Source organism: Pseudophryne corroboree, chromosome 3 (assembly GCF_028390025.1).
Source record: "Pseudophryne corroboree isolate aPseCor3 chromosome 3, aPseCor3.hap2, whole genome shotgun sequence".
Classification (NCBI taxonomy): domain Eukaryota; kingdom Metazoa; phylum Chordata; class Amphibia; order Anura; family Myobatrachidae; genus Pseudophryne; species Pseudophryne corroboree.
The window spans coordinates 689,433,255-689,577,433 of record NC_086446.1 but is presented as its reverse complement, the minus strand read 5'-3'; positions in this window follow the sequence as shown (position 1 = coordinate 689,577,433).

Below are 144,179 nucleotides of genomic sequence, written 5' to 3'. Positions count from 1 at the left end.
CACACACACCTGTCTCTACACTCACTACAGATGCCACACACACCTGTCCCCGCACTCGCTACAGATGCCACACACACCTGTCCCTGCACTCGCTACAGATGCCACACACACCTGTCCCCGCACTCGCTACAGATGCCACACACACCTGTCCCCGCACTCACTACAGATGCCACACACACACCTGTCTCTACACTCACTACTGATGCCACACACACCTGTCCCCGCACTCGCTACAGATGCCACACACACCTGTCCCTGCACTCGCTACAGATGCCACACACACCTGTCCCTGCACTCGCTACAGATGCCACACACCCCTGTCTCCACACTCACTACAGATGCCACACACACACACACAGCTGTCCCCGCACTCACTACAGATGCCACACACACCTGTCTCCACACTCACTACAGATGCCACACACACACACCTGTCCCCGCACTCGCTACAGATGCCACACACACACACACACCTGTCCCCGCACTCACTACAGATGCCACACACACCTGTCTCTACACTCACTACAGATGCCACACACACCTGTACACCTGTCCCCGCACTCGCTACAGATGCCACACACACCTGTCCCCGCACTCACTACAGATGCCACACACACCTGTCCCCGCACTCACTACAGATGCCACACACACCTGTCCCTGCGCTCGCTACAGATGCCACACACACCTGTCCCTGCACTCGCTACAGATGACACACACACACACACACACACACACACACACACACCTGTCCCCACACTCACTATAGATGCCACACACACACACACTCACCTGTCCCCGCACTCACTACAGATGCCACACACACCTGTCCCCGCACTCACTACAGATGCCACACACACCTGTCCCCGCACTCGCTACAGATGCCACACACACCTGTCCCTGCACTCGCTACAGATGCCACACACACCTGTCCCCGCACTCGCTACAGATGCCACACACACCTGTCCCCGCACTCACTACAGATGCCACACACACCTGTCCCCGCACTCACTACAGATGCCACACACACCTGTCCCCGCACTCACTACAGATGCCACACACACCAGTCTCTACACTCACTACAGATGCCACACACACCTGTCTCCGCACTCGCTACAGATGCCACACACACCTGTCCCCGCACTCGCTACAGATGCCACACACACCTGTCTCCACACTCACTACAGATGCCACACACACACACACACACACACACACCTGTCCCCGCACTCACTACAGATGCCACACACACCTGTCCCCGCACTCGCTACAGATGCCACACACACCTATCCCCGCACTCGCTACAGATGCCACACACACCTGTCTCCACACTCACTACAGATGCCACACACACACACACCTGTCCCCGCACTCACTACAGATGCCACACACACCAGTCTCTACACTCACTACAGATGCCACACACACCTGTCCCCGCACTCGCTACAGATGCCACACACACACACACTCACACATACTCACACACAGTCCTGTCCCCACTCTCCTTACAGATGCCACACACACACACCTGTTCCCACACTCACTACAGATGACACACACACACCTGTCCCCGCACTCACTACAGATGCCACACACACCTGTCCCCACACTCACTACAGATGCCACACACACACTCACACATACTCACACACAGTCCTGTCCCCACTGTCCTTACAGATGCCACACTCACACACACCTGTCCCCACACTCACTATAGATGCCACACACACACACACTCACCTGTCCCCGCACTCGCTACAGATGCCACACACACCTGTCCCCGCACTCGCTACAGATGCCACACACACCTGTCCCCGCACTCGCTACAGATGCCACACACACCTGTCTCCACACTCACTACAGATGCCACACACACACACACACACACACACCTATCCCCGCACTCGCTACAGATGCCACACACACCTGTCTCCACACTCACTACAGATGCCACACACACACACACACCTGTCCCCGCACTCACTACAGATGCCACACACACCAGTCTCTACACTCACTACAGATGCCACACACACCTGTCCCCGCACTCGCTACAGATGCCACACACACCTGTCCCCGCACTCGCTACAGATGCCACACACACCTGTCCCCGCACTCACTACAGATGCCACACACACACCTGTCTCTACACTCACTACAGATGCCACACACACCTGTCCCCGCACTCGCTACAGATGCCACACACACCTGTCCCTGCACTCGCTACAGATGCCACACACACCTGTCCCCGCACTCGCTACAGATGCCACACACACCTGTCCCCGCACTCACTACAGATGCCACACACACACCTGTCTCTACACTCACTACAGATGCCACACACACCTGTCCCCGCACTCGCTACAGATGCCACACACACCTGTCCCTGCACTCGCTACAGATGCCACACACACCTGTCCCTGCACTCGCTACAGATGCCACACACCTGTCCCCGCACTCGCTACAGATGCCACACACACCTGTCTCCACACTCACTACAGATGCCACACACACACACACACACCTGTCCCCGCACTCACTACAGATGCCACACACACCTGTCCCCACACTCACTACAGATGCCACACACACCTGTCCCCGCACTCGCTACAGATGCCACACACACCTGTCCCCGCACTCGGTACAGATGCCACACACACCTGTCCCCGCACTCGCTACAGATGCCACACACACCTGTCTCCACACTCACTACAGATGCCACACACACACACACACCTATCCCCGCACTCGCTACAGATGCCACACACACCTGTCTCCACACTCACTACAGATGCCACACACACACACACACACCTGTCCCCGCACTCACTACAGATGCCACACACACCAGTCTCTACACTCACTACAGATGCCACACACACCTGTCCCCGCACTCGCTACAGATGCCACACACACCTGTCCCCGCACTTGCTACAGATGCCACACACACCTGTCCCCGCACTCACTACAGATGCCACACACACACCTGTCTCTACACTCACTACAGATGCCACACACACCTGTCCCCGCACTCGCTACAGATGCCACACACACCTGTCCCTGCACTCGCTACAGATGCCACACACACCTGTCCCCGCACTCGCTACAGATGCCACACACACCTGTCCCCGCACTCACTACAGATGCCACACACACACCTGTCTCTACACTCACTACAGATGCCACACACACCTGTCCCCGCACTCGCTACAGATGCCACACACACCTGTCCCTGCACTCGCTACAGATGCCACACACACCTGTCCCTGCACTCGCTACAGATGCCACACACCCCTGTCTCCACACTCACTACAGATGCCACACACACACACACAGCTGTCCCCGCACTCACTACAGATGCCACACACACCTGTCTCCACACTCACTACAGATGCCACACACACACACCTGTCCCCGCACTCGCTACAGATGCCACACACACACACACACCTGTCCCCGCACTCACTACAGATGCCACACACACCTGTCTCTACACTCACTACAGATGCCACACACACCTGTCCCCGCACTCGCTACAGATGCCACACACACCTGTCCCCGCACTCACTACAGATGCCACACACACCTGTCCCCGCACTCACTACAGATGCCACACACACCTGTCCCTGCGCTCGCTACAGATGCCACACACACCTGTCCCTGCACTCGCTACAGATGACACACACACACACACACACACACACACACACACACCTGTCCCCACACTCACTATAGATGCCACACACACACACACTCACCTGTCCCCGCACTCACTACAGATGCCACACACACCTGTCCCCGCACTCACTACAGATGCCACACACACCTGTCCCCGCACTCGCTACAGATGCCACACACACCTGTCCCTGCACTCGCTACAGATGCCACACACACCTGTCCCCGCACTCGCTACAGATGCCACACACACCTGTCCCCGCACTCACTACAGATGCCACACACACCTGTCCCCGCACTCACTACAGATGCCACACACACCTGTCCCCGCACTCACTACAGATGCCACACACACCAGTCTCTACACTCACTACAGATGCCACACACACCTGTCTCCACACTCACTACAGATGCCACACACACACACACACACACCTGTCCCCGCACTCGCTACAGATGCCACACACACACACACACCTGTCCCCGCACTCACTACAGATGCCACACACACCTGTCTCTACACTCACTACAGATGCCACACACACCTGTCCCTGCACTCGCTACAGATGCCACACACACCTGTCCCCGCACTCGCTACAGATGCCACACACACCTGTCCCCGCACTCACTACAGATGCCACACACACCTGTCCCCGCACTCACTACAGATGCCACACACACCTGTCCCTGCGCTCGCTACAGATGCCACACACACCTGTCCCTGCACTCGCTACAGATGCCACACACACCTGTCCCTGCACTCGCTACAGATGCCACACACACCTGTCCCTGCACTCGCTACAGATGACACACACACACACACACACACACACACACCTGTCCCCACACTCACTATAGATGCCACACACACACACACACACTCACCTGTCCCCGCACTCACTACAGATGCCACACACACCTGTCCCCGCACTCACTACAGATGCCACACACACACACCTGTCCCCGCACTCGCTACAGATGCCACACACACACACACACCTGTCCCCGCACTCACTACAGATGCCACACACACCTGTCTCTACACTCACTACAGATGCCACACACACCTGTCCCTGCACTCGCTACAGATGCCACACACCTGTCCCCGCACTCGCTACAGATGCCACACACACCTGTCCCCGCACTCACTACAGATGCCACACACACCTGTCCCCGCACTCACTACAGATGCCACACACACCTGTCCCTGCACTCGCTACAGATGACACACACACACACACACACACACACTCACCTGTCCCCGCACTCACTACAGATGCCACACACACCTGTCCCCGCACTCACTACAGATGCCACACACACCTGTCCCTGCACTCGCTACAGATGACACACACACACACACACACACACACACCTGTCCCCACACTCACTATAGATGCCACACACACACACACACTCACCTGTCCCCGCACTCACTACAGATGCCACACACACCTGTCCCCGCACTCACTACAGATGCCACACACACACACCTGTCCCCGCACTCGCTACAGATGCCACACACACACACACACCTGTCCCCGCACTCACTACAGATGCCACACACACCTGTCTCTACACTCACTACAGATGCCACACACACCTGTCCCTGCACTCGCTACAGATGCCACACACCTGTCCCCGCACTCGCTACAGATGCCACACACACCTGTCCCCGCACTCACTACAGATGCCACACACACCTGTCCCCGCACTCACTACAGATGCCACACACACCTGTCCCTGCACTCGCTACAGATGACACACACACACACACACACACACACACACACACACTCACCTGTCCCCGCACTCACTACAGATGCCACACACACCTGTCCCCGCACTCACTACAGATGCCACACACACACACACACACACACCTGTCCCCGCACTCACTACAGATGCCACACACACCAGTCCCTGCACTCGCTACAGATGCCACACACACCTGTCCCCGCACTCGCTACAGATGCCACACACACCTGTCCCCGCACTCACTACAGATGCCACACACACCTGTCCCCGCACTCACTACAGATGCCACACACCTGTCCCCGCACTCGCTACAGATGCCACACACACCTGTCCCTGCACTCGCTACAGATGCCACACACACCTGTCCCCGCACTCGCTACAGATGCCACACACACCTGTCCCCGCACTCACTACAGATGCCACACACACCTGTCCCCGCACTCACTACAGATGCCACACACACCTGTCCCTGCGCTCGCTACAGATGCCACACACACCTGTCCCTGCACTCGCTACAGATGCCACACACACCTGTCCCTGCACTCGCTACAGATGCCACACACACCTGTCCCTGCGCTCGCTACAGATGCCACACACACCTGTCCCTGCGCTCGCTACAGATGCCACACACACCTGTCCCTGCACTCGCTACAGATGCCACACACACCTGTCCCTGCACTCGCTACAGATGCCACACACACCTGTCCCTGCACTCGCTACAGATGCCACACACACCTGTCCCCGCACTCGCTACAGATGCCACACACACCTGTCCCCGCACTCACTACAGATGCCACACACACCTGTCCCCGCACTCACTACAGATGCCACACACACCTGTCCCCGCACTCACTACAGATGCCACACACACCTGTCCCCGCACTCACTACAGATGCCACACACACCTGTCCCCGCACTCACTACAGATGCCACACACACCTGTCCCTGCGCTCGCTACAGATGACACACACACACACACACACACACACACCTGTCCCCGCACTCACTACAGATGCCACACACACCTGTCCCTGCACTCGCTACAGATGACACACACACACACACTCACCTGTCCCCGCACTCACTACAGATGCCACACACACCTGTCCCCGCAGTCACTACAGATGCCACACACACCTGTCTCTACACTCACTATAGATGCCACACACACACACCTGTCCCTGCACTCGCTACAGATGCCACACACACACACACCTGTCCCCACACTCACTATAGATGCCACACACACACACACACACACTCACCTGTCCCCGCACTCACTACAGATGCCACACACACCTGTCCCCGCACTCACTACAGATGCCACACACACCTGTCTCTACACTCACTATAGATGCCACACACACACACACACCCCTGTCTCCACACTCACTACAGATGCCACACACACACACACACACACACACACACACACACACACACATATCCCCGCACTCACTATAGATGCCACACACACACACACTCACCTGTCCCCGCACTCACTACAGATGCCACACACACCTGTCCCCGCACTCACTACAGATGCCACACACACCTGTCTCTACACTCACTATAGATGCCACACACACACACACACACCTGTCCCTGCACTCGCTACAGATGCCACACACCCCTGTCTCCACACTCACTACAGATGCCACACACACACACACACACACACACCTATCCCCGCACTCGCTACAGATGCCACACACACCTGTCTCCACACTCACTACAGATGCCACACACACACACACCTGTCCCCGCACACTCACTACAGATGCCACACACACCAGTCTCTACACTCACTACAGATGCCACACACACACACCTGTCCCCGCACTCACTACAGATGCCACACACACCAGTCTCTACACTCACTACAGATGCCACACACACCTGTCCCCGCACTCGCTACAGATGCCACACACACCTGTCCCCGCACTCGCTACAGATGCCACACACACCTGTCCCCGCACTCACTACAGATGCCACACACACACCTGTCTCTACACTCACTACAGATGCCACACACACCTGTCCCCGCACTCGCTACAGATGCCACACACACCAGTCCCTGCACTCGCTACAGATGCCACACACACCTGTCCCTGCACTCGCTACAGATGCCACACACACACACACACACACACACACACACACCTGTCCCTGCACTCGCTACAGATGCCACACACACCTGTCCCTGCACTCGCTACAGATGCCACACACACCTGTCCCTGCACTCGCTACAGATGCCACACACACCTGTCCCCGCACTCGCTACAGATGCCACACACACCTGTCCCTGCACTCGCTACAGATGCCACACACACCTGTCCCCGCACTCGCTACAGATGCCACACACACACCTGTCCCTGCACTCGCTACAGATGACACACACACACACACACACACACACACACACACCTGTCCCCGCACTCACTACAGATGCCACACACACCTGTCCCCGCACTCACTACAGATGCCACACACACACACCTGTCCCTGCACTCGCTACAGATGCCACACACCCCTGTCTCCACACTCGCTACAGATGCCACACACCCCTGTCTCCACACTCACTACAGATGCCACACACACCTGTCCCTGCACTCGCTACAGATGCCACACACACCTGTCCCTGCACTCGCTACAGATGCCACACACACCTGTCCCCGCACTCGCTACAGATGCCACACACACCTGTCCCCGCACTCACTACAGATGCCACACACACCTGTCCCCGCACTCACTACAGATGCCACACACACCAGTCTCTACACTCACTACAGATGCCACACACACCAGTCTCCACACTCACTACAGATGCCACACACACACACACACACACACACACTTGTCCCCGCACTCGCTACAGATGCCACACACACACACACACACCTGTCCCCGCACTCACTACAGATGCCACACACACCTGTCTCTACACTCACTACAGATGCCACACACACCTGTCCCTGCACTCGCTACAGATGCCACACACACCTGTCCCTGCACTCACTACAGATGCCACACACACCTGTCCCTGCACTCGCTACAGATGCCACACACACCTGTCCCCGCACTCACTACAGATGCCACACACACCTGTCCCCGCACTCGCTACAGATGCCACACACACCTGTCCCTGCACTCACTACAGATGCCACACACACCTGTCCCTGCACTCGCTACAGATGCCACACACACCTGTCCCTGCACTCGCTACAGATGCCACACACACCTGTCCCTGCACTCGCTACAGATGCCACACACACCTGTCCCTGCACTCGCTACAGATGCCACACACACCTGTCCCCGCACTCGCTACAGATGCCACACACACCTGTCCCCGCACTCACTACAGATGCCACACACACCTGTCCCCGCACTCACTACAGATGCCACACACACCTGTCCCCGCACTCACTACAGATGCCACACACACCTGTCCCTGCGCTCGCTACAGATGCCACACACACCTGTCCCTGCGCTCGCTACAGATGCCACACACACCTGTCCCCGCACTCGCTACAGATGCCACACACACCTGTCCCCGCACTCGCTACAGATGCCACACACACCTGTCCCTGCACTCGCTACAGATGCCACACACACCTGTCCCTGCACTCACTACAGATGCCACACACACCTGTCCCCGCACTCGCTACAGATGCCACACACACCTGTCCCCGCACTCACTACAGATGCCACACACACACACACACACCTGTCCCCGCACTCACTACAGATGCCACACACACACACACACACACACACACACCTGTCCCCGCACTCACTACAGATGCCACACACACCTGTCCCCGCACTCACTACAGATGCCACACACACACACACACCTGTCCCCGCACTCGCTACAGATGCCACACACACCTGTCCCCGCACTCACTACAGATGCCACACACACCTGTCCCCGCACTCACTACAGATGCCACACACACCTGTCCCTGCACTCGCTACAGATGACACACACACACACACACACACACACACACACACCTGTCCCCGCACTCACTACAGATGCCACACACACCTGTCCCTGCACTCGCTACAGATGACACACACACACACCTGTCCCCACACTCACTATAGATGCCACACACACACACACTCACCTGTCCCCGCACTCACTACAGATGCCACACACACCTGTCTCTACACTCACTATAGATGCCACACACACACACACACACCTGTCCCTGCACTCGCTACAGATGCCACACACACACACACCTGTCCCCACACTCACTATAGATGCCACACACACACACACACACTCACCTGTCCCCGCACTCACTACAGATGCCACACACACCTGTCCCCGCACTCACTACAGATGCCACACACACCTGTCTCTACACTCACTATAGATGCCACACACACACACACACACACACACACCCCTGTCTCCACACTCACTACAGATGCCACACACACACACACACACACACATATCCCCGCACTCACTATAGATGCCATACACACACACACTCACCTGTCCCCGCACTCACTACAGATGCCACACACACCTGTCCCCGCACTCACTACAGATGCCACACACACCTGTCTCTACACTCACTATAGATGCCACACACACACACACACACACCTGTCCCTGCACTCGCTACAGATGCCACACACCCCTGTCTCCACACTCACTACAGATGCCACACACACACACACACACCTATCCCCGCACTCGCTACAGATGCCACACACACCTGTCTCCACACTCACTACAGATGCCACACACACACCTGTCCCCGCACACTCACTACAGATGCCACACACACCAGTCTCTACACTCACTACAGATGCCACACACACACACACACCTGTCCCCGCACTCACTACAGATGCCACACACACCAGTATCTACACTCACTACAGATGCCACACACACCTGTCCCCGCACTCGCTACAGATGCCACACACACCTGTCCCCGCACTCGCTACAGATGCCACACACACCTGTCCCCGCACTCACTACAGATGCCACACACACACCTGTCTCTACACTCACTACAGATGCCACACACACCTGTCCCCGCACTCGCTACAGATGCCACACACACCAGTCCCTGCACTCGCTACAGATGCCACACACACCTGTCCCTGCACTCGCTACAGATGCCACACACACCTGTCCCTGCACTCGCTACAGATGCCACACACACCTGTCCCCGCACTCACTACAGATGCCACACACACCTGTCTCCGCACTCACTACAGATGCCACACACACACACACACACACACACCTGTCCCCGCACTCACTACAGATGCCACACACACCTGTCCCTGCACTCGCTACAGATGCCACACACCCCTGTCTCCACACTCGCTACAGATGCCACACACCCCTGTCTCCACACTCACTACAGATGCCACACACACACACACACACACACACACACCTGTCTCCACACTCACTACAGATGCCACACACACCTGTCCCTGCGCTCGCTACAGATGACACACACACACACACACACACACCTGTCCCCACACTCACTATAGATGCCACACACACACACTCACCTGTCCCCGCACTCACTACAGATGCCACACACACCTGTCCCCGCACTCGCTACAGATGCCACACACACCTGTCCCTGCACTCGCTACAGATGCCACACACACCTGTCCCTGCACTCACTACAGATGCCACACACACCTGTCCCCGCACTCGCTACAGATGCCACACACACCTGTCCCCGCACTCACTACAGATGCCACACACACACACACACCTGTCCCCGCACTCACTACAGATGCCACACACACACACACACCTGTCCCCGCACTCACTACAGATGCCACACACACCTGTCCCCGCACTCACTACAGATGCCACACACACACACACACCTGTCCCCGCACTCGCTACAGATGCCACACACACCTGTCCCCGCACTCACTACAGATGCCACACACACCTGTCCCCGCACTCACTACAGATGCCACACACACCTGTCCCTGCGCTCGCTACAGATGACACACACACACACACACACACACACCTGTCCCCGCACTCACTACAGATGCCACACACACCTGTCCCTGCACTCGCTACAGATGACACACACACACACACACCTGTCCCCACACTCACTATAGATGCCACACACACACACACTCACCTGTCCCCGCACTCACTACAGATGCCACACACACCTGTCTCTACACTCACTATAGATGCCACACACACACACACACACACACACCTGTCCCTGCACTCGCTACAGATGCCACACACACACACACCTGTCCCCACACTCACTATAGATGCCACACACACACACACACACTCACCTGTCCCCGCACTCACTACAGATGCCACACACACCTGTCCCCGCACTCACTACAGATGCCACACACACCTGTCTCTACACTCACTATAGATGCCACACACACACACACACCCCTGTCTCCACACTCACTACAGATGCCACACACACACACACACACATATCCCCGCACTCACTATAGATGCCACACACACACACACTCACCTGTCCCCGCACTCACTACAGATGCCACACACACCTGTCCCCGCACTCACTACAGATGCCACACACACCTGTCTCTACACTCACTATAGATGCCACACACACACACCTGTCCCTGCACTCGCTACAGATGCCACACACCCCTGTCTCCACACTCACTACAGATGCCCTACACACACACACACACACACACCTATCCCCGCACTCGCTACAGATGCCACACACACCTGTCTCCACACTCACTACAGATGCCACACACACACCTGTCCCCGCACACTCACTACAGATGCCACACACACCAGTCTCTACACTCACTACAGATGCCACACACACACACACACCTGTCCCCGCACTCACTACAGATGCCACACACACCAGTCTCTACACTCACTACAGATGCCACACACACCTGTCCCCGCACTCGCTACAGATGCCACACACACCTGTCCCCGCACTCGCTACAGATGCCACACACACCTGTCCCCGCACTCACTACAGATGCCACACACACACCTGTCTCTACACTCACTACAGATGCCACACACACCTGTCCCCGCACTCGCTACAGATGCCACACACACCAGTCCCTGCACTCGCTACAGATGCCACACACACCTGTCCCTGCACTCGCTACAGATGCCACACACACCTGTCCCTGCACTCGCTACAGATGCCACACACACCTGTCCCCGCACTCACTACAGATGCCACACACACCTGTCTCCGCACTCACTACAGATGCCACACACACACACACACACACACACCTGTCCCCGCACTCACTACAGATGCCACACACACCTGTCCCTGCACTCGCTACAGATGCCACACACCCGTCTCCACACTCGCTACAGATGCCACACACCCCTGTCTCCACACTCACTACAGATGCCACACACACACACACACACACACACACACACCTGTCTCCACACTCACTACAGATGCCACACACACCTGTCCCTGCGCTCGCTACAGATGACACACACACACACACACACACCTGTCCCCACACTCACTATAGATGCCACACACACACACACACACACTCACCTGTCCCCGCACTCACTACAGATGCCACACACACCTGTCCCCGCACTCACTACAGATGCCACACACACCTGTCCCCGCACTCACTACAGATGCCACACACACCTGTCTCCACACTCACTACAGATGCCACACACACCTGTCTCTACACTCACTATAGATGCCACACACACACACACACACACCCCTGTCTCCACACTCACTACAGATGCCACACACACACACACACACACATATCCCCGCACTCACTATAGATGCCACACACACACACACTCACCTGTCCCCGCACTCACTACAGATGCCACACACACCTGTCCCCGCACTCACTACAGATGCCACACACACCTGTCTCTACACTCACTATAGATGCCACACACACACACACACACCTGTCCCTGCACTCGCTACAGATGCCACACACCCCTGTCTCCACACTCACTACAGATGCCACACACACACACACACACACACCTATCCCCGCACTCGCTACAGATGCCACACACACCTGTCTCCACACTCACTACAGATGCCACACACACACACACCTGTCCCCGCACACTCACTACAGATGCCACACACACCAGTCTCTACACTCACTACAGATGCCACACACACACACACACCTGTCCCCGCACTCACTACAGATGCCACACACACCAGTCTCTACACTCACTACAGATGCCACACACACCTGTCCCCGCACTCGCTACAGATGCCACACACACCTGTCCCCGCACTCGCTACAGATGCCACACACACCTGTCCCCGCACTCGCTACAGATGCCACACACACCTGTCCCCGCACTCACTACAGATGCCACACACACACCTGTCTCTACACTCACTACAGATGCCACACACACCTGTCCCCGCACTCGCTACAGATGCCACACACACCAGTCCCTGCACTCGCTACAGATGCCACACACACCTGTCCCTGCACTCGCTACAGATGCCACACACACCTGTCCCTGCACTCGCTACAGATGCCACACACACCTGTCCCCGCACTCACTACAGATGCCACACACACCTGTCCCTGCACTCGCTACAGATGCCACACACACCTGTCTCCGCACTCACTACAGATGCCACACACACACCTGTCTCTACACTCACTACAGATGACACACACACACACACACACACACACACACCTGTCCCCGCACTCACTACAGATGCCACACACACCTGTCCCCGCACTCACTACAGATGCCACACACACACCTGTCCCTGCACTCGCTACAGATGCCACACACCCCTGTCTCCACACTCGCTACAGATGCCACACACCCCTGTCTCCACACTCACTACAGATGCCACACACACCTGTCCCCGCACTCACTACAGATGACACACACACCTGTCCCTGCACTCGCTACAGATGCCACACACACACCTGTCTCCACACTCACTACAGATGCCACACACACCTGTCCCTGCACTCGCTACAGATGCCACACACACACCTGTCTCCACACTCACTACAGATGCCACACACACCTGTCCCTGCGCTCGCTACAGATGACACACACACACACACACACCTGTCCCCACACTCACTATAGATGCCACACACACACACACACACTCACCTGTCCCCGCACTCACTACAGATGCCACACACACCTGTCCCCGCACTCACTACAGATGCCACACACACCTGTCCCCGCACTCACTACAGATGCCACACACACCTGTCTCCACACTCACTACAGATTACACACACACCTGTCCCTGCACTCGCTACAGATGCCACACACACCTGTCTCTACACTCACTACAGATGCCACACACCCCTGTCTCCACACTCACTACAGATGCCACACACCCCTGTCTCCACACTCACTACAGATGCCACACACACCTGTCCCCGCACTCACTATAGATGCCACACACACACACACTCACCTGTCCCCGCACTCACTACAGATGCCACACACACCTGTCCCCGCACTCACTACAGATGCCACACACACCTGTCCCCGCACTCACTACAGATGCCACACACACCTGTCTCCACACTCACTACAGATTACACACACACCTGTCCCTGCACTCGCTACAGATGCCACACACACCTGTCCCTGCACTCGCTACAGATGCCACACACACCTGTCCCTGCACTCGCTACAGATGCCACACACCCCTGTCTCCACACTCACTACAGATGCCACACACACCTGTCCCCGCACTCACTACAGATGCCACACACACCTGTCTCTACACTCACTACAGATGCCACACACCCCTGTCTCCACACTCACTACAGATGCCACACACCCCTGTCTCCACACTCACTACAGATGCCACACACACCTGTCCCCGCACTCACTACAGATGCCACACACACACACACACACACACACACACACACACACACACACACCTGTCCCTGCACTCGCTACAGATGCCACACACACCTGTCCCTGCACTCGCTACAGATGCCACACACACCTGTCCCTGCACTCGCTACAGATGCCACACACACCTGTCCCCGCACTCACTACAGATGCCACACACACACACACACCTGTCCCTGCGCTCGCTACAGATGCCACACACACACCTGTCCCTGCGCTCGCTACAGATGCCACACACACCTGTCTCTACACTCACTACAGATGACACACACACACACCTGTCCCCGCACGCACTACAGATGACACACACACACCTGTCCCCACACTCACTACAGATGACACACACACACCTGTCCCCACACTCACTACAGATGACACACACACACCTGTCTCTACACTCACTACAGATGACACACACACACACCTGTCCCCGCACGCACTACAGATGACACACACACACCTGTCCCCACACTCACTACAGATGACACACACACACCTGTCCCCACACTCACTACAGATGACACACACACACCTGTCCCCACACTCACTACAGATGCCACACACACACACCTGTCCCCACACTCACTACAGATGCCACGCACACACCTGTCCCCGCAGTCACTACAGATGCCACACACACACACACCTGTCCCCGCAGTCACTACAGATGCCACACACACACACACACACACACACACACACACCTGTCCCCGCACACACAACAGATGCCACACACACAGTCCCATCCCCGCACTCATTACAGATGCCACACACACAGTCCTGTCCCCACGCTAACTACAGATGATACACACACAGTCCTGTACCCGCACTCACTACAGATGTCAGACACACAGATTCCTGACACACACACACACACACACACACACACACACACACACACACACACACACACAGTTAAGGTTCTGGCAGCTACTAACCTCAGTCACTGTGCACGTCTAGATTCTCTTCGTGCAGAGGACCTTTCCCATAACTCTCTGGGTCCATGTCACAATCTATTTGGAATAGAAAAGTGTGGCGAGCGAAGCGGAGCGAGACACCGAGCCCAATGCGTGCAAGCGAAGCGAGCCTGCGAGGGTCCAATGCTGCATAGAAAAAAACAAATACCCCAAACGATCGGAGAATGAAGAAAACATTTGGGAGCTGTAAGGGCGGAAGTTGTCTCCTGCCCACTCGTTTTGTCACGTCCAGGTCCTTTGCACGAAGGCAACATAGACACAACCTGTGCACGGGTGCCTGCTGCTGGCACTGTGGGTCCCCATTTCCCTCCTCCCTTGCCATGCTGCAGCTCAGCTCTGGTCTTCCTGGTTTCCTGCACTTCCTGGATTGGACACATGACCAATCCGAGCTGTCCATCAGAGCTGAATCACCCCCCCACTGTGAGGCATGTCTCCCATTTCTCTGTTCTATGCGGTCTGAATGGCTGCTGTGTAGAACGGCCCATCTGTACAGGCAGTGTCCGACAATGTCAGGCCCTCCAACATGACCCGCCCCACTAGGTACAAAATGCTCTGTTTCTGGACTTCCCTCTTAATTTATGATTTCCATCACCTGTGTTGAACTAGTTAAATGATAAGAAAGCTGTTTCTTCACAGGTGATGGCAATAATAAATTAAGAGGGAATTCCAGAAACAGAGCATTTTGTACCTAGTGGGGCGGGTCATGTTGGAGGGTATGCAATGTGAGAGATGAGGCTGAGCTGCTGCTGCCTCATCTCTATCTCTCCCTGCAGATCCAGGAGCCCTGCAAGTCTGGTAAGTTTTATCTATAAAGATGATTGAATTAATACAAAGAAGATGCTTAGAAGTTATACATATCTTCTTTGTGTTATACCAATCATTTTTATAGTGAGAACTCTGAGTATGATATGGAGCATGACAGGTGAGGCTCTGCCTCCCCTGACTGCACATCCCTGCTAGTCTGCCCCGCATGTCAGTCCCTGCCCCGTTGCACAAGTGCAAAAGCATCGCACAGCGGCGATGCTTTTGTGCTGGTAGAGTAGCTCTCCACCAGCGCAGCTCCTGCGCGCTGGCAGGGAGCTACTCGTAGCTGCTCAGGTCACAGCAGCTGCGTGTGACATCATGCAGCCGCCGCGGCCTGCCCCCTACAACAGTCTGGGCACGCCTGCGTTGCCCAGACCGCGCCCCCCTAAATGGCGGCCAAATGCCGCCGGCCTGCCACCTTTCGCCCAGCGACCACCTCTGCCTGTCAATCAGGCAGAGGCGTTCGCGTGGATAAGATAGCAGTCGGCTTTCTGGCATGCTCCTGCGCACTGCGGCACTGGCGCATGCGCAGTTCAGACCTGATCGCCGCTGTACGAACACGAACAGCAGCGATCAGGTCTGATTTAGCCCCTATATCCCTTTCTCCTCCAGTACTAAAATGACTCCGTACTAATTTAGACTTTAGATTTTCTGACTTTCTGAATATCACCATTCCGCTAGGGTTTAGTTCTTTTTTGAGGATATCATCTTGTAATAATAAAAATGTATTTTCTCTAACGTCCTAAGTGGATGCTGGGGACTCCGAAAGGACCATGGGGAATAGCGGCTCCGCAGGAGACTGGGCACAAAAGTAAAAGCTTTAGGACTACCTGGTGTGCACTGGCTCCTCCCCCCATGACCCTCCTCCAAGCCTCAGTTAGATTTTTGTGCCCGAACGAGAAGGGTGCACACTAGGTGGCTCTCCTGAGCTGCTTAGTGAAAAGTTTAAGTATAGGTTTTTTATTTTCAGTGAATCCTGCTGGCAACAGGTTCACTGCATCGAGGGACTAAGGGGAGAAGAAGCGAACTCACCTGCGTGCAGAGTGGATTGGGCTTCTTAGGCTACTGGACATTAGCTCCAGAGGGACGATCACAGGCCCAGCCATGGATGGGTCCCAGAGCCGCGCCGCCGGCCCCCTTACAGAGCCAGAAGACTGAAGAGGTCCGGAAAATCGGCGGCAGAAGACGTCCTGTCTTCAATAAGGTAGCGCACAGCACCGCAGCTGTGCGCCATTGCTCTCAGCACACTTCACACTCTGGTCACTGAGGGTGCAGGGCGCTGGGGGGGGGGCCCTGAGACGCAATAAAAACACCTTAGATGGCAAAAAATACATCACATATAGCTCCTGGGCTATATGGATGCATTTAACCCCTGCCAATTTTTCCTTAAAAAAGCGGGAGAAAGGCCGCCGAGAAGGGGGCGGAGCCTATCTCCTCAGCACACTGGCGCCATTTTCCCTCACAGCTCCGTTGGAGGGAAGCTTCCTGACTCTCCCCTGCAGTCCTGCACTACAGAAACAGGGTAAAACAAGAGAGGGGGGGCACTAATTTGGCAGATAAATCTATACAGCAGCTATATAAGGGAAAAACACTTATATAAGGTTATCCCTTTATATATATAGCGCTCTGGTGTGTGCTGGCAAACTCTCCCTCTGTCTCCCCGAAGGGCTAGTGGGGTCCTGTCCTCTATCAGAGCATTCCCTGTGTGTGTGCTGTGTGTCGGTACGTTGTGTCGACATGTATGAGGAGGAAAATGGTATGGAGGCGGAGCAATTGCCTGTAATAGTGATGTCACCCCCTAGGGAGTCGACACCTGACTGGATGGTCTTATGGAAGGAATTACGTGATAGTGTCAGCACTTTACAAAAGACTGTTGACGACATGAGACAGCCGGCAACTCAGTTATTACCTGTACAGGCGTCTCAAACACCGTCAGGGGCTCTGAAGCGCACATTACCTCAGATGGTCGACACAGACCCAGACACGGACACTGATTCCAGTGTCAACGGTGAGGAAACAAACGTATTTTCCAGTAGGGCCACACGTTACATGATCACGGCAATGAGAGAGGTGTTAAACATTTCTGATACTGCAAGTACCACTAAAAACGGTATTATGTGGGGTGTGAAAAAACTACCTGTAGTTTTTCCTGAATCAGATGAATTAAATGAGGTGTGTGATGAAGCGTGGGTTTCCCCCGATAAAAAACTGCTAATTTCTAAAAAAAAATTGGCTTTATACCCTTTCCCGCCAGAGGTTAGGGCGCGTTGGGAAACACCCCCTAGGGTAGATAAGGCGCTCACACGCTTATCAAAACAAGTGGCGTTACCATCTCCTGATACGGCCGCCCTCAAGGAACCAGCTGATAGGAAGCTGGAAAATATCCTAAAAAGTATATACACACATACTGGTATTATACTGCGACCAGCAATCGCCTCAGCCTGGATGTGCAGTGCTGGGGTGGCTTGGTCGGATTCCCTGACTGAAAATATTGATACCCTGGACAGGGACAATATATTATTGACTATAGAGCATTTAAAGGATGCATTTCTATATATGCGAGATGCACAGAGGGATATTTGCACTCTGGCATCAAGAGTAAGTGCGCTGTCCATTTCTGCCAGAGGAGGGTTATGGACGTGACAGTGGTCAGGTGATGCGGATTCCAAACGGCATATAGAAGTATTGCCGTATAAAGGGGAGGAGTTATTTGGGGTCGGTCTATCGGACCTGGTGGCCACGGCAACGGCTGGAAAATCCACCTTTTTACCCCAGGGCACCTCTCAGCAGAAAAAGACACCGTCTTTTCAGGCTCAGTCCTTTCGTCCCCATAAGGGCAAGCGGGCAAAAGGCCACTCATATCTGCCCCGGGGCAGAGGAAGGGGAAAAAGACTGCAGCAGGCAGCCTCTTCCCAGAAACAGAAGCCCTCCCCCGCTTCTGCCAAGTCCTCAGCATGACGCTGGGGCCTTACAAGCGGACTCAGGCACGGTGGGGGCCCGTCTCAAGAATTTCAGCGCGCAGTGGGCTCACTCGCAAGTGGACCCCTGGATCCTGCAGGTAGTATCTCAGGGGTACAAATTGGAATTCGAGACGTCTCCCCCTCGCCGGTTCCTGAAGTCTGCTTTACCAACGTCTCCCTCCGACAGGGAGGCGGTATTGGAAGCCATTCACAAGCTGTATTCCCAGCAGGTGATACTCAAGGTACCCCTCCTACAACAGGGAAAGGGGTATTATTCCACGCTGTTTGTGGTACCGAAGCCGGACGGCTCGGTGAGACCTATTTTAAATCTGAAATCCTTGAACACTTACATACAAAGGTTCAAATTCAAGATGGAGTCACTCAGAGCAGTGATAGCGAACCTGGAAGAAGGGGACTATATGGTGTCTCTGGACATCAAGGATGCTTACCTCCATGTCCCAATTTGCCCTTCTCACCAAGGGTACCTCAGGTTTGTGGTACAGAACTGTCACTATCCGTTTCAGACGCTGCCGTTTGGATTGTCCACGGCACCCCGGGTCTTTACCAAGGTAATGGCCGAAATGATGATTCTTCTTCGAAGAAAAGGCGTCTTAATTATCCCTTACTTGGATGATCTCCTGATAAGGGCAAGGTCCAGAGAACAGTTAGAGGTCGGAGTAGCACTATCTCAAGTAGTACTACGACAGCACGGGTGGATTCTAAATATTCCAAAATCGCAGCTGATTCCGACGACACGTCTGCTGTTCCTAGGGATGATTCTGGACACAGTCCAGAAAAAGGTGTTTCTCCCGGAGGAGAAAGCCAGGGAGTTATCCGACCTAGTCAGGAACCTCCTAAAACCAGGCCAAGTGTCAGTGCATCAATGCACAAGGGTCCTGGGAAAAATGGTGGCTTCTTACGAAGCGATTCCATTCGGCAGATTCCACGCAAGAACTTTTCAGTGGGATCTGCTGGACAAATGGTCCGGATCGCATCTTCAAATGCATCAGCGGATAACCCTGTCTCCAAGGACAAGGGTGTCTCTCCTGTGGTGGTTGCAGAGTGCTCATCTTCTAGAGGGCCGCAGATTCGGCATTCAGGACTGGGTCCTGGTGACCACGGATGCCAGCCTGAGAGGCTGGGGAGCAGTCACACAGGGAAGAAATTTCCAGGGCTTGTGGTCAAGCATGGAAACGTCACTTCACATAAATATCCTGGAACTAAGGGCCATTTACAATGCCCTAAGTCAGGCAAGGCCTCTGCTTCAGGGTCAGCCAGTGTTGATCCAGTCGGACAACATCACGGCAGTCGCCCACGTAAACAGACAGGGCGGCACAAGAAGCAGGAGGGCAATGACGGAAGTTGCAAGGATTCTTCGCTGGGCGGAAAATCATGTGATAGCACTGTCAGCAGTGTTCATTCCGGGAGTGGACAACTGGGAAGCAGACTTCCTCAGCAGACATGACCTCCACCCGGGAGAGTGGGGACTTCACCCAGAAGTCTTCCACATGATTGTGAACCATTGGGAAAAACCAAAGCTGGACATGATGGCGTCCCGCCTCAACAAAAAACTGGACAGATATTGCGCCAGGTCAAGGGACCCTCAGGCAATAGCTGTGGACGCTCTGGTAACACCGTGGGTGTACCAGTCAGTGTATGTGTTCCCCCCTCTGCCTCTCATACCCAAGGTACTGAGAATCATAAGAAGGAGAGGAGTAAGGACTATACTCGTAGCTCCGGATTGGCCAAGAAGGACTTGGTACCCGGAACTTCAAGAGATGCTCACGGAGGACCCGTGGCCTCTACCTCTAAGAAAGGACCTGCTCCAGCAGGGACCCTGTCTGTTCCAAGACTTACCGCGGCTGCGTTTGACGGACTATGAGAAATAGAATTATCGGTAAGTAAATTCTTATTTTTTTTTATGATTTTTTCAATTTCTTTTGCGCAACCATTAAGGGGGATATCCAATTATCCCCGGTAAAACATTGCGTCCGAAAAACGTTTTTCCGTCTTTTTTCCAATGTTTCACCAATTTCTTTTTACAGGCTCCAGATGGATCGCCTGTAAAAAAAAAAACCCTTCTCCCGAAAACACACAAGTTCAGTGAAACCTGTGTGTTTCCGTGTGCTGTTTCTGGGGATTCTGCTTAGCCTGCCGGAGGCAGGTGAAACAAAATCCCAGATAAGCCGGCGCATCCCACTCAATTGCGTAATAAACATGGCCGATCTAGATTCTGACTTTGAGTTTTCTATCTTTCTCCTTTTTGGCTCTCTAATTTCCAACAGTAACTTCCGTTCTATCCCATTAACTTCTTCATATGCTTTTTTGAACCACTGCATCTGGATAGCCTTTTTCTGTGAATGATTTCATAAGAGTGCTTGCCTGTTTATGATAGGAAACTACTGAGGAACAATTTTGCTTTGTTCTTACTAGCTGACCTTTTGGAATATTTTTTTCCATATTTTTTTCATAATTTAGATACCTGTTTTGATCAACAGGCTTAATATAGGTCTCTGTGACTAGCTTGATTTGTGAAGAACTGACTGTGAAAGTGAATTTTAAACCATAAGTATTATTATTTAAACTATTAGTGAATGTGTAAAGTGAACTGAGGTCTCCATCCCAAATTATAAATAAATTGTCAATATATCTGCCATATAGGACCATGTTCACCCCAAGTCGCTCATCCCACACATGTTCATCCTTAAAGGTGCCCATGTATAGATTTGCTGTCCCCAGTGTCTGTAAGTAATAACGGGAATTAAAAGTGAAATAATTGTGCTCTAAAATAAATTTAATTGATACCAATACAAAGTCACGTAGAGAGTGAGACATATTACTGTCTTTTTGTAGATGTTCTTTTATTGCCTTTATACCCAAAACATGGGGTATATTCAAATATAATGCTTCTGCATCACATGTTAGAAGATGGTAACTTTCTTTCCATTCTATTTGATCAATTAAGTTTAAAAAAAAGTTTGGTATCTCTAATATATGATCTTAGGCTCTCCACATGGCTCTGCAAATGATAGTGAACAAAAAAAAAGACAAATTATTAGTGAGGGAACCCACTCCCGAAATAATAGGACGACCCGGTGGTGATAGTAATTATTAATGGATTTTAGGTAAATAATAAAATGTGGGAACAGCTGGATAAGTGCAATATAAAAACTGTGAAGTCTCTCTGGATATCGAACCCTCATGTCAGAACTTCTGTGTTGACGCACTGCCATCTAGGGTCCACTGGGCCGACTGTAGTTTGGTCTCAGGATCGAAACTGTAGATCCAGGACTCATCGTCACTGATGATCACCCAGACAGAGTTTGAGCAAAAACTATTAAACCTGGCAGCATGTTGCAGCACCAAGTCACTCAAGTGTCCTTCTGCTCTCGAATCAGCTGATGGGGCACCCAGCGTGCAGAAACCTTGCTCAGGCCAAGATTTTCTTGGAGTATCAAGAGATTGGAACTACAGTAGATGAAATGCCTATCTAGTTCTCTAACAGGGACACGGTCACCCTGTCATCCACCTCAACTATGACAACCACAGCAGCAACGTCCTCTGTAATGGCACACACAGTTTGAAAGCAGCGCTCCTTATCTTCCAGGGACTGTCTGCTATGCCAAAATTCTGCAAACTACTCAAACGCAGTGGTTCGGGATGGGTCTTCATCCCCAAAAGCAGATCACAGTCTGTGAAAACTTTCCTGTTGTCGCAGACTACTCTTGTAGTAGAAGATCATGACTCTCAAGTCGCCTTTGTTGGGAAGGGAACATGTTGACTTCTTTGGTGTACATTGCTGCTTATATACGGTTTATTCGGTTCCGTGCCGTGTGTGTGTATGTGTGTGTATATATATATATATATATATATATATATATATATACTGTATATATTACTGTATATATTATTTCTTTCTTTCTTTTTTTTAAACTCCATGGAAAGAGTTTGTTGACACTACATAATTTGCAAATGGTGCAGTTACATTTGAAACTCATTGGAGTACAACTGTGTACCATACCAGTGTCAGAGAGCATTTTGAAGAGTAAACAAGCCCAGTTATCAGGCCCACCATCAAGAAAGGATGGTGGGGACTCCAGTCCCAGGCCCGGGTGGCTGCAGTCAGGATCTTGCCAGCTGCCTGCCTGCGCACCGTACAGTGAGTAATGAATACACCTGTGCACCTGCTGGGTGACTTGAAAAACGTCCGCTGTTTGGGGTCCTGAGGACCGAGTTTCAAGGTGGGTACACACTAGGCAATATCGTCTAGTGTTTTCCCTACCTTCCCAGGCGGCTGACCTAGTGCACACACACTGGACAGTATAGTTAGCAATATCGTCCAGTGATGTCATGCCGTGGCCGGCCTGTACATGCAGTTTTGGACTATATGTCCAAATGGAGTTGCATGCACAGCCGACAACGGGGACAATAACGATGAGGAGTGCGATTCATTCATCGTTTGCAGCGATATTTTAAACGATATCGCTCAGAAGGGTGAAAATTATTAGTGATATTGTCTAAAATATCGCCCACTCTGTATGCACCTTAAGAAGCACTGATGTACACAAATGTACAAATTGCATAAGAGCCATCAAATGGGGATTGCAGGGTTTCTTGAAGGCCTGAAATGGCAATAGAAAAAATTAGTTCATTTATTTTTCCTAATGTCTTTATTTACAGCAGGTTTAATACAAAGGCCTCAAATTAAAAATAACCAAATACCGTACAATAAAAAAAAAAGTGGAAGATTGTATCAAATGATTGGCCCTTTCTTTGTGTAATGTCTCTGGTACATAACTCATTCCTTTTGAAAAGAATAATTCCTTTTTTCTTTTAATTGCAATGACCTTAGAGAATACTATTGCCTAACAGAGTGAGGGGGTTATTCAGAGATGGATGCAGATCTTTCTTCCGCAGCAAAATCTGCATCCATATACTCACACGCTGGGGCCCGCCCAGCACAGGGCAAAGCCGTCCAGCATGTGTCGTACCGCCTCACTATGCGTTCGCTATTTAATTGTGAATGCATGGAATAGGGGCCCCAGCGCCATGTTTCCATATGCAGGAAACACATACGACATCATAGGCCAGCCCCGAAAATGGCCATGACACTCCTGCATTTCCCGATAACCGCCCCCTCCCTCTCAACGTTGCGTTGCCGCCCCCGGACCCCCATCGCCTGTCAATCACCATGTGATCACATTCTTTCGGGATGCGATCGCATAGTCAAGGGTCGCACATGCGTACTATGGGGGTCATTGCAAGATGTTCGATCGTTGCCGATTTTTGCAAGTAAGCGATTAAGGTGAAAATGCGCATGCGCATGATACGCAGTGTGCATGCGCTAAGTATTTTAGCTCAAAACTTAGTAGATTTACTGACGTCCGACCGAAGAATTTCCATCGTTGAAATGATCGGAGTGTGATTGACAGGAAGTTGGTGTTTCTGGGCGGAAACTGACCGTTTTCTGGGAGTGTGCGGAAAAACGCAGGCGTGCCAGGATAAAACGCGGGAGTGTCTGGAGAAATGGGGGAGTGTTTGTGACGTCAAACCAGGAACGAAACGGGCTGAGCTGATTGCAGTGTAGAAGTAAGTTTCGAGCTACTCAGAAACTGCTAAGAATTTTCTCTTCGCAATTCTGCTAATCTTTCGTTCGCAATTCTGATAAGCTAAGATACACTCCCAGAGGGCGGCGGCCTAGCGTGTGCAATGCTGCTAAAATCTGCTAGCGAGCGAACAACTCGGAATGACCCCCTATGGCTGGTGCACGTGCACAGACCCTATGGACACGGCCGCTATATGCAAATGCAGTGGCTGCGTTCCACTTTGAATAAGGCCTTGTGTCAGGTTTATGGCTTCAGACTGCAAGTGTAATATGATAACATAGGAGGTAGAATTTTTTTGTTTGCTCACTTCTAGTTTCAGTATGCTGGTCCTCAAATACGTCATCTTTTATTATTCTGTTTCAGTTGTCCATACCCAATTACGTTTATACTTTGGGCTGAAATGTTTTTTTTTAAGATGCTTTGACCATTTCAGTATGGTCAAAGCATATATCTGCTCTATGAATAAGCTCATTGATCTCAGCTGGAGAGCACAGGGCCGTAACTAATGGTGTGTCAGCAGTGCCACTGCCAAAAGTGCAGGACCTAGGGGATGGCTGCATCGCTGCCCCATGACACCTGCCTTTGGCTTGCAAGCAGGGGCGTTTTAAGAGAGGAGGAGGCCCGTGTTCAGCCTCCTCCGTCGGGCCCCCTCCTCTCTGCCCGGAGCGCAGTAGAGTCTGAGCACTAGAGGGCTCAGACTCTACTGCGCATGCGCAGATCTCTGGAAAAATGGCGCGGCGGGCAGTTTACTGAGAGATTTCTCTACTGCGCATGCGCAGATCTCCGTGAGAATGGCCTCTGGGCCATTTTCACTGTGTTCTAACAGCGCTGCGGATGCCAGCGCTGGACTTCGGAGGAGTGAGTATTTTAAAAATGGGTGCAGTGTACGGTGGGGGCCCCCTCTTGACTCAGGAGCCCGTGTGCACTGCACACACTGCACCCATTATAGAAACACCAGTGCTTGCAGGATACCTGGATTGCCACTCAGCACCCTGTAGAACCATTGCAGGAATGCCCAGAGAATTACCCCAGTTACCCTGTACCCTCAACATGTTTGGTGGTGGGGCTTGCACTTGGTGGAAAATTACCCTGCTATATCACTGGGAGAGCACTTGCCCATATCCAGTAATGTTTTTAATCAGTCCTGCGCCTTACCTATTCATGTGAATAGCTCATTCATATCATTAGCAAATTCATTTGAATAGAGCTATGAGCTTCAGTACATGTTGAAATTCTGTATAAATACAGATGGAGCCGTGCTCATCTAATGCGGCTCCATCACAAACGTGCACTCCCGGCGCAGCCAGGCAATCCAGCGCCTAGCCACGCTACGGGAGTGCACAGAGACGCTCCCATTGCAGTGAATGGGGCTCGTGCGCGTCTCACACACATGCGTGTCCCAGATGCTGCGATAGGCATGCCTCGGTGGGCGCACAGCGGCACAGATGGAACCCCGAAATGAATAGGCCATTGGCATAAATCAAAATTCTCAACATTGTTCATTTGCTATTTCTCTTACGTCCTAGAGGATGCTGGGGACTCCGTAAGGACAATAGGGTATAGACGGGCTCCGCAGGAGACATGGGCACTATAAAGAACTTTTAGTATGGGTGTGCACTTGTTCCTCCCTCTATGCCCCTCCTCCAGACCTCAGTTAGATTTTGTGCCCAGAGGAGATAGGGTGCATTACTGAGGAGCTCTCCAGAGTTTCTCTGAAAAAGACTTTTTGTTAGGTTTTTTATTTTCAGGGAGCACTGCTGGCAACAGGCTCCCTGCATCGTAGGACTGTGGAGAGAGAAGCAGACCTACTTAAATGATAGGCTTTGCTTCTTAGGCTACTGGACACCATTAGCTCCAGAGGGAGTCGGAACGCAGGTCTCACCCCGCCGTTCGTCCCAGAGCCGCGCCGCCGTCCTCCTCGCAGAGCCGGAAGATAGAAGCCGGGTAAGTATAAGAAGAAAAGAAGACTTCAAGGCGGCAGAAGACTTCAGATCTTCACTGAGGTAAGCGCACAGCGGTAACGCTGCGCGCCATTGCTCCCACATGCTACACACAGTGAACGGGCACTGATGGGTGCAGGGCGCAGGGGGGGCGCCCTGGGCAGCAATAAACCTCTGGTCTGGCAAAAAAGGGTACATTAGGTTGCGGAGGCAGTAAATGAAGAGATCCCCCGCCATTTTTTGAATATTGAAGCGGGACCGAAGCCCGCCGCTGGAGGGGCGGTGCTTGATCCCACAGCACTGACAGCACCATTTTCTCCACAGAATGCTGCAGAGAAGCTGGCTCCCGCACTCTCCCCTGCTGAACTCGGTGACAGAGGGCTGAAAAGAGGGGGGGGGGGGGGCATGTTTAAAGCGCAGTGAGTGTATAACATTGATTATATATATAAAAAGCGCTATCTGGGTTATTCCAGTGTCAGTTTGGCGCTGGGTGTGTGCTGGCATACTCTCTCTCTCTGTCTCTCCAAAGGGCCTTGTTGGGGAATTGTTCCCTTATAGATATATCCCTGTGTGTGTGGGGGTGTCGGTACGTGCGTGTCGGCATGTCTGAAGCGGAAGGCTCGTCCAAGGAGGAGGTGGAGCAGATGTGTGGTGTGTCTCCATCAGCAACGCCGACTCATGATTGGATGGACATGTGGCATATGTTAAATGCGAGTGTGGCCTCATTACATAAAAGACTGGACAAAGCAGAGTCCAGGGCAGTGGTGCAAGTAGAAAAATTTCTTACAGGTACTGTGTGCGCGGACCGAAGGCGCGCGCACAAAAAACAAAAAGGGCCATATGGGGCGTGGCCAATGAAAATGTGGGCGTGATACACATATGGGGGAGGGGCAGATACACATATGACCCCCACAGTGCCAGATACACGTTGCCCCACAGTGCCAGATATACATTGCCCCACAGTGCCAGATACACGAATGCCCCACAGTGCCAGATACACGAATGCCCCACAGTGCCAGAAACACAAATGCCCCCACAGTGCCAGATATACATTGCCCCCACAGTGCCAGATATACATTGCCCCCCACAGTGCCAGATATACATTGCCCCCCACATTGCCAGATATACATTGCCCCCCAATGCCAGATATACATTGCACGCAACAGTGCCAGATATACATTGCCCACAACAGTGCCAGATATACATTGCCCACAACAGTGCCAGATATACATTGCCCACAACAGTGCCAGATATACATTGCCCCCCACAGTGCCAGATATACATTGCCCACAACATTGCCCACAACAGTGCCAGATATACATTGCCCGCCAGAGTGCCAGATATGAATTGCCCCCCACAGTGCCAGGTATACATTGCCCCCCACAGTGCCAGATATACATTGCCCGCCACAGTGCCAGATATACATTGCACCCCACAGTGCCAGGTATACATTGCCCCCCCCCCTTCCCTTCCCCTGCTCACCGCTGCTGCTGTCTTGTGTGAGGGGAGGAAAGCGCAGCCTGCGCCTCTCCTTCCCCTCAGTCTCCGGCGGGTGAGTTCAATATTCAGCGCCGATCCGTGAGCCAATCAAAGCTCCGCGAGCTCTGATTGGCTCACGGGCGGCGCTGATTTGAAAGACGACATTGAGGGGCAGGAGAGGCGCAGGCTGCGCTCTCCTCCCCTCACATCAGCGAGAGCAAGCGGCGGCCCGTCGGTGTGGGTACGGCTTCCCCATGACGACATTCTTAAGGGTACGCCGTACCCACCCGTACCCGCATACTTGCACCGCTGTCCGGCAATCGCCCCATTCCCCAACGGCAAATATTCTGCTCCCGTTCCCTCCAGAGCAAGAGCGGTTCTTCCGTAAAATAGCTTCAAAAACAGACGGCACTGGGAGACTTTTAATCACGGTGCATAAAGTGCTTATATATATATATATATATATATATATATATATATACACACACGCATTATATATACACGTACACACATATTAGGATAGTTATATTTAGTGCTGCAGCTGTACTTAAAATCACCAGTTCCACTGTACAGCAGCACCAAATATAACTATCCTAATAAGTGTATGTGTGTATATATATATATATATTATATACACTGCCCCATATATATATATATATATACACACACACACACACACACACACACATATACATATATATATATATATACACACACACTGCCCCAGGCCGCTGACACTGTTTCATGGTATATATACATATATTTATATACTAAACTAGTACAGACAGTACACTGTCTGTACTAGTCTAGTATATATACACTATTAAAACAGTGTCAGCAGCCTGGGGCAGTGTGTGTGTGTGTGTGTGTGTATATATATATATACACACATACACTGTTTATAAATTTGCACTGAGTGTACCTCACTCAGGCAGTTAGGCTGCTAGCGCTCCAGCTCCCAGCTCAACTACAAACTGTGCTGCGCCTAGCGGTAATGGCTCCCCCTGAGTGTGTCTCTGCTACTCGCGCTGGCGCCGCTTCTCAAGCCTCCTCAGACCCGCCATGCCCAGCCAGCCCTCAGCCTCGGGAGCGTGATGATGTCATGATCACGCTCCCAGCAGGCTGGGAAGGGGAGGCGCCGATGCAGAGGCGCACAGTGGCAGCAGCGGGACCTGGGGAACACATCACAGTCCAGTGAGCGGCGCGGCCCGGCGGAGTGGGTACGGCGTACCCGCAGCAAAATTCTTAAGGGTACGCCGCACCCGCCCACTTGCAGGGAGAAAGCAGGGAATCAATCCACGGATTGGACTGGGTCACAGGACCCTTCTGGGTCTCAAAAACGTCCCCTATCCCAAATAGGGGACACTGGTACCGACACGGATTCTGACTCCAGTGTCGACTACGATGATGTTAAATTACACCAAAGGGTGGCAAAAAGTATTCAGTGTATGATTATTGCAATAAAAGATGTTTTGCATATCACGGATGACCCCTCTGTCCCTGATACGAGGTTGCGCATGTATAAGGAAAAGAAACCTGAGGTAACCTTTCCCCCATCTCATGAGCTTAACGAGTTATTTGAAAAAGCTTGGGAAACTCCAGATAAAAAACTGCAGATTCCCAAAAGGGTTCTTATGGCGTATCCTTTCCCTGCACAGGACAGGGTACGTTGGGAATCCTCTCCCAGGGTGGACAAGGCTTTAACGCGCCTGTCCAAGAAGGTGGCGCTGCCATCTCCGGACACGGCAGCCCTCAAGGATCCTGCTGATCGCAGACAGGAGACTACTTTAAAGTCTATTTATGCGCATACGGGTGCTTTGCTCAGACCGGCAATAGCATCGGCATGGGTATGTAGCGCAGTTGCAGCATGGACAGATACCTTGTCAGCTGACCTTGATACCCTAGACAGGGATACCATTTTATTAACCTTAGCCCACATTAAAGACGCAGTCTTATATATGAGGGACGCACAAAGAGACGTTGGGCTGCTGGGTTCCAGAGCCAATGCCATGGCTATTTCTGCGAGACGAGCTCTATGGACCCGCCAATGGACGGGTGATGCAGACTCGAAGAAGCATATGGAGGTTTTACCTTACAAGGGTGAAGTGTTGTTTAGGGAGGGGCTCGCGGACCTGGTTGCCACAGCTACCGCGGGTAAATCTACCTTTTTACCTTTTGTTCCCCAACAGCAAAAGAAAACTCCACAGTATCAGATGCAGTCCTTTCGGTCGCATAAATCCAGAAGAGGTCGGGGCTCCTCTTTCCTTGCCAGAGGTAAGGGTAGAGGAAAGAGAACACCTGCTTCGGCTAGTTCCCAGGAGCAGAAGTCCTCCCCGGCTTCTACAAAATCCACCGCATGACGCTGGGGCTCCCCTAAGGGAGTCCGCACCAGTGGGGGCGCGCCTTCGACTTTTCAGCCAGATCTGGATTCTTTCAGACGTGGATCCTTGGGTGATGGAAATTGTTTCCCAAGGCTACAAGCTGGAATTCGAAGAGGTGCCCCCTCGCCGATTTTTCAAGTCGGCCTTGCCAGCTTCACCCCCGGAGAGGGAAGTAGTGTTAGCTGCAATTCAAAAGCTGTGTCAACAGCAAGTGGTGGTCAAGGTTCCCCTGGTCCAACAGGGAAAAGGGTATTATTCAACCCTGTTTGTGGTAACGAAGCCGGATGGTTCGGTCAGACCCATTTTAAATCTAAAATCCCTAAACCTGTACTTGAAAAAGTTCAAATTCAAGATGGAATCGCTCCGAGCTGTAATATCCAGCCTGGAAGGGGGGGATTTGATGGTGTCACTGGACATAAAGGATGCATACCTTCATGACCACATATACCCCCCTCATCAGGAGTACCTGAGATTCGCTGTACAGGACTGTCATTACCAGTTTCAGACGTTGCCGTTTGGGCTTTCCACGGCCCCGAGGATTTGGGGAGATGATGGTGCTCCTGCGCAGGCTGGGAGTCACAATTATCCCATACTTGGACGATCTCCTGATAAAGGCGAGATCGAGAGACCAGTTGCTGAAGAGCGTGTCGCTCTCCCTAAAAATGCTGCAACAGCACGGTTGGATTCTGAATCGGCCAAAGTCACAATTGGTTCCAACGACTCGGCTATCATTCCTAGGCATGATTCTGGACACGGAACAAAAGAGGGTTTTTCTCCCATTGGAAAAAGCTCAGGATCTCCAGAACATGGTCAGAGACCTGCTAAAACCAAAAAGAGTGTCTGTTCATCAATGCACTCGAGTTCTGGGGAAAATGGTGGCAGCCTACGAGGCCATCCCCTTCGGCAGGTTTCATGCGAGGACTTTTCAGTGGGACCTTCTGGACAAGTTGTCCGGGTCCCATCTACAAATACATCAGAAAATAACCCTGTCCCCCAGGGCCAGGGTGTCTCTCCTGTGGTGGCTGCAGAGTGCTCACCTTCTAGAGGGTCGCAGATTCGGCATTCAAGACTGGGTTCTGGTGACCACGGACGCGAGCCTCCGAGGATGGGGAGCAGTCACACAAGGAAGAAATTTTCAGGGACTATGGTCAAGCCAGGTGGCTTGTCTACACATCAACATACTGGAGTTGAGGGTCATATACAACGGCCTACGACTAGCGGAGAATCTTCTTCGCGACCTACCGGTTCTGATTCAATCAGACAACGTCACAGCCATGGCTCATGTAAACCGCCAAGGCGGGACAAGGAGCAGAGTGGCGATGGCGGAAGCCGCCAGGATTCTTCGCTGGGTGGAAAATCACGTAAGCGCTCTGTCAGCTGTCTTCATTTCGAGAGTGGACAACTGGGAAGCAGACTTCCTCAGCAGACACGATCTCCATCCGGGAGAGTGGGGACTTCATCAAGAAGTTTTTGCAGAGATAACAAGTCTGTGGGGAATTCCTCAAATAGACATGATGGCGTCACGCCTCAACAAAAAGCTTCAGAGGTATTGTTCCAGGTCTCGGGACACTCAGGCAGTAGCAGTAGACGCCCTGGTGACACCATGGGTGTTTCAGTCGGTCTATGTATTTCCTCCTCTTCCTCTCATCTCAAAAATATTGAGGATCATAAGACAAAGAAGAGTGCAGACAATACTTATTGTCCCAGATTGGCCTCGAAGGGCCTGTTACTCAGATCTTCAGGAAATGCTCAAAGAAGATCCGTGGCCTCTTCCTCTCAGGGAGGACCTGTTACAGCAGGGGCTCTGCGTGTTCCAAGACTTACAGCGGTGACGTTTGACGGCATGGCGGTTGAACACCGAATCCTAGCTGGGAAAGGTATTCCGGAGGAAGTTATCCCTACTCTGATAAAGGCCAGGAAGGAGGTGACGGCAAAGCATTATCAGCGTATCTGGAGGAAGTATGTATCTTGGTGTGAAGCCAAGAATGCTCCTACGGAAGATTTCCATCTGGGCCGGTTTCTCCACTTTCTACAGACAGGAGTGGATATGGGCCTGAAGTTAGGTTCCATTAAGGTACAGATTTCGGCCCTATCTATATTCTTTCAGGGAATTGGCTTCTCTCCCAGAAATCCAGACGTTTGTGAAGGGAGTGCTGCACATCCAGCCCCCCTTTGTACCCCCAGTGGCACCGTGGGACCTTAACGTGGTGTTAAGTTTCCTGAAATCTCACTGGTTTTAACAGCTTCAAACAGTGGAATTAAAATTTCTCACGTGGAACAAGAGCCCCTATTTGATTTTCCATGTGGATAGAGCAGAGTTGAGGACACGTCCTCAATTTTTGCCTAAGGTGGTTTCTTCATTTCATATGAACCAACCTATTGTGGTGCCTGTGGCTACGGGGGACTGGGAGGACTCCAAGTCCCTGGATGTAGTCAGGGCCTTAAAGATTTATGTAGCCAGGACGGCTAGGGTTAGGAAAACAGAGGTTCTGTTTGTCCTGTATGCAGCCAACATGGTTGGCGCTCCTGCTTCTAAGCAGACTATTGCTCGCTGGATCTGTAACACGGTTCAGCAGGCTCATTCGACGGCTGGATTGCCGTTACCAAATTCGGTAAAGGCCCATTCCACTAGGAAGGTGGGCTCTTCTTGGGCGGCTGCCCAAGGCGTCTCGACATTACAGCTTTGCCGAGCAGCTACTTGGTCGGGTTCAAACACTTTTGCTAAATTCTACAAGTTTGATACCCTGGCTGATGAGTACCTTGCGTTTGCTCAGTCGGTGCTGCAGAGTCATCCGCACTCTCCCGCCCGGTTGGGAGCTTTGGTATAATCCCCATGGTCCTTACGGAGTCCCCAGCATCCTCTAGGACGTAAGAGAAAATAAGATTTTAAAGCTACCGGTAAATCTTTTACTCCTAGTCCGTAGTGGATGCTGGGCGCCCATCCCAGTGCGGACTGCATCTGCAAGACTTGTATATAGGCCCTCATTCCGAGTTGATCGGTCGCAAGGCGAATTTAGCAGAGTTACACACGCTAAGCCGCCGCCTACTGGGAGTGAATCTTAGCTTCTTAAAATTGCGACCGATGTATTCGCAATATTGCGATTACTAACTACTTAGCAGTTTCAGAGTAGCTTCAGACTTACTCTGCCTGTGCGATCAGTTCAGTGCTTGTCGTTCCTGGTTGACGTCACAAACACACCCAGCGTTCGCCCAGGCACTCCCACCGTTTCTCCGGCCACTCCTGCGTTTTTTCCGGAAACGGTAGCGTTTTCAGCCACACGCCCCTGAAACGCCGTGTTTCCGCCCAGTAACACCCATTTCCTGTCAATCACATTACGATCGCCGGAGCGATGAAAAAGCCGTGAGTAAAATTACTTTCTACATAGCAAAGTTACTTGGCGCAGTCGCAGTGCGAACATTGCGCATGCGTACTAAGCGGATTTTCATTGCGATGCGATGAAAAATACCGAGCGAACAACTCGGAATGAGGGCCCTAGTTGTTGCTTTCATAAGGGTTATGTTACAGTTGGAATCGGTCTTTGACTGATACTGTTTTTTGTTCATACTGTTAACTGGTTGTGTGTATTCCAGGTTAAATGGTATGATTGGTGTGGGCTGGTATGAATCTTGCCCTTAGATTAACAAAATCCTTTCCTCATATTGTCCATCTCCTCTGGGCACAGTTCTCTAACTGAGGTCTGGAAAAGGGGCATAGAGGGAGGAGCCAGTGCACACCCATACTAAAAGTTCTTTATAGTGCCCATGTCTCCTGCGGAGCCCGTCTATACCCCATGGTCCTTACGGAGTCCCCAGCATCCTCTACAGACTAGGAGATAAAGATTTACCGGTAGGTTTAAAATCTTTTTTTTTTTTTTTATTAAATGACTCAGTGCTGATGTATAAGCAAAGAGCACAGTCCATGGGACAACCTTTGTCACCATCCAAAATGCTTCTGATTTGATGCGCTTTTTAGGGGAGTGCCAACAGTGCCGTTTCTAGGGCCGGGCTAGCTGTGCAATTGCATGCACACTGTCCCCATTGTGTGCACACTGCTGCAGTATTCTATGCAGCCTGGCTGGCCATATAGACTGCTATGAAAACGTCCCTCCCAAAATGGTCGCCACAGTTGTGAAAGATGCTAGAGGAGGCGGCGGCCTTTTTAGGAGGGACATTTAATAGACGGAGCTCTGAGGAGGAGGCAGACAACGGCACAGCTGTTCTGGGGATGCGGCGGCAGTGTTGGCAGCAACGGCGTTGGCAGAGGCAACAGAGGGAACAGGCTAGCAGGCCAGCAACATGAAACAATCCCTAGGCAACGAGCAGGTACAGTACCAATTTTAAAGGGCATTATATTGGGCTAGATGCATCATCCCTTAGAGAGTGATAAAATGGAGAGTGATAAACTAATGGCCAACCAGCACCTAACTGTTATTTTTCAAACACAGCCTGTGACATGGCCGTTAGGAGCCGATTGGCTGAGACTTTATCTCTCTCCATTTTATCACTCTCCAAGCGATGATGCATCTAGTCCTATAACTGAGTGTGGAATGGTGCTAGGGGCATTACTATGTGGGACATAATAAGGTGCAATGTGTATTAATGTGTGGGTCTTAATATAGTGCAAGGGGCGTTACTGTGTGGGGCATAATATGGTGCTAGGAGCATTACTGTGTGGGGCATAATAAGGTCTTATGGGCATTACTGTTTGGGGCATAATAAGGTAGTATTCTCCTGCAAGACCACGGCCATTTTCAGCAAGGCTGCGCCCATTTTCTGCTAGACCATGCCCCTTTTCCTGGGGTGTGCGTCTTCAGTGCATGCATTTATTTCCACCCATGGATGCATGCGCATGCGCAGTTCAGACCTGATCGCCCGCTGTACGAAAACGCACAGCGATCGGGTATGAATTATGCCCATGGTTTTGCCCAACTGCTAACAAATTTGCTCCTGCGATCAACTCTGAATTACCCCCAATGTTTTGTAGCAGAACAACTATGAAAACAATACCATCAGATGCAAGATTAAAAGGTACTTTAAAGAAAGACTAAACCTCCATGTGAGATTATTGTTGTAAAGTTATGTGCACACAGTAATAGCTAAGGAAGCTGAACTGTAACTATAGGTTGCTTTTCTACATTACACCTAAATAACAGTGTGTGTCATCCTAATGGGAACCAACGGACCTGGAATGACATTGTTTGAAAGAGAAGACAAACAGCAGGACACCATTTATTAGTACCTGTGTAAACAGTGGAGAGCCTCATGTTAGGAGATGACAAGATATCCTTAAACCCTGTTTATTAACTTGTCTATAGATTATAAATAAGAGTAGCATGTTTTATGGGCATCTCTTCAGGCTGTCAGCATTCTTTTATAGCTAGTGATTTGCCATCAATTATCTTTACAGTATCTTGTTTATGCACCTTGCCTGCCCATGAATTGCAGCATTTTGCCACAGCGGAGACGGGTCTGATGGCGTAAGACCCTGGCCCCACCCCCCAAATGGTCAGCTGCATCTCCTTACTCCTGGCTACTCCTGGTCTTCTCTTGAAGAGGAGAAATTAAAAGTTGCCAAGTATGGTTTGTTCAGGTGCAAAGTTGCTTGCCTTTTTTGCTTTTTGCAAAATCAGCTACATGGGCCCTCATTCCGAGTTGATCGCTCGCAAGCTACTTTTAGCAGCCACGCAAACGCATAGTCGCCGCCCACGGGGGAGTGTATTTTTGCTTTGCAAGTGTGCAAATGCATGTGCAGCCGAGCGGGACAGAAAAGTTTTTTGCAGTTTCTGAGTAGCGCTGGACTTACTCAGCCTTTGCGATCACTTCAGTCTTTTTGGTCCCGGAATTGACGTCAGACACCCGCCCTGCAAACGCTTGGACACTCCTGCATTTTTTACAAACACTTCCTGAAAACGGTCAGTTGCCACCCACAAACGCCTTCTTCTTGTCAATCTCCTTCCAATCGGCTGTGCGAATGGTTTCTTCATTAAATTCATCGCCCAGAAACAATCTGCTTTGTACCCATATGACGAGCCTGTGCATTGCGGTGCATACGCATGCGCAGTAGTAACCTATTCGCTGCGCTGCGAAAAATGGCAGCTAGCGATCAACTCGGAATGACCCCCATGGTGCATAGACCACATTCACAGGTGTAATGTAATCTAGCCATCTAATCAGGGACGTGCAGTCAGGGGAGGCAGGGGAGGCAGTGCCTCCCCTGTCATTAATGATTACAATAATACAAAGAAGATACCTATGACACATATTCAGTGTCATAAGTATCCTCTTTATATTATTCTAATCTTTGCAATGCTTTAAAGAAGTTTGGGAGGCACCGACACTAAGTGCCTCCCGTGGACAATGGGAACGGGAACACAGCGGGGGGGCGGGGCCAAGCACTGGGCTGTAAAAGCCCATTGAAAACAGTGATAAAAGCGGCACTTATATAAGTGCCTCGCTGACAGGGAAAGCACATCCCTGTCAGCACGGCAGATATGATTGGACAGCGGATCCAGTGCTGGATCCGCTGGACCAATCACCTATAAGCGGCGGCGGGACAAGGGACCCGGAGCTGCCAGTCATGATCATCAGCTCTCCTCTACTCACCGATCATGTCCTGCGTCCTGCTGCTGCTGGTGGCCGGTGGGAGACTGACAGCTCCTCAACCAATATGTGGAGGAATAGCGTGTCCTCTCAGGCGCGGACTGGATCGCATCACTTTGTGCAGGTGCATAGCGTTTCTTCTATCACCTGATGACTGAGCCTGCAGGAGGCGGAGCTAATTGTTTCAGGGGCGGAGACTCACAGTGACAGACTGACGCTAGGCCCAGGGAAGATCCTAACTGAGAGGCTGAGAGTGGAGCGTGCTCACTCCCTACAGCTGCCCCACAAAAGCGCCTGTACTGAGCTTGTGCCTAATGAAGGATGGTCCATCCTGGCTTCCAGAAGGGCAGGTATTGACTGCACCGCCGTCATGTTGTATGATCCTCCTCCATTACACACACACAGTCTCTACTACTAGCACTACTATCAACACCCCCAGATGTCACTTCTACTTTCCCCAACCTGCTGTTAATACTACTTTCACTACCACAATCTGTCACCTGTGTCCCTGCTATTACCCCCTGCTACTACCCCCATCTGTCACCTGTGTCCCTGCTATTACCCCCTACTACTACCCCCATCTGTCACCTGTTATCCCGCAGGTGCAGCTGGCAGCACCGGGGATTGGGGAGAGCCAAGCGCAGCAGCTAATCTTCGGCAGCAGCCACGGAGGTGGCGCCAGGAAGTCCAGAGTACCATGCAGCAGCGGCCGGCGCTCTCCTCCTCTCAGGCAGCAGACTCAGCAGCAGCACCGGAACTGCTGCACTCTCCTGCCGGCGGCTCTAAGCAGGACCAAGGTGAGAGGGGCTGGGGGAAAGAGGTGGGGGCTGGGGGAAAGAGGTGACTGGAAGTTATGTGGGCAGGGGTGTAGCTCACCCCTGCATCCGAGACAGGGGGCATTACTTGTAACTGAGACTATGGGACGCATTACTTGTAACTGCCGCTATGGGACGCATTACTTGTAACTGCTGCTATGGGACGCATTACGTGTAACTGGCACTATGGGACGCATTACGTGTAACTGGCACTATGGGACACATTACGTGTAACTGGCACTACGGGACGCATTACGTGTAACTGGCACTACAGGACGCATTACGTGTGTAACTGGAACTACAGGATGCATTACGTGTAACTGGCACTATACTGGGGGCATTACATTTATCTAGCACTATACTGGGGGCATTACGTGTAAGGAGCACTGCTGTGGGTATTATGTGTAAGGCTGCCAATTGTGTGTGTAGCGGGGTAATAATATTGTATATATTTATAATTTGATTTCATAATATATAATTGCGAGGCCACGTCCTCTTTCATAGTAGTGTGTGCACCGAAGGCTCAGCGTGCTAGTAGACCTCGAGCCGACTCTGGCTGCTTTCTGGGTACTTTGGGGTCTGTCCTGTAATTACAGTATGTACACAATGGCTGCAGTACCAGCCCACACCCCCTATGTACTGTAATGTATCTGCTGTTCCTAAAAAGTGAGTTGAGGTTTGTGTTCTTGTGCTACTGGGGATGTACTGGAGGGGTGTAGTACAGGTGACCGGCGGTCTCCTGACCGCCGGTCACCTTACCGACGCTGGGATCCCGGCAGCATACCGACGCCGGGATCCCGGCGGGGAGGGGCGAGTGCAGCAAGCCCCTTGCGGGCTCGCTGCGCTCGCCACGCTGCGGACTCGGTGGCGACCTGCGGTCGCCACGGGTTCTATTCCCACTCTATGGGTGTCGAGGACACCCACGAGTGGAAATAGTCCCTGTTGGTCGGCATGCCGACCATCGGGATAGTGAGCCGTCGGGCTCACGGAGGTTGTCATGTGACTGTCGGTCAGCCGACCGGCGGTCACATGACTACCACCCGTACTGGAGAAGCCAGTGCCTCACCAGCAATTTACCTCACCGCACGTCACTGCATCTAATCCCTGTCCAGCGTGTGTGAAAACATTCTCCAGTTAGTATTAATAAAATCAGGCTACAGCTCGTATGAAATAAAGCAATTCTTATGTTTCACAATCTTCTTCAAAAGGTCACAGACAGAAGTTTGATATTTCATTGTTTTTAGGTTTTTGTCAGCTTAGAATTTTTTTTTTTTTGACATTTTACCCAAAACTTTGTCATTTTCAGTTTGAATATTTAAATTATTTGATCATTCAAAAGAATGGTTTTTATAGGTCATGAGCAAACCCATTCTGTAAAATGAATGCGTTATATTCTGTTTATTCATCTACTGTAGTTTGATATTATACTGTGGAATTATCTTATTCCAGCTAAGTCTTTAATAAAAACAATATACTTATGGTGCCCACACACGGTGCTATCTGTGCTAGGTGCGATTTGAGCTATACTATGTGTGCTATGCGATTTGTACTTTAGTGGTATGCTACTTGAACTACATGAGATTTGAACTACACCCGAATTTGACTACACTACAATATGTAATGTATGAGATGTAGTTCAGAAGTACCTTCCTGCACATACTATTTTGCCTTGCAATACTGACTATACGGGAGCACGCATCGCATCGCAAGGGAAAACTGCCCACTGTGTGTGGGCACCTTTAATGAACCCCTCCCCCCCAAGCATCCCCTGTGTACCTGGTGGCTGTCCCGGCTTTCAAAATTAAATCCACGATGGGACTACGCATCGCATCGCAAGGGACAACAATACACACATGGCTGTAGCGAGGGTGGCTCCGGTGGAGCATGAGCTCCGGGTGCCAAAAGCGTTAGAGGATGCGCCGCAGCTTGCCACCCCCCCTTCCCGCAGGCCACTGTACTGGCAGCCGCAGAGCGAGAGGAGGAGACTAGCTAGGGAACAGAGCAGGAGACGCTGACAGCTGGAACATGCTGGAGCTCTGCTTGCCCTCTTTATATGTCTCACTCAAGCCTTCAGCACACACTGACCCTATTTTAAACATGGGGATACCCAAAGGAAACTTTTGCCCTCAGCTCCACAAGGTCTAGAACCGGCCCTGTTACCAATTTAGGATTTTTTAATTCACTACAGGGGAGGGGGGCGCCAAAACATACCCTTTCTCCGGGTACCATGGCGTCTAGCTACAGCTCTGAATACACACGGTGCGATTTGAACTAGATGCGATGCTATTTGAACTAAAAAGATCAAATAGCATGCAAGAATCGCACCGTGTGTGGGCGTCATTACAGATAGGGCAATCTTTATTGTAGCACAGACACATCAGTTAGTACCAATTTGAAAGACTGTTGCCACCCAGTTTATGTTGAGATAAAGGGCTATAGCTATGATATTTCTATGACACACTGCAGGCCATGATCTGTTATTTCAGCCAAAAGTTGTGTACAATAATGAAAGGCAATCAAATATTTATACCCCTTTCAGACAGAGAAAAGAACCCGGTAATTTTCCGGCTCCTGAAGGGTCGACCCGGGATTTTTTTCTGTCTGAAGGGGTCAACACGGGACTGAGTTCCCGGGAATTCGACCCAGGAATTTACCTGGGATTTTCCCGGCTCTTGCATGGGTTTCCGGCTGTCTGAAAGGGTCCGACCCGGTATTTTAGAAACGGGTCACGACTGACAGCGCTAATTGGCTGAGCTGGCGGGGCACTGGCAATTGGCTGAGCAGCAGGGTCTCTCTGATTGGCTGAGCGGGTGTGGCACTGGCATCTGAGGTCATCATTATGCTGCAGAGGAGACGGAGGGAGACAGCATGGCGGATTGGAAGGAGGAAGAGATCAGGGGGCTGCTTTCTGTTATAGGGGAGGAGGAGATCCGGAAGCAGATCACTGGGACAGTGAAGGACGCCACAGTGTACACCAACATTGCCAAGATACTTACCTCAAGGGACATTGAGCGCACACAGCATCAGGTAGTGAATAAACTGAAAGCTCTACGCAAATATTACAACAAAGTTCACGACCACAACAGGAGGAAAAGTGGTGCTGCTAGAATGGAGTGGGCTTACTACGATCAGTGCAATGAAGTATTTGGCAATTTTGCACTGGTTAATCCCATTGCCATTTCATCGTCCAGTTGTGCGTCCTCACGAAGCGCTACCCCAGAGAGCAGCCAATCCATCCCACTGACGCCACCAATGCTGTCTGATGACATCACTGAGATCAGTGACACCGATCCGCCGGCTGCCGTGGGGGACCCAGTCACCGATACTATCGAGGTTGATACCAGTGGAAGCAGCGCGGTGACTCCGACTGGGACACCGACTTCTGCGCAGACTGAGGCGCCAAAGTTGCGGAGGAACAGTAAGTTTTTTTGCTTTTATTTTACACACACTTAAGATTTTTCTTATATTTAAAATCCAGTATATAGTATGGGCCGTATTCCACAATGATGTTGTTTGCACGTGTTATTATTTTTGAATGCTGCATTCAGTTCCTGTCTGTTTCTGTATTTCAACAATATTAGATGGCCACATTACCTATTGCACCATTTATGACTAATAACGACTGCTAACAACATCATAGACCACACCTGCACGCTAATAGCATGAAGAAAGGAGACATCGTGCATAGCATGCAGTGTTTGTACAATTGCGCACTTCCATAAGTCACACATGATATCTTTGTCATGACCAATACTAAAATGTGTAATGTTGCAGTGTGAAGCTAGTGCGCAGGAGGAAGAAGGCCTAAAGCACATATATGCTGACATCACTGCTATTTGCTATTTTAAATATGTTCTTTTCCTTTCATTTCTAGTCTTTGACGTCCCAGAACAGAAGAAAAAAACTTCAAAGATGGAGCAAGCTACGCGCGTTATGACAAGAATCCTAGCCAATCAGCTGCGAGAATCTGATGCAGAAATGCAGGCACAGGTGGATGCCCGACTACAACGCTTTTTTGACAATGAGAAAGAGTTACAAAATACATTTCTCACACAACTTGTGGGTATGCATGAACGCATTTCTAGGGAGAAGAGAGAGGCACAAATTTCCTTTCTTAACAGTCTGGTGTCTAGATTATGCAATCCGCACCCTCCACACCCTTATCCAGTGTATCCTCCTCAATATTCTGAGGGCAATTTTGCAAACTACCAGCATCATAGCAGAGGCATGCAGGTTATGGCAACAAACCAATCGCATCAACGTACTGCTACTCCACATAGTATTCCAGAGGGCACAGTGAATACTGCTAACTATGGCGCAGTGCATAGTTATCTAGATGGCACAGCAAATAATTTATCACACGACCCAGTGCGCAGCAGTCCACATGTCAATAAGCAGACCAGTCCTGAAGTTACAATGCATAGCAGTCCACATGAAAGAGAGCATAATAGTCCAGATGGCACAGGGCATAATACTACACATGGCACTGTGTATACCTATCCAGATGCCACAGTGAATAATACTCCACATGGCACTGAGAATAATTATCCTGATGTCACAGCTCTCACCCATCCACTGGGCAGCACTTCGTACAGACAGTTGTAAATATTGCCAAGTGTCCGGCCCATAGCTGGTCATTACCTCAGGGGGTGTACGTTTAACAAAATGTAAAAGCATTATGCCCTGTATTTATGTGCCTACAGTGGCAAATAATCTTTATTCTTTGTCTTTAGTCTTTTTTAAAATGTTCATGTGTATTCAGCACTTTACAGGCCTGACAAGTGTCCGGCCCATAACTGGCCATTACCTCAGCCACTTCTTTAGATGGGGGTGTACGTTTAGCAAAATGTACAAGCATTATGCCCTCTATTTATGTGCCTACAGTGGCAAATAATCTTTATTCTTTGTCTTTAGTCTTTTTGAAAATGTTCATGTGTATTCAGCACTTTTCAGCAGTTTAAACTGCAAATAAGTAATAATTAAACTCATACATGTGAGGTAACATGTACAGTACTTTACTGAAACAATAAAACCATAACTTTTAAAGAACAAAAAATAAAACAAAAAATGTTTTGCAACACATTCCTTGTGTCCTCTACTGTGTAATATTACTTAAGTTAGCAGTGAGGGTGTTGCGTATCCCCTCTGCACTGCCACTTCTTATCTCCCCCTAGTAGGCTGCTTCCGCTGCTTCTACAGGAGTATCGCACAGTTCTGTGTCCACAACATTCCACTCAGGTAAAAAGTGTTCCTTCTGTATTTTGCAAAAGTTGTGCAAGGTACAGCAAGCAGCAACCACATCCGGCACCAGGGTGATAGCAATGTCATTGCGCTGTAGTAGACACCGCCAGCGTCCCTTCAGTATCCCAAAGGCGTTCTCCACCCCCATCCTGGCCGAGCTGAGTGTGTGTGTGAAATGCTCCTATTCATGAGAGAGTGGCAGATGCTGTGTGAAGCCCTTGATGAGCCATCGCCTCAAAGGGTACGCCGCATCTCCAATAAAGTGGACCGGGATCTCCACACCATCCACAAACTTTGATTTCTGTAATGGGAAATAAAAATGTATAGTATAGGTGGCATACATAATGTTCATGAAAGTACAGGGAATAATTATGAATACCAACAATCTAATCCTGACATGGGGGAGATAAGTATCCTAAACCCTCCCACCCCTCCCTTAACGATTAACCCTCCCTTTCCGCAGCCTAACCCTAGCCGAAACTTGTGAGCCTACAGCTTTTGTGGAACTAGACATGCCAGCATGCCCTGTCTGACACTGTTGCAGTAATATTACCCATATATACCCATATACCAAAAATATTACCCATAAAAAGATAAATATTTACCTCTCTAGGGAACAACCAGCCATGTTGGTTCTCCTCTGCAATCTGGAACAATTCCGAGTTGTCAAGTAACTGGGAGTCGTGAGCATGACCCGGCCAGCCAATGAAGACATCTGTGAAACTGATGAATAGTATACGTATTATCTGTGTTTAATAATACACATCATGGGCCAGGCATATAAATCACATTAAAAAACACCATACTACTTACCAATACTTATGGTCCACTACAGCCTGCAGGATGATGGAGTGCCAGCCTTTTCGGTTGTAGTATTCGGCTGGGTTGTCTCTAGGGGCAATAATGGGCATGTGGTTCCCATCTATGGCTCCAGCACACTGGGGATATTTACGTTTCTGGAAACCTTTGATGGTATCATCCAGCCGGGCACCTTGCAATAAGGAGAGTAAGCGGTGGTAAAGGGTATCCAGCAATGCCTGGGTCACTTTCCGCACTAGCACACACACCGTCAATATGCCAACACCGAACAAGCAGGTGATGGTGCGGTATTCCCCCGGGGTTGCATACCACCACAACACAATCGCCAGTCTCCTGCATGGCTCGATGGTCTTGCGGTAGTTTGTATTTCCCCTGGTGAGTGCTAGAGTGAGAAGTTCCAGCAGGTAGTAAAAGGTATCACGCGACATCCGAAAGTGTGCCATCCACTCCTCTGGCTGATAAGCTTCCACGGTGTCCCAGAAAGCTTGTCCATGCCTGCGGTCCCTGGCCCACAACTAATGATTACTTGAGCTGGTAAACCTCAGGGTAGATGTAATGCTGCCCAAAATCAGGGCTCTCCTCCTGTGCAAATACCGGCGTCGAGTATTAGCCCTCTCCGCCCAGTGGCGGATTTAGCGGGGGGCGATTAGGGCGAACGCCCCCCCCTACATATACCGGCAGCGGGATGGAGGCCGGGTCCCGCCGCGGTATTGGGAACGGGTTGGAGTCTGACGAGCGGTGCAGCGCGGCGGAGGAGAGAGAGGAGCGTCCTGACGTGCGTACAGCGGCCTCTGTTCTGAGCACGACCCCTCCTCCCTGTACGCGCGTCAAGACGCTCTCTCTCTGTCTACGTTCCCTGCCGCACTGCACCGCTCTCCACCCATTCCCAATACCGCGCCGGGACCCGGCCAGGCCTCTACCTATGAGGAGGTGTGTAGAGGTGTGTGTGTGTGTGTAGAGGTGTGTGTGTGTGTGTAGAGGTGTGTGTGTGTGTAGAGGTGTGTGTGTAGAGGTGTGTGTGTGTTTCTCTCTTCTCCCTGCATTATTTTGCCTCATTCAGTGTGCATTTTGCATCATTCGTCTCATACATTGTGCTATAACGTTAATTTTGCCTCATACAGTGTGCTATAACGTTAATTTTGCCTCATACAGTGTGCTATAACGTTAATTTTGCCTCATACATTGTGCTATAACGTTAATTTTGCCTCATACAGTGTGCTATAACGTTAATTTTGCCTCATACAGTGTACTATAATGTGAATTTTGCCTCTGTCAGTGTGCTACAAGGTGAATTTCGGATCATTCATTGTGCTACAATTTGATTTTTGCCTCATTCAGTGTGTGCTACAGTGTGAGTTTCGGATCATTCAGTGTGCTATAATGTGAATTTTGCCTCATTCCACGTGCTATAATGTGAATTTTGGCTCATTCAGCGTGCTATAATGTGAATTTTGGCTCATTCCACGTGCTATAATGTGAATTTTGGCTCATTCCGCGTGCTATAATGTGAATTTTGGCTCATTCCGCGTGCTATAATGTGAATTTCGGCTCATTCTGCGTGCTATAAGGTGAATTTCGGATCATTCACTGTGCTACAATGTGAATTTCGGCTCATTCAGCGTGCTATAAGGTGAATTTCGGATCATTCAGTGTGCTACAATGTGAATTTCGGCTCATTCAGTGTGCTACAATGTGAATGTCGGCTCATTCAGTGTGCCACAAGGTGAATTTCAGCTCATTCAGTGTGCTACAATGTGAATTTCGGATCATTCTGTGTGCTACAATGTGAATTTTGGCTCATTCAGTGTGCCACAAGGTGAATTTCAGCTCATTCAGTGTGCCACAAGGTGAATTTCGGCTCATTCTGTGTGCTACAATGTGAATTTCGGCTCATTCTGTGTGCTATAATGTGAATTTCGGCTCATTCTGTGTGCTATAATGTGAATTTCAGCTCATACAGTGTGCTATAATGTGAATTTCGGCTCATTCTGTGTGCTGTAGAAACAGAAGTTGTCGGCAGATAAGAACCACTTGGCCCATCTAGTCTGCCCCCTTTTTTTTTTTTTTACATTATTTTTATCTCTAACCTTATCTGATCCTTATTTCTTTGTAAGAATATCCTTATGTCTATCCCATGCATGTTTAAATTGCCCTACTGTCTTAGCCTCTACCACCTCTGATGGAAGGAATGGCGATTCGCCAGTCTGTATCACCAGTGCGCAGGGTTCTCTCCACTAACTGGCAACATTTTATTAGTAATGGCAACAATAGGAAATTTTAGAAGCGAACGGGAAGGGCATTACTAAGTGGGAGGGGCTATGATTAGGGGGAGGAGTCATAATTCTTAAACCGCCCCCCCTAAAAGTTAAGTCTAGATCCGCCACTGTCTCCGCCAGAAACTGCTCCCTTCTCCTCTTGGCATAAGACTATGCCAGGTAGCACAGTGCTAGCAGCTGCATCAGGCTCTCATTTGCTGTGTGAAACAGCAAAAAACAGCAATAAGCCAGGAACTCCGGGCTACTCAGCAGTAACTCGTCGGCCATGGCTAATGCAATGCTGTGATCAGTCACCACCCACTTTCATGACCTCATCTCTGTGTGCCATAAAAACAGTCCATTTCTTATGACACACAAGTCTATTGCAGGGCTGACACGGGTTCTGTCTGAAAGGGGTCGACCCGGGAATTTTCAGGGTTTTTTTGTGCTGTGTGAAAGGGGGTAAGGGACTGTAACCCGGGTTTTTCACAGGAACACAAACCAGTGAAAAATCCGGGTTTTTGAGATTTTTCTGTCTGAAAGTGGTATAATTAAATTACAAAACCTATAAATGCTTTTATATAGTGAAAAAGTTAAGGACTTTGACCACCACTACAGTGTCTATCCAAATTAACTGTAGATCCAGGGGCCATAGAGAGCTGGGCCGGGCCTGAGTACTGTAGGGGTGTGAGCCAACGGTGGACGCATGTCCAGGTTTCTGTACCCAAGGAAATATGAAAAAAAGATGTGCTGAGGCGCCGCTGGCCACACAAGAGTTGGGATTGGGGTGTGACCCTCAGCCAGGGGCAGATCCAGGGTGGGTGGCGATCAGTGCCATAGACCCCTACTCCCCACGCGGTAGCTTCCCTCTAGCCACAGCAGTTCAGCACACAGCAGCATTTTTTGGACTGGGAAGAGATGCTGCTGCCGCTGACAGGTAAGAAGTGGGTGGAAGCAGATCTGTGGACCCCCAACAAGCCCAGGTCTGGATAATTGGATAATTAGTAGCTGCCCCCCCCCCCCCCCCCCACACACACACACACACACACACCTCTCAGCGCCCCTGCATAGATCCAGACATTTAGCTATCAGTTTAAGGGTTCTAGAGAGCGAGATAAAGTTTAGAGAGATATTAGTACCAGCCAGTCAGTTCCTAACTGTTGTGTTACAGGCTGGGTTTGAAAAATGACAGGAGCTGGTTGGTACAGTACTTCATCTCCATCCACTTTATCTTTCCCCAAGGCTTAGTACATAGACCCCTTAACAACTAGATCTGCTCCTGTCTGGCCAGCATTATGTAAATTCAGATGTAAATATTCTTGACCTATATTGATAGTACATACTGAAATGGTAATCGTTAGTTCAGTGATCAAGTACATCAGGCATTCCCAACCACGGTCCTCAAGGCACACTAACAGTGCAGGTTTTAGTGCTATCCAGGCTTGAGCACAGGTGACTTGATTAGCACCTCAGTTTTTTTTATTTAACCATCTGTGCTGCAGCCTGGATGTCACTAAAACCTGCACTGTTGGTGTGCCTTGAGGACCGTGGTTGAGAATGCCTGAAGTACATGATTATATAACTTACACATCTTGCACATTTATTACCCTTTGCCTGTCTGCATCCAATAGTCACCCTGATGCTATCTCATTAGATACAGTATGATTTGCTTATAACATCTGATCGAACGGCGACACCACGGAAGCATAAAGGAGCTGATGCAGGATTGAATGCAGTTCCATTTATGCACAGTATCTAAGGTAATTTTGCTCTCCACGTACAGCAAACCCAATTCTATGCAACCAGGGAGATGCAGAGCCATCTACGCTTGTGAATGAAGAGTGTAACCGGAGTGTAATGGGGAGTTGACAAGTGGGCTGAATCAGAGCCGGCCTTAACCAATATGATGCCCTAGGCAAGATTTTGGCTGGTTCCCCCTAGCACCACCGCTGGTTCCGCCTCTGACCTTGCACCTCTTTCCCAGCACCATCACCCCTCACCCATAGCAGTCCTTATTTTGGGGTTTGTACCCCTATATTTTAAATAGGAACAGTTCGCACATTTGGCGCACAGCCCAAAAAGGAGTGTGTTTTTGCTGGCAAGGGGCATGGCCACACAATAGTAACCCCAATTCTAATTACGCCACACAGTACTGCAACTTTATTCACACTTGATCATGCAATAGTGTCCATAATTCATATTACATCCCACAGTAGTATCACTTTACCTTATAAACGTTACTCCTCACAGTAGAGCCCCTTATTCACATTACATCACACTGAATTGCTCCTTATTCACATTACACCACACCCTATCGCTCTTTATTCACATTAGACGACACAGTAGTGCCCTTTCTATACGCAACGCCACATAGTAGAGCACCTTATACACATAATGCCACACATTAGTAATGCATTTATACACATAATTCCACACAGTAATGAATGCCCCTTACACATATGAGATACATTATTAATGTCCTTATAAACAAAATGTACCTTACACATTATGACAACCTTTATTAATGCCTTTTTACACATAATGTCCCTTACACATATGCCGCACATTATTAATGCCCTTATACACATAATGGCATGCATAGTGCCCCCTACACATTTGCTGCACATTATTAGTGCCCCTATACACATAATGACACACATACAGTAGTACCCTGTTACACATATGCCGCACATTATTAATGCCCTTATACACATAATGACACACAGTGCCCCTTACACATATGTTGCACATTATTAATGCATTTTTACATGACACACATAATGCTCCTTACACATATTCCGAACACTACTGCACAACCAACCCACTTACATGCACACAGCACTCACACTGCCACTAACACTGTGACCTCTGCGTCTGCTTGGAAACAGGTGTGTCCTCATAAATCGTGCCTCAATGCTAACATCGGGCACCTTTTTTTATGAAAATGCATCTTATTGGCTTCGGTATGTGGCTAGGATGCACAAGCAGCTTCTGCTGATTAAAATGATATGCGGCATGCCTATATACTGTGTGAGACTGGCTGTATCTGCATATGAAATGCTACACACAGAATATAGGCATGCCGCATATCATTTTAATCAGCAGAAGCTGCTGATGCCCCTAGCCATATCAAATGCCCTAGGCAATTGCCTAGTTTGCCTATGCCTATGGCCGGCTCTGGGCTGAGTTCAGAGAGGGTGTGTTGACAGAATTGCAGATAAGCAGATGTGTGTGTACACTGTATGCTAAAACATACATTACTTAACAGACGATTGTTTCATATCGAGGTATAAACGTTACTGAACGTGCGGTATAGCCCCTGACACACAACATTGAGATATATATATATATATATATATATATATATATATATATCTGTGTAAAAGGAGAGAGCAGACAGCGCCAATCAGGGCCGGATTAAGCCTTGGGGGTGCCCGGGGCACTTAAGACAGGGGGGCCCCGGTGGAAGGTAGGGGATGTTTATAAGATTGTCAATACCTCCCCACATGTCCCATTCCAGGAGGGACAAAATGCTCTTTGCCTGGACTTCCCACTTAATATATGATTGATGTAACCTGTGTTGAACTATTTAATTGATAAGAAAGGTATTTCAACGCAGGTGTTTGCAATCATAAATTAAGAAGGAAGTCCAGGTAGAAAGCATTTTGTCCCTCCTGGAATAGGTCATGGTGGGAGGTATAGATTGTGTATATTACATTTAAACCAATGGTGTATATTAGTTTTAAAACAATAGTTTAATAATACCTGGGTACTGTTTATACAGTAGCTCCCCTAATTGAAAGATAACTATTTTATAAAATGTTCTTGTAGTGGAACAAAGACAACTTAAACAACCTTAAAATACACATAGAAAAATAAAATGTATCTTGTCACATGCAAGAATAGCATCAGCCTCTGTATTACTTACACACTGGGACAGGACCCAGGAGGACTCTCTGGGGTAAATTTACTAAGGTGGGAGATTTTTAGAACTGGTGATGTTGCCCATGGCAACCAATAAGATTCTACTTACCATTTATCTAGCTGCTTCTAGCAGATAATAGATATAATCTGATTGGTTGCTATGGGCAAAATCACCAGTTCTAAAAATCTCCCACCTTAGTAAATGTACCCCTCTGTGTGTGTGTGTGTGTGTGTGTGTGTGTGTGTGTGTGTGTGTGTGTGTGTGTGTGTGTGTGTGTCTCTTTCTCTAGATCCAAATGGTTTAGTTGAATAAAAGTTTACACAGTACTCAGACACCCAGGCAGAGAGGAGGAGAAGCTGGGATCCCTGTGTCCCAGCTCTCTCCACCCTCCTATCTCTCCTCTGGTCAGAAAGCTCTGTTGGTAGCTCATGAAACATGATATTCTTGTGTCTCTTCCTGCAATGCATACTGTCCTGCTCTGATTCTGTCTCTCACGTCTCTCACAATAAGCGGGAAAGCTAGTGATATCAGTGTGCTTTGGATGGGGGGCCCCTGAAAAAGGGGGGCCCGGGGTACAGTATGCCCTGCATCCCCCTTATAATCTGGCTATGGCGCCAATATGCGATTGCCAATCAACACTAGTGGTTAGACCAATAAAAACAATAGGTAAAATAAATGAATAAATATACGGATACCTAAAAAGCCTCCCTTTGAGGACACTCCCTTTGGTATAATAGGGCGTCGGCTACACCTTAAAAGATAAGCATTGGTAAAGTGCTCTATGTATAATGTAAACAGAATGGTGGATAAGGTGTTTCTAAGCGACCAATGGTGTCACATGAGATTAGGGAGACCAAACTATATTTAAAATGTTTTTACAATTTATTCATGTACAAAACACATCAGTAAAAAATAAATAAAATACCAAGGTCACAGATAAATAGCTATTAAAAAATCTCTGGAGCTAGATAAGAATACAAAAAAATCATCTAAAAATACATGTAAGATAAGAGGACCAACAACTGCATATTAATATAAATGACGGTAAAAAAATCAAGATAAAAAAAGAGATAAGATCGCTCAACTTGAGAGGATGGGTTAAATCTGGTAGCAACCAACGCGTTTCGTCCTATCTGGACTTCATCAAGGGGTGGTATGTGAGTGGGACAGCTCAGATATATATACATGCACTAATGAGGAAGTGATTGTTACATCACTTCCTGTCAATTACAGGCTCAAAAGCTAAAAATATTATTTGGAATAGCAAAATAAAATGCTGCTGATTCCTCCTCACTACTATCCTAATGCTGGGGAGAACCGCTGCATTTAGAACACTATTTTGTTATTTTAAAGTTATTTTAGAGCATTGAGAAGTAATTTCTTCCGGACTTCCTGTCCGGACTGCGGGTGACGTCATATCCGTCCCACTTCCGGCGTCGGACGGTCTCTTCAGCGCACGCGCCGGCTCTGGATAGCGGGCCTCGGACCTCCATGAGTCACTGCACATGCGCCCGCCCTGTGTAGCCAGATCAGGTGGACGCTGGATGTCCTATCTTCTGTAGTGTGCATGCGGCGGCCATTTTCTTGGAGTGAATCGTGCTGGCAGACATTTCTTTTAAAAAGTATACAGTCCCGGCGGCCATCTTTGGTGTGATGGTTCTTACTAAAATACCCAATGGTGCTCACAATCCGGGAACATATTAAAAATAGAGAGACGGAAAAAAAGAGAAAAAGAGAGTAGTTTAGAATTTGTATATAAAGTACCCCACAGTTCCTTAGTATTTGGTCCATACCCTCTAAATATGTTAGATATGAACAGAATGTTGTTACTATTGATATATATAAAAAATAAAAAATGAATACGAATATATGTATATGTCTGAAAACACTGCTTGTACTCAAATTTATACTATGTAGGAGAGGGAGTGCCGACGATACGTATACTTCTAAGAATGAAACGGTGACAAGATATCCGAAATACAAGAGCATATGGGGACTGTGATAGTCCCCTATACACATATATATATATATATATACATATATATACATATATGTACACATCCACACATATATGTATATATATATATACACATAAATATATATTTACATATATACATATACATGCGTGTGCATGGCCACACATTGATGGTTACATATTTAAATTCTATGTTCGTATGAATCCAATATATGTTTGACTCATTTAATCAACCGCAAGGAATACACCAGAACTCCCATACGGATGAATAGTTAGAGAAGAGAGGTTTGAATAGAAATAGAGGTTTGAACAGCCTCATATTCCTCTTTCAAAATACAGCACCCAGTCTTCCATGATGGTCTCCCATCTATGTACTGGCTGGGCTCAACACTGCTTGGCTTCCAAGATCAGGCGGAGTTGGGCATCTCCAGTGTGGTATGGCTGTAGTAGTGATATGAAACAGAGGTGGAAGGAGGGAATTGAATGAAATGGAAAAGAGAGGTGAGGAAGGTCACTCTGGTGGTCAGGAGGTGATGCAAAAAGGCTTACATCATAGAAATGGGGCTATTTCATAGCCCTCATTGAAGCCATCTGGATGAAGGGTGTTCAATTCGAAAATCCAGTACATCTCCCTTCTAGATAGAAGGTTGGAAAGATCTCCACCTCTCTCTCCAAGTGCAACCAGATCAATGCCTTTAAACGTTAGTTAATCAGGATCCGAATTATGGCATAAATGGAAGTGCTTTGATACTGCATGCGTCAGGACTTTATTTTTGATGTTTCTCACATGTTCCTGGATTTGGAGCTTCAAGGGTCTTTTGGTTTTCCCTATGTATTTCATTCTGCATGAACATTCCAGCATGTAAATGACTGAGACGGTATTGCAGTTGATAAACTGTTTAATCTTATAGTCTTTGGAATTGTTGGTATTCTTGAAAGTTTTCCTACTGGGGTGTAGATACCGACACACATTACAGCGACCACACTTGTAGCAACCCACACACTTTGGCATACTGGAGAATACTTATGGGTTTCTCAACATGCTTGGTGCCCAGTAGCGGCTCTTGCCATGGGCAAGCAGGCTTTTTGCCCGGGGTGCCGCTACCCTGAGGGCGCCGCCGTGGCAAGAGCCGCTACTATTATCCTCCCTCCCCGCTCCCTGGCTCCCAGCCCCCAGCTGCAGCGAGCACCGTGTGCGCCCGCTTCAGCCGGCGTCGCTGACTTTGACTAGAGGTCAATATTGACCTCTAGTGTCAGTGCGGCACTGCTATGGGAGAGACGTCATGACGTCTCTCCCATAGAGAGGAGCCGGCGCCCGGGGACAGCAGAAGCAGCAGAAGCATCAGTCCGGAAGCAGGAGCGAGGCTGGTAAGTATTGTGATTTTTCTTTTAGGTTTCAAAGTGGCTACAGGGGGCACATACTGGGGGCACATTTACAGGGGGCACAACTACTGGGGGGCACATACTGGGGGCACTTCCACAAGGGGCACATGCTGGGGGCAAATAAATTGGGGGCAAATCAACTGGCTACTGGGGGCACTACTACAGGGGGCACTACTACAGGGGCACTGCTACAAGGGGCACAGCTACAGGGGGTACAACTACTAGGGGAACAACTACAGGGGCACTGCTACAGGGGAAACAGCTACTGGGGGCACAACTACTGGGGGCAAATCTACAGGGGGCAAATCAACTGGAGGCACAGCTACTGGGGGCACTACTACAGGGGCACAACTACTAGGGGAACAACTACAGGGGGCACTGCTACAGGGGAAACAGCTACTGGGGGCAAGTTAACTGGGGGCACAGCTGCTGGGGGCACAACTACTGGGGGCAAATCTACAGGGGGCAAATCAACTGGAGGCACAGCTACTGGGGGCACTACTACAGGGGCACAACTACTAGGGGAACAACTACAGGGGGCACTGCTAAGGGGAAACAGCTACTGGGGGCAAGTTAACTGGGGGCACAGCTGCTGGGGGCACAACTACTGGGAGCAAATCTACAGGGGGCACAGCTACAGGGGGCAAATAAACTGGAGGCACAGCTACTGGGGGCACTACTACATGGGGCACTACTACAGGGGCACTGCTACAAGGGGCACAACTACTAGGGGACCAACTACAGGGGGCACTGCTACAGGGGAACAGCTACTGGGGGCAAATTAACTGGTGGCACAGCTGCTGGGGGCACAACTACTGGGGGCACAGCTACTGGGGGCAAATCTACAGGGGGTAAACCTACTCTCGACCCTCCCCAATGAAGCCACACCTCTGTTTTGCCGCGGGGGGGGGCGCCAGTGGAAACTTTCGCACTGGGCGCTGCAAGGTGTAGAACCGGCCCTGTTTGTACCACAAGGTCCTTCAGATTATGTGACTTCCTGAATACCACTGATGGTTCCTTTGGAAGATAATCCTTTAAAATGGGGTCCATTAGGAGGATGTTCCAGTGTTTCTTCAAAGTTCTTTTTATAAAATTCTCATGTCTGCTGTAGGTAGTGATGAATCTCACCGTATCCTCTTTTTTTCCCCTGGGTTTATACTTTAGAAGTTGTTCCCTCTCAAGTTTCTTTGTCTTTATGTTGGCTTCTTCCAATAGATGGTTCGGATATCCTTTCTCCTTGAATCTTTCAGTGTAAACTTGTAGCTGTTGATCCCGGTCCTCGTTGTTCTTACAGTTCCGGGCTATTCTGTTGAATAGTGAAAACGGGATATTGTTCTTCCATTGTTGACAATGATTGCTCTTGTAGTGTACATAGCTATTCATGTCGACCTTCTTAATGTAGTTCTTGGTGACCACTTCTTTCCCCGAATGTGTCAGTACCAGGTCCATCTGTACTATCGTTGGCAGTGAAACTAAGATTCATAGAATTGTTTGATATATACGTATAAAACGCCTTAAAACTTAAATTGTCGCCATCCCATATGATTAAAATATCGTCTATGTAACGTTTATAAAAAATGATGTTCGGCTGAAATGGATGATTCTTAAAAACATAATCATTTTCCCGTTATCCCATAAAAAGATTAGCGAAACTCGGTGCAAAGATCGTGCCCATGGCGGTTCCACAGATTTGAAGGAAGAAATCATCTAAAAACTTAAAATAGTTACGTTTTAAAATGAAGTTCATCAATTCACATATAAATATTCTGTGTTCTTCTGTGATTAGGGCATCTTTACTAAGAAATTGATTGCAGGCTTCGATCCCCTTGTCGTGTTCTATGCAGGTGTAAAGTGACTGTACATCAATGGTGATCCATCTATATGTATCTTTCCATTCGAAGGATTCCATTAAGTTAAGAACTGATGTAGTGACTTTCAGATACGCAGGTAGGTTTACCACATGTTTCCTCAGGAATATGTCCACATATTCTGACAAATGGGACGTTAGGGAATCAATCCCAGCAACAATGGGCCTTCCTGGGGGATTTGTCATGGATTTGTGCACTTTGGGTAAAAAGTAAAAAATGGGGGTGGTGGGGTTGGAATTGGACAGGTATTGGTATTCATCTTTGGTGAGAATCTCACTCCTGAAGCCTTTCAAGAGGATGGCTCTAAGTTCTTCCACATATGTTTCTTTCAGGTCTGTTGGGAGTGGGGTATAGGAATTTCTGTCCCCCAATAGTCTTTTTGCCTCTTCAACATAGGCCTCCCGATCCATTATAACCAACCCCCCCCCCCCCCCCTTCCTTATCAGCAGATTTTATAACAATATTTTTGTTATCCTGGAGATCCTTGATGGCCTTTGCTTCTCTATTTGTTATGTTTCTCTCCTTGATTGGTTCAATTTCAGTGTCGCACAGATCTTTTTTTACCAAGTCATAGAAGATACCCACATTGTGGCCCTTGGATTCCAGGGGGTAGAATTTCGAAGTGGGTTTTAATCCCAACTTAGATTGTTCGTAATTCTGGATTATGGCAGAAGTTAAGCGATTTTATCTCTTTTTTCATCTTGATTTTTTACCGTCATTTATATTAATATGCAGTTGTTGGTCCTCGTATCTTACATGTATTTTTAGATGAATATTTTGTATTCTTATCTAGCTCCAGAGATTTTTTAATAGCTTTTTATCTGTGGCCTTGGTATTTTATTTATTTTTTACTGGTGTGTTTTGTACATGAATAAATTGTAAAAACATTTTAAATATAGTTTGGTCTCCCTAATCTCATGTGACACCATTGGTCGCTTAGAAACACCTTATCCACCATTCTGTATATATATATATATATATATATATATATATCAATCATTTAGTGTGTGTTATTAGTTTGTTATGCCGCGAGTGCCACGTTTTACCATGCTACACATGTTCTAATATTGTGGCACCGGCCATTGTGTAATCAGCTTTGTGGAGTGCCTTACCTGCATTTGTATATATATATATATATATATATATATATATATATATAAAATATAGGTGGGCGGCGGCACTCATCAGACTTGATTTAACGTGAAAAAAAATCCATTTATTGCTGCCGTGAAGCCGACATGTTTCGGGGTAGTACCCCGTCCTCAGGGCCAGACAAAAGTGAGGCAACAACAAACTAACATGTATATATACCAGAATCATAATGACCTTAAAAGTGATTAACCATACTCACCTGCTCAACGCCATGCACGCTCGCCCGTTGCCGGCATCTGCTTCCGCGTCGCGGTTTGCTGACGTTCAGGCATGACTGACCGCGCCTCCATCCCCATGGTGACGGCCTCAAACAGGCTGCATCCTCTGGGAATCCCTGCGCTGTCCGTCTCCGCCCAGCGTCCAATACCGCTTACGCTTTCACTTCGTCAGCCTATGACGTGGCCGCACTTTGTATAGCAGAGATGTCTCCATGGCTGACAGCAGACACCGCTAACGTAGTATCTAATGATAAATAAACATAAACAACAATTGTGAAATAACAAATAATACCCATACACAATACATAGAAACACACATTAAAAAAGTGAAACCGGTAAAAGACTGGATCGCATGGTAATCTTCCTATCTCTATGGTAACTAGTTCTTTGAAACCAGCTGTCCCCTCATTGGATTATATAAGTTTGCAATTTTAGGCTAAGCAATATAAATAACTAGAACACTTATAATTTCCTTATATTACTGCTCTAAGGACCTAACTAATATCTTAACATAGCTAAAGGAAACACTGTAGTCCCAAGTTTTCATTTAGACCACCCTGTAAGAGTGTGCCCAAAGTGTATATCCATCTTTTTTCTCTCTGTAGCAGTATCTTTGCTCTGTTACCACCCCTCAATGAGAGAGGTACATGGTCTATCAGAATAGCTTTGATGCTGGCTACTCCATGTTTGGCCCTAACACAATGGCGCGCAAAGGGCTGTTCACTAGTGCCCTTCTCATGGGCTTTTTTGATGGCACTACGGTGCAGGGCCATTCTCTCCCGAAACTGCCTAATGGTCTTGCCCACATAAGCAAGACCACACGGGCAAGTGAGGAGGTAGACTACATGCGTGGTTGTACATGTAACTCTGTGCGCAATCTTCATCTTCCTACCTGAGTGTGGATGGTTGAAGGTTGTACCTGTAATAAGGGTATTACAGGTGGCACAGCCCAAGCATCTATAACAGCCTAACTTGGGCCTTAAAAAGTGTGCCTGTGAATTCTTTGTAAGGCTCGTAACATCCAACTTAACCACATGGTCACCTATGTTACGACCTCTCGTGTGACTAGGCATGATTTTAGTGTCCGCTAAATCGGATAGCGCTACATCAGTCTGGATTATTGGCCACAGCTGTTTGACCTTCTTAACTATCCGTGTGGAGGCTGTGGTAAATTTATTTACCTAAGGTAACCTTTTGACCAAACGACCTTTAGTGCTAACTCCGAGTGCCTGTTCTCTAGTCAATTTAAGCACCTTTCGTTTAGAGGCCTCCAATTCTTTGATAGGGTACCCACGTTCTGCAAATTTACTCAACATGTTGTTCAAAGCTATATTAGTTTCTTCCGGGTCTAAAGTTATTTGTCTTACCCTTAAGAATTGGGAAAATGGTAATCCCTTACGAAGTGATAATGGATGGAAACTTTGATGGTTAAGTAGGGTGTTTCTGTCAGTGGGTTTTACGTAAATAGATGTTTTTAAGGTGTCACCCGTGTTTGTAATGGTGACATCTAGGAAATTAATAGACAACTTATCTATAACAAAAGTGAACTTCACTACATGTCCAGTGGCATTGTGCTCATCCCATAACGAAATAAGTTTATCCTTAGGGCCTTGCCATAAGACCAGTAAATCATCTATGTACTTTTTATAGTACAGTATACGAAGTAATCCCTAGATCCCTAGCTTGAGATATTAATGTAACCAACTCAATTTTGTACTCCCTGGTAGGATCTAATGCAAGCTTCTGGTATACAGCAACATCGCTCAACTGGCGTACACATTCATTAATATAACATGTTGTAACCTGTATCACTATAGATCCCCCCTTGTCCCGCTTTTCATATGATAATATTTTCCCTATCAGACAAGTTTCTAAGAGTTCATTTCTTCTCTTTAGATAAGTTAAAGAAAACTGGGTCCCTTGACGCCTTGTTTCCCTCTTCTTCTAACATCCTAGTAAATGTCCGAATTGAGGGATTTAACGAGGGGGGGGGGGCAAATTGTGATTTCTGAGCTACTTTGTGTAGCTGTGTAGGAAGTCCAAGTTTTGTTACAGTAGCTGCTTTGTTATTAAAAAATTATTTTCTCCTTAGCGTCCTATTCAATCGTTGTACATCTATTTTCCATTCAATTGGGTCCTGTAAGGTGGTCGGGACAAAGGAAAGTCCTTTAGCTAATAGACATTATTCCAAATCTGTTAATGGTGTAGATGACAAATGAAACACCAGTTCTTTCAGGGTTGAGGAGGTCTTGGAGCGTAGGACCCTTTGGTTCTGCCCCTTCCTCCTCGTCCTCTTCCACGGCCTGCCGTTGGTGTACGATTGGAGCATGTGCGTACCCCTAAAGGAAGTTGTCCTAAAGGGGGTTGTTCCTCAGCTGATGTCATATGGGAGGATGTATATTCGGAATCACTGGCTGATGTGCTTGTATCTTGTCTTCCCTTCCATCTGCGTGATTGCTGATGTCTATATGGTTGTCTATAGTCTTGAACCGGTCTTGTACTTCCCAACCATGGGTACACCTGCCGTTGCTCATAAACTCTTTTGACCTTGGTTAACTTATCTTGCTTGAAACGTATCAGGTCGTGTCGGTATTGATCCATCTGTGTTGACAGTTTGTTGATCCAGTCCGTCTGTTTATCCAGGCAGAGGGCTTGCTTGTGTTGCAATTCAAAAGTTGTGATTTGTTCCTTAACAAGATTCAGCTCTCTTGTCGATTCCTCCACCACCAATAATAGGAGGTCCATAGAACATTTATTGAGGACCGCAACCCACCAACGGCAGAACTGTGTGTTATATCTGCCTATCGTTGGTGAGTTGGGTATCCTAAAGTCCCTTGGGATCAAATTACTGCGATAGTAGTCTGACAGGGAAATACCTTGATACTCATAATCACATTCCCTTTGTTTCATTTTTAACCAAGATCGAAAGAGTTCATCATTAGAGCTTTTAGTTGGTTCATCCTCCATGCTTCTTCCCACCAGTATGGCTTTGGCTTCCACATCTGAGAAGCTTAAACGCACACTTGCATCTTTGTGTATCAGTCCCAGAGCCTCATCTAGAAGCGTCTCAGCATCAGACATCTCGACAATGATAATTGTTGACACAGGTAACTGAAAAAAGCTGCCAAAAATATAGAAAGATTCCACCAATCCAGTATAAATTAAAATACATCAACCCCTCAGGGCTGCATATATGTCCTGGTCCAGTATAAAAATATCAAATGCGGGGGGGTGCCTTGACAGGTATGATGCTTCTAGGCAGGCAAGCCTCCTAGCATTAATCCCAATAGGTAAAGTCCAAACAAATATCCGGCACTCCTAAATCCCCTCAAATAGATGCTGTGGTGCCATCCAGGCAGAGCCGACGCAAACCACTCAGCAAAGGGATGCAGTGCAGGGAGGCGCCAGGAATGAAGAGGCGCTCTCCCTGCACTGCATCCCTGTGCTGAGCTGATGTCCCCCTGCTGCTGCTGCGCCTGTCACACTCTATGACAGGCAGCAGGGCAAGCGCCAGCAGCATGAAGCCTCAAAGTCCTCTCCCCTTCCCCTGTGTCAGTGCAGTGTGCTGAACTAAAAGGGGTGGAGCTACACGGAACTGGGGGCAGAGCTACACGGGACCAGGCTGAACAGGAGGATGTTCTACTCCAGCTTCGGCCTGCAGACTTCCTTAGGTAAGAGGATTGAAAGAGAGTAAGTGAGTGAAAGTGTGTGTGTGTATGTCTGTATGTATGTATGTGTAATATATGTGTGACTGTGTATGTGTGTAAAGTATGTACAGTATGTATGTATGTGTGTGTGTGTGACTGTGCGGAATATTGTGTGTAAGCGTCACTGCTACAGGGGACCTTGCGTGTGTAAGCGTCACTGGTAAAGGGGGCGTTGCATGATTGTAAGCGTCACTGCTACAGGGTTTGTTGCGTGTGTAAGCGTCACTGGTACAGGGGGCGTTGCGTGTTTGTAAGCATCACTGCTACAGGGGGTGTTGCATGTGTAAGCGTCACTGCTACAGGGGGCGTTATGTGTGTAAGCGTCACTGCGACAGGTGGTATTACGTGTGTAAACGTCACTGGTACAGGGGGCGTTACGTGTGTAAGCGTCACTGGTACAGGAGGCGTTACGTGTGAAAGCGTCACTGGTACAGGGGCGTTACTTGTGTAAGCGGCATTACTACAGGGAGCATTATGTGTATACGTGTCACTGCTTTGTAAAGTATGGGAGGGCGCAAATTTATAGTTTGCAGGAGGGCGCCGAACACCCTAGTACCGGCCCTGCATCCAGGTGATGGGGAATCACTATGCAAAGTATAGGTGGGCGGCGGCACTCATCAGACTTGATTTAATGTGAAAAAAATCCAAATAATACCCATACACAATACATAGAAACATACTGTACATTAAAAAAGTGAAACCGGTAAAAGACTGGATCGCATGGTAATCTTCCTATCTCTATGGTAACTAGTTCTTTGAAACCAGCTGTCCCTTCATTGGGTTATATAAGTTTGCAATTTTAGGCTAAGCAATATAAATAACTAGAACACTTATATAATATACCATGCGATCCAGTCTTTTAACGGTTTCACTTTTTTAATGATCTGGTTCTGGTATATATACATGTTAGTTTGTTGCTGCCTCACTTCTGTCTGGCCCTGAGGACGGGGTACTACCCCGAAACATGTGGGCTTCACGGCACCAATAAATGGTTTTTTTTTCACGTTAAATCAAGTCTGATGAGTGCCTCCGCCCACCTATACTTTGCATAGTGATTCACCATCACCTGAATGGCACCACAGCATCTATTTGAGGAGATTTAGGAGTGCCGGTTATTTGTTTGGACTATATATATATATATATATATATATATAAAAATTTTATCACTCAAAACCGACCTTCAGTAAATTGAGTATAGACAAGGGCAAGTACTCACTGATAAGGGCTATAGGAGTACAAACTGGGGTGGTTCGACCACAGAGTTGCCTAAAACTCTGCATGTGGGAGAAAATACTGTTTTTTTTTCCCATTCCCTCAATGTGGGACCAGTTATGTGTGTCTTGCATTCATCAGCCCTATAATGCTAGCAGATAGAGCCGTGTTATCCATTATGCTGACTAGGCTGAAGCCTAGGAGCCCCACAATTACAATGGGCCAGTCAGTGTTTTTTTTGCTGAGGCTCTGTTACCTGCGCCCTTGGGCTCCAGTGGGTGAAGGCACTGTGCACTCTGCGCCGTAGCAAGGCACGTTCATATTCATCTGAGGTTTGTTTTCAGACAATGGTGGGGGAAAGACAGCGGCAGAGGCGGAACTACCTCCAGTGCAACCAGTGCATTGCACTGGGGCCCGCCACTGTCCAGGGGCCCAAAGCATGAAATGAGTCAAACTGAGAGTGAGTATAATTCATTATTTCTTTCTTGCTTTCTGTCTGCCTTAATGTGCAAAAAGGGGGACGCTGTCTGCCGTTATGTGTAAAAAAGGGGGACGCTGTCTGCCGTAATGTGTAAAAAGGGGGAATCTGCCTGCCGTAATGTGTAAAAAGGGGACGCTGTCTGCCGTAATGTTTAACAAGGGCACGCTGTCTGCTGTTATGTGTAAAAAGGGCACGCTGTCTGCCGTTATGTGTAAAAAGGGCACGCTGTCTGCCGTTATGTGTAAAAAGGGTACACTGTCTGCCGTTATGTGTAAAAAGGGGGACGCTGTCTGCCGTTATGTGTAAAAAGGGGGATGCTGTCTGCCTTCATGTGTAAAAAGGGGAATCTGTCTCTACCTGGTGTAGTGGTGCTACTATGTGGCGTAATTTGAATAATGGAGACTACTGTGCACCGTTTTATGAATTGATATTATTTTGTGGCCACACCCCTTCCCCACGAAGCCACACCCCTATGTATTTTTGCGCACGCCTACAGCGCGCACTGCCCCTGTTTTGCATGTAGGGGTGGGGCTCCAATGCCGTTTCTTGCACACAGTGCTAAATTGCCTAGTTACAGCACTGTTGCTAGGTATCCATTTCTCTGGCCCTGAGCAGGTCCCCCTCACCAGATACTCTCCAGGGGTGAGGGGGTGGACTTGGATGGGATGGGCCCAAAGCATTTTGTCGCACCTGGGCCCACCGCTCGCTAGTTCCGCCACTGGACAGCGGACCACTAGCACTATTTCAAAAGAAAAGGAAGAATGATTGTGCTTTGAGAAAAGAGGCCAGCAGACTTTATTTCAACTGGGTAATGGTGTCCATGTGACTACTGAAAGTGTAAATGATGGCATAGGCGCTGCTTCCCAAATGTCAGCTGTAGTAGGGTGAAAGATTGCGGAGGGAGCCTAAAATACCTGAAAGCCTAGTGGCCCAGATATGGGGTAATATGGGACATTAACAGGGCTGGATCGGGCATTGCATGTACCGGGAGTTCCCCCGGTGGGCCGAGCGGGGCATGGGGCCACCTGTCTTACCCCCGTGTCACCTGTGAACTGTTTAATGGAGTAACTGCTTACAGTATGTCTTGCTGCGGCCACTGGCCGCTATCAGGAGAGGCGACCACGCGCCCCCCCCCATGTCATCTGCTCATGCCTAGCTGCGTCGGCCAATGGCCGCTATCAGGAGAGCCGGCCACGCCCCTCCTCCACATACTCTGTTTATGCCTTGCTGCGGCCACAGAACCGCCCCCCATATCACTTGCTTCATTGTGGGCAATGCAGCGGCTGTTATCTAGTCAGCACCCCCGCCCCCACCTGGCTGACCTGAAGAGGAGGTCCGCACGCCAAATGCCACAGACGTAATCAGCGCAGACCTTGCAGGAAGAGAAGGTGCGGCCGCGGTGGGTGCGCATTCTGCAGTAGCAGAGGTGAGGTGGTGAGTATGACTCGTGTACAGTGCTCTGGAGGTGTGAGGTGTCATTTTATGGGTGAGGTGTAATTTTGTGTTTGGGGGGGTAAGGTGTAATTTTGTGTCTGGGGGTAAGGTGTAATTTTATGTCTGGGGGGGTGAGGCGTAATTTTGTGCTTGGGGGGAGTGAGGTGTAATTTTGTCAGGGGGGGTGAGGTGTAATTTTATGTCTGGGGGTGTGAGGTATAATTTTATGTCTATGGGTGTGAGGTGTAATTTTATGGGTGTGAGGTGTAATTTTGTGTCGGGGGTGTGATGTAATTTTGTGTCTTGGGGAGTGAGGTGTAATTTTGTGTCTTGGGGAGTGAGGTGTAAATTTGTGTCTTGGGGTGTCAGGTGTAATTTTATAGGTGTTGGGTGTAATTTTATGTCTGGGGGTGTGAGGTGTAATTTTATGGGTGTGAGGTGTAATTTTGTGTCTTGGGGTGTGAGGTGTAATTTTAACGGTGTGAGGTGTCATTTAGTATCTTGGGGTGTGAGGTGTAATTTAGTATCTTGGGATGTGAGGTGTAATTTACTATTTTGGGATGTGAGGTGTAATTTAGTATCTTGGGGTGTGAGGTGTAATTTAGTGTCCTGGGGTGTGAGGTGTAATTTTGTGTCTTGGGGTGTGAGGTGTAATTTTATGTCTGGGGGTGTGAGGTGTAATTTTATGGGTGTCAGGTGTAATTTTATAGGTGTCGGGTGTAATTTTATGTCTGGGGGTGTGGAGGTGTAATTTTATGTCTGGGGGTGAGGTGTAATTTTATGTCTGGGGGGGTGAGGTGTAATTTTATGTCCGGGGGGTGAGGTGTAATTTTATGTCTGGGGGTGTGAGGTGTAGTTTTATGGGTGTCGGGTGTAATTTTATAGGTGTCGGGTGTAATTTTATGTCTGGGGGTGTGAGGTGTAATTTTATGTCTGGGGGGTGAGGTGTAATTTTATGTCTGGAGGTGTGAGGTGTAATTTTGTGTCTGGGGGTGTGAGGTGTAATTTTATGGGTGTGAGGTGTCATTTTATGGGTGTGAGGTGTAATTTTGTGTCTTGGGGTGTGAGGTGTAATTTTATAGGTGGCAGGTGTAATTTTGTGTCTGGGGATGTGAGGTGTAATTTTATGTATGGGGGTGTGAGGTGTACTTTTGTGTCTGGGGGTTTATATGTCTGCGGCTAACCGCGAAGTTGTTATGCACACCAGTGCCTGCAGGAATGTACTGGTGTCTGAACTGTTATGCACACCAGTGCCTGCAGGAATGTACTGGTGTCTGAACGGATAGGGATGCAAAACAAATGAACTCACAGACAGACTGGGGAATATGACATTACGTACACAGAAGGTGATAGGGTAACAAAATAAACACAAAGTGAACAGAGAAGCCCAGAGGCTAAAAAAACTGGGTGTCTCCCTAGTATTAGTAATGCTCAGATGGAAAGAGCAAGATATTGTGTTTTAATACGTAGAGAACCCGAAATGCTGTTGCTAAGGTCAACAGCAAAACCCTAAAGGGTTACCAACGGGTGTGGCAGTAAACTCCTTGGTCAGAGATGGAATGATAGACACAAGGAGAGTCTCCACAATCCTAATCCTCACTTGCAGTGCACAGGTTCAGCTTACTGCCACTAAACTGACACCTGAACACCTTGCACAGTGAGACAGGATTTAGGCAGGCAAGTCTGAGAATACAGCCGCAAATTTGCTAAGTTCACAGAGTAGCAAAAGAACCCCAGCAAGTTAAACGACTGACTCCAGTCTTACTGCTAGGTCTGGATTGGCAGAGTGTAGTACCAAATCCCCAGGCCTATTTGCAGTAAGCAACAACAAATACAAAGCTACACAGTACTGGCTAACTTTCAGGAACTGACTAACCAACAAAGATTCAGCAGCATCTGCTTAACCTGAGAAGAGGCCTTATATAGCAGGTGCTGTCCACGCCCCACTCAGACCTCAGACTGTGAGCACAAAAACCAGCACCGGATCCCCTGCCGTGCACAGAGCCTGTAACCACTGCACAGCAAAAGACCCGAACCGGAGTATCAGCTGCGCTCAGGTTACTCCGCTAGCACTTGTCTCCCGGTTGCCATGACGACGTGGCAGCACAGGGCAGGAGACCCTAACAGTAGTTAATTGAGGTCACCCACAAGAGTGACCTCAATTAACCTCCCGATTATCCGCAGACTGCAATTTTCCCACCATTGACCATAATGGAGGACCGCGATCCTCCATTATAGCCGGAGTGCTCCGTCTGATTGACAGGCCAGGAGCACTCAGCCAATCAGGAGAGTGCTATGACGTAGCGCTCCTTGATTTTCTGCCAGGTCCTCTAGTGACAGGAGTCACAGGTGGGTCCCGGCATTCAGGGAAAGGGGATCCATGTGTAAACATGGATCCCCTTTAGTGCATTGGACCGGGTATCTCACTTTTTTCTTCTTCTTACCCCTGGAATGCCTACATGGACAGAAGCGGACTGAGCAACACAGGATTATAGGTGAGTATATTTGTTTTTTTTATTTACAGGTACCCTAATGGATTCTACTTGGACAAGGGGATGGAGGTGCTGTGTGGGACACTAGGTATGTGTGAGTGTGTAAGTTGTGTAAATAAACTTTTACTTTCAAGGTGTGTGTGTGTTGTCTTTTTTTGGGTATTTCTTTTGTTGTGGAACTACAGGTACCAGCAGGCCTGTTATTTACCCGCATGCTGGTTCTTGTGGTTCCCCAAGTACCAGTATGCGGGGGATGCTCGCTGGGACTTGTAGCTCCACAGTAAAAGACAATATTCATTTTAACACTTTCATGGCTATCAGCCCGGCACCCACTGCCCAGGGGTGCTGGGGATAGCCCTGGGCTTCATCCCTGGCCTTTGGGTGCCTGGAGGGGGCACCCCTTTATTTTAGGGGTCCCCACTCCCCCAGGGAACCCCGGCCTGGGGTGACTAGTTGGGGGGAGTGATGCTTTGGCCGCGGGGACCTATATAAAAGTGTCCACCCGGCAGCCGCATCACCTCCCTGGATAGTGGAGCCTGGTGCTGGTTTCAAAAATACGGGGGATGCCTTCTTCTTTTGTCCCCCATATTTTTGTAACCACGACCAGCTCACAGAGCCCGGGGCTGGTTATGCTTCTGGGGTGGACTTGCACGCCGTTTAAAAAAAAATATTTTTAACACTTTCCAGCACCCAGGAAGCATGCAGCAGAGTTGGGCAGAGCAAATGCAGCGGGAGCTGTACCATCACCACTGCACACCGTATCACAAATGTGGGAGAAGGAAGCCTAACACCGCAGAGAAGACACCAGCAAAGGTTACCTATTAATCATCCCGGCTGGTATAGTCATCAATACATCAGGACTGTCTGTTCTTTCCCAATCACATTATATCTCTCTGGCAGGCTTTAAAATGCCTTAACACAGTGGTTCCCAAACTTTTTCTATCATGGTACCCAAGGGCACAGGTTGTCAAACTCGGTCCTCAGGACAACAAACAGTGCATCTTTTCCAGGTTTTCTCGCCGAGTCACAAATGAAATACTTAGCTCCACCTGTTCATCTTTTGAAATGTATTAGTGAGTAATGAATATACAGATGGAGCCCTCCTCATCTATGCCTTTAACAGGATTAACTGAGCCAGGGCAGTCGGACTTAATCCCCTGCTGTAATGACTTAATCTGCTGCTGTATTATTCTTTCTGTATTGTATTGCAGCTGAAAGGTTTATGCTAATAAACCTTGATGCACCTAGGCGCAGCAGAGAAGCCTAGATGAGCGTGGCTCCATCTGTACCTGTTCACATGCCTGATTATCTGCATAACGTGAGCTGTTTGGGTTTTTTTTTTTGGGTTGTGGGAGACGGAGCAGATCTGACCGGTGCTCTCTACCTGGTGCAATGTGTCTCAGTGCTCTCTACCTGGTGCAATGTGCCTCAGTGCTCTCTACCTGGTGCAATGTGTCTCAGTGCTCTCTACCGGTGCAATGTGCCTCAGTGCTCTCTACCTGGTGCAATGTGCCTCAGTGCTCTCTACCTGGTGCAATGTGTCTCAGTGCTCTCTACCTGGTGCAATGTGCCTCAGTGCTCTCTACCTGGTGCAATGTGTCTCAGTGCTCTCTACCTGGTGTAATGTGCCTCAGTGCTCTCTACCTGGTGCAATGTGCCTTAGTGCTCTCTACCTGGTGCAATGTGTCTCAGTGCTCTCTACCTGGTGCAATGTGCCTCAGTGCTCTCTACCTGGTGCAATGTGTCTCAGTGCTCTCTACCTGGTGCAATGTGCCTCAGTGCTCTCTACCTGGTGCAATGTGCCTCAGTGCTCTCTACCTGGTGCAATGTGTCTCAGTGCTCTCTACCTGGTGCAATGTGCCTCAGTGCTCTCTACCTGGTGCAATGTGCCTTAGTGCTCTCTACCTGGTGCAATGTGCCTCAGTGCTCTCTACCTGGTGCAGTGTGTCTCAGTTCTCTCTACCTGGTGCAGTGTGCCTCAGTGCCATCTACCTGGTGTAATGTGCCTCAGTGCTCTCTACCTGGTGCAGTGTGCCTCAGTGCTCTCTACCTGGTGCAATGTGTCTCAGTGCTCTCTACCTGGTGTAATGTGCCTCTGTGCTCTCTACCTGGTGCAGTGTGCCTCAGTGCTCTCTACCTGGTGCAATGTGCCTCAGTGCTCTCTACCTGGTGCAGTGTGCCTCAGTACTCTCTACCTGGTACAATGTGCCTCAGTGCTCTCTACCTGGTGCAGTGTGTCTCAGTGCTCTCTACCTGGTGCAATGTGTATAACGTGCTCCAGAGCCGGCCCTAGCCAATATGATGCCCTAGGCAAGATTTTGGCTGGTGCCCCCTAGCACCACCGCTGGTGTCGCCTCAGACCTTGCACCCCCTATATTTTAACCCCAATTCCAATTACGCCACACAGTACTGCAACTTTAGTTACATATGATCATGCAATAGTGCTCATAATTCATATTACATCCCACAGTATTATCACTTAACTTTATAAACGTTACTCCTCACAGTAGAGCCCCTTATTCACATTACATCACACTGAATTGCTCCTTATTCACATTACACCACACCCTATTGCTCTTTATTCACATTAGATGACACAGTAGTGCCCTTTCTATACGCAACGCCACATAGTAGAGCACCTTATACACATAATGCCACACATTAGTAATGCATTTACACACATTCCACACAGTAATGCCCCTTACACATATGAGACACCTTATTAATGTCCTTATAAACATAATGCGCCACCTTACACATTATGACAACCTTCATTAATGCCCTTTTACACATAATGTCCCTTACACATATGCCGCACATTATTAGTGCCCCTATACACATAATGACACACATAGTGCCCCCTACACATTTGCTGCACATTATTAGTGCCCCTATACACATAATGACACACATACAGTAGTACCCTGTTACACATATGCCGCACATTATTAATGCCCTTATACACATGACACACATAGTGCCCCTTACACATATGTTGCACATTATTAATGCGTTTTTACATGACACACATAATGCTCCTTACACATATTTCGAACACTACTGCACAACCAACCCACTCACATGCACACAGCAATAATACTGCCACTAACACTGTGACCTCTGCCTCTGCTTGGATACAGATGTGTCCTCATAAATATTGCCTCAATGCTAACGTTGGCCTTTTTTATGAAAATACATCTTATCTGCATCGCTATGTGGCTAGGATGCACAAGCGGCTTCTGCTGATTAAAATGATATGCAACATGCCTATATACTGTGTGAGACTGTGGCTGTATCTGCATATGAAATGCTACACACAGAATATAGGCATGCTGCATATCATTTTAATCAGCAGAAGCTGCTGATGCCCCTAGGCATATCAAATGCCCTAGGCAATTGCCTAGTTTGCCTATGCCTATGGCCGGCTCTGACGTGCTCTATCTGGCACAATATGTATAACGTGCTCTACCTGTCGCAGTGTGTATAGTAGGTTCTACCTGGTGCATTGTGTATTAGGTGCACTACTGTCACTGTGTGGTGTAATGTGAATTGCCACTGTTATGTGGCCACGCCCCTTCCCCACAAAACAACGCCCCTAAATTTTTGACGCGCGCCTTTGCGCGTACTGTTCATGCTTTGACCTGTGGGAATGGGAGCACCAAGCATTATAGTATGTACTGTACCTAATTTTGCCCTTCTAACCTAAAAAAGTGCCCTCCCGAATCAAAAATGTGCCCTCCCAGTCCCCGTGATTAGCACCCTGCCCTTAAAAAATCCTAGAGTGAACACTAACATGATCTGCCTTTTGTTGGTGTAACTCCGCCTACATTACATTTTGAAGCAGTAATCCCACCTACTTTTGTATTGGCCCCGCCTACAGTTGATTTGGTGCCGCCCACGAGGCCACTTCTAGAATTTTTTCCAGGGCCACTTTTATCTCCCAATCCATTCCTGGACATTAAGATTCCATTTCCCAGGTTTTCATTCACAAGTGTGTGACTACTGTATGTGTCAGTTTGTAAACTATCAGCCAAGTGTAAAGTGGACTTTTGTGAAATGCTTTTCTGGATTCTGCAACTTCAAACTGAAAACATCCCCACAGGTAGTTCTGGTTGCTGTATAACCTACTATATGACACCAGCATTGTGAGGAAGCCATGCTAACCATTGTGCCACCATGCTACCCTGTACATATAAAATATAGGGCATATAATGATAGTAGCGGCATGTTTTTTTCTCTTCTTGGGACAGTGAAGAATTGATTGTTATATAATATTTATATGCAAATAAACATTATTTGGCCTAGGATATCACACCCACCAACTGTCCTGACTATAGCACGGCAGTTCCGCTTTACGGCACTGTCTCGTAGTCCAACCGCGGGCCCAGGTGTTCCATGGAGGGGGTTGGTTGGGGAGGATACTCTGCACATAGCATTGATTTAGTGCTGGTAGCATCTGTAGGCAACCCAGCAGCTGACAGGGTGCTGGGCTCTCCTCCAACGTGATGAGAGACAGGGGTGTCACATGCAGTCAAGCTCCCAAAATGTCATAAATCAGGGGACATGGCCTAGTGGACATGAGACCACACCCCTTGTGCATGCATACCCCCTCAGCATGTGCAATAAGTCCCATTCCCACAACAGGGTAACTGAATGTTGGGAAGTACAGTATGGTGGATATGTATGTTGTAAGTAAGCACTGCCATAGTTGTCTATGGCTGTACCAATATCAGGCATAGGTGGTCATTCCGAGTTGTTCGCTAGCTGCATTTGTTCGCTGAGCAGCGATGAGGCAAAAAAAGGCACTTCTGTGCATGCGTATGTAGCGCAATGCGCACGCATGGCGTATTATTACAACGAACAATGTAGTTTTACACAGGGGCTAGCGATGCTTTTCATTCACACAGGCAACCGCAGAGTGATTGACAGGAAGAGGGCATTTCTGGGTGTCAACTGACCGTTTTCAGGGAGTGTTCGGAAAAACGCAGGCGTGCCATGGAAAACGCTGGCGTGGCTGGGCGAACGCAGGGCGGGTTTGTGACGTCAAATCAGAAACTGAATGGTCTGAAGTGATCGCAAGCGCTGAGTAGGTATTGAGCTACTCTGAAACTGCACAAAATTATTCTGTAGCCGCTTTGCAATCCCTTCGTTCGCGCTTCTGCTAAGCTAAAATATACTCCCAGTGGGAGGCGGCATAGCGTTTGCACGGCTGCTAAAAACTGCTAGCGAGCGAACAACTCGGAATGACTACCATAAAACAGAGAAATCCATATATTACATATAGAGAAGTGAAATTTACAGGGATTTTCCTGTGTTTTCCCTATCACTCCTTAGTACTATACATGGATCCCTTTATATTTGAATTGCATTTCATATATTACGGTCCAATTTCTTAATCTCAATCTTGAGACTGAGAACTGAGCTGCACTTTTACAAATCCAGGGACATGTTTCCGGCGGGAACAAACCTTTCAGACCGGAGACATCTGGTTTCCCTAGTGTATGGTTTCCTGTTGCTGTCTGCTGAGTTCCAGGGGCCTCCTCTACAGTAAAGGAGGTGAGCATGAATATGTTTGAATGACAGTTGTTTTAGCCAATCCTGTGTGGAATTCTATATATTGCTCAGGCAAAAAGATATATGCCAATGCCAATACAGTTTTTCTAGATGGTGGGCTGATAAGTGCACACTGAGAAGACATGGACATTCAACTCATCTAATTAAAGCCTGTTAAACATGCTGCTGGACCAGTAAATAATGTACACAATTGGACCTATACACAAACACTTTCTAATGTGCGTTTCTGTGCACTGCATTGTCAATTTAAATGCTTGCAGCTTTCACATACCTAGCACCTAAGTACAACAAATGTATTGCTAAGAGAATTCTCATTAACTAGGTCGATCCTATTAAGTGTGAGTTGAGTCCGGCAAGCCGTTCGCACGGCAAACTTGCACACTGAATTGCATTTGTAATTCCAAACTCGCATTGTTTTTTCAGAGGAGATGCACGTTTTTTTGTGGGTGTGAAAAGGTACGGGAAATGTTTATCTAAAGGTACTGTAAATATGTCGGAACTTGTCTAGTACCCCTTAGACACCCCCTAATTACTAATTAGGCATTTGAAAGTTTTCATTTAGCTTAATTATGCGAATAATTACACGTCATTATTGAGTTTTAAAAAAGGGCCTCAGATTACCCCAAAGTCAATGTTTTCGGGTTTTTATGCACCCCAAATCTATTTGAATAAAAAAAATATATTTTTTACATTGGCCTCAAATTACTCCCAAATCAACTTTTTTCTACTTTTTTTGCATATTTAATTTCATTCGTTTGTAATTAAACAAAATTATTTTGCTTTTTATAATTTTATTACTTTTTAAAAAATGCACAAATGAGCCAATTGTCATCTTTTAACCACTTAACTAACAATTTTTCCCCCAAAAACTGCTCAGAAATTGTCATTTTTTTGTTTTATTAATGAATGAACTAGGTGAAGAACATGTATTCAAACTTAGTGGTTAAGAACTAGCGCTAGCACTTTCCTTATACCTATTAACATCCTTATACTGTACTGTACATACAGTATACTGTACATGGTTCTGCTATCTCAGTTGACATTTTTTGAGGGTTCAGGAGAGCTTCCCAACTTTTTCATGCACTTCTTCAAAGTTAAATTATAAGGAAAATTTGCACACCCTCACCACGAGTACTGCAAATTGGCATTTCTACTTAGATCTTGCATTTCTTGGGTGTGCATTTGTGCAATGCATGTCAGTTTCTTGATGTACTTGCTTTTGCAAACTCGCACCTAAGTGGATTGAGCCCTTAGTTGTTTACATAGTGCGTTGCTATATAAAGAGCAGACCCAAAACTAGGGAAGTGCGTATGCTGCTCTGAATATTTGTAGTGGTGCGCGCAGCTCCTTCACTGCAGCCCTGCCTGACTCACTCTCTCCGCCCTCCCTGGCTTCCATCTGTAGGGAGAGACGTCATCACATCTCTCCTCTCCACATTCCCACAGAGCATGCTTAGCTTAGAGCAAGTGAGGTGTTGTGTCTGTTGGGCATGCAAGTAAGGTGGCAGAGTCCCGACAAAAAAACGGTGTGTTAGACATTGTGACAGTGATAGTGACTTGGTGAGTTCTACATATTGGAGGGATGACCATGGTGAAGGGGGGCATTACTACTACTGTGGGTGTAATATGTAAGGGGCACTACTACTGTGGGCATAATTTGTAAGGGGCAATACTATGTTATTAACGCATTAGCCCTGTTTTACCCTATGACTAATTTCTTTACCATTCCCGATTAAGTTATTGACCTTCCTATATCAATACCTATAGGATCTGCAAATATAGTGTAGTATGGGCTTCATCCAATTAGGTGCGAGTCTGCAAAAGCAAGCTCAGAAAAATAAACTCACATGCAAGCACCAAAGAAATGCGAGAGCCAAGTAGTAAATGCCAATTTGCGGTATTCACGGTGAGGGTGTGCGAATTTTCCTCAAAGTGAAATCTGGGAGAAGTGCATGAAAAATGAGAGAAACCATCCCGCACCCCAAGAGCGACAACTAAGATAGCACAATGCTATAAAAGACTATTAGTGAGCATGGAGAAAGTGCTACAGTCTTAAAGGTGTTCACTGGTTGATTTGTGCATTGTAAAAAAGTGCAATCCCTATTATCTAACCAATTTCTAACCTAAGTGCATATTGTGCTTCCTAGCCCCAGTTCTTGTAACTTATAGATAAGTCTCATGTACGGTACTGTGTCGAAAGCTTTAGCAAAGTCTAAAAAGATTACATCTAACTCCTTACCCTGATCTAAGTTCACGCTAACTGTTTCATAGAAGCCTAATACGTTTGTTTGACATGATCTATCCTTGACAAATCCATGTTGGTTCCTATTAATAACCTTATTGGCTTCAAGGAACTTCTGTATACTATACCTTAAAATACCTTCCAGTACTTTCCCCACTATAGAGGTAAGCCTTACTGGGCTATAATTACCCGGATCAGATTTTCTTCCCTCTTTGAATATTGGCACAACCTCTTCTATACGCCAATGTTTGGGAACCATGCCTGATGTAAGCGAGTCATTGAAGATCAAGAATAGCGGTCTTGCTAGTTCGGAGTGTAGCTCCCTGAGAACCCTTGGGAGAATTCCATTGGGACCAGGTGACTTATTAATCTTAATTTTTTTTAATCGGTCACAGACTACTTCCCCGCTTAAATAAGCACTTAGCAGTGGGACATTATCGCTGCTGGGGTTAAGTGTTAATCCCCACATCTGGTCCTCTCTTGTGAATACAGATGAGAAAAACTGATTTAATTTTTCCACTATGTCATTATCATTTTTGATTAAGATGCCCAGCTCATCCTTAAGAGGGCCTATACTCTCCTTCTTTAATAGTTTGCTGTTGATGTATTTAAAAAAACTTTTTGGGGTTTGATTTACTATCCCTTGCTATTTGCTTTTGCGTTTCTACTTTAGCCACTCATTTCTTTTTTGCATATTTTGTTACAATCCTTATAATACTGGAATGACTCCGCATTCCCATCTGATTTGTATTTTTTGAATGCTCTCCTTTTTATACTCATTAGTTCCTTAACCTTGTTGTTAAACCACATTGGTTTGGAATTATTACTCCTTCGTTTGCTGCCCATGGGAATAAGTTTACGAGTATAGTTATTGAGCAGCATTTTTAATATATTCCATTTTTCCGCAGTATTGTTTCCTTGAAACAAAATTTCCCATTCAATGTCGCTTAGAGCTTCCCTCATCAAGTCAAAGTTGGTTTGCCAAAGTTTAGATTCCTAGTTGAGCCTATATAGGGCTGCTTATGAAAACTGACATTGAATGTTACCATATTGGGGTCGCTGTTTCCCATGGGCTCCCCTACTAATATTTGATATCAAATCCCCATTGTTTGTTAATACCAGGTCTAAGATTGCATTGTACCTAGTTGGTTCCTCAATTAGTTGAAGTAAGTAGTGATCATTTAGTGTGTTTAAAAACATATTACCCCTAGCAGTATCACATTAATCATTTTCCAGTTGATCACTGGATCGTTAAAATCTCCCATCACTATTACATTGCCTAATCCGGCCGCATTTTCAATTTGATTCAGTAACAATTCCTCATCAGCCACATTAATACCAGGTGGCTTGTAGCATAGCCCTAATACTATCTTTTTTGTTCCCTTTCCCCACTTGAAAATTCTACGCATAAGGACTTAACAGTATTTGCAGTCCCCTCATGAATATCTTCCCGTATTTCAGGTTTTAAAAATGGCTTTACGTAAAGACATACCCCTCCACCCCGTTTATTTAGTCTATCTCTCCTGAACAGTGCATATTCCTCTAGATTGACTGTCCAATCATGAGATTCGTCCCACCAAGTTCAGTAATGCCTATAATATCCTACTGTTTGTTTGCTCCAAGGACTTCCAGTTCCCCCTTTTTCCCTGTAAGGCTTCTAGCATTTACATACGTACATTTAAAGTAAGCATTCCCTGGTAGTGGTTGCATTGTTTATACCAGATGTATATATATATGACTTAGATTTAACATTGCACACATATTAACCCGACCTCTCCACAAGATCTGTGTCTCTCATCCAAACTTAGTACTTGCTCTCATTCACAATTGTAGGACTTTCTTCGAGCTGCACCCGCAATAAGATTATCCTCTAGTCTCCAAACCTTCAAGAGTTCACGGAAAACTCCCCTCTTCAGGCACACTTATCAAATTCCAAAACCACTCATAACCTTCATAAGCTTTCCTATCCAATTACATGCCCACTGTATAGTCCACATATATACTCACATATTTAGGGGTATATGCAATTCCGGGTGAATTGCGGCAATTTTTCGCCCGTTTTTAAATTCGACACAATTCTACCGTCGAATTCCGGCCGGCGGGTGCCGGAATTCGACATATTCAATAAAAAACGGATTCGACAGTCCCGCTGTTGAAAAAACGGACCATTTGATGGATTTTGAATCGACTTTTCAGATGGTACAAAAAACGGTAATAAAACCCGAAAAAAAATTGCGTGGGGTCCACCCTCCTAAGCATAACCAGCCACGGGCTCTTTGAGCCGGTCCTGGTTGCAAAAATACGGGGGAAAAATGACAGGGGATCCCCCGTATTTTAACAACCAGCACCGGACTCTGCGCCTGGTCCTGGTGCAAAAAATACGGGGGACAAAAAGAGTAGGGGTCCCCCGTATTTTTTGTACCAGCACCGGGCTCCACTAGCTGAACAGATAATGCCACAGCCGGGGGACACTTTTATACCGCTCCCTGCGGCCGTGGCATTAAATACCCAACTAGTCACCCCTGGCCGGGGTACCCTGGAGGAGTGGGGACCCCTTCAATCAAGGGGTCCCCCCCCAGCCACCCAAGGGCCAGGGGTGAAGCCTGAGGCTGTCCCCCCCATCCAAGGGCTGCGGATGGGGGGCTGATAGCCATGTGTAAAAATGTAAGAATATGGGTGGTCATTCCGAGTTGTTCGCTCGCAAGCTGCTTTTAGCAGCTTTGCACACGCTAAGCCGCCGCCTACTGGGAGTGAATCTTAGCATAGTAAAATTGCGAATGAAAGATTAGCAGAATTGCGAATAGACACTTCTTAGCAGTTTCTCAGTAGCTCCAGACTTACTCGGCAACTGCGATCAGTTCAGTCAGTTTCGTTCCTGCTTTGACGTCACAAACACCCCCAGCGTTCGCCCAGACACTCCCCCGTTTCTTCAGACACTCCCGCGTTTTCCCCAGAAACAACAGCGTTTTTTCACACACACCCATAAAACGGCCAGTTTCCGCCCAGAAACACCCACTTCCTGTCAATCACATTACGATCACCAGAAAGAAGAAAAAACCTCGTAATGCCGTGAGTAAAATACCTAACTGCATAGCAAATTTACTTGGCGCAGTCACAGTGCGAACATTGCGCATGCGCAATTAGCGGAAAATCGCTGCGATGCGAAGAAAATTACAGAGCGAACAACTCGGAATGAGGGCCATTGTTTTTTGCAGAAGAACTACAAGTCCCAGCAAGCCTTCCCCCGCGAGCCGGTACTTGGAGAACCACAAGTACCAGCATGCGGTAGGAAAACGGGCCCGCTGGTACCTGTAGTTCTACTGCAAAAAAAAAAACCAAATAAAAATAGGACACAGACAGTGTGAAAGTATAACTTTATTACATACATGCCGACACACATACTTACCTATGTTGACATGCCGACTCTGGCCTCATCTCCAATGTCGACATCCGGGGTACCTGAAAATAAAATTATACTCACCTGATCCAGTGTCCAGTTCTTTTATTATAATCCATGTACTTGGCAAAACAAAAAAACGCATTTACCCGAACCAGACGGACTGAAAGGGGTCCCATGTTTACACATGGGACCCCTTTCTCCGAATGCAGAGACCCCCTGTGAGTACTGTCACAGAAAGGTCCCTTCAGCCAATCAGGTAAGCGGTGAGGTCACCCGAGGTCAGCGGCTGACCGCGGGTAACCCCACCGCTGACCGCAAAGTTCCCACCATTGAAACTAATGGAGGGAGCTGTGCGATGCGCGGTCTTCCAGCTCAGACGCGCAAAGCCAATCAGGAGAGTGCCACGAAGTGGCGCTTCCTGATTGGCTGAAGGGACCTTTCTGTGACAGGAGTCACGGGGGGTCTCTGCATTCGGGGAAAGGGGTCCCATGTGTAAACATGGGACCCCTTTCAGTCCGTCTGGTTCGGGTAAATGCGTTTTTTTGTTTTGCCAAGTACGCGGATTACAATAAAAGAACCGGACACTAGATCAGGTGAGTATAATTTTATTTTCAGGTACCCCGGATGTCAACATTGGAGACGTGGCCAGAGTCGGCGTGTCAACATAGGTAAGTATGTGTGTCGGCATGTATGTAATAAAGTTATACTTTCACGGTGTCTGTGTCCTGTTTTTATTTGGGTATTTTTTTGCAGTAGAACTACAGGTACCAGCGGGCCCGTTTCCCCCCGCATGCTGGTACTTGTGGTTCTCCAAGTACCGGCTTGCAGGGGAGGCTTGCTGGGACTTGTAGTTCTTCTGCAAAAAACAATATTCTTACATTTTCAACAAGGCTATCAGCCCCCCATCCGCAGCTCTTGGATGGGGGGGACAGGCTCGGGCTTCACCCCTGGCCCTTGGGTGGCTGGGGGGGACCCCTTGATTGAAGGGTTCCCCACTCCTCCAGGTACCCCGGCCAGGGGTGACTAGTTGGGTATTTAATGCCACGGCCGCAGGGCGCTGTATAAAAGTGACCGCCGGCTGTGGCATTATCTGTCCAGCTAGTGGAGCCCGGTGCTGGTACAAAAAATACGGGGGACCCCTACGCTTTTTGTCCACCGTATTTTTTGCACCAGGAACAGGCGCAGAGCCCGATGCTGGTTGTTAAAATACGGGGGATCCCCTGTCATTTTTTCCCCCGTATTTTGGCAACCAGGACCAGCTCAAAGAGCCCGAGGCTGGTTATGCTTAGGAGGGGGGACCCCACACAATTTTTTTTCGGGTTTTTTCCCATTTTTTAAACATTTTTAAAAATCGAATCAAAATCCGTCAAATCGGCCGTTTTTCGACAGCGGGACTGTCGAATTCGTTTTTTATTGAATATGTCGAATTCCGGCACCCACCTGCCGGAATTCGACGGTCGAATTGTGTCGAATTTAAAAACGGGTGAAAAAGTGCCGCAATTCGCCCGGAATTGCATATACCCCTTAGTCTGTATTCATTTCACATCCTCCTGACCTCAAGCCAACATTGCTGTGTGACCAGTGGTCAAAGTGGAAATTTTTTAAGTGGGGGTATGAAAAACTGAAGGTTATACTCAGGGCCGTTTCTAGACAATTTGGCTCCCAGTGCGAGATTTCAAAATGCGCCCCCCCCCCCATTGCTATAAAAAAAAATTGCGTGCCCCCCCCCCCCCCATATAGCCAGAAAAAAAGCATGCGCGCGCCTCCGGCGCGCGCGCTCCCGACAAGGCTGTGTGGCCTGATTGAAATGGGCGTGGTCTCATTACAGTGGGCGTGGCCTCGTCTGATATCACGCCCACCACAGGGGGAAAAAGTAAAAATAAAAAAGTCCCCTTTTTACACATTACACCAGGCAAGTGTCCCCATATTACACAGCGCGGCAGGCAGGTGTCCCCATTTTACAAAGCGCGGCAGGCAGGTGTCCCCATTTTACAAAGTGCGGCAGGCAGGTGTCCCCATTTTACAAAGTGCGGCAGGCAGGTGTCCCCATTTTACAAAGTGCGGCAGGCAGGTGTCCCCATTTTACACAGTACGCAGGCAGGTGTCCCCATTTTACACAGTACGCAGGCAGGTGTCCCCATTTTACACAGTACGCAGGCAGGTGTCCCCATTTTACACAGTACGCTGGCAGGTGTCCCCATTTTACACAGTACGCAGGCACGTGCCCCCATTTTACACAGTACGCAGGCAGGTTTCCCCATTTTACACAGTGCGGCAGGTATCCCCATTTTACACAGTGCGGCAGGTGCCCCCATTTTACACAGTGCGGCAGGTATCCCCATTTTACACAGTGCGGCAGGTGCCCCCATTTTACACAGTGCGGCAGGTGCCCCCATTTTACACAGTGCGGCAGGTATCCCCATTTACACAGTGCGGCAGGTGCCCCCATTTTACACAGTGCGGCAGGTATCCCCATTTTACAGAGTGCGGCAGGTATCCCCATTTTACAGAGTGCGGCAGGTATCCCCATTTTACACAGTGCGGCAGGTGCCCCCATTTTACACAGTGTGGCAGGTATCCCCATTTTACACAGTGCGGCAGGTATCCCCATTTTACAGAGTGCAGCAGGTATCCCCATTTTACACAGTGCGGCAGGTGCCCCCATTTTACACAGTGCGGCAGGTGCCCCCATTTTACGCAGTGTGGCAGGTGCCCCCATTTTACACAGTGCGGCAGGTGCCCCCATTTTACACAGTGCGGCAGGTATCCCCATTTACACAGTGCGGCAGGTATCCCCATTTACACAGTGCGGCAGGTGTCAAGTGGGGGGAGGGAGGGGGAGAGAGAGAGAGAGAGAGAGAGAGAGAAAAAGAATACTTACAACTTGCCGCTCTTCGGGTCCTGCGCGCCGGCCGCCTCCTCTGTAGATGGTTATCTCCAGTCCTCCTCTCCTCCCCCCGAGCGCTCCTGCTCGGGGGGCGGGGCTTCGCGGAATGACGCGTTTGCGTCGTGACGTCACGACGCAAACGCGTCATTCCGCGAAGCCCCGCCCCCCGAGCAGGAGCGCTCGGGGGGAGAGAGAGGGAGGAGAGCAGTGGTCACAAAGTGCCGCGGCGGGCGCCCCGTGCGGTTGCACGGCTCGCCCGCCGCTAGAAACGGCACTGGTTATACTTATGTGCGCGTCAAAGACACACTTGCCCAAGAAATGGGGGCATGGCCACTCAAACGGGGTGTGGCCTTAAGTGTAGTGTACCACACCATAGTACCCTTTATGCACATTATGCATCACAGTAGTAGGACTCCTTATAATACATTATGCCATGCAGTAGTAATGCCCCATATACACTATGCCACACAGTAATGCCCCTTATACATTATGCCACACAGTAATGCCCCTTATACATTATGCCACACAGTAATGCCCCATATACACTATGCCACACAGTAATGCCCCTTATACACTATGCCACACAGTAATGCCCCATATACACTATGCCACACAGTAATGCCCCTTATACATTATGCCACACAGTAATGCCCCTTATACACTATGCCACACAGTAATGCCCCATATACACTATGCCACACAGTAATGCCCCTTATACACTATGCCACACAGTAATGCCCCATATACACTATGCCACACAGTAATGCCCCTTATACATTATGCCACACAGTAATGCCCCTTATACATTATGCCACACAGTAATGCCCCTTATACATTATGCCACACAGTAATGCCCCTTATACATTATGCCACACAGTGAAGCCCCCCTTGCAGCCTGTTACTTTTCCTGTGTTCATCAAGCAGCCTCTCACCTTCCCTGGTGCCAGCATCAGCAATCTCTCACCTCCCCTCATGCCAGCAGGAGCAGCAGCAGCCTCTCACCTCTCCTCGTGTCAGCAGGAGCAGCAGTCTCTAACCTCCCCTCATTCCAGCAGTAGCAGCAGCAGCCTCTCACCTCTCCTCGTGTCAGCAGTAGCAGCAGCAGCCTCTCACCTCTCCTCGTGTCAGCAGTAGCAGCAGCAGCCTCTCACCTCTCCTCGTGTCAGCAGGAGCAGCAGCAGCCTCTCACCTCCCCTCATGCCAGCAGTAGCAGCAGCAGCCTCTCACCTCTCCTCGTGTCAGCAGGAGCAGCAGTCTCTAACCTCCCCTCATTCCAGCAGCAGCCTCTCACCTCTCCTCGTGTCAGCAGGAGCAGCAGTCTCTAACCTCCCCTCATTCCAGCAGCAGTCTCTCACCTCTCCTCGTGTCAGCAGCAGCCTCTCACCTCCCTTCATGCCAACAGCAGCCTCTCACCTCCCCTCATGCCAGCAGCAGCCTCTCACCTCCCCTCATGCCAACAGCAGCCTCTCACCTCCCCTCATGCCAGCAGCAGCAACAGCCTCTCACCCCCCTCATGCCAACAGCAGCAGCAGCTTCTCACCTCCCCTCATGCCAGCAGCAGCAGCAGCCTCTCACCCCCCCCCCCCCCTCATGACAGCAGCAGCCTCTCACCCCCCTCATGCCAACAGCAGCAGCAGCTTCTCACCTCCCCTCATGCCAACAGCAGCCTCTCACCTCCCCTCATGCCAACAGCAGCCTCTCACCTCCCTCATGCCAGCAGCAGCAACAGCCTCTCACCCCCCTCATGCCAACAGCAGCAGCAGCTTCTCACCTCCCCTCATGCCAGCAGCAGCAGCAGCCTCTCACCCCCCCCCCCCCTCATGACAGCAGCAGCCTCTCACCCCCCTCATGCCAACAGCAGCAGCAGCTTCTCACCTCCCCTCATGCCAACAGCAGCCTCTCACCTCCCCTCATGCCAACAGCAGCCTCTCACCTCCCCTCATGCCAGCAGCAGCAACAGCCTCTCACCCCCCTCATGCCAACAGCAGCAGCAGCTTCTCACCTCCCCTCATGCCAGCAGCAGCAGCAGCCTCTCACCCCCCCCCCCTCATGACAGCAGCAGCAGCAGCCTCTCATCTCCCCTCGTGCCAGCAGCAGCAGGTGTGGATTTGGTGCGAAAGGCATCCATGCGGATATGACAGTGGAACAGCGTCACCGTCATTTCAAATCTGGTGCTGTCCGAAAGCCATTTGGAGCTTGGGGACCAGTGGCCACTCCTGATTAGCTGCTGGCCTGTGAGCTCCAATTGGCTTGCAGACAGCGCCAGATTTTAAATGACGGCAGGGACTTCCTGCTGTCAGACCTGCATGTATGCCTGCCAGTGCACCAGCTGTAAACAAACCCTCCGGCGGAATTACAAAGTGCCAGTAGATTTTCCGGGGAGCAGCAGGTGACACAGCAGGGTTCAGTGTTCAGTATGTCATACCGTTGTATAGCACAGTGTGTGTGACTATATCATACAGCCCTTTGCAATCTGGCTGGTCCATTTTGCAATAGCACCTGTCCTTGTGTTTCAATGCTTATTCTCCCTATAGATTGTAAGCTTGCGAGCAGGGCCTTCCTACCTTTATGTCGGTCTGTTATTTCCCAGTCTTGTTCTATCACTGTTTCAAATTATAAAGCGCAACGGAATATGCTGTGCTATATAAGAAACTCTTAATAATTAATGATAATAATTAAGATACAAGCAACTCAAATACAGCCACAGAAATGTAAATGTATCCACGCATTATTTTAGTATGTGCAAAAGTGACGTAGTGGAAAAGTATAATGGCAGCTCCTATTTATATAAAAAAAATCTGACCTTGATGAGTAGTTCTGTAGTTTATAGAATTAAGTATATATAGGGCCTAATTCAAGGTTGATTGCAAAATGTAATTTTCCTCTAATGGCAAAACCATGTGCACTGCAGGTGTGGCATAAATAACATGTGCAGAGAGAGTTACATTTGGGTGGGTTATTTTGTTTATGTGCAGGGTAAATACTGGCTGCTTTATTTTTACACTGCAATTTAGATTTCAGTTTTGAACACACCCCACCCAAATCTGAGTCTGGGACTCAGGGTCGACAACAAAAAGGTCGACACACATTAGGTCGACACCAATTGGTCGACACACCTTAGGTCGACATGGACAGAAGGTCGACAGGAACAAGGTCGACATGGGAAAAGGTCGACATGAGTTTTTTATGTTTTTTTGGTGTCGTTTTCTTCGTAGAGTGACCGGGGACCCCAGTTAGTGCACCGCGTCCCCTTGCATGGCTCGCTTCGCTCGCCATGCTTCGGGCATGGTGCCTTCGCTCCGCTCCGCACAGATTACCGTTCCAATCGTAGTCCACGTGGATCGTTAAGTATGAAAAGGTTCCAAAAAATAAAAATAAAAAATAAAAAACTCATGTCGACCTTTTCCATGTCGACCTTGTTCCTGTCGACCTTTTGTCCATGTCGACCAATTGGTGTCGACCTTTTTGTTGTCGACCTGGAGTCCGGATACCCCCAAATCTAACTCTCTCTGCACATGTTATATCTGCCCCTCCCCCCCTGCAGTGCACATGGTTTTGCCCATTAGAGGAAAATTGTATTTTGCAATCAACCTTAAATTAGGCCCATAGTACATAAGCATATTCCCTGCTCTCCTTGAATTTACTTGAGACTCAAAAATGTAAGTATATAACCCCCCTCCTTCTCCCATGAAGTGTATACGGCAGGGGCATCATGATGTAATTTGCTTTGAATGAAATCATCATGGCCCAGTACCCCCTGGTGCTGGCCCAGCCACCCCCATCCAGACTTCCCCCTCCGCAAATCACAGCCTGCACTTTCAGTGACACGCTGGTTGAGCAGGACGTATTCTTCCATCATGCTGTGCTGCATCTGATTTGGCTTCTAGCTCTTCAAATAAAATTAGACATATAACAAGTTGTTTAATGTGAAAGAGTTTTTAGGCTCTCAAATACATACGTACTTTAGAAGAAAACAAGACTCAATTATCTTTAAACAATAGTTCATTTTCTCAGATAATGTTCCTATTAATGTGCGCAGATGATAACTTTTCATCTCCTTTGATTACTTTATCTTTTGATACAGTATCTATGAGTAAAACCACTGAGATGAGATTGAAGTGAAAAGCAATACACATCAAACCAGTTCATTAACTATAAATAGCTTCTGAAATGATACTTTATATAAATAATGTTGCCGTTTAGAAGGCACAATCACTACAGTTGCTCTGTTCTGGAGGACACAGCCTAGATCTCTGTCGCTGCAGACTCCTGGATATATGACATGGCCACAATGCCAACGAGTGGTTGCTATTGACAACATCCCCTGTTTATCAGAGAAACAACTTTTTTTAATCTATGTTTTTTTTCTAAATGTCGCCCAGTGTATTGTAAAATGCAAGGATCATCTCCCATGGTGCTCCTCCTACTCAGGCAAATTGGTGTTAAGATGGGTACACACTAGACGACGTGGTGTATGAGCGACGTGGCCTAGTGTTTCCCAATCCCGGGTCGCGGCAGTCGGTGGCAGGGCATACACACTGAACGATATGACGACCATATCGCTCAGTGATGTCACGCAGCGGCCGAGCCGTGCAGACAGCTCTTGGACGACAGTCCAAATTGAGCTGCGTGAATGGCCGACAGCGAGGTGCATTAATGACCCGCGGGCTGAGCCAGATTAAGGATCTCTCTTACTATCCAATCTGCAGTGCAGCGCTCCCGTGTCCCATCCCTACTCACTAGCAAAAGCCGAGGCAGCAGCCCAGCACAGGGCCGTCTTAACAGCAGTGTAGGCCCCTGGGCACAGCAATGCACTGGGCCCCCTACCCATCCTCCAGCGGTAGGGATGGGGGGTGCTATCAGTGCAGCTTTGATATACTGCGGGCGGTAGGGGGTGTACTATCTTTCGCTCAGCATGTAGGACCTGAAGCAGTAATTTCTGCTAATTACTCCTTTACTGCACAGATGGGGCTAAACTGTAGAAGGGGGTATTGGGCTGAATGAACAAGCCCTGGTACATGACTGCCAGAGTGGTAGGGGGTGTTTAATAGGTTGGGGGGGGGGGGGGATAGTGGAGTGGGCTTAATATTTATCATTTTCCGGTGGGAGGGCAGCTTGCTTGAAAGCAGATATCTCAAGTTACTAAAAAAATATTTCTTAGCTTTGAATGGGATAAAACACTAGAGAGTCCCACCTTTCTGAAGATTCTGGGGACCTGGTGGTCAGAGATCAGGAGCCAGAGCAATTCACCAACGAAAATCTAAAACTGTATATTAGGCATGTGGAGCTGGAGCAGGGACCAGCTGCTTGAAGGCTGATATCTCTGGTTCAAGGCATAGTAGAGACAAGCTGCCAGTGTCCACCAAAAGGGGAGAGTCTCAGCTTTTGGCTTATACCCTCAGAAATACTCTGATACCCCTTTCACACCGCAGCTTGTACCCGGTATTTTGCCGTTTTAACTGGCTTCCTAAACGGGTCAAGCTGCGATGTGAAAGGGTCCCCTTCAATTTACCGTTTTCAAAATACAGGTATTTTGAAACGGTAAAAAAGAAGGGTCCTACCCGTTTCAGTCCCATTTCACTGTGCAGTGTGAAAGGGTCTGAAACGGTATTTGCAAGCCCCAGCAGGTCATAGGCTGTCTCCATGTGTGATGTCAGCAGCCACAACCAGGAAACAGCTTGGAAAATACAGGAGACACATGTGAGAGTGGCTTTATAAACTTTTAAACTTTTAGCCATTATAAAATGTCTAATTGGAGTGATGAAGAGGTGAGGGAGCTGCTTTAGGATCAGAGGGGATGAGGAAATCTGCTGCCAAATGACAGTCAAGGATACCCTCATATATAAAAACATAGCAAAAATGCTTCAAGCTGCTTGGTTCCATCGTACGACTATCCAAATTATTAATAATGAATTAATTAATAATTATTAATAATGTGTGGGCCAGAAAAGTCCATTTATAATGACAACCACTGTTTTCTATGGGTGAAACGGGTTCAGTGTGAAAGGTACCAAAACGGTAATGAAATGGTAATTTACTGGTTACAACATGAGATGTGAAAGGGGTTTAACTGCTCAGACCCATTTTAAGAACCGTTTCAAATACCATTTCAAAAGCAGGTTTTGCGATGTGAAAGCAGCATAAGTCAGACAAAACCCAAGATATCTGAGTTGGAAGAGCAATTAACAGGCTTGGTTTGCGAACACTGCTTTCAAGTCAGATATCTCCGGTTCCCCCGGGCCAATTTTCAAAAATCTGGTACCCCTGGAAAGAGGGGACCCTCAGCTATCAGCCTAGGGCCCTTTTGCTCCTGGGGCCCTTGGGCAAGAGCCCATTGAGCCCATACGAAAAGACGGCCTTGGCCCAGCACAGACAGGACAGCTGAGCAACGGCTCAGCTGTCCAATAATGTATGAAGAAGCAGCCTGCCGCTCAGTTATTGGCTGGGCATGCGTGGCTGCAGGGAAGGAGGAAGGATCCCTTCCCTAGCAGCGATGTGGAGCGTGTGGCCGTGATCTGCCTGGAGGCTATTGTATTGCCAGCAGACCCCTCAAAAAAGTAAGGCTGGCTGTATTTACTGTATATACAGTATATGTATGTACTGTATAATAATAATTAAAAAAAAATATATATATATAGAGAGAGAGAGCAGGGCCGGTTCTAAGACTTGTGGCGCCCCGGGCAAAATATGGGGCGTGGCTTCAATTGGGGGCGTGGTCACGACGCTGCAAGAAAATAAATAAATAAAAAGAATACTTACCATCCCCGTTCCTGATCCAGACCCCCTCCGCCGGCGGCACCGCTCTTCTCCCCTCTCTCTTCTCTTCGATCTATGGGAGAGACGTTATTACGTCTCTCCCATAGAACAGCATAGACACTAGAGGTCAATTATGACCCCTAGTGTCTGTGCCACTATGCTGTGCGGTGCGCGATGACGTCATCGCGCATCGCACAGCAAAGGTCATCTACACGAAGGGAAACTAGACCGTAGCGTCTAGTTTCCCTTCATGGAGAGGACCTTTGCTGTGCGGTGCGCGATGACGTCATCGCGCACCGCACAACTAAGGTCCTCTCAATGAAGGGAAACTAGACGCTACGCGTCTGGTTCCCTTCAAAGCGGGGGGGGCACAGCAGGGCACTGCGGGGGGCACAGTGGCGGATCTTGCCCTGGTGCGGCGCCCTCCGGATGGCGCCGGCGCCCTCCGGATGGCGCCGGCGCCCTCCGGATGGCGCCGGCGCCCTCCAGAAGGCGGCGCCCCGGGCAAAAGTACCGCTTGCCTGTGGCAAGAACTGCCACTGAGAGAGAGAGATCATATATCCAGAAAATCCCTGCGGTTGGGATTCTGGCGTTCACATAATAATGACACTGGCATCCTGACAATTAAAATGCTGACAGGGCTCCCTCTCTCAAGTCCCCCGTGCCCTCCAAAGCCTTAATCCAGCTCTGCCTGCGGGGCCGCACATTGCTGGTCGGCGGCAGCATACACACTTGCTGAGAAAGTGAGCAATGTCACTAATTTTCTCAGCAAGTGTGTATTCACCTTTAGGGCATTGTAATAGTTGTCTTTGCAATAAGGAGTTGAAGACAAAACCCTTTATAGTCTCGTGGACGTATCCTTTTATGCAGGGATGGACTGGCCCATAGGGGCACAGGGGAATCCCCCGGTGGGCCCCACTGCTGGTGGGCCCTCCTCCTCATCTAGGGATCAGGTTCCAGACCGTGCACTTGAATTATACATATGTTACCTTATACTGCACAGGACTATGGTGTATTCTCTACAGTGCATTTCTGTTACAGTATCAGGCATGCACTAGCAATATTGAATGAATATATTTAACAAGGGGCCCAGCCCATGCACTCTCTACTGGTTAGGCTAACCAATATTGTAGCTGGACACTTCACCCCCTCTCTGGAGACCAGCCACACCCCTAAACATGGGCCCCTACCACGGCATTCCCCCGGTGGGCCCTTCATGCCCCAGTCCGACACTGCTTTTATGTACAGACTAGAAAGAGAATCGGCCTATAGCACTACACCAAGATCTGCCCTTCTGAAAATCAAACTTAGTGGTTAGCACAGCCAGTGTTTCCTTGAGTGAAAATAAAATGTTAACTATAGCATTCTGCAAATAAGGACCCTATTCAGCACGACCACAAAAGTTGATAAAAAGCAGTTGCTGCGATCAAATGGTTGCCGCCCAGAAATACAGAAAAAACACCCATTGCAGAAATTGCGATCGCAATGCAAAGCATGATGTGATTGCATAGCCATTCACAAATACTGGAGGATCGAAAAGTTTTTCCATCTGTGCCAGGCAAGGTCATCCACAATTCTGCAAATGCAAGAAGCTGGAAGTGGTCATCTCTGACGTCAGAGACCCACACAAAAAACGCCTTGCCACACCTGCGTTTTTACAAACACACCCACAAAACGCCATGTTTCTTCCCCTAAACAATGGCTTCCTGTTAATCAAAATGCGATAGCATTGGAGCACAATGCGTTCACAGAAATAATAGTGCGAACTCTGTGTGTGCTCAGTCATTCAATAATGGTCCGGATTGCGTTTTCACAATTTTGAGATCTGTGCTGAATATGGTCCCAAAACTGTAGTTCTAAAAAAAATAATTAACCAACACTTACAGTAAGTCATCCCAGGGTAATAACTTAGATAATTTAACTTTTTTTTTTTTTACAATGACATGTACTTGACCTTTACTAGACCTAATGCAGTTCTCAGTGAGGTTTAATAATTGTCTGGTGTGTTTGGGGGTTCTTTATCATATACAGTATACATTGCATTAATGCTGTATACACTGTATAGACAGGATAATCGTCATTGCTTTATAATAATACGTATGTTACCAGTGCGGATTTTACCTAGGGGCTGCAGGGTTACAGCTGCCGCCCACCTCTCAGAGACCTGGACTTTCAGCCCAAGGCTGGTAGTCCATAGGGAGAGGGGATCCCATTTTTTTTATTTTGGGGTGGCTGACCAGGGATGGCTTTTGACGTCACACACCTGCCCAGCGTTCGCCCAGCCACTCCTGCGTTTTCCCCGGCACGCCTGCGTTTTTTCAAACACTCCCTGAAAACAGTCAGTTGACACCCAGAAACGCCCCCTTCCTGTCAATATTCTTGCATTGTGCCGTGCGACTGAAAACTTTGCTGCAACCTGTGCAAAACCACAAAGGACTTTGTACCCGTACGTCGCGCGTGAGCATTGTGGTGCATATGCATGCGCAGAAATTACGATTTTTAGCCTGATCGCTGCGGTGCGAACAACAGCAGCTAGCGATCAACTCGGAATGACCCTCATTGACCTTTAAATCTCTGCACATTTGAAATCGTCCCCGTCTACAGCTAAACTTGGTTTTGCCCTGGAGCAAATTTGATCTTTCCTTTTCAGATTTGTTCCCAAATCCAGATCAGACCCCTTTTCTTTCTGCATTCTAAATAACCTCTGCTGAAGCATGGTTCTTCATGTCCCTGGAGTCAATTTATTCTGGCATTACCAGTAGGAGGGGAATGTAAAAGTTGGTTGCTTGCATCTGCACAAAAATGTCTCGACAATCTTCAATTTTCTCATTTGTATTTTGAGTTACATGCTTCTTACGGAGTAACATGCATCTGTAGGAAATATGCAGCAGTCTTCATCCTTAACTCTAAAAGGGTATTCAATTGTTTGAAAAGTCAGTTGGGTGTTTGTTTTTTCCTATCTAATAAGAAAAAATTGACACCCAACCGACTTTTCAAACAATTGAATTCCACCCAAAAACTGCACCTGACTTGTGAATTTGCACTTCCTACAGTAAGTGCCTCAAAAACCCAAACAAGCATGATGTCTACAAGATTTGATGGGCCCAATCTGCGTGTGTTTCATGAATACACTGGGCCTGATTCCAAGCTAGGAGTAAATTTAAAAAAATAAAAAAGAGCAGAAGACAGAGCAATTTACATTTTTGGTAAAACCATGTTGCACTGCAGGTGGGGTAGATAAAAAGACATGCAGACAGAAGGGAAGGAGTGTGTCCTAGCTTCATTCTAGAATCCAGTGTAGAGACAAAGCTGCCCTGTATCTGTATGCTACATAGTACAAAAGCAGCCAGCATTTTCCCTGCAGGCTTCCAAAGCGGGCACTCCGGGCACCCGATAACGTGATTCGCACTGAATCGTGTCTAGTAGTCACATCCCCTGTTTACAATGCTGGTAATCTTGGAATTTGGTGTGGGGCCTTGATGATACGATTGCTCCGTTAGGTGCCGAGAGGCAGGGTAGAGAGGGTATACTACTTACCTGGGCCTGGTGGAGGGGCCCGGCGGGGGCCTGGGTTCACCCCCCCTTCGTCATGTATCAGCTGGTAGCAGACTCTCCCCAGCAGTCGGCACACACTGCTGTGTGCTGGGCTGCATGGGTTTGGGGTGTCTACAGCAGCAAAGCTACAGCAGTCCTCGCCGGCCTGCGGGAGGGGGATGTGATCACACTGATCATGCCCCCCACTGATCTGGCCTGGCTGTGAGGCAATGGGGCCGCCCTGTGCAGGGTGCTGCAACGCTCTTTGTGATGTGTACAGTATTGTTTTTTTAAAGGAAGTGTGGCCATGGCTTCTGCAATTACGTCTCACCCACTGCATTACTCGGGCCATGCCCCTGCACTAACTTCACACCACACCCCCGCCTTTCCCCCGCTGTGCCGACCTGGCTGCCCACTCCTGGACGAGACAACTAGAAAGTCGCAAGTATGGGTTTGTTCCAGGAGCAAAACTGCTCTTGTTAGCTCTTGTTTTTGATTTGCTCCTAAGTCTACATCAGACCTGTTGTCTCTACAGGTGGATGGCCCTGTCAGCATCATGTGTGGTGTAAGGAACAGCTGCACTACTTCAGCAGTTACAAATAACCTGTGAGTTTTCAGATAAGAGGTCTTAAGGTGGGTACACACTGGTAGATATACCTGCCGAAAAGTTGATCGGCAGATATATCTATGGACGGATCGGCAGTGTGTTGAGCATACACACTGCCCGATCCGTCGGGGACTGACGTCATGAACTGGGCAGGCATGTACACCCGCCCGCCCAGTTCAGCTGTCAATCACCGCCGGCTTTCGCAACATGTGTACGGGCGACACACCCAGCGACGCGCCAATATATCAGTAGATATATTGGTCGTCAGCTGTGCTGCGGGGCCGATGCGATACGTCTGTGAACGACGGAGTTCACAGACGTATCGGCCGTACACACTGGCCGACGGACCCACGATATATCGGCCGTTCAAGAGAACGCCCGATATATCGGCCAGTGTGTAGTGTACCCACCTTTAGATAATGCTGACCTTAAATTATTATAAACTATGGGCCTAATTCAGACTTGATCGCAGCAGCAAACTTTTTCTCTAATGGGCAAAACCATGTGCAGTGCAGGTGGGGTAGATATAACATGTGCAGAGAGAGTTAGATTTGGGTGGGTTATTTTGTGTAGGGTAAATAATACTAGCTGATTTATTTTTACACTACAATTTAGATTTCAGCTTGAACACACCCAACCCAAATCTAACTCTCTCTGCACCTTTTATATCTGCCCCACCTGCAGTGCACATGGTTTTGTCAATTAGAGAAAAAGTTTTCTGCTGCGATCAGGTCTGAATTAGGCCCTATGTCCTGTTGCATATCTCATATTCTGGAAGCAGTGTAAATTGTAACATACAATGCATCCGTTTTTTGACAACACAAACTATTATTTTAAAATCTGTAACACAATTTTCCCATTTTGACATTATCGTTATCCTTCTTTGTAAATCACCAACATTCTAAGCCTTACCGTAATACATTCTGTCAATTCATTTTCTTTGGTGTCGACGAAACATCAGACGATCATTTAATTCCTGGTGTGTGGTCGTAAAGCATTTTACTACAAGTTTAACCACAGCGAAAATGAAAACAGGAGAGCGGATGAAACTGTCCCTACTGGGAAGTGACAAAAAATGAGCCCATAAATTTCTTTGGCTGTAATATTAGTTGAGTAGAAGGTCAAACTGTCTTTTCCACTGAACATCACTCAAAGCAGAGCTGACATACTTTCTGGCTGCGGATTTTGTATGGTACTAATCTCTACATAGGGGGGAAAAAAAAAATAATGAAAAAATGTAATACATCTAACATTTAACGAGATACAAAAAGTGAGCAGTTCTAAATGAGCACAGTAATCCTGCTGAGGAACTTCTGAAAGAAAAAAGAGAGAGATAGAGGAAAAAAAATCTTTTAATAAATAATGATGAAACTGCACACTGCTATTACAAATGAATGTTCTCTGGCTCATACACTTTAAAATGTTTTTCGGCTCCCAATAGGTACCGGAGCTTTCTCTTTCTTCATTCTCTTTTTTCACCCTTCTTTTCTGATGTATTTTGCATCAGTGTTGGCCCGGAAAAGCAAAAAATTGTGTAGGCCTTTGATAGATCTGACACAGAGAAGTTTTACATCCCGTATTCACAGCCGCTCACATATAAATTCCAAAGTGAGCTGTTTTAAAGGATAAAGAGGAAGTTAGAAAGCCATTCACTCTCCTGTACAATTTTTAATTCCTAAAAATAAAATGGGGATGATTAAAGCTAAAGCAGGCATCAGCTAAAACAACTGGAATAAAATCACTTAAAGGTATGGCTTTCTAGAGCCATAATGTAATCAACACTGCCTGATTATGGGCTCATAAAAATGTAAAGCATGTTGTGTCCTATCGGGGAATAATGCTATATAAATAAAAGTACTATTAATTATTATTATTTTAAAACACAACGGAATATGCAGGTGCTATGTACAGTAATGATGGCATCTGGTTGATAGATCTACAGCAAAAAGATAAGACAGTCAATAGGTCAACCCCAAATAGTCGAACTTAAAAGGTCAACAAGACTATAAGTTTAACAGGTAGAAGTTAGACAGTGCTTAAGCTCGACAGGTTTCAAAATGTCGTCAGGTTCATAAAGCCGACTTGACAATGGTTGACACAAGTTTTTTTTCCCCCACAATTTTTGTCACATTTTTCATAATTTACCATCCATGTGGACTATGATTGAGAATAGTAACCTTGCCCGAAGTGTGACAAGCAAAGTGAGTCTGTGAGGGAACACGTTTCCAGCAATTGGGTGCAGATATGGTGAAACACACTAAATAACAAAAATTCAATAAATAGTGTGTCAACCATTTTCATGATAACCTTTTGTACCTCTCTACCTTTTCTGCTGTTGAGCTTTTGACCCCATTGACCATTGGAACCTGTTGACCTTTTGCATGTCTACCATTTGGGGTCGACCAATTCACTGTCTATATTTTTACTGTGGATCTGTTGCACCACACCGGTTAATAATATACACTAGATAAAACAAATGTGGTGCATTTACCTTTCCCAAGAGATTCCAGAAAGGGGGTCCAGGGGGAGTGGCAGGGTGTGTGGCATGTGATTCATGCCATCACACCCCTGACTCAGGTGCAAAATGATGCAAATCGCCCATTTCACTGGGGCAGTGGGTGGGACACAGAAGAGAGGTCTGCTCTCCTAGAAGTCTGGGAGAGGACCCTGAAATTTGTAATCATCCCCAAAAGGGGCATCACTAAGTGACACTGGTGCACCAACAAGCCCACCCTCCATGACCAGTAAACCAACAAGCCCCCCCAGTATGACCAAAAAGGGGGCATTTCCTCGTGGAAAGGGGGCATAGTCTCATGGCCTGACCCCTTTTCACCACTCTGGTGGTGTGCCCAGCATTTCCAGAGATGCTGGGCTGGACATTGAGACTTGTCTGACTGTACTGCCAGCTCCTACACGGTGACAGGAGCTGAGTGCTGCATGAAATGTCACAGTGCAGTACCCGGCTTCTGTCATTATGGAGGAGCAGGCAGTTTGGTGTCCAAGGGTGACACCTTGGGACGGCCTGCACCCCTCTAGTGACGCCACTACAGACATTCTGAAAGAGTAGTCAAGTAGGTTGTGATACACTACAGACATTTTGTCTGGGAGCAAAATTTTGGGTCCTGTAGCAAATCATGGATGGTTCTTGGGTCCTGTAGCAAATTGTGGCTGGTTCTGTGATGGTACCTTTGGAGCATGCCCCATTCAGAAAAGGCCTCTGCTCTGCTCTTTTAAGAGCAGAGCAGGTGATTCTAAGGTGAGTTTGGGGTTCCCACAGAGGAGTGGTGACCCAGCATTCCCAATCCCCTTAACTCTAGCATCAACACACAGTGAACCATACGCAGTGCTTGAAATGGGTTGGTATGCCGCGGTATGGCATACCGCCACTTCAAGCACTGGGTCTGGGCATAGCGGTTTTTCTTCACAGCTGCTCAGATTCACAATTCCACTCAGTGCATTCATTGCACTGTATGTCTGCGGTGCAGGGGTGAGTGATAGAAGCACAGAGTGATGTGTTGTGGTAAGTGATGGAGGGAGTGAGGTGCAGGGGTGAGTGAAGCAAGCAGGGACTGATGTGTTGAGGTAAGTTATGGAGGGAGTGAGGTGCAGGGGTGAGTGATGCAAGCAGGGACTGATGTGTTGTGGTAAGTGATGGAGGGAGTGAGGGGCAGGGGTGAGTGATGCAAGCAGGGACTGATGTGTTGAGGTAAGTGATGGAGGGAGTGAGGTGCAGGGGTGAGTGATGCAAGCAGGGACTGATGTGTTGTGGTAAGTGATGGAGGGAGTGAGGGGCAGGGGTGAGTGATGCAAGCAGGGACTGATGTGTTGAGGTAAGTGATGGAGGGGGTGAGGTGCAGGGAGCGAGCGAGTGAGTGAGTGAGTGATGGAGGGAGTGAGGTGCATAGAGTAAGTGATGGAAGCAGGGACTGATGTGCTGGTGTGAGTGATGAAGGGAGTGAGGTGCTGGGGTGAGTGATGGAGGGTGTGAGGTGCAGGGAGTGAGTGATAGAAGCAGGGACTGATGTGCTAGGATGAGTGATGGAGGGGGTGAGGTACAGGGAGTGAGCGAAGCAGGGTGGGATGTGCTGGGGTGAGTGATGAAGGAAGTGAGGTGCAGGGGTGAGTGATGGATGTAGGGACCGATGTGTTGAGGTAAGTGATGGAGGGAGTGAGGTGCAGGGGTGAGTGATGGAAGTAGGGACTGATGTGTTGAGGTAAGTGATGGAGGGAGTGAGTTGCAGGGAGTGAGTGATGGAAGCAGGGAGTGATGTGCTAGGATGAGTGATGGAGGGAGTGAGGTACAGGGAGTGGGAGATGGAAGCAGGGAGTGATTTGCTGGGGTGATTGATGGAGGGAGTGAGGTGCTGGGGTGAGCGATAGAGAGAGTGAAGTGCTGGAGTGAGTGATGGAGGGAGTGATGTGCTGGGGTGAGTGATGGAGGGAGTGAGGTGCAGGGAGTGAGTAATGGAAAATAGGATTTTGGTACTTACCAGGTAAATCCTTTTCTTTGAATCCATAGGGAGCACTGGAGTACTCTTGGGATATGGACGGCTTCCATAGGAAACAGGGCTCTGAATATTTAAATTTAGAACACTCCACCCCTCCATATCCCCGAGTACCTCAGTGTTTTTTACTGAGCTGAACAGGAACTATAGAGAGGTTGACAATGGAGTATTACATATAACATAACGGACAACGAAGTTGACACATAACGTTACTGACAACTAAACAGTTGACACCATAACCAGCACTTGATAATTTGAACCAGTCGGTGAGAGTGTGTTACCATAAGATCCTCTGAACTTACCACAAACCAGGTAAAACTGCTCTGGGTGGGCGTCCAGTGCCCCCTATGGATTCAAAGAAAAGGATTTACCTGGTAAGTACCAAAATCCTATTTTCTTTTTCATCCACTAGGGGTCACTGGAGTACTCTTGGGACGTACCAAAGCTTCCCCCGTGGGCGGGAGAGCTGTTTGGCACCTGTAACACTAGGCGGCCAAAGCTAGATGCTGATGCCGCAAACGTATCAAACTTGTAAAAGCGCACAAACGTGTGCACTGAAGACCATGTAGCCGCACGGCAAAGCTGCGTCGTAGAAGCTCCACGACCAGCTGCCCATGAAGTTCCCACAGAACGTGTGGAATGAGCTGTTACTGATGTAGGCGGCTGTAACCTAGCATTAAGGTAAGCCTGACGTATAGTCAGTTTTATCCATCTGGATAAGGTCTGCTTAGAAGCTGGCCAACCCATCTTGGCAGCATCATAGAGAACAAACAACGTATCCGTCTTACGAACTGTAGACGTTCGGGATACATAAACCCGTAATGCGCGTACCACATCCAGAGTTCCAGAATGTGCTGTTAACACAGGAACTACTATTGGTTGATTGATGTGAAAAGATGACACTACCTTTGGTAAGAAAGCGGGATTCGTCCGAAGTTCCACTCTGTCATCATGAAACACCAAATACGGTGGCTTGCATGACAAGGCACCCAAATCTGAAACACGCCTTGCCGAAGCTAAGGCTAGAAGAAAAATTGTTTTCCAAGTGAGAAACTTTATATCCACTTGCTGTAAGGGTTCAAAAAATGAAGACTGTAAGAAATCTAAAACCAGATTCAAGTCCCATAGCGCTGTAGGTAGAATAAATGGAGGCTGTACTCTGAGGACACCTTGTAGAAAAGTGTGTACTGACGGCAATAGAGCCAATCGTCTTTGAAAATAAATTGACAACGCAGATACCTGCACCTTTAGTGTAGATAAACACAGTCCTCCATCTAACCCCGTCTGTAGAAATAACAAAAGACGGGATAACTTGAAAGATGATGTCGGAAACTTCCGAGCTTCATACCAACCTATATAGGCACGCCAAATTCTGTAATAATGAGCTGCCGTAACCGGCTTCCTAGCTCGCAACATGGTTGGTATCACCGATACTGGAATGCCCTCTCTTCTTAAGAGGGCGGTCTCAACAGCCACCCCGTCAAACGCAGCCGCGCTAAATCGGGGTAAAGGAACGGACCCTGTTGTAACAGGTCAGGACGTAGTGGGAGCGCTCAAGGATCATCTGCGAGTAGTCCGCAGAGATCCGAGAACCAAGCTCTACGAGGCCAATGAGGCGCCACTAGTATGACTTTGACAGACTCTCTTTTGAACCGTTTTAGCACCAGAGGGAGCAGCGGAAACGGTGGAAACAGATACACGAGGCTGTACGACCACGCGACGGTGAGAGCATCCACCGCCACTGCCTTTGGATCTCTCGTTCTGGACACATACTGGAGCGTTTGGTGATTGTGGCGAGACGCCATCAGGTCCATCTGAGGGTAACCCAACCGCTGAACCAACATGTGAAACACTTCTGGATTTAATGCCCATTCTCCTGGATGAAAATCCCGACGGCTGAGATAATCCGCCTCCCAGTTGTCCACTCCCGGAATGAACACTGCCAACAATATCACCTGGTGGTATTCCGCCCAATTTAGGATTCGAGCTACTTCCCGCATTGCCATGCGGCTTCTCGTTCCTCCTTGTTTGTTGATGTATGCGACTGCCGTCGCATTGTCTGACTGCACCTGGACAGTCTGAGACCGAAGCATGTGCACTGCTTGTCGTAGCGCATTGTAAATTGCGCGGAGTTCCAGGACATTTATAGACAGCAATCTTTCGTGATCCGCCCAGAGACCCTGGAGCTGACAATTTTGAACTACAGCTCCCCAACCTCTGAGACTTGCGTCCGTCGTTAGAATTATCCAATTCCAGCCGCCGAACAGTTTCCCTGCGGATAAATTGTGTTCCTTGAGCCACCAGAGCAGAGACACCCTTGCCCTTGGCGACAACCTCACCCTGTGGTGAATCTGCAGATGCGAGCCCAACCACTGTGTGAGCATATCCAGTTGAAATGAACGCGAGTGAAATCTTCCGAACTGAAGCGCTTCGAAAGCCGCCACCATTGTTCCTAAGAGGCGAATGCACAAATGTACCGAGACTGTGCGTGGTTTGAGCACTAATTGTACCAGATGGCGTATAATCTGTACTTTCTGTTGTGGTAGGTAAATTCTTTGATTGACCGTATCGAAAATCATACCTAGAAATTGAAGGCGTTGAGACGGAATTAGATGTGATTTCTTGAAGTTGACAATCCAACCGTGGTAAACCAGTACATTGTACGTTAGCAGCGCATGTTGGAGAAGTATCTGTTGAGACGGGGCTTTGATGAGCAGATCGTCCAAATACGGAACTATTGTCACTCCCAGGGATCTGAGATGAGCTATCATCACAGACATCACTTTGGTGAATACCCGAGGCGCTGACGATAGGCCAAACGGTAGAGCCTGAAACTGGTAATGGTTCCGGCGTATTGCAAACCGCAAGAACCTCTGATGAGGCTGCCAAATCGGAATGTGTAAGTACGCATCCTTGAGATCTAGCGCAATCATGAACTCCTTTGGCTCTAAACTTGCAATCACTGAGCGCAGAGATTCCATCTTGAATATGTAGTAAGTTACGTACCGATTGAGACCCTTTAAGTTCAATATTGGCCTGACTGAGCCATCCGGCTTCGGTACCACAAACAGACTGGATTAATAACCCTGACCCTGTTGGTGTACAGGGACCGGAATAAAAACTGCTGAATCCAGTAGGGACTGAATGGCAATTTGCAGAACCGCCCTCTTGTCGTCCGACAGAGGCAATCCTGTCTTGAAAAACCGCAGTGGCGGAAGACAGTCGAACTCTATTTTGTAACCTTTTAACACTAAATTGCGGATCCACCCATCCGCGGATGTCTGGAACCACGCCAAATGGAACGTCTGAAGGCGTGCTCCCACAATCGGAGAACCGAGATGGGCTGGTAGCCCGTCATGCCACTGGCTTGTCGGTAACCTTAGCGTCCTGACGACTTGTGTTGGTTTGTTGGAAACCACGTCCACGACCACGTCTACCAGGCGTGGCTGTTCCTCTGCCACGTCCGCGAAAGGACTGCGGTCTAAAGGATTTGAACGAAGGTCCAGAGTACCTCCTTCTTGGTACCGGTGGAGGCAATGGTAAGAAAACCGACTTTCCACCCGTAGCCTCAGAAATCCATGTGTCCAATTCAGGACCAAACAACTTCTTGCCATCGTAAGGTAACGCCTCTATACCTCGTTTGACCTCTGCCTCCGCTTGCCAAGAACGCAGCCAGAGTGCTCGTCGTGCCGTAACTAGCGACGATGAAATACGAGAAGTGAGCTGACAGACGTCAGTAGAAGCTGTACAGAAATACTCCGCAGCCTCACACATTTGATCAGCAAGAAGTATAAGGTGTTCGTCATGGAGGGCAGACTTAAGTTCTGTTATCCATACTATGAGCGCCTTAGTGACCCAGATACCAACCAAGCCAGGTCTCAGCAGCACTCCTGCTGCTACATACATGGACTTTAGCATAGTTTCTATTTTGCGATCTGAAGGGTCTTTAAGCGTAGTAGCCGCTGGCACTGGTATGGTTAATTTCTTCGTAAGCTTCGACACTGACGAATCAACTATAGGTGGATTCTCCCATGTACATGTCACCGAGTCTGGAAACGGGTAACTAGACTTAAATCTGCGAGGTATAGAAAACCGTTTATCTGGAATCTGTCGAGTTTCTACTAACATCTTATTAAGAGATTCCGACACAGGAAAACTTATTGGAGTTCTCTGTCGTTTAGTAAATACGACTAGTGATGTGCACCGGACATTTTTCGGGTTTTGTGTTTTGGTTTTGGATTCGGTTCCGCGGCCGTGTTTTGGATTTGGGCGCGTTTTGGCAAAACCTCACCGAAATTTTTTTGTCGGATTCGGGTATGTTTTGGATTCGGGTGTTTTTTTTTTAAAAAAAACCCTAAAAAACAGCTTAAATCATAGAATTTGGGGGTCATTTTGATACCATAGTATTATTAACCTCAATTACCATAATTTCCACTCATTTCCAGTCTATTCTGAACACCTCACACCTCACAATATTATTTTTAGTCCTACAATTTGCACCGAGGTCACTGGATGGCTAAGCTAAGCGACACAAGTGGCCGACACAAACACCTGGCCCATCTAGGAGTGGCAGTGCAGTGTCAGGCAGGATGGCACTTCAAAAAAATTGTCCCCAAACAGCACATGATGCAAAGAAAAAAAGAGGCGCACCAAGGTCGCTGTGTGACTAAGCTAAGCAACACAAGTGGCCGACACAAACACCTGGCCCATCTAGGAGTGGCACTGCAGTGTCAGGCAGGATGGCACTTCAAAAAAATTGTCCCCAAACAGCACATGATGCAAAGAAAAAAGAGGCGCACCAAGGTCGCTGTGTGACTAAGCTAAGCAACACAAGTGGCCGACACAAACACCTGGCCCATCTAGGAGTGGCACTGCAGTGTCAGGCAGGATGGCACTTCAAAAAAATTGTCCCCCAACAGCACATGATGCAAAGAAAAAAGAGGCGCACCAAGGTCGCTGTGTGACTAAGCTAAGCAACACAAGTGGCCGACACAAACACCTGGCCCATCTAGGAGTGGCACTGCAGTGTCAGGCAGGATGGCACTTCAAAAAAATTGTCCCCAAACAGCACATGATGCAAAGAAAAAAAGAGGCGCACCAAGGTCGCTGTGTGACTAAGCTAAGCGACACAAGTGGCCGACACAAACACCTGGCCCATCTAGGAGTGGCACTGCAGTGTCAGGCAGGATGGCACTTCAAAAAAATTGTCCCCAAACAGCACATGATGCAAAGAAAAAAAGAGGCGCACCAAGGTCGCTGTGTGACTAAGTTAAGCGACACAAGTGGCCGACACAAACACCTGGCCCATCTAGGAGTGGCACTGCAGTGTCAGGCAGGATGGCCCTTCCAAAAAATTGTCCCCAAACAGCACATGATGCAAAGAAAAAAAGAGGCGCACCAAGGTTGCTGGATGGCTAAGCTAAGCGACACAAGTGGCCGACACAAACACCTGGCCCATCTAGGAGTGGCACTGCAGTGTCAGGCAGGATGGCACTTCAAAAAAATTGTCCCCAAACAGCACATGATGCAAAGAAAAAAAGAGGCGCACCAAGGTCGCTGTGTGACTAAGCTAAGCGACACAAGTGGCCGACACAAACACCTGGCCCATCTAGGAGTGGCAGTGCAGTGTCAGGCAGGATGGCACTTCAAAAAAATTGTCCCCAAACAGCACATGATGCAAAGAAAAAAAGAGGCGCACCAAGGTCGCTAGATGGCTAAGCTAAGCGACACAAGTGGCCGACACAAACACCTGGCCCATCTAGGAGTGGCACTGCAGTGTCAGGCAGGATGGCACTTCAAAAAAATTGTCCCCAAACAGCACATGATGCAAAGAAAAAAAGAGGCGCACCAAGGTCGCTGTGTGACTAAGCTAAGCGACACAAGTGGCCGACACAAACACCTGGCCCATCTAGGAGTGGCACTGCAGTGTCAGGCAGGATGGCACTTCAAAAAAATTGTCCTCAAACAGCACATGATGCAAAGAAAAATGAAAGAAAAAAGAGGTGCAAGATGGAATTGTCCTTGGGCCCTCCCACCCACCCTTATGTTGTATAAACAGGACATGCACACTTTAACGAACCCATCATTTCAGTGACAGGGTCTGCCACACGACTGTGACTGAAATGACTGGTTGGTTTGGGCCCCCACCAAAAAAGAAGCAATCAATCTCTCCTTGCACAAACTGGCTCTACAGAGGCAAGATGTCCACCTCATCATCATCCTCCGATTCCTCACCCCTTTCACTGTGTACATCCCCCTCCTCACAGATTATTAATTCGTCCCCACTGGAATCCACCATCTCAGGTCCCCGTGTACTTTCTGGAGGCAATTGCTGCTGGAGCGACTGCACTAAACACTCTTTCGGAGTACACACTGGAGGGAGGGCAACTTAGGTAGAATAAAGCCAGTTTGTGCAAGGGCCTCCAAATTGCCTCTTTTTCCTGCCAGTATAAGTACGGACTGTCTGACGTGCCTACTTGGATGCGGTCATTCATATAATCCACCACCATTCTTTCAATGGTGACAGAATCATATGCAGTGACAGTAGACGACATGTCAGTAATCGTTGGCAGGTCCTTCAGTCCGGACCAGATGTCAGCACTCGCTCCAGACTGCCCTGCATCACCGCCAGCGGGTGGGCTCGGAATTCTTAGCCTTTTCCTCGCACCCCCAGTTGTGGGAGAATGTGAAGGAGGAGATGTTGACGGGTCACGTTCCGCTTGACTTGACAATTTTCTCACCAGCAGGTCTTTGAACCTCTGCAGACTTGTGTCTGCCGGAAAGAGAGATACAACGTAGGTTTTAAATCTAGGATCGAGCACGGTGGCCAAAATGTAGTGCTCTGATTTCAACAGATTGACCACCCGTGAATCCTGGTTAAGCGAATTAGGGGCTCCATCCACAAGTCCCACATGCCTAGCGGAATCGCTCTGTTTTAGCTCCTCCTTCAATGTCTCCAGCTTCTTCTGCAAAAGCCTGATGAGGGGAATGACCTGACTCAGGCTGGCAGTGTCTGAACTGACTTCACGTGTGGCAAGCTCAAAGGGTTGCAGAACCTTGCACAACGTTGAAATCATTCTCCACTGCGCTTGAGTCAGGTGCATTCCCCCTCCTTTGCCTATATCGTGGGCAGATGTATAGGCTTGAATGGCCTTTTGCTGCTCCTCCATCCTCTGAAGCATATAGAGGGTTGAATTCCACCTCGTTACCACCTCTTGGTTCAGATGATGGCAGGGCAGGTTCAGGAATGTTTGGTGGTGCTCCAGTCTTCTGTACGCGGTGCCTGAATGCCGAAAGTGGCCCGCAATTCTTCGGGCCACCGACAGCATCTCTTGCACGCCCCTGTCGTTTTTTAAATAATTCTGCACCACCAAATTCAATGTATGTGCAAAACATGGGACGTGCTGGAATTTGCCCAGATGTAATGCACGCACAATATTGCTGGCGTTGTCCGATGTCACAAATCCCCAGGAGAGTCCAATTGGGGTAAGCCATTCTGCGATGATCTTCCTCAGTTCCCGTAAGAGGTTGTCAGCTGTGTGCCTCTTATGGAAAGCGGTGATACAAAGCGTAGCCTGCCTAGGAACGAGTTGGCATTTGCGAGATGCTGCTACTGGTGCCGCCGCTGCTGCTCTTGCTGCGGGAGGCAATACATCTACCCAGTGGGCTGTCACAGTCATATAGTCCTGAGTCTGCCCTGCTCCACTTGTCCACATGTCCGTGGTTAAGTGGACATTGGGTACAACTGCATTTTTTAGGACACTGGTGACTCTTTTTCTGAGGTCTGTGTACATTTTCGGTATCGCCTGCCTAGAGAAATGGAACCTAGATGGTATTTGGTACCGGGGACACAGTACCTCAATCAAGTCTATAGTTGCCTCTGAATTAACAATGGATACCGGAACCACGTTTCTCACCGCCCAGGCTGCCAAGGCCTGAGTTATCTGCTTTGCAGCAGGATGACTGCTGTGATATTTCATCTTCCTCGCAAAGGACTGTTGGACAGTCAATTGCTTACTGGAAGTAGTACAAGTGGTCTTCCGACTTCCCCTCTGGGATGACGATCGACTCCCAGCAGCAACAACAGCAGCGCCAGCAGCAGTAGGCGTTACACTCAAGGATGCATCGGAGGAATCCCAGGCAGGAGAGGACTCGTCAGACTTGACAGTGACATGGCCTGCAGGACTATTGGCTTTCCTGGGTAAGGAGGAAATTGACACTGAGGGAGTTGGTGGTGTGGTTTGCAGGAGCTTGGTTACAAGAGGAAGGGATTTAGTGGTCAGTGGACTGCTTCCGCTGTCATCCAAAGTTTTTGAACTTGTCACTGACTTATGATGAATGCGCTGCAGGTGACGTATAAGGGAGGATGTTCCGAGGTGGTTAACGTCCTTACCCCTACTTATTACAGCTTGACAAAGGCAACACACGGCTTGACACCTGTTGTCTGCATTTGTGTTGAAATAATTCCACACCGAAGAGGTGATTTTTTTTGTATTTTGACCAGGCATGTCAATGGCCATATTCGTCCCACGGACAACAGTTGTCTCCCCGGGTGCCTGACTTAAACAAACCACCTCACCATCAGAATCCTCCTTGTCAATTTCCTCCCCAGCGCCAGCAACACCCATATCCTCATCCTGGTGTACTTCAACACTGACATCTTCAATTTGACTATCAGGAACTGGACTGCGGGTGCTCCTTCCAGCACTTGCAGGGGGCGTGCAAATGGTGGAAGGCGCAAGCTCTTCCCGTCCAGTGTTGGGAAGGTCAGGCATCGCAACCGACACAATTGGACTCTCCTTGGGGATTTGTGATTTAGAAGAACGCACAGTTCTTTGCTGTGCTTTTGCCAGCTTAAGTCTTTTCATTTTTCTAGCGAGAGGATGAGTGCTTCCATCCTCATGTGAAGCTGAACCACTAGCCATGAACATAGGCCAGGGCCTCAGCCGTTCCTTGCCACTCCGTGTCGTAAATGGCATATTGGCAAGTTTACGCTTCTCCTCAGGCGCTTTCAATTTAGATTTTTGGGTCATTTTACTGAACTTTTGTTTTTTGGATTTTACATGCTCTCTACTATGACATTGGGCATCGGCCTTGGCAGACGACGTTGATGGCATTTTATCGTCTCGGCCTTGACTAGTGGCAGCAGCTTCAGCACGAGGTGGAAGTGGATCTTGATCTTTCCCTATTTTACCCTCCACATTTTTGTTCTCCATTTTTTAATGTGTGGAATTATATGCCAGTATCAATAGCAATGGCCTACTACTATATATACTGCGCACAACTAAAATGCACCACAGGTATAGAATGTAGATGGATAGTATACTCAATGACGACACAGAGGTAGGCACAGCAGTGGCCTTCCGTATCGTACTGCTATATATAGTATACTGGTGGTCACTGTGTCAGCAAACTGCAAAACTAAAATGCACCACAGGTTTAGAATGTAGATGGATAGTATACTTAATGACGACACAGAGGTAGGCACAGCAGTGGCCTTCCGTATCCTACTGCTATATATAGTATACTGGTGGTCACTGTGTCAGCAAACTGCAAAACTAAAATGCACCACAGGTATAGAATGTAGATGGATAGTATACTTAATGACGACACAGAGGTAGGCACACCAGTGGCCTTCCGTATCGTACTGCTATATATAGTATACTGGTGGTCACTGGTCGGCAAAACTCTGCACTGTACTCCTCCTATATAATATTAATTATACTGGTGGTCCCCAGTCCCCACAATAAAGCAGCACACTGAGCACAGATATGGAGTGTTTTTCAGGCAGACAACGTATACTGGTGGTCACTGTCAGCAAAACTCTGCACTGTACTCCTGCTATATAATACAGCTGCTCCCCAGTCCCCACAATTAAGCAATGTGAGCACAGATATATGCAGCACACTGTGAGCACAGATATGGAGCGTTTTTTTCAGGCAGAGAACGGATAAAACTGGTGGTCACTGATCAGCAAAACTCTGCACTGTACTCCTCCTATATACAGCTGCTCCCCAGTCCTCCCCACAATTAAGCAATAAAGCAATCAAGTTCAACAATAAATGGAGAGGACGCCAGCCACGTCCTCTCCCTATCATCTCCAATGCACGAGTGAAAATGGCGGCGACGCGCGGCTGCTTATATAGAATCCGAATCTCGCGAGAATCCGACAGCGGGATGATGACGTTCGGGCGCGCTCGGGTTAGCCGAGCAAGGCGGGAAGGTTCGAACCTGCCTCAGACCCGTGTAAAATGGGTGAAGTTCGGGGGGGTTCGGTTTCCGAGAAACCGAACCCGCTCATCACTAAATACGACCTGATCATTTGTGAGAGGCTCCTCAGTTTCTGTAAACTTCAGAGACTGACGCACCGCTCTGATGAGATTATCAATTCCTGAGCTGTTAAAATCCTCACTATCTGACTCCACTTCGCCCTCCTCTGTACATGTGGTAGATCCATCCAGTAACACACTGCTACAGACTTTGCAATTATGCTTTTTCGTTTTTGCTGGTGCCTTACTCATTATGGCGACAGACAATACAATACACAAAAAACAGACACTTGCACGGCTCAGTAAAATAGTACCAAGGTGTCTCTATTAGAGATGAGCGGGTTCGGTTCCTCGGAATCCGAACCCGCCCGAACTTCAGCTTTTTTTACACGGATCCGAGCGACTCGGATCTTCCCGCCTTGCTCGGTTAACCCGAGCGCGCCCGAACGTCATCATGACGCTGTCGGATTCTCGCGAGGCTCGGATTCTATCGCGAGACTCGGATTCTATATAAGGAGCCGCGCGTCGCCGCCATTTTCACACGTGCATTGAGATTGATAGGGAGAGGACGTGGCTGGCGTCCTCTCCATTTAGATTAGAAGAGAGAGAGTGAGATTGAGACAGAGACACTTGATTTACTGGAGCTTAGGAGTACTAGAGAGTGCAGAGTTTACTAGTGACTGACCACTGACCAGTGACCACCAGTGCAGTTTTATTTAATATAATCCGTTCTCTGCCTGAAAAAAACGATACACAGTGACTCAGTCACATACCATATCTGTGCTCAGCCCAGTGTGCTGCATCATCTATGTATAATATCTGACTGTGCTCACACAGCTTAATTGTGGGGGAGACTGGGGAGCAGTTATAGGTTATAGCAGGAGCCAGGAGTACATATTATTAAAATTAAACAGTGCACACTTTTGCTGCAGGAGTGCCACTGCCAGTGTGACTGACCAGTGACCTGACCACACTGACCACCAGTATAGTATACTATATTGTGATTGCCTGAAAAAGTTAAACACTCGTCGTGTGACTTGTGTGGTGTTTTTTTATTCTATAAAAAACTCATTCTGCTGACAGTGTCCAGCAGGTCCGTCATTATATAATATATACCTGTCCGGCTGCAGTAGTGACATATATATATTTTTTATATCATTATTTATCATCCAGTCGCAGCAGACACAGTACGGTAGTTCACGGCTGTAGCTACCTCTGTGTCGGCACTCGGCAGTCCATCCATAATTGTATACCACCTACCCGTGGTTTTTTTTTTCTTTCTTCTTTATACATACTACATCTCATTATCATCCAGTCTATATTAGCAGCAGACACAGTACAGTACGGTAGTCCACGGCTGTAGCTACCTCTGTGTCGGCACTCGGCAGTCCATCCATAATTGTATACCACCTACCCGTGGTTTTTTTTTTCTTCTTTATACATACTACATCTCATTATCATCCAGTCTATATTAGCAGCAGACACAGTACAGTACGGTAGTCCACGGCTGTAGCTACCTCTGTGTCGGCACTCGGCAGTCCATCCATAATTGTATACCACCTACCCGTGGTTTTTTTTTCTTTCTTCTTTATACATACTACATCTCATTATCAACCAGTCTATATTAGCAGCAGACACAGTACAGTACGGTAGTCCACGGCTGTAGCTACCTCTGTGTCGGCACTCGGCAGTCCGTCCATAATTGTATACCACCTACCCGTGGTTTTTTTTTCTTTCTTCTTTATACATACTACATCTCATTATCATCCAGTCTATATTAGCAGCAGACACAGTACAGTACGGTAGTCAACGGCTGTAGCTACCTCTGTGTCGGCACTCGGCAGTCCATCCATAATTGTATACCACCTACCCGTGGTTTTTTTTTTCTTCTTTAAACATACTACATCTCATTATCATCCAGTCTATATTAGCAGCAGACACAGTACAGTACGGTAGTCCACGGCTGTAGCTACCTCTGTGTCGGCACTCGGCAGTCCGTCCATAATTGTATACCACCTACCCGTGGTTTTTTTTTCTTTCTTCTTTATACATACTACATCTCATTATCATCCAGTCTATATTAGCAGCAGACACAGTACAGTACGGTAGTCCACGGCTGTAGCTACCTCTGTGTCGGCACTCGGCAGTCCGTCCATAATTGTATACCACCTACCCGTGGTTTTTTTTTCTTTCTTCTTTATACATACATACTACATCTCATTATCAACCAGTCTATATTAGCAGCAGACATAGTACAGTATGGTAGTCCACGGCTGTAGCTACCTCTGTGTCGGCACTCGGCAGTCCATCCATAATTGTATACCACCTACCCGTGGTTTTTTTTCTTCTTTATACATACTACATCTCATTATCATCCAGTCTATATTAGCAGCAGACACAGTACAGTACGGTAGTCCACGGCTGTAGCTACCTCTGTGTCGGCACTCGGCAGTCCGTCCATAATTGTATACCACCTACCCGTGGTTTTTTTTTCTTTCTTCTTTATACATACATACTACATCTCATTATCAACCAGTCTATATTAGCAGCAGACACAGTACAGTACGTTAGTCCACGGCTGTAGCTACCTCTGTGTCGGCACTCGGCAGTCCATCCATAAGTATACTAGTATCCATCCATCTCCATTGTTTACCTGAGGTGCCTTTTAGTTGTGCCTATTAAAATATGGAGAACAAAAATGTTGAGGTTCCAAAATTAGGGAAAGATCAAGATCCACTTCCACCTCGTGCTGAAGCTGCTGCCACTAGTCATGGCCGAGACGATGAAATGCCAGCAACGTCGTCTGCCAAGGCCGATGCCCAATGTCATAGTACAGAGCATGTAAAATCCAAAACACCAAATATCAGTAAAAAAAGGACTCCAAAACCTAAAATAAAATTGTCGGAGGAGAAGCGTAAACTTGCCAATATGCCATTTACCACATGGAGTGGCAAGGAACGGCTGAGGCCCTGGCCTATGTTCATGGCTAGTGGTCCAGCTTCACATGAGGATGGAAGCACTCAGCCTCTCGCTAGAAAAATGAAAAGACTCAAGCTGGAAAAAGCACAGCAAAGAACTGTGCGTTCTTCGAAATCCCAAATCCACAAGGAGAGTCCAATTGTGTCGGTTGCGATGCCTGACCTTCCCAACACTGGACGTGAAGAGCATGCGCCTTCCACCATTTGCACGCCCCCTGCAAGTGCTGGAAGGAGCACCCGCAGTCCAGTTCCTGATAGTCAGATTGAAGATGTCAGTGTTGAAGTACACCAGGATGAGGAGGATATGGGTGTTGCTGGCGCTGGGGAGGAAATTGACCAGGAGGATTCTGATGGTGAGGTGGTTTGTTTAAGTCAGGCACCCGGGGAGACACCTGTTGTCCGTGGGAGGAATATGGCCGTTGACATGCCTGGTGAAAATACCAAAAAAATCAGCTCTTCGGTGTGGAAGTATTTCACCAGAAATGCGGACAACATTTGTCAAGCCGTGTGTTCCCTTTGTCAAGCTGTAATAAGTAGGGGTAAGGACGTTAACCACCTCGGAACATCCTCCCTTATACGTCACCTGCAGCGCATTCATAATAAGTCAGTGACAAGTTCAAAAACTTTGGCCGACAGCGGAAGCAGTCCACTGACCAGTAAATCCCTTCCTCTTGTAACCAAGCTCACGCAAACCACCCCACCAACTCCCTCAGTGTCAATTTCCTCCTTCCCCAGGAATGCCAATAGTCCTGCAGGCCATGTCACTGGCAATTCTGATGATTCCTCTCCTGCCTGGGATTCCTCCGATGCATCCTTGCGTGTAACGCCTACTGCTGCTGGCGCTGCTGTTGTTGCTGCTGGGAGTCGATGGTCATCCCAGAGGGGAAGTCGTAAGCCCACTTGTACTACTTCCAGTAAGCAATTGACTGTTCAACAGTCCTTTGCGAGGAAGATGAAATATCACAGCAGTCATCCTGCTGCAAAGCGGATAACTGAGGCCTTGACAACTATGTTGGTGTTAGACGTGCGTCCGGTATCCGCCGTTAGTTCACAGGGAACTAGACAATTTATTGAGGCAGTGTGCCCCCGTTACCAAATACCATCTAGGTTCCACTTCTCTAGGCAGGCGATACCGAGAATGTACACGGACGTCAGAAAAAGACTCACCAGTGTCCTAAAAAATGCAGTTGTACCCAATGTCCACTTAACCACGGACATGTGGACAAGTGGAGCAGGGCAGGGTCAGGACTATATGACTGTGACAGCCCACTGGGTAGATGTATGGACTCCCGCCGCAAGAACAGCAGCGGCGGCACCAGTAGCAGCATCTCGCAAACGCCAACTCTTTCCTAGGCAGGCTACGCTTTGTATCACCGCTTTCCAGAATACGCACACAGCTGAAAACCTCTTACGGCAACTGAGGAAGATCATCGCGGAATGGCTTACCCCAATTGGACTCTCCTGTGGATTTGTGGCATCGGACAACGCCAGCAATATTGTGTGTGCATTAAATATGGGCAAATTCCAGCACGTCCCATGTTTTGCACATACCTTGAATTTGGTGGTGCAGAATTTTTTTAAAAACGACAGGGGCGTGCAAGAGATGCTGTCGGTGGCCAGAAGAATTGCGGGACACTTTCGGCGTACAGGCACCACGTACAGAAGACTGGAGCACCACCAAAAACTACTGAACCTGCCCTGCCATCATCTGAAGCAAGAAGTGGTAACGAGGTGGAATTCAACCCTCTATATGCTTCAGAGGTTGGAGGAGCAGCAAAAGGCCATTCAAGCCTATACAATTGAGCACGATATAGGAGGTGGAATGCACCTGTCTCAAGCGCAGTGGAGAATGATTTCAACGTTGTGCAAGGTTCTGATGCCCTTTGAACTTGCCACACGTGAAGTCAGTTCAGACACTGCCAGCCTGAGTCAGGTCATTCCCCTCATCAGGCTTTTGCAGAAGAAGCTGGAGACATTGAAGGAGGAGCTAACACGGAGCGATTCCGCTAGGCATGTGGGACTTGTGGATGGAGCCCTTAATTCGCTTAACAAGGATTCACGGGTGGTCAATCTGTTGAAATCAGAGCACTACATTTTGGCCACCGTGCTCGATCCTAGATTTAAAGCCTACCTTGGATCTCTCTTTCCGGCAGACACAAGTCTGCTGGGGTTGAAAGACCTGCTGGTGAGAAAATTGTCAAGTCAAGCGGAACGCGACCTGTCAACATCTCCTCCTTCACATTCTCCCGCAACTGGGGGTGCGAGGAAAAGGCTCAGAATTCCGAGCCCACCCGCTGGCGGTGATGCAGGGCAGTCTGGAGCGACTGCTGATGCTGACATCTGGTCCGGACTGAAGGACCTGACAACGATTACGGATACGGACATGTCGTCTACTGGCACTCCATATGATTCTCTCCCCATTGAAAGAATGGTGGAGGATTATATGAGTGACCGCATCCAAGTAGGCACGTCACACAGTCCGTACTTATACTGGCAGGAAAAAGAGGCAATTTGGAGGCCCTTGCACAAACTGGCTTTATTCTACCTAAGTTGCCCTCCCACAAGTGTGTACTCCGAAAGAGTGTTTAGTGCCGCCGCTCACCTTGTCAGCAATCGGCGTACGAGGTTACATCCAGAAAATGTGGAGAAGATGATGTTCATTAAAATGAATTATAATCAATTCCTCCGCGGAGACATTGACCAGCAGCAATTGCCTCCACAAAGTACACAGGGAGCTGAGATGGTGGATTCCAGTGGGGACGAATTGATAATCTGTGAGGAGGGGGATGTACACGGTGATATATCGGAGGATGATGATGAGGTGGACATCTTGCCTCTGTAGAGCCAGTTTGTGCAAGGAGAGATTAATTGCTTCTTTTTTGGGGGGGGTCCAAACCAACCCGTCATATCAGTCACAGTCGTGTGGCAGACCCTGTCACTGAAATGATGGGTTGGTTAAAGTGTGCATGTCCTGTTTTGTTTATACAACATAAGGGTGGGTGGGAGGGCCCAAGGACAATTCCATCTTGCACCTCTTTTTTCTTTTTCTTTGCGTCATGTGCTGTTTGGGGAGGGTTTTTTGGAAGGGACATCCTGCGTGACACTGCAGTGCCACTCCTAGATGGGCCCGGTGTTTGTGTCGGCCACTAGGGTCGCTTATCTTACTCACACAGTCAGCTACCTCATTGCGCCTCTTTTTTTCTTTGCGTCATGTGCTGTTTGGGGAGGGTTTTTTGGAAGGGACATCCTGCGTGACACTGCAGTGCCACTCCTAGATGGGCCCGGTGTTTGTGTCGGCCACTAGGGTCGCTTATCTTACTCACACAGTCAGCTACCTCATTGCGCCTCTTTTTTTCTTTGCGTCATGTGCTGTTTGGGGAGGGTTTTTTGGAAGGGACATCCTGCGTGACACTGCAGTGCCACTCCTAGATGGGCCCGGTGTTTGTGTCGGCCACTAGGGTCGCTTATCTTACTCACACAGTCAGCTACCTCATTGCGCCTCTTTTTTTCTTTGCGTCATGTGCTGTTTGGGGAGGGTTTTTTGGAAGGGACATCCTGCGTGACACTGCAGTGCCACTCCTAGATGGGCCCGGTGTTTGTGTCGGCCACTAGGGTCGCTTATCTTACTCACACAGTCAGCTACCTCATTGCGCCTCTTTTTTTCTTTGCGTCATGTGCTGTTTGGGGAGGGTTTTTTGGAAGGGACATCCTGCGTGACACTGCAGTGCCACTCCTAGATGGGCCCAGTGTTTGTGTCGGCCACTAGGGTCGCTTATCTTACTCACACAGTCAGCTACCTCATTGCGCCTCTTTTTTTCTTTGCGTCATGTGCTGTTTGGGGAGGGTTTTTTGGAAGGGACATCCTGCGTGACACTGCAGTGCCACTCCTAGATGGGCCCGGTGTTTGTGTCGGCCACTAGGGTCGCTTATCTTACTCACACAGCTACCTCATTGCGCCTCTTTTTTTCTTTGCGTCATGTGCTGTTTGGGGAGGGTTTTTTGGAAGGGACATCCTGCGTGACACTGCAGTGCCACTCCTAGATGGGCCCGGTGTTTGTGTCGGCCACTAGGGTCGCTTATCTTACTCACACAGCTACCTCATTGCGCCTCTTTTTTTCTTTGCATCATGTGCTGTTTGGGGAGGGTTTTTTGGAAGTGACATCCTGCGTGACACTGCAGTGCCACTCCTAGATGGGCCCGGTGTTTGTGTCGGCCACTAGGGTCGCTTATCTTACTCACACAGTCAGCTACCTCATTGCGCCTCTTTTTTTCTTTGCGTCATGTGCTGTTTGGGGAGGGTTTTTTGGAAGGGACATCCTGCGTGACACTGCAGTGCCACTCCTAGATGGGCCTGGTGTTTGTGTCGGCCACTAGGGTCGCTTATCTTACTCACACAGCTACCTCATTGCGCCTATTTTTTTCTTTGCGTCATGTGCTGTTTGGGGAGGGTTTTTTGGAAGGGACATCCTGCGTGACACTGCAGTGCCACTCCTAGATGGGCCCGGTGTTTGTGTCGGCCACTAGGGTCGCTTATCTTACTCACACAGCGACCTCGGTGCAAATTTTAGGACTAAAAATAATATTGTGAGGTGTGAGGTATTCAGAATAGACTGAAAATGAGTGGAAATTATGGTTTTTGAGGTTAATAATACTTTGGGATCAAAATGACCCCCAAATTCTATGATTTAAGCTGTTTTTTAGGGTTTTTTGAAAAAAACACCCGAATCCAAAACACACCCGAATCCGACAAAAAAAATTCGGTGAGGTTTTGCCAAAACGCGGTCGAACCCAAAACACGGCCGCGGAACCGAACCCAAAACCAAAACACAAAACCCGAAAAATTTCCGGCGCTCATCTCTAGTCTCTATATATATATCTGGCCAAGTGCAGTACACGTGGCCAGTACTATGAAATGTGATCCCAAATTCCCACTAACACCCCTGCGCCTCCGGTGGAGTAGAGATGTAGTACTGGAACGTTCTGGAATCACAACAGGAAGACACAGGAAGCATGGTTAGAAATGGCTGCCATGCTTACCCATATAATCACAGTGCAGGTTAAAGTGACATTTATATGAAATCCTGTGTAATTAACCCTGCAGCCTAGCATACTGCTGTTGCTGCAGGTTTTCCCTCTCATGCCGCTGATTCTGTTACATAATCACAGTATAATTCCCCCCCTCCCCCCTGCATGCTCCGTTGCGGATGCAGTGCGGGCGGGCAGCGCAGCGTGTGGGGCCGCCAGCGGTAGCCGGGTAGCGGGATGCGCAGGAACTGAGAGCGGGGAGCGCGTCTTGAAGCGCTGTGAACAGCGGCCGTGCAGCGGTGGGGGCCGGAGCAGCGGCGGCGTCTGCAGAGGGATCCCGGCGTCAGTCAAACAATGTCCTCACACAGCCGGGCGGCAGCGGAAGCTGACCGCCCCGTTCAACATACCTTGACTCCTGCTGCTTGTGGTGAGGCTCCGACGGGGCTTCTCTGCAAGCGCCGGCCAGCCTGTGCAGGAGGATCTGTTTGGCTGTGAGGGTGCTCATTCAGTGAGGACCGACACGCCACAGCTGCTATTAGCAGCTTGCACTATCCCTGACCCTGCCTTTTGGAAGGGGGAAAGGGATGTGTATGAAAAAAGAAAAAGTCACTTAAAACAAAAAATATTCAAAAAAATCGTGGACCCAGCCACATTGACCTGTTGCTACTTCGAGCACAGAAAAAACACTGAGGTACTCGGGGATATGGAGGGGTGGAGTGTTCTAAATTTAAATATTCAGTGCCCTGTTTCCTACGGAAGCCGTCCATATTGCAAGAGTACTCCAGTGACCCCTAGTGGATGAAAAAGAAATAGGAACTAATGTGCTGAGGTGAGTGATGGAGGGAGTGATGTGCTGGGGTGATTGATGGAGGGAGTGGTGTGCTGGGGTGAGTGATGGAGGGAGTGAGGTGCTGGGGTGAGCGATGGAGAGAGTGAAGTGCTGGGGTGAGTGATGGAGGGAGTGATGTGCTGGGATGAGTGATGGAGGGAGTGAGGTGCAGGGAGTGAGTAATGGAAATAGGAACTAATGTGCTGGGGTGATTGATGGAGGGAGTGGTGTGCTGGGGTGAGTGATGGAGTGAGTGAGGTGCAGGGAGTGAGTAATGGAAATAGGAACTAATGTGCTGGGGTGAGTGATGGAGGGAGTGATGTGCAGGGGGTGAGTGATGGAAGCAGGGAGTGATGTGCTGGGGTAAGTGATGGAGGGGGTGAGGTGCTGGGGTGAGTGATGGAGGGGGTGAGGTGCAGGGAATGAGTAATGGAAACAGGAACTAATGTGCTGAGGTGAGAGAGTGAAGGAGGGAGTGAGAAGTGCAGGGATAAGAGATGGAAGGACTGGGTGAAAAAAGCTTGGTTAAAAATCCATAGAGGGTATGACAGGTGCAGAAGGTAAATATCAAATTCCCTAAATTTTCTTGGGTTCTAGCTATACCTCAGATCCCCTGTCATTCTATAAGAATTTCCATATCCCCCTTCTAAATTCAAACTTTGACCCCTGGAACCACCTATGGTCCCAGCACTGGCTGTGCCTACCATACAGTAGACACAATTAGAATGCCTGCTATCATAGAAATTGATGGTAACTTTGATCAAATCTTGGAGAGTGATAAAGTATAGAGATAAAGTACCAACCAATCAGCTACTGTTATTTTATAGGATTGTGTTTTGAAAAATGACAGGAGCTAATTGGTTGGTATTTTTTTCTTTCCACTTTGGGCCTAATTCAGAGTTGATCTCAGCAGCAAATTTGTTAGCAGTTGGGCAAAACCATGTAGGTCATTCTGAGTTGATCACTCGCTAGCTACTTTTTGCAGCGCTGCGATCAGATAGTCGCCGCCTATAGGGCCTAATTCTGAGTTGATCGCAGCAGGAAATGTGTTAGCAGTTGGGCAAAACCACGTGCACTGCAGGGGAGACAGATATAACATGTGCAGAGAGTTAGATTTGGGTGGGGTGTTTGTAAACTGAAATCTAATTTGCAGTGTAAAAATAAAGCAGCCAGTATTTACCCTGCACAGAAACAAAATAACCCACCCAAATCTAACTCTCTCTGCAAATGTTATATCTGGCCCCCCTGCAGTGCACATGGTTTTGCCCAATTGCTAACAAACTTGCTGCTGCGATCAACTCAGAATTACCCCCATAGGGGAGTATATTTTCGCTTTGCAAGTGTGCGAATGCCTGTGCAGCCGAGCTCTGCAAAAAACATTTTGTGCAGTTTCTGAGTAGCTCAAAACTTACTCAGCCCTTGCGATCACTTCAGCCTGTCTGGTCCCGGAATTGACATCAGACACCCGCCCTGCAAACGCTTGGACACACCTGCGTTTTCCCAAACACTTCCAGAAAACGGTCAGTTTACACCCATAAACGCCTTCTTCCTGTCAATCTCCTTGCGATCGACTGTGCGAATGGATTCTTTGTTAAATCCATCGCTCAGCAACGATCCGCTTTGCACCCGTACGACGCGCCTGCATATTGCGGTGCATACGCATGCGCAGTAGTGACCTGATCACTGCGCTGCAAAAAATGGCAGCGTGCGAACAGGTCGGAGTGACACCCCATGTGCAGTGCAGGGGGGGCAGATATAACATATGCAGAGAGAGTTAGATTTGGGTGGGGTGTGTTCAAAACTGAAATCTAAATTGCAGTGTAAAAATAAGTCAGTATTTACTCTGCACAGAAACAAAATAACCCACCCAAATCTAACTCTCTCTGCACATGTTATATCTGCCCCACCTGCAGTGCACATGGTTTTGGCCAACTGCTAACAAATTTGCTGCTGCGATCAACTCTGAATTACCCCCATTATCTCTTTCCAAGCTTTGATAAATATACCCTTTTGTCTCTAAAAAAACTCAAAGTAAAAATTGCTTCCTAGTTATCTAAAGCACCTCCAGTCAGTGGGGGCAGATGTACTCTGGGTTGAAGCAATATTCAGAAAGACGCAACCCAATTTACTAGAAAGCCATATTTCATGAAGCGCTTCAGTCATGTCTCTGGTTAATAAAGCACTGACAGGCTGCAACACATATGCTTTAAACTTTTTCTGCCCAGAGTCCAGGATAAGATCTTGGAGTTAACCTTAATACCCATACTTCTGTGTTCAATGAAAAAGGAATTTAATTTTAGTTTCTTTACTGTTAGCTATGGGTAAGTAGTATATTATTTGTTTTATTAAAACTAAACCACTGGCAGGATATTCACTGGGTGGATTCCACCTTTTGTCTTTCACCGTTATATTCATCATAGTAGGGTCAATTGAGAATTGCACGCAAGTTGTCTTCAATTACATTTACACTGACTGCCCAGGGCTACTGTAAGGGGGATATTTATCAAATATTGGAGAGAGATAAAGTGGGGAAGTTGCTCAAAGTTACCGATTAACTTCTGTCTTTTTTTATGCACTAGTAGCAGGGGCTTGCTGGCAGATTGTAGCATGGAGCAAGAAAACTCAAAACACCAATTTGCAGTGGCCGATCCCAGGCGTAGACTGGCCCACAGGGGTACAGGGGAAACCACCCTGCCTGGTTCCATTATCGGTTCCATTAAAAGTAATGATAATAAAACTAGACGAAAAAGAATAATGAAAATAAAACAAAAATTTAATAAAATAAAAAAATGCATAATGCAAGTAATAAATGTTTAATTACTGTTACCTGCTACTGCAATCCAGATGCAGTACAGTAGGATGTAACTACTAGGGACATATGACCCGTACTGTAGGTGGGAATATTAGGCGGGACATACAGTATGACAGGTGGTTAAGTAATATTAGTATTATTGATACATGATATGTGGAGGGAGCAGTAGGTTTACATGTCAGGTGGATGGTGGTAGTAGTAATATAGGCACATGACAGGTAGATAGGGCAGCAGTAATATGGATATATGATAATTGGATGAGGGTAGTAGTAGTAGTATGAACTCATGACAGGTGGGTAGGGGTAGTAGTAATGTAGACACATGACAGGTGAGTGGGGGTAGTAGTAATATGGACACACAACTGATGGGTAGGGGTAGTATTAATATGGACACATGATAGAGGGGTGGGGTGGTAGTAGTATGGATACATGAAAGGTGGGTGTGGGTAGTAGTAATGTAGACACATGACAAATGGGTGGGGGTAGTAGTAACATGGACACATGATCAGTGGGTAAGAGTAATAGTAACATGGACACATGATTGGTGGGTGGGGTACTAGTAATATGGACACATGACAGGTAGGTAAGAGTAGTAGTAGCCGTATGGACACATGATAGGTGGATCGGGGTAATCATAGTATGGACACATGATACTGTAGCTGGGTGGGGGGGAGCATTAATATGGACCCATGATAAATGGGAGGGGGTAGTAGTAATTTTGGCACATAATAGGTGGGTGAGGACAGTAGTCATATGGACATGATAGGTGGGTGGGGGTAGTCATATGGGCACGATAGGTGAGTTGGGGTTGTAGAAGTATGAACACATGACAGGTGGGTTGAGGTAGTAGCAGTAATATGGGCATATGACAGATGGGGGTAGTAGCAGTATGGTAACATGATAGATAGGTAGCAGTAGTAGGTACATTATAGTTGGTTTGAGGTTGTAGCAGTAGTAGAGACACAGAATGACAGCTGGGGATAGTATGTGTAGAAAGACAGAAGGCACATGATATATGGGGATAGTAGTAGAGTCATATATGAGAGCCTAGGGTGGTAGTAGGGTAACACATGAAAGTAAAAAAGGGTAGTAGAAGAAGAATGGTCACACATGAGAACTGGGTACAGTATTAGGGAGACTGATGGCAATAGGTGGGGGTGATATAAGTAGTAGGGAGGGACACAGAACATGGGAATAGCAGCAGGGACACAGATAACAGTTGGTGGTACAGTAGTATGAGTATTGTACAGTAGTATGGACACCAAGGATAACAGCATAGAGTACTGGGACAGTACCTGCATTTTCAGAACAGCCTCTTTACTCACACAGGCGTTGTGCCTCCCTCCACAGCAGCTACTCTCTGTCTGACCCTGATCAGGCCCAACATTGTGGGATGTGACAATTCCCCAAGGTGTAGTTGTATACTGTGAGAGAGACTGACTATGGGCCTAATGTATGTACGCAAATGCATATGCAGCTATATTTTTTCCAGTTCATGGAACTGCTAATCATTACATGTGAAGCTGACACCCAGGACAGAAGATAGACGCCATCCCAAAGTCCACAGCAAATGCATACTCATACACAGCACCAATGCAATAACAAGGAAAATCGAATAAAATGTCAGTGTGAGCGTTAGTACATAGGTTCATTGACGCGTGTGCAGTCTGCTGATAATCGCTCTGTTGTGAAAACATCGACATTGCATACAAATATGAATTATGCCCTACAGATGTGTCCACATACATCTTTGCTACATCCGTGTATGGCACGGTTTTGCAAGCCATAGACTCAGAGATTTAGCCATGCCTTATGATGTTTCTTAATTTGCTTCTGTAATATGTTACTTTATACATATTCTATTATGGCAAACAAAAATGTTACAATCACTCCACTCGCTACTCGTGAAAAGCAGCTTAGTCCTGTTTTGAATGTTATGCCAAATTGCGTAAAAAAGCAAAGATGTAAGTGGACACATCTGTATGTGCAGCCCATGTGGCACGCCATTTACTGATACAATACTCTTCCTGCTGGGCTCCTCCTCCTGTAGTCTATGGAAGCCCTGTGAAACCAATATTGTTTTTATTAGTGATGCATGCTCCACCCATCCATCCAGCCCCAGCCACCCAGACCATAGACAGCAAAACCAGCTACAGGTGAGCAGACTGCCTAAATGTGCCATGGAGGTCAGATCCAGGAACACGCCCTCCTACCTCTTGGCCCAAGCCACCCCGATTAGTAGCACAGCCTGTAAAATGTCAGAAGTTGATATGGGCAGCTTCTACACTTTATCTCTCTCCAAGATTTGATATTTGCCCACATGCCAGGTTGTACGCATCTGTGCACCTGCACTGCCCCATCCCTACACCAGGTTAAATATTATTAGCAACTCATACTGCAGCAGCTCTCTACCTGATGGTACAGCCCACACATCCATCTACCTGACCGCGACTTAGTAGGGTGTGTGGCTTAATGGATAAGGGTCATGATGATGTATGGCATAATGTGTAAAGAGCATTATGGTATATGGCATAATGTGAAAGGGGCATTATGGTATATGGCATAATGTATAAGGGTCGTTATGGTATATGGCATAATGTGTAAGGGGCATTATGGTGTGTGACATAATGTGTAATGGAGATTATGGTGTGGGGCATGGTGTGTGGCATAATGTGTAAGGGGCATTATGGTGTGTGGCATAATGTGTAAGGGGCATTACAGTGTGTGGAATATTGTGTAAAAGGCTATATGATGTGGGACATTACAATGTGTGGAATAATGTGTATGGGGCATTGCGGTGTTTGGCATAATGTGTAAGGCGCATTACTGTGTGTGGCATAATGTTTAATGGGCATTATAGTGTGTGGCATAATGTGTAAGGTGCATTACGGTGTGTGGCATAATGTGCAATGGGTATTTCTATAAGAAAAATCACAAATAATGTACGGGGCATGAATCAGGAATGGAAATATAGTACTTTGCATTGTTTGAGGGAGGGGGGCCCCAAACCAGCATCTTGCATAGGGCTCCATAAAACCTGAATCCAGCTTTGCGACTTAGTTTTAAGTGGCGATATGACTTTGAAGCATACAACTCAGAATTACCTGTAGATGTGGACAACTGAAAAATGGATTGCGTTAAATCCTGCAATGCCCTAGTAAGTACATTTTGCAAGTTCTGTATGTTGTACACAATATATGGCAAATGTTATATATAGGAATATGCCACTGACACTACATGTAAAAAATGATTGCATTTGGGAAGCAATGACAACCAGCAATTGTGGGAACTCAATGGAAGATATGTCATTAACCCCAATGCAGTCATTTGCAGAGCTATATTAAAAAGAGCAGATTGTATCCAAACACTGTGCAAGTGGGTATGGGGTCATTGTAACCAGCTATGGTAAGATCTATACTGTGTAGATAGACAGTCATAAGGTTGACAGGTACTACAGGTCAACATGACAATGGTCGACACCAGTGGCTGCTTCAGAGGTTGGGTTGCAGGGAAATTACAATAGGGGATCAACACCAACTGCCAGTGAGTCCTGGCCGGCGATGTTTGACCGCGTTTGGGATGACAGTTGGTGTGGCTTCCCTATTTGAATTTTGGACTGGGCTGCAGCCCCACCTCTGGAGTCGCCTCTGGTCGACACATTTTGTATGTTTAACCATATCTATACTATACACGTTTCAGTGGAAACGTATGCCCTTGCAGGCCTGCGTCACTATCACTGTGCTCGCTCCAGGTTACTATTCCCAATCATAGTTCACATGGATAGTAAATCAAGCAAAAGTCAGAAAAACATTAAAAAAAAAACACTGTAGACCATTTGTGTGTCAAATCGACCTTTTGACCATGTCAATCTCATGCATGTAGATCATATGGTGTCAACCTATTGACTGTCGACCTTCAGTAAGCATTGGAACCAATGTACTCTGTTCCCATACTCATTTATATGCTTTTACCAGCATTCTGTTTTGCACAGTATAATGAAACAACACCAATTATTTTATTTGACGTTTTCTACCACGCTCCCTACCTTATGAAATGGGAGTGATAATTAAATGAAACCATATGTGTCTGCTGCTTTCCTGCGATGCTGGCAGGATTTCAGCAGGCACATTGCTTTGTATGTGCTTTGCTGCTCTGTTTGTTCTATGTGAGAACTTTATGAAGTCCATTAAAATTTTAGCAGCAGGTTTACTGTGTAAAACAAGACATTTAGCCAAGAATGTTTCTAGAGCCGTTCAATGTCACTTAATAATCGCCGCAACTCTTTTTTCACCTCTGCTAGACTAGTGGCGAGTTGAATAATTATTTTTATTTCATTAAAGTAATGGAAGGTATGCGGTTATACTGCACTTCATTTTACTTTCCAAGATGTTTAATTTCTTACTGCTGAAACCAAATCTTGCTAGAATGAAACTACTGTATAGGTTTTTGTAAAATCATGAACGGAAACTTGGATTTTGTACAGCCTTAACTTACATACAAACAAGTGTAAGAGTACAGGAGCTGTGTTTTGGGGAGTAGCCCAAGGCCTAGAGCTTCTCCTTTCTTATGTAAGGAATCTGGTATGACCTTGACAAGCATTGTCGGACTGGGGCATGATGGGCCCACCGGGGGAATGCAGTGATAGGGGCCCATACTTAGGGGTGTGGCCAGCCTACAAAGGGGTGTGGCCAGCCTCCACAGAGGCTTGAAATACACAATAGTTTAGTGCAGTGTAATGCAACATATCTACCATGTATATATAATACAAGTGCACAGTCTTGAACCTGATCCCTAGAGGAAAGATTGGGCCCTCAGGCAGTGGGGCCTACCGGTGGTTTCTCTGGTACCCCTGTGGGCCAGTCCGACCCTGTTGACAAGGGAAGGTGAGCTTGGTGCATAGTCCATGATGTTATTAATATTTATTGCAAATGAAGCTCTGTAACATAACTTGCTGTGTATAATATAATAATATACTTGGAGAACTGATATCATACAAGATACGACTGTAGAAGAGGTATACATGAGGAAAGCAGGCCATATAAAATGCCAGCGTACAGGATACCGGCGCACGGAATCCCGACACCCGCTCGGTTGGTGAATCCACGCCACCAACCGAGTCCAGGCCCGAAGCGTGGTGATCACAGTAAACCCGCCAGGGGACTCGCGGCCTCGCTGCCTGGATTCCGGCAGCCATCGCTATACTGACAGCGGACATCCGCATGTTGGTATATCATACCGGATCTGCATGAATACAAGCAAGAATACAAATTGTAAATACCTACTCTCCTGGAAGGTGTGGGAGACTCATGATTTTTAGGGTAGTCCCCCGGAAGAAAGGAAAATAAGATGATTAGTAGTGTTAAGGATAGATTAGCATGTCACATAAATTGGTAGCTGGGCATTGCAGCTTCACAGCTGCATTCTCAGTGTCTGCTGGTCTCCTTCACTGTGGCACTCCGTCACTGGCGTGCACCCCTGCTGAGGTGAAGTGTGGCAGCTCCTCTGATGAGTGGGGGTTCTCCGACTGTGCAGCCGAGTGTATCCAGGTTCCCCAGCTGTGATGCTCTGGGCTCTCCCTGCAAGGCAATTAGACACACACACACACACACACACACACACACACACACACACACACACACACACACACACACACCCTCTCTCTACCTGGCGCAGTGTGTCTAAGGGGCTCTACCAGGCACAGTGTGTCTAATGGGCTCTACCAGACACAGTGTGTCTAATGGGCTCTACCTGGAGCAGTGTGTCTAATGGGCACTACCTGGCGCAGTGTGTCTAAGGGGCCATACCAGACACAGTGTGTCTAATGGGCTCTACCTGGCGCAGTGTGTCTAAGGGGCTCTACCTGGTGCATTGTGTATAAGGGGCTCTACCTGGCACAGTGTGTCTAATGGGCTCTACCAGACACAGTGTGTCTAATGGGCTCTACCTGGAACAGTGTGTCTAATGGGCACTACCTGGCGCAGTGTGTCTAAGGGGCCATACCAGACACAGTGTGTCTAATGGGCTCTACCTGGCGCAGTGTGTCTAAGGGGCTCTACCTGGTGCATTGTGTATAAGGGGCTCTACCTGGCACAGTGTGTCTAAGGGGCTCTACCTGGCACATTGTGTCTAAGGGGCTCTACCTGGCACAGTGTGCCTAAGGGGCTCTACCTGGCGCACTGTGCCTAAAGGGCTCTACTAGGCACAATGTGTATAAGTACCCTACCTAGCCCAATGTGTAAGTAGACACTACACATTGCGCAATGTGTATAAGTGCTCTACCTGTTGCAATGTGTACAAGTGGCACTATTATGTGGTGTATTGTGAATAACGGATACTGCAGTGTGGTGGAATGTGAATTGTTACACGCCCCTTACCCATGAAGTCACAAACCTAAAATTTTGGTGTGCGCCTTCGGCGTGCACTGTCCCTAATGTTAGTGTTGGGAGAGGGCAGTGCACCAATACCCTTTCTGGCACAGGACACCGAAAAATGTCTAGTTAGGCTCTGCTACTGTGTACATTGGTGTGATACAGAGAATAGGTGTAATCAGTTCATGAAGTATTAAATACTTTAACTTTAAGTTGACGTTTGAAGATGAAACATGATCTTAAGCAATGTGTCTTGAGCTTTGCCAGACCACTAACCAATGCAGTATAGCTGCTTTGCCTACGACCAAAATACAAAGCAAGTCTCATGTAGAAAGTCCCCAGGTGCTTTTTAATCTTGATACATTTAAATCTGTGTTTATCCTACAACTAAACTAGGAACTGGCTAGTTCTGAAACACTTCCCGTCTTCATTGGCAGTGAAACGTTACAGTCATCATTTTGAATATTCCTTGACCGCCAGAGCTTTCACAAAAGCTAGGGCTTCATGGAGACAAAAACAACCACATCAACAACATATCTAATATGCCTGCAAACAGGAGCGTAGCCAGAATGTTGTGGACCCCATAGCAACGTATTGAAGGGGCCCCTGTCTCAATTCATACCCCATAGTACTGCTCTAGTTCATTTTCTGAACCATAGTAAAACCCTCCTATATGTAATATTATGCCCCATAGAGTTTATTTTATGAACAATCATAGGGCCTAATTCAGACCTGATTGTAGCAGCAAATTTGTTAGCAGATAGGCAAAACCATGTGCACTGCAGGGGAGACAGATACTGTATAATGGTGGTCATTCCGAGTTGTTCGCTCGCTAGCTACTTTTAGCAGCAATGCAAACGCAAAGCCGCCGCCCTCTGGGAGTGTATCTTAGCATAGCAGAATTGCTAACGAAAGATTAGCAATTCTGCTATTAAGTATTTCCTTGCAGTTCTTTCTGAGTAGCTCCAGACCTACTCCTAGATTGCGATCATCTCAGTCCGTTTAGTTCCTGGTTTGACGTCACAAACACGCCCAGCGTCCGGCCAGCCACTCCCCTGTTTCTCCAGCTACTCCTGCGCTTTCTGCTGGCATGCCTGCGTTTTTTAGCACACTCCCGTAAAATGCTCAGTTACCACCCAGAAACACCCACTTCCTGTCAATCATTCTCCAATCAACAGAGCGACTGAAAAGCTTTGTTCGCCCGTGAGTAAAATAGCATAGTTTTGTGTAAAATTGCTTAGCGCGTGCGCCCTGCGGTGCATACGCATGCGCAGAACTGCCGGATTTTAGCCTATTAGCAATTCTGCTAAAAATAGCAACGAGCGAACAACTCGGAATGAACACCAATGTGCAGAGAGAGTTAGATTTGCGTGGGTTATATTGTTTCTGTGCAGGGTAAATACTGGCTGCTTTATTTTTACACTGCAATTTAGATTTCAATTTTAATACACCTCACCAAAATCTACTCTCTCTGCACATGTTATATCTGCCCCCCCTGCAGTGCACACGGGGGGTCATTCTGAGTTGTTCGCTAGCTGTTTTCGTTCGCAGCGCAGCGTTTAGGCAAAAAAGCGGCACTTCGGCACATGCGTATGCGGCGCAATGCGCACGCGCGACGTACTTTCACAAAAGTCGAAGTAGTTTCACACAAGGTCTAGCAAAGCTTTTCAGTCGCACTGCTGGCCAAGGAGTGATTGACAGGAAGTTGGTGTTTCTGGGAGGTAACTGACCGTTTTCTGGGAGTGTGTGGAAAAACACAGGCGTGTCAGATACAAACGCAGGCGTGCCGGGGGATACGCAGGCGTGGCTGGCCGAACGCAGGGCGTGTTCGTGACGTCAAAACAGGAACTAAATAGTCTGAAGTGATCGCAAGCGCTGAGTAGGTCTGGAGCTGCTCAGAAACTGCACAATCTTTTTTTGTAGCCACGCTGCGATCCTTTTGTTCGCACTTCTGCTAAGCTAAAATACACTCCCAGACGGCGGCGGCTTAGCGTTTGCATGGCTGCTAAAAGCAGCTAGCAAGCGAACAACTCGGAATGACCCCCATGGTTTTGCCCATCTGCTAACAAATTTGATGCTACTATCAGGTCTGAATTAGGCCCATAGTTCCCTAGTGTACATCATACTTACCGACTTTATGGCTGCTCTACAGGGGCGGGTCAGTGACGTGACGAGCAGAAGGGGGCGGAGTGGAGGTGGAAAGGGGGTGGGGTGGAGGTGTGATGGGGGCGTGGCTGATGGATCGCATCATTTAAGCCCCGCCCCGCTATGTAATGCTGCTATTACCGGCATTATACTGCAGGGGGCGTGGCTATGATGATGTGATTCAACAAGAATCGCGTCATCGACTGCCCGGACCGCCCACTTTACTCACTAAGCGGGTGACCCCAGAAATCGGGAGACTTGCCTACTCTTCGAGGGCTAATTCATGTTTGTACGCAATCGCTGGTGTTCACGCAAGAGAGAGATTGTCTGCAGACTGCGCAGTGATTGCACTGCACATGTGTCAGGGTGTTTTTGCAATCACACTTGCAATGAGATTTTTAACGTAGCTTGATTGACATGAAGGGATCGTTTGATGGGTGGTATCGGTGAGTGGCAGCAAAAACACAGGCGTGTCATGGACATTTTCTGGGTGTGTATCTGCCAGACAGCTTTGATCATGTACATAGAGAAACATGGGCCAGCGTTGCAACTTGTGCGGCCAGTCTGCGTACCACAGGGCAAACCAAGCAGTTGATATCTGTTCTGGGTGGCAGCTTCTCTTGCTAAGATTAGCAGTTCCGAAGCCTAAAAAATCACAACTGCAATTGCGTAGAAACATAAATTAGGCCCATTGTGTCACACAGTAACATACAGGGCTTATTTACTAAGCCTAGGATGGAGATAAAGTGGATGGAGATAACGTCCCAGCCAATCAGCTCCTGTCATATTTCGGACCCAGCCTGTAACATGGCAGTTAGGAGCTGGTTGGCTGGTACGTTATCTCCATCCACTTATATCCAGCCAAGGCTTAGTAAATAGACCCCTAAATCTGAGGGCGATGTACTAAGCCTTAGAGAGAGATAAAGTGGAGAGAGATAAAGTATCAGCCAATCAGCTCCTAACTGTCATGTCACAGGCTGGGCTTGAAAAATTACATTAAATCTGCCCAGAACCAATTCACATTATGATATGCAGTGTCCCCAGTTCATATTATGCCATATTACAGTGCTACCTGGTTCATACAGTGTCACATTACAGTGCCCCCTGTTCCTACTGTGCAAAATTAGAGTGCCCTCTAGGTCAAATGATGCCACGGTACAGTGCCCCAGTTCATATTATGCCACACTATGGTGCCTCTATTTCATATTGTGCCACATTAAAGTGCCCCAGATCTTATTATGTAACATTATAGTGCACTTAACAGTACAATGAGCAGATCAACTATGACACATTACAGTGGCCTCTAATTCAAATTATGCCACATAACATTATAATATCCATTACACACTCCTCTCACTGAAAATGTAATGTCACACAATTCAGTCTGGGCAATGGAGCAGACCCAATTGCTGAGCAGGCAAATCTGGGAAATTGGTATGCAACTTTCTAACCTGGGTCCTAGTCCCCCTAAGCCTCTGAGCCCCACGGTAGTGGTACCACTTACACTATAGTTATGCCCATGCTTGCAAAACTCAGAATCAGATGATGCTATAGCCAGCCCGTGAGCTAAACATTTAGTATGATTTTACATACATTAACAGAATTACTGTATCTGAGTTACTACTTGGATTCGATACCAGTCTTTATAGTTTTAGCTTTTTAAGAGACAAACATTAAATATTATAGCAAAGAGCATGTTGTCTTTTATCGTTGCACATTTGTCTTGCTTAAATATCTTGATGGCTGACTTTTACAACAGACAGCTCCATTTACAAAAACACCATGATGAATGTTTGCTGTGCTTAGGAAAGACAGCTTTTATCCTTTGTATCTTTTCTTTTTGGATTCTTGCTCAGAATTTAAAGTGTACCAGACATAAGAGGCCACTATTTTATGGGCTAGCCTAGCAATTTATTAGGAACTAATGACATCAATGAGGCATGGGAAAGGACGTGCCTTATGCCTCAGTGATGCCAGTTTTTTCTAGATAATTAATAACTGGACGTGCATTTGTGATGTTTGAGAGGATTTTTATGCACAAGATTTTGTGTCTCCTCCACGGCAACATATATTCTTGCATGCAGATTGAAATATATGTGAAAAAAATATATGTCACTCTCCTGGATTGTCCAGGAGACTCCTGTTTATTGGGGGTATGGGACTCCAGGTCGACGCCATAAATGTCGACACACCTTAGGTCAACACCAATTGGTTGACCCACCTTAGGTCGACACCTGAAATAGGTCGCCATGAACATGGTCGACATGGAAAAAGGTTGACATGAGGTTTTAATTTTTTGGGGTGTCGTTTTCTTCGTAGAGTGACCGGGAACCCTAATTAGTGCACTGTGTTCCCGTGCATGGCTCGCTTCGCTCGCCATACTTCGGGCAAGGTGCCTCACTGCGCTTGTAGTCCACGTGGATCGTAAAGTATGAAAAACTTCAAAAAATGAAAAAAAAATGTGAAAAACTCATATTGACCTTTTCCCATGTCGACCTTGCTCATGTCGACCTTTTGTCCATGTTGACCTATTGCAGGTGTCGACCTAAGGTGTGTCGACCAATTGGTGTTGACCTAAGGTGTGTCGACCTTTTTAGTGTCGACCTGGAGTCCGGATACCGTTTATTGGGGAGTTCTCCCTGACTCCCTAGAGAGCAGTGATCGCTCCCAGGGTCAGGCCGTCTTCACTAGTGCTGCTCTGCCCCATGGCGGTGTGGCATGCTAATGAGAATTGTATCACCATGGTCCTTGCACTTTTGGAAAGATGGCAAGTGATATAGGGGTCTATTCATGAAGCAGTGAAAAGAGTGGAGAAACAGACCAGTGGAGAAGTTGCCCATGGCAACCAATCAGCATCTCCCTTACATTTTCTAGTCTGTACTTAATAAATGCTTCCTTCAAAGCTGATTGGTTGCTATGGGCAACTTCTCCACTGGTCCATTTCTCCACTCTTTTCACTTTTCACTTTTCTTTTCTCCACTGCTTAATGAATAGACCCCATAGGCCCAAATGTATTAAGCCTTAACAAGTGATAATGTGGAGATGGATAAAGAGTGATAAATGACCAGCCAACCTGCTCCTAACTGTCATATTTCAAACACAGCCTCTAACATGGCAGTTAGGAAGCTGATTGGCTGGTTCTTTATCACTCTGTATCTGTCTCCATTTTAAGATCTATTTACTAAGCCTTGGACAGACATAAAGTACATGCCAGCTCCTAACTGTCATTTTTCAAACTCAGTTTTTGACATGACAGTTAGGAGCTGATTGACTGGTACTTTATACCAGTCAATCAGCTCCTAACTGTCATGTCAAAAACTGAGTTTGAAAAATGACAGGAGCTGGCATGTACTTTATGTCCATCCACTTTATCTCCCTGCTTAGTAAATAGACCATCTCTTGTTAAGGGCTAATACAGTTGGGAAATAGTTCTGTACATCATTTTAGGTCAGAAGTAGAGGCAACCGATTTCTAAGCCCAAATATGTTACCCACAAAAGGGGGCGTAGACTGGAAAGACGATGGAGGAAGACTAACCTAGTGGATGACAAAATAAAACTAATAAAGCATAATGAAGAATATCAATCGACAGAAATTACAGTTTCTGTCAAATTAGATCACGGCAGCAAACAATAGGCCAGCTCAACTTTTCCGCACAGTGGAGATGCTTTGCAAGCCAGCATGCCTGCAGACTGATGAAACCCTCTCCCAAGCAAGATGCAACGAGTTTGCAAACTTTTTTGCAGATAAAATATCCACATTTCGGGCTGGAATCTCCACAGTGCCATCAAAGGAGTGTCAGACTACAAAACCTGCCAATATAAGCCACCTGCCTTCATGGACCAGCTTTCACCCAGTGGATGTAAAGGACATTGCTGAAATTGCTCGGATTTTGCGTCCTACCACCTGTGATCTGGACCCTGCCTCAACCAAGCTTCTAATAGGTTGTATGGATATAATTGGTCCTGTCTTTGCAAAAGTTGTTCAATGCTCTTTGCAGACAGGCATATTTCCTGGACCCTAAAGGAAGCAATTGTTAGACCTCTTCTTAAAAAACCTAATTTAGATCCCGACTGCATGACCAACTATAGACCGGTATCAAACCTTCCTTTTCTAGGAAAGGTTATTGAGAAAGTGGTTGCAAATCAACTGGAAACCCACCTGACAACCCATGATATCTATGATCCATTCCTATCAGGATTCAGGAGAAGGCATAGCACTGAAACAGCCCTGGTGTGTGTGTTAAATGATCTTCTGACGGCAAGAGACAGAGGCGACTGTTCAATATTAATCCTTCTGGATCTCTCTGCAGCATTTGATACCGTGGACCATGGGCTTCTGATTGAGCGTCTGATACATTTTTGTGGACTGGATGGCACAGTCCTAAATTGGTTCAAAACATTTCTCACAGGCAGGTCACAGAGAGTATCGTCTGGATTATACTCATCACCACCAGTGCCATTGCCATGTGGTGTCCCACAAGGTTCTATACTATCCACCATGCTTTTTGCAGTATACATGCTCCCGCTGGGTGAAATAGTCAGGCGCCATGGGTTAGTCTACCACTGCTATGCAGATGATACACAACTGTACTTGTCCTTTGCTCCAGGCACTGACAACCCAATAGCAACCCTAAATGGCTGTCTAGCTGAACTCCAGGAGTGGATGAGTGCTAGTTGGCTGCGACTGAACCCGGATAAAATCAAGGTCCTTATGATAGGACCGCAACATCAAAGGACAAGACTGCAGCATAGCCAACCAACTGGACTTACACTCGGGGATTCAGAATTACAAACCACTGATCGTGTGCGGAATCTTGGCGTTGTCCTGGATGGTGGCTTGACACTTAAACATCAGATATCAGCCACAATCAAATCCTCATTCTTTCACCTGAGGAACATAGCCAGAATCAAGCACTTAATTCCCTCAGATGATCTGCCAAAAGTCATCCACGCATTTGTATCATCTCGATTAGACTACTGTAATGCCCTCTACCTTGGTCTCCCAGCAAAAGAATTGCAAAACACAGCTGCCAGGCTGTTAACCAACCAGCCCCGTTCTAGCCACATAACACCCATACTCTACTCCCTTCACTGGCTGCCTGTAAGATGGCGAATCATCTTCAAGATTGGCTTACTGAGTTTCAAAGCACTACATGACCAGGGCCCAAGGTACCTGAAGCAGCTACTGACCCCATACTGCCCCACTCGATTACTGCGATCTGTAGATGAAGGACTTTTAGCAGTACCTAGAATCTGCCATAATTCATCTGGGGGTCGAGCTTTTAGTCATGCGGCTCTGACTCTATGGAACTCACTTCCCCGCACAGTGCGAGAGGCCCCAACTATAGAATCCTTCAAAAGTAGACTCAAGACTTTCCTTTTTACTCAAGCATTCCCATAATTGTCCCTTTAGTATCTCCATGCTTCTGTATTTTATGAAAAGCTGTTCTGTACTTCATTATTTTCTGTACTATATTATGCTATGTATCTGTATATGCCTTGAGTCCTATTGGAGAAAGAGCGCTATATAAATAAAATTATTATAATTATTGTTATGATTAATTATTAAATGTGTTTTGCATCTTTACCTGTTTGTTCAAGCCCCCATGTACTCCACTGACAGTGCAGTATATGATTCCAACCCCAGCTGCATTCCATTTGTAGAAAACAGATATATAGACATTATTCAAAGTTGATTGAGACAATTAGTACATTTATAACACGTAAATAACTAGTTATTATTATTATTACATTTTATTTATAGGGCGCCACAAGTGTTTTGCAGCGCCGCACAAAGGTGGTCATTCCGAGTTGATCGCTAGCTGCTTTCGTTCGCTGTGCTGCGATGAGGCAAAAAAATTTCACTTGTGCGCGTGACGATGTAGTTTCACACAAGGTCTAGCGAAGCTTTTCAGTCGCACTGCTGGCCGCAGAGTGATTGACATGAAGGGGGCATTTCTGGGTATCAACTGACTGTTTTCAGGGAGTGTTCGGTAAACGCAGGCATGCCAGAAAAAACGCAGGCGTGGCAGGGCGAATGCAGGGCGTGTTTGTGGCGTCAAAACAGGAACTGAACAGTCTGAAGTCATCGCAAGCGCTGAGTAGGTATTGAGCTACTCTAAAACTGCACAAAAAAAAATAGCCGCCGCTCTGCGATCCTTTCATTCGCACTTCTGCTAAGCTAAAATACACTCCCAGTGGGAGGCGGCATAGCGTTTGCACGGCTGCTTAAAACTGCTAGCGAGCGAACAACTCGGAATGACCACCAAAGGACAGTACAGGGAGACAAAACTTAGCATAACAGTAAATAAATAACAAAAATGGAGTGCAGGTAGCAAAGAACACCACAGTTCTCAAATGATAATGATAATGTGCAAAGTAAACAGAACTCTACCCCTGCATCAGTGGCAGCCCATTGGCACAGGCCATGTATAAGAATGCCTATGGTGGGTCACCATTGTTCCACAATGCACTGTGGCCAGCCCTCATATCACGTAGGACACATTGACAGAAGGAACCACCCTCAGATGTGACCTCTTAGCAGCGGCATTGTTACAGTGCTAAAAAAAAAAAACCACTACAGTATCTGTAGCAACGCCGCTGGGAAAGGATTTGTCTTCTTGTTGTATCTCTCCACCACATACTGTAAGTGCCACTGAAAAGATGGATAGAAGAGCCACCAGCAGTCAATGTAACCACTAGGGATGGACATGGGAAGCCCATCAAGTGATGGCTGAGCTTCTGCCATCAAATCTTTTAATGTGATAGTAACGCATCAAAAGAATTAGATAGAAAATAATTCATATGATTTATGTACACGCAAAAATGGGCGTGACCACATGCCAGAAGGGGTGTGGCCACGCACCAGAAGGGGTGTGGCCACTGAAAATGGCCCACAGTGCCAGTTACATTGCCCCACAGTGTCAGATACAATGCCCCACAGTGCCAGATACATGCCCCACAGTGCCAGATACATGCCCCACAGTGCCAGATACATTGCCCCACAGTGCCAGTTACATTGCCCCACAGTGCCAGTTACATTGCCAGATACATTGCCCCACAGTGCCAGTTACATTGCCCCACAGTGCCAGATGCATGCCCCACAGTGCCAGATACATGCCCCACAGTGCCAGTTACATTGTCCCACAGTGCCAGATACAAGCCCCACAGTGCCAGATACATGCCCCACAGTGCCAGTTACATTGCCCCACAGTGCCAGATACATTGCCCCACTGTGCCAGATACATTTCCCCACTGTGCCAGATAGATGCCCCACTGTGCCAGATACATGCCCACTGTGCCAGATATAATGCCCCACAGTGCCAGATACATTGCCCCACAGTGCCAGATACATGCCCCTCAGTGCCAGTTACATTGCCCCACTGTGCCAGATACATTGCCCCACAGTGCCAGTTACATTGCCCCACAGTGCCAGTTACATTGCCCCACAGTGCCAGATACATTGCCCCACAGTGCCAGATACATGCCCCACAGTGCCAGATACATGCCCCACAGTGCCAGATACATGCCCCACTGTGCCAGATGCATGCCCCACTGTACCAGATACATGCCCCACTGTGCCAGATACATGCCCCACTGTGCAAGATACATGCCCCACTGTGCCAGATACATGCCCCACTGTGCCAGATACATGCCCCACTGTGCCCCACTGTGCCAGATACATGCCCCACTGTGCCAGATACATGCCCCACTGTGCCCCACTGTGCCAGATACATGCCCCACTGTGCCCCACTGTGCCAGATACATGCCCCACTGTGCGGCCCCCCGGTCACTCACCTGCTGTTGTGTCTGTAAGGGGAGGAGAGCGCAGAGCCTCTCCTTCCCCTCACCGCTCCCGGTCTCTGGCGGCTGTGTGGCGCCGGTTCACCAGCCAATCAGAGCTCGCGGACTGGCAGCCAATCAGGAGCCGGTCCGCAAGCTCTGATTGGCTAACGCCGGAGACCGGACACACGCAGCGCTGCTGGCAGCGCTGTTAGTGCTCTGGCGGCGGTGAGGGGAGGGAGAGACGCTGCGCTCTCCTCCCCTCACATTTCGGCGTGATGCCCTGGCCGCCGGCGGCACCCCCCTCTCCTGGGCCTGCCAAGGCGCCCAGGGCACGTGCCCCACTCACCCTACCATTGTTACGCCTCTGACCCAGAGTTCGCACTGGAACACCATAAAATGTTTACCATTCGGTGACGGCAAACATCAGAATGCTGCCATCAAATGGTAAAAACACTAACTATAAAACATTGATGGTTTCAAACCATCGCGTTCCAATGTCCAACCCTAGTAACTTCTCCCAGAAGTGTGACTACGCCACATCAGCCAGCAGTGAGACAGTGCTGTGAATATGGTGGTTCAGGCGGCACTGCATAAGAAATTAGCAGCCGGCACGCAGTACCACCAGGCTGACCACCTTGCAGCCGCTGTGTCCGAGGGGAGAAAAGCGCAGCATGTGCCTCTCTTGCCCTCAGTCCGGTCTCCCTCCGGCGGCAGAGGCGGCGCCGTGTATCACAATCAGGAGCCGGAACTAATCTGAGCTTGTGGACCGGCAGCCAATCAGGAGCCACCGCTGCCGGACCACGAGCTATGATTGGCTCACGAACCGGCCCCTGATTTGAGATACATGCCACTGCCAGAAACCAGACTGAGGGCAGGAGAGGGGAAGGAGAGGTGCATGCTGCGCTCTCCTCCCCTCGGACACAGTGACAGCAGAGGTGGCCCCACGCAACTGCAGCAGTGGTGAATTGCACTGTTAGTGGGAAAAAGTGTATCTGCCACTATTGGGGGGCATATGTGTATCTGGCACTGTGGGGCCATATTTGTATCTGTCACTGTGGGGGCATATTTTTACCTGGCACTGTGGGGTCCAGGGTTGGACTGGACCACAGGGGCACAAGGGACTGCCCCCCCCCCCCCCCCCACACACACACCCCCTAGTGAGCCCCACTGTTTAAGGGCCCACCTTCTTCTTTAGGAATCAGGTTCCAGATTGTGCACTAATTATACATATGTTACAGGACTATGGTATATTCTCTACAGTACATTGCTGTTATTAATCTGGAATATGATCATGCATTCACTCAATGTAGCAAGAGGACGTGTCTGTGGAGGGAAAGTGGGGTGGCGATTCCAGTGCTGTCTTGTGCTGCTCAGTCCAGTGTAGTGTCTTATGCTGCATCAGTCAAGTCACAGTGGTGGTGTCCTCTGATGCCATATGTCCAGTGTAGCTGTATAAGTCAAGTGCAGTGGTGCTGTGTTGTCCTGCATCAGTACAGTGGCAGTGGTGGTGTCGTCTGCTGCCATATGTCCAGTGCTGCTGTATAAGTCCAGTCCAGTGGTGCTGTGTTGTGCTGCATCAGTCCAGTGGTGGTGTCCCTGTGCTGCTGTATAAGTCCAGTGGTACTGCCATATAAGTACAGTGATACTGCTGTACATGTCCAGTGATACTGCCGTATATGTCCAGCGGTACTGCCGTATAAATTCAGCGATACTGCCGTATATGTCCAGTGGTACTGCCATATAATTCCAGTGATACTGCCGTATATGTCCAGTGGTACTGCCGTATAAATCCAGTGATACTGCCGCATATGTCTAGTGGTACTGCCATATAATTCCAGTGATACTGCCATATGTCCAGTGGTACTGCCATATAAATCCAGTAGTACTGACGTATAAATCCAGTTCAGTGGCACTGCCGTATAATCCAGTGATACTGCCATATATGTCCAGTGGTACTGCCGTATAAATCCAGTCCAGTGATACTGCCGTATATGTCCAGTGGTACTGCCATATATATCCAGTGATACTGCCATATATGTCCAGTGGTACTGCCGTATAAATCCAGTCCAGTGATACTGCCGTATATGTCCAGTGGTACTGCCATATAATTCCAGTGATACTGCCGTATATGTCCAGTGGTATTGGCGTATAAATCCAGTCCAGTGATACTGCCATATAAGTCCAGTGATACTGCCATATAAGTCCAGTGGTACTGCCATATAAGTCCAGTGGTACTGCCATATAAGTCCAGTCCAGTGGTACTGCCGTATAATTTCAGTGATACTGAAATATAATTCCAATGTTACTGGGGTATAAATCCAGTGATACTGCCATATAAATCCAGTCCAGTGGTACTGCTGTATAAGTACGTTGGTACTGCCGTATAAGTCTAGTGATACTGCCGTTTAATTCCAGTGATACTGCCGTATATGTCCAGTAATACTGCCATATAAATTCAGCGATACTGCCGTATATGTCCAGTGGTACTGCCATATAATTCCAGTGATACTGCCGTATATGTCCAGTGGTACTGCCGTATAAATCCGGTGATACTGCCGCATATGTCCAGTGGTACTGCCATATAATTCCAGTGATACTGCCATATGTCCAGTGGTACTGCCGTATAAATCCAGTAGTATTGGCATCTAAATCCAGTCCAGTGGCACTGCCGTATAAATCCAGTGATACTGCCATATATGTCCAGTGGTACTGCCGTATAAATTCAGTCCAGTGATACTGCCGTATATGTCCAGTGGTACTGCCATATATGTCCAGTGCTACTGCCATATATGTCCAGTGGTACTGCCGTATAAATCCAGTCCAGTGATACTGCCGTATATGTCCAGTGGTACTGCCATACAATTCCAGTGATACTGCCGTATATGTCCAGTGGTATTGGCGTATAAATCCAGTCCAGTGATACTGCCATATAAGTCCAGTGATACTGCCATATAAGTCCAGTGGTACTGCCATATATGTCCAGTGGTACTGCCGTATAAATCCAGTGGTACTGGCATATAAATCCAGTCCAGTGGTACTGCCGTATAATTTCAGTGGTACTGAAATATAATTCCAATGGTACTGGCGAATAAATCCAGTGATACTGGCGTATAAATCCAGTCCAGTGGTACTGCCGTATAAGTCCGTTGGTACTGCCGTATAAGTCTAGTGATTCTGCCGTTTAATTCCAGTGATACTGCCATATATGTCCAGTGGTACTGCCATATAATACCAGTGATACTGCCGCATATGTCCAGTGGTACTGCCGTATAAATCCAGTGGCACTGGTGTATAAATCCAGTCCAGTATACTGCCGCATATGTCCAGTAGTACTGCCATATAATACCAGTGATACTGCTTTATAAATCTAGTCCAGTTGTACTGCCATTTAAGACCAGTGGTACTGTCGTATAAGTCCAGTGGTACTGCCGTATAATTCCAGTGATACTGCCATATAATTCCAGTGGTACTGGCGTATTTGTTCAGTGATACTGCCATATAAATCCTGTCCAGAGGTACTACCGTATAAATCCAGTGGTACTGCTGCCATATAAATCCAGTCCAGTGGTACTGCCGTATAATTCCAGTGGTACTGCTGCTCAGTCCAGTGTAGTGTCTTATGCTGCATCAGTCAAGTCACAGTGGTGGTGTCCTCTGATGCCATATGTCCAGTGTAGCTGTATAAGTCAAGTGCAGTGGTGCTGTGTTGTCCTGTATCAGTACAGTGGCAGAGGTGGTGTCGTCTGCTGGCATATGTCCAGTGCTGCTGTATAAGTCCAGTCCAGTGGTGCTGTGTTGTGCTGCATCAGTCCAGTGGTGGTGTCCCTGTGCTGCCGTATAAGTCCAGTGGTACTGCCGTATAAGTCCAGCGATACTGCTGTATATGTCCAGTGATACTGCCGTATATGTCCAGCAGTACTGCCGTATAAATTCAGCGATACTGCCGTATATGTCCAGTGGTACTGCCATATAATTCCAGTGATACTGCCGTATATGTCCAGTGGTATTGCCGTATAAATCCAGTGATACTGCCGCATATGTCCAGTGGTACTGCCATATAATTCCAGTGATACTGCCATATGTGCAGTGGTACTGCTGTATAAATCCAGTAGTACTGGCGTATATATCCAGTCCAGTGGTACTGCCGTATAAATCCAGTGATACTGCCATATATGTCCAGTGGTACTGCCGTATAAATCCAGTTCAGTGATACTGCCGTATATGTCCAGTGGTACTGCCGTAGATGTCCAGTGATACTGCCATATATGTCCAGTGGTACTGCCATATAATACCAGTAATACTGCCGTATATGTCCAGTGGTATTGGCGTATAAATCCAGTCCAGTGATATTGCCGTATAAGTCAAGTGATACTGCCATATAAATCCAGTGATACTGCCATATATGTCCAGTGGTAGTGCCGTATAAATCCAGTGGTACTGGAGTATAAATCCAGTCCAGTGGTACTGCCGTATAATTTCAGTGGTACTGAAATATAATTCCAATGATACTGACGTATAGATCCAGTGATACTGGCGTATAAATCCAGTCCAGTGGTACTGTCGTATAAGTCCATTGGTACTGCCGTATAAGTCTAGTGATACTGCCGTTTAATTCCAGTGATACTGCCGTATATGTCCAGTGGTACTGCCATATAATACGAGTGATACTGCAGTATATGTCCAGTGGTACTGCCGTATAAATCTAGTGGCACTGGCGTATAAATCCAGTCCAGTGATACTGCCGCATATGTCCAGTAGTACTGCCATATAATACCAGTGATACTGCTGTATAAATCTAGTCCAGTTGTACTGCCGTTTAAGACCAGTGGTACTGTCGTATAAGTCCAGTGATACTGCCGTATAATTCCAGTGTTACTGCCGAATAAAACCAGTCCAGTGGTACTGCCGTACAAGTCCAGTGGTACTGCCGTATAATTCCAGTGATACTGCCATATAATTCCTGTGGTACTGGCGTATTTGTTCAGTGATACTGCCATAAATATCCAGTCCAGAGGTACTGCCGTATAAATCCAGTGGTAATGCTGCCATATAAATCCAGTCCAGTGCTACTGCCGTATAATTCCAGTGGTACTGCTGCCATATAAATCCAGTCTAGTGGTACTGCCAAATACAGTAAGTCCAATGGTACTGGCGTAGAATTCCAGTGATACTGCCGTATAATTCCACACTATTATGGCACACTATTACATTCCCCCTCCGGGTCCACTGCGATGATAAAGTATGAACAAGTCGGTCTCAATGAAAAAATCACTGAAAAACGCATGTTGACTTTTTGACCTGTCGACATTTTAAATGTTGGTATTTTAACCTTGTGTGTATTTTAATGTCTGTATTTTGACCATGTCGGGATTTTGACTGTCGGTCAACGGTTGTTGGTATTTTGACAATTGGGATTTTTATTGTAGGCAAATCCCGTCCACATATACCAGGTTAGCAGAGCAAAAGCAGCAGGACTGCAGGGGCCAGTCCAGGTGTTGCCTCAATAAGTTCTCAGCCAGGAGCTAGGCTAATTAATTAAACTGCAACTATGATCAGCCTTTAAGCATGTTTTCAGGGCACATGCACATCTGTGACTAGCATCCAGAAGGGGGTGTGGGGATGTCAGGGCCACTGGTCCTGTCATATGATCCTGTGCTACTGCATACCTCCCAATATGACCCTCCCCAGGAGGAACAGAATGCTCTGCTCCTGGACATCCCTCTTAATTTATGGTTGCCATCAAATGTGTTGAAACTAGTGATGTGCACCGGAAATTTTTCGGGTTTTGTGTTTTGGTTTTGGATTCGGTTCCGCGGCCGTGTTTTGGATTCGGACGCATTTTGGCAAAACCTCCCTGAAAATTTTTTGTCGGATTCGGGTGTTTTTTTTTTCAAAAACCCCTCGAAAACAGCTTAAATCATAGAATTTGGGGGTAATTTTGATCCTATAGTATTATTAACCTCAATAACCATAATTTCCACTCATTTCCAGTCTATTCTGAACACCTCACACCTCACAATATTATGTTTAGTCCTAAAATTTGCACAGAGGTCGCTAAATGACTAAGCTAAGCGACCCAAGTGGCCGGCACAAACACCTGGCCCATCTAGGAGTGGCACTGCAGTGTCAGACAGGATGGCACTTCAAAAAATTGGCCCCAAACATCACATGATGCAAAGATAAATAAAAAAACAAAAGAGGTGCAAGATGGAATTGTCCTTGGGCCCTCCCACCCACCCTTATGTTGTATAAACAGGACATGCACACTTTAACAAACCCATCGTTTCAGCCACAGGGTCTGCCACACGACTGTGGCTGAAATGACTGGTTGGTTTGGGCCCCCACCAAAAAAGATGCAATCAATCTCTCCTTGCACAAACTGGCTCTACAGAGGCAAGATGTCGACCTCATCATCATCCTCCGATTCCTCACCCCATTCACTGTATACATCCCCCTCCTCAGAGAGTATTAATTCGTCCCCACTGGAATCCACCATCACAGGTCCCTGTGTACTTTCTGGAGGCAATTTCTGGTGAATGTCTCCACGGAGGAATTGATTATAATTAATTTTGATGAACATCATCTTCTCCACATTTTGTGGAAGTAACCTCGTACGCCGATCGCTGACAAGGTGACCGGCTGGACTAAACACTCTTTCGGAGTACACGCTGGAGGGGGGGGCAACTCAGGTAAAATAAAGCCAGTTTGTGCAAGGGCCTCCAAATTGCCTCTTTTTCCTGCCAGTATACGTACGGACTGTCTGACGTGCCTACTTGGATGCTGTCACTCATATTTTCCTCCACCATTCTTTCAATGGTGACAGAATCATATGCAGTGACAGTAGACGACATGTCAGTAATCGTTGGCAGGTCCTTCAGTCTGGACCAGATGTCAGTTTTTGCTCCGTACTGCCCTGCATCACCGCCAGCGGGTGGATTTAGAAATTTGATCCTTTTCCTGGCAGCTCCAGTGGCGGTAGAAAATGAAGGAGGAGCTGTTGGCGGGTCACATTCCACTTGACTTGACAATTGTCTCACCAGCAGGTCTTTGAACATCTGCAGACTTGTGTCTGCCAGACAGAGAGATACAACGTAGGCTTTAAACCTAGGATCGAGCACGGTGGCCAAAATGTAGTGCTCTGATTTCAACAGATTGACCACCCGTTAATCCTGGTTAAGCGAATGAAGGGCTCCATCCACAAGTCCCACATGCCTAGCGGAATCGCTCTGTTTTAGCTCCTCCTTCAACCTCTCCAGCTGCTTCTGCAAAAGCCTGATGAGGGGAATGACCTGACTCAGGCTGGCAGTGTCTGAACTGACTTCATGTGTGGCAAGTTCAAAGGGTTGCAAAACCTTGCACAACGTTGGAATCATTCTCCACTGCACTTGAGTCAGGTGCGTTCCCCCTCCTTTGCCTATATCGTAGGCAGATGTATAGGCTTGAATGGCCTTTTTGCTGCTCCTCCATCCTCTGAAGCATATAGAGGGTTGAATTCCACCTCGTTACCACCTCTTGCTTCAGCTGATGGCGGGGAATGTTCAGGAGTGTTTGCTGGTGCTCCAGTCTTCGGCACGCTGTGGCTGAATGCCGAAAGTGGCCCGCAATTCTTCGGGCCACCGACAGCATCTCTTGCACGCCCCTGTCGTTTTAAAAAAAAATCTGCACCACCAAATTCATTGTATGTGCAAAACATGGGACATGCTGGAATTTGCCCACATGTAATGCACGCACAATATTGGTGGCATTGTCCGATGTCACAAATCCCCAGGAGAGTTCAAATGGGGTAAGCCATTCTGCGATGATGTTCCTCAGTTTCCGTAAGAGGTTGTCAGCTGTGTGCCTCTTATGGAAAGCGGTGATACAAAGCGTAGCCTGCCTAGGAACAAGTTGGCTTTTGCGAGATGCTGCTACTGGTGCCGCTGCTGCTGTTGTTGCTGCGGGAGGCAATACATCTACCCAGTGGGATGTCACAGTCATATAGTCCTTAGTCTGCCCTGCTCCACTTGTCCACATGTCCGTGGTTAAGTGGACATTGGGTACAACTGCATTTTTTAGGACACTGGTGACTCTTTTTCTGACGTCTGTGTACATTCTCGGTATCGCCTGCCTAGAGAAGTGGAACCTAGATGGTATTTGGTACCGGGGACACACTACCTCAAGAAATTCTCCTGTGAACTAACGCCGGATATCAGACGCACGTCTAACACCAACACAGATATGAAGAGGCCTGAGTTATCCGCTTTGCAACAGGATGACTGCTGTGATATTTCATCTTCCTCACAAAGGACTGTTGGACAGTCAGTTGCTTACTGGAAGTAGTACAAGTGGTCTTCCGACTTCCCCTCTGGGATGACGATCGACTCCCAGCAGCAACAACAGCAGCGCCAGCAGCAGTAGGCGTTACACTCAAGGATCCATCGGAGGAATCCCAGTCAGGAGAGGACTCGTCAGACTTGCCAGTGACATGGCCTGCAGGACTATTTGGTGTTCCTGTCTAAGAGGAAATTGACACTGAGGGAGTGGGTGGTGTGGTTTGCACTGGGAGCTTGGGTACAAGAGGAAGAAGGGATTTAGTTGTCAGTGGACTGCTTCCGCTGTCACCCAAAGTTTTTGAACTTATCAATGACTTCCGATGAATGCGCTCCAGGTGACGTATAAGGGAGGATGTTCCTAGGTGGTTATCGTCCTTACCCCTACTTATTACAGCTTGACAAAGGCAACACACAGCTTGACACCAGTTGTCCGCATTTCTGTTGAAATAATTCCACACCGAAGAGGTGATTTTTTTGGGTATTTTGACCAGGCATGTCAATGGCCTTATTCATCCCACAGACAACAGGTGTCTCCCCGGGTGCCTGACTTAAACAAACCACCTCTCCATCAGAATCCTCCTGGTCAATTTCCCCCTCAGCGTCAGCAACACCCATATCCTCATCCTGGTGTACTTCAACAGTGACATCTTCAATTTGAATATCAGGAACTGTACTGTGGGTGCTCCTTCCAGCACTTGCAGGGGGCATGCAAATGGTGGAAGGAGCCACCTCGTCCCGTCCAGTATTGGGAAGGTCAGGCATCGCAACCTACACAATTGGACTATCCTTGGGGATTTGTGATTTAGAAGAACGCACAGTTCTTTGCTGTGCTTTTGCCAGCTTAACTCTTTTCATTTTTCTAGCGTGAGGATGAGTGCTTCCATCCTCATGTGAAGCTGACCCACTAGTCATGAGGAACATAGGAGAGGGCCTTAGCCGTTCCTTGCCACTCCGTGTCGTAAATGGCATATTGGCAAGTTTACGTTTCTCCTCAGATGCTTTTAATTTAGATTTTTGGGTCATTTTACTGAACTTTTGTTTTTTGGATTTTACATG